Genomic DNA, 144,179 nt, shown 5'->3' on the forward strand with positions numbered 1-144,179 from the left:
CTTACGACAAGCAGTGGTTACTGAAGATCAATTATAACCCGGATCTTCAAGGGTCATTAATCTTAGTATCGTTACCCCTTATTCTTGTATGGACCGCAGTGAGTATCTCTCCAGATAATATGTCAGCAGAATAAATTACGCCAGGATGACCCACAATCCAGTAGAGGGTTTTCGGTGACTGGGCGTTGTCTACCTCCAAGAACAAAACTTCTTTTGCCAGTTCAAGATTTGCTTCGTGCATCAACTTTCCATCCTTGCCGTACCAGTACAGTCTTTCTTTGGAGAAAATCACATAAGCGTATGGTACTTGAGTCGCTGAAAAAAGAAAGTGTACGATTTGCAATGTACGCTTTTGTGAAGAGAGGTTTGACATCGGCTGATCGGTTTGATCCATTCATAAAATCTCAGCTATTTCGCCTTTTCCGCTCGACTTAATATCGTTACTCTTTGACACTGTTTGTGTGTTTGTTGCTTAACGCCGCATTCAGCGATGTTCCAGGTATATGCGGTAATAATTTGTCCAATCTGGAGCAAACAACCCAGTGGTCAACATCATGAGCATCGATCTACACAGTTGGGATACGATGAAATGTGTCAACCAAGTCAGCGAACCTGACCACCTGATCCCGTTAGTGACTTCTTACGACAAGCATGAACTGAAGAACAGTTCTAAATCGGATCTTCACGGGCTTCTTTGACACTGACATGCTGCATTTATTGCTCCAAGTGTGCTTATTCGTTATTGATGTTCATCTCTGTAGAGTAGTGGGCAATGTTAACAGATCACACTATGATATTGTTTGGTCTAGAACACGCTGGGCACTTGTGAAGACACAGATTGCTTTTCCCACCTGATACCTCGGGTCAGATTAGGTCTTTCACGTGAAGAGCAACCTCCTCGTGATGAGTACTGGCTAATGCTAATTTTATAGTGCTTAACTCACTACTTCACTTGTTAAAAGGTCTGTTCAAAAGTCAAAACGGTAACTCTCAGAATATCATTCTGAACTAGATTCATCTGATGATGAACACACTTGGCGTCGGTACCTAGTCATGGAAGCTAAAGGTGAACGCACTTCAGTTTCATCATTTCGTTCAGAGAAAAACCTTACAGGAAAAGCTGGTGAGTTGAAGGATGTTAAAAAGTTGCAATCTGGAGCTCTCCTAACAGAATGTACTAGGTTGGCACAAACTATCATTCAGAATCAATCAGCCGACTTCAACCAAGTTAGTTGATATCCCCCCAAAATGGTATCAGAACTTCACAGTCAAGATATGTTGTTTTCCACGCCTGCAGACCTCTACATCCCACAACCAACTCGCTGTTTCAAATGTCAGTAAGTCAGACATGATGAGAATGTATGTAAAAGTAAGATAACTTCCTTTAGATGCGGGGACGGTGTGGTAGCATAATTGTTAAAGCGTTTGCTCGTTACGCTGAAGACCGGGTTCGATTCCACACATGGATACATTGTGTGAAGCCCATTTCTGGTGTCCCCGCCGTGATATTGCTGAAATATTGCTAGAAGCGGCGTAAAACTAAACTCACTCACTTACTCTTTGAGATATGGTAACATTGGAAATGCTCAGCCTTAAAATGGTCTAACTGTCATGGTAGCCATATGTCATCTTCTTTTGTACAAGGGGGTGATATTTAAATTTACTACCATTTCTAACCATTTCTATGTGGAGGTGAAATGAACATGAAAATGTTGATCAATGGACATGGTAAACAATTATTTTACGATTTTCATTATACATTTCCCGAATAAGACGACATCTCCTCCAATGTTATACTGATTGTTTTTGCTGATCTAAGTCCATTTTCGGAACTTTCTTGTATACATCGATTATATATGCATGTACGTGTATGTTCTTATGTAAATTATAGCTATGGTCTGACAAACACCATGGATGCATTTACAAACAGTGGACTTAGTCTAGTGCTGGTATTGGCATACAACCTGCAATACAATATAATTTTATCACGACTACTGAAACTTATATATGCATGTACGTGTATGTTCTTATGTAAATTATAGCTATGGTCTGACAAACACCATGGATGCATTTACAAACAGTGGACTGAGTCTAGTGCTGGTATTGGCATACAACCTGCAATACAATATAATTTTATCACGATACTAAACCACACAACTATATATTGCATCACCACACAACATGACTGTATTACCCAAATTTACTAACGTCAGGAAATACTCGTTTCATCCGGCGGCCATATGAACAACGTTTGAAATCTACGCATCATCTGGCCGTCAGATTTACACACGTTTAAAAGGGTGTTAAAATAAACGAACATTCGACTCTGCATTTACATGTATTTCACAGGCGTGTAAATCTGGCCATTGTTTCCATGTGTTTCCTAACATGTGTAACACATGTAAATGCTGTGATTGTAGGACATGCATTTCAATACCCTTGAAATCTCGTATGACCAGGGTTAGGTTTGTCATATATTTTGTACATGCGTAAATGGTTGGAAACGAGTAAGTATTGTGTTACAAGATTAGCACTACTTTAACATGTATTTCAATGGTGCTGTAATGTAACTGTCACATAGGGTTCGTTAGCGCGTCCGACCACGCCATAATGTACTGAGATAATTAGTAACACATGGTGAAGTGATACCCATGACTGAGCACCACTAATAACGTACGTGTCTTTCTTGACATACACATGGTGTCTGTTTAAAAGGTTCAAATATCGGGTCTATGGGCCAGAGCGATATGTATGTTAGGGAGTGTGTGTGTGTGTGCGAGGGAGAGGGTGTGGCATGGGGTAGGCCTAGGGTGGGGTGGTGGCGGTGGTCGGTGTTGGGGTACTGATAAGTCTTTCTGACCAATAGGTAATATCATTTATACTTTTTGTAATGGAAATTACATAACAGTTTAAATAACTGACCTTAGGTACACTTCTTATATATGCTATACTAGGAGACACTGCTAATTACAATAAAACACAGATCTAGACAAATGTGTTCACACAGACATGAACCGGTAGGTCCCTAATTTTAGTGCTCACTTGTATGAGTTATTCGACTGATCATAACTGAACAAATTTCATTATCTATACTTTCATAAAAGATGATTACAATGTATTAATGATTCCCGGTGTAAATTACTTTTGTAAATGTGTGAACATGCACATACTTGGTGTGACCTCTTTTTGATTCGGACTACAGGTATTATTCCATACGGACGTTTTCTCAAATTTCAGTTACCCGACGGAATATACTGTAGACATATTTTGTTTCCACCTCTTGGGTAGACTAAAGAAAATTGTAGTGATTGCAATTAGCTCATAATTTTCATATTAGACCTATTTTGTTTCCATCTGTTGGGCAGACTATAGGAAATGGTAGTGATTGCAATTAGCTCATAACTAAGCAGTTTCGATAATTGTTGAAAGCTTACTACCTGACAGCATTATGTTGCTCATGCGTTTTCTTTTTTGCTTTTGCTTTTTGCTGTCTAATTTGTTATACATTATATAATCATGTTAATCATTTTGGCATCTCAATATCATGGAATGTAATATGTACTTATTAATCTATCAAAGTACCGAAACGTATTATCTGTATGCTTTACTGTTATTGGGTGAAACTGTTAAAAGTACCTTCGTACAGAATTTCGTGGAAACAGAAAATGAAAATTACTAGATCAATGGAAAACTAAATTGCATAAAGATCGCAAACAATCATTATTTATATTCCACTTTTTAAATTATCAGTGTGCAGATCATGTCACTAACATAAAAACTGAAGGATATATGGTGACAAACTGGGTTCAATCTTGAATGTATAATAAATGTACCAACAGTATCAAGGAATGATGGGGTACGCTCGTGGCTAAAGCGTTCGCTTGTCAGGTTAAAAACCGGTGTTTGATTCCCGACAAAGGCACATTAAGACTGAAAATATATTATTTTGATAAAAAGCAAAGATCTTAATTTTAATTGAAAAAAAGAGACGAAGTAATTTGGACTAACAACATCTATATTCGGGCTACAGGTGCAGGAAACATCTTTAATTATAAAATCACATTCCACAAATATCAGATAAAGGTTTAAATGACAAGCATATTTATTGGTATCTTGCCAAGCTCTGTCCTCTCCCAATGCAGTATAACCAGAGTGCTGTGGTCACTACCTCCGGTGGCCAAATTCAGCAATCCCATTACTTAAAAGTATTTTCTTACAGGCAAGTATTGGAAAGTTAACTTTTACGGGTATGGAAAGAGTGTGGGGGTGTGGGGGTGGGTGGGGGGACACGTGCAAAATATTAGTACGCTGATATTATCCTTCAAAAACATCATATGTACAACAATCACTTATCATTATGGCATTACAAAAAGGCCATATTTCCAGACAGCATAACATCACCTTTGGCTGGAGTTCCAAATAATTTGACACCGAAAGCCTGTCAGTTAACCCAAAGGAAATAACCCTTGTGTTTTAAAGTGATAGGCACAATGACGTGTAGGTTGCCATGCATTTTATAGTCTGTCTCACAGTCCCTGAACCACATTATTTTCCTTACTGTTTAGTCTGTCTCACTGTCCCTGAACCACATTATTTCCCCTACTGCCAAGCCCTCTGTGCAATGCTAAAGCCTTAAATGAAGCAAGTCTAGATCTCCTCAGGTCCAGGGTCTGTTAACATCTGCAAGAACACTAACTCACTTTGGGGGTCGGGTTACAAAGTAAACATATCTATAGCTAACTGCAGCCATGGCTAGCCGGACGGAATCTCGTGTCTCCCTGGGGCTCAATTTAAATGGGCTTGTTTGTTACTATCAAAATTATATATATTCAGACACTAAGCGTTAGTCTATGTATTTTCCGATATGATGGAAATACTAATATTGACCAGATAAAATTCTAAAGGAGACTTTCTTAAAGCAGTGACTTAACGCCATACATAGCTAGACTTGCTTAGATGATAGACTTCATATAAGGCATCACAGATATTTCACAAACATGGTACAGGACCCTTAGCCTCATTAGCTTATTGCCTCACCACTTGCGAATTAAGCGTTGGCAGATGTAAATGTTACTGGAGATGTTGGTCCCGCCAGCTGTGGGTGTTCGGTATGGCTCTCCATAACCCGAACCCTGCAGTGAGTTTTCCTAGAGACGGAAGGGGAGAAAATATCGTTCTGTGACTATGGAAAACCAAAAATGTGGACAACACACCATTGTTTGGGTCTTTTAATTGTAAATATGATTCAACTAGCTTAACCTAGATTTCGATATCCTCCGAATGTACATTTGGTGGAAAATATACATTTATCCCGAGACAAGGACGAATGTTTATATATAATTAAAAAATGTAACGGCACTAGTATCCATTGTGTCTTTTGTCTTCTACCCGTCAGAACTAGATAAACAACTAGTCTCTGATATGAACATATTTTACAGAAAAAAAGTTGATAGTAAAAAAAGAATATTATATAAGGAAAAGGAGCCCTGAGACTTTCTCCTGAAGCTGTGAAAATCTAGACTTGCCACATTTTGTAGACTTGCGTGGGCTTGGATATATTTGCTTCAGGTTCTGTATGACAGACGACGTCCCAACACACGCTCAATCACATGTGTCTCCAGGTCACGGAGAATCAGTGGTTAGAGGCCCGTATTGCAATTCTCGTGCATTTGCCAGGCACGTAGCAAGCCATGTTTTTCGTGTAAGCAATATGAGCTGCAAAGCCTTATATTTAGGTGGTATTGAGGGCTTGTCCAACTTTCATTTTTTGTGAGACTTGAAGAGTTATCGTTTGACGTTTGATGATTTCAATAGCTTCAAAATATGGTGGAAAGACTTCCGCCTGTATCCCCCCTTAAATTTCATTCTAGTCAAATCATATCACCTGAATATATATTCCTCATCCGATAAGGATGGGTTTTAACGTGTTTGTTTATTTAATCTGAACATACTGAAAGACATATAAATGCCACTCAAATAAAGTTTTCCTCATCGTTAAAATTTAAGGGGGAGGGGTGGGGAGGTTTGGGGGTTACGGACGGAAGTCTTACCACCATGGAAATTCAAGTGTGATTTCCTCATATACAAATATGTTTCGACATATTTTATACATGTCAGCTGCATTGATACAATACCATACATCGAGTATTTGGTGTTTTTTTCTAAAATAATTGATAAACAAATGATAAATAAACAACTGCATTTCAGTGATGATTCACATATAATCATGACTGTAACAAAACATCCTCATACATGTCGATGGAAAAACAATCATCACTGAAAGCTATGATATGAAGAATAACCTGTTAACTGTAATTTACTGTAAATTATTTTTAGCAAAGATCATGTGAATGCTCGAGCTGTTTTTATAATGGTAGCTACGCCCCTGTTTGCATGTGTTGTTGACGCGGCATGGACTGCTTGTAACATCACTATTTGATTATGATTCACAAACACATGCCCACGATATGGTCGGAATCGTGCCACGGATAAGCAGATACTTATCATGAAAACAGGTTTTTATGTAGGTGACTTGAAACTCACTTTTACAAAGGCCTATAGGTTCGATCACAATACATTTCGTTTTACAGCTTCTCTTTTCTTAACATGCTCACGTCAAAACTGATTTAAATTCTAATCACAGATTAAAGAAAAACACGATAAATAGTATGCCAAATTATCGTTACCATGACAACCCTGTGATATTTCACCTTATGTAAGAGAGTAATGCAGATGATACTGTCGGCTGTAAATTTTGATAAGTTGCTTCATCGCTATCAATAAACACTGGGTATCTATACAATTATATGTGTGATCAAAGGCCATATGATAGATTATGTGGTCTCTGGTGTGATGGAGGAGAACTTGCGTCGCTAGTTTTCTCGATAATCTGAACACATGTATGTAGAGTGAAACCGACAGATACTTTAGAATAGAGTGTTTGCCCTACCTGTAACAACGATGTCCCGTGTCTATAAAAGGGATATAATGTGGGATGAATGACATATACTTTTATCTTGGCCCGTTTATGATGATACATACTGCGATCTTTCACAATAATCCCTCTGGCTATCAGATTGAAGGTGCATTTTAAACATAACCGGTATTTCTATTATTGTATTTATAAAGTTCTTCGAACGTTCTCCATATACGTCCGTCATATACATCGCGCACTACCCTTTTCTCTTTTGATCTTCTCAAACGACTGTTACAAGTTCGAAGAATCTTGGTCAAAGTAGAAAAGTCTTAAGACTATTCCCTACAATTCTGTAACTTACACATTGTACCCTAAATGGGTAGAGCTTTCGTTCGGGGGGAATATCAGAAGGACAACGATAGAGTTATTTCCAATGTTGTAGAAAGATCTCCACTTACTTAGGAAAACACTGAGATATTGTATTCATGTCGGAATGATATTTTCAGCCCCTGTCAGATCAGAACCTGAACATGCGATGTCCGCGTCTGTGGACCCGTGAAGGTCCGGGGTAGAATAGCCCTTCAGCAACCCATGCTTGCTATAAAAGGCGACGATGCTTGTCGTAAAAGGCGACTAACGGGATCGGGTGGTCAGGCTCGCTGACTTGGTTGACATATGTCATCGGTTCCCAATTGCGCAGATCGATGCTCATGATGTTGATCACTGGATTGTCTGGTCCAGACTCGATTATTTACAGACCGCCGCCATATAGCTGGAATATTGCTGAGTGTGGCGTAAAACTCAACTCACTCACTCACTCCGCGTCTGTGTCAGATTAAAGGCCTGTAAGATGTTTAGCAACACTGGGGCGTAATAGCCATAGATCTTCTCCAAACAAGGGAATATACATCTTGTGAGAATGACTTCTTCGACAGGGAAATTTACAGCAATGCGACATCACAATTAAATACGTGATATTTACTCGCAATCTGAGTTATGGATCGTCAATTTAAACAGGACAATATAGACGAATTTCCCAAAAGGCACGGAGATCCAACATGTCTATGATATACTCAGAGAACGCACCCGCCTGTGCTATCCGGTCATAATCGCTACTCGATAAAAACAATTTTTCATTTCATGTCTCACAGAATATATAATTTGGTATGGCATTGTTTCTTATTGTATACTTTTGCGTTAGTGAAACAAACTTTAAAGTTTATGTATGGCGTTTATTACAGCAAGTGCAATAATATTCCAATTATGTACTGCCACAATTATTGTACAGTAGTGATGCGCGAGCTGAACAGTTGGTTCGTGTAGCATATTTGACTGTGCTCCAAGAGAGACAAAGTGCTATTCTTTTGGGGCAGCTAGGGACACTTGCTAGGACAAAGGGGCAACGCATCGCCCTTTGTTCACCACTGAACCTTTCAATCCCTCGAAACATGCACCTCACAAGATTTGCCAACACCACAGACAAGGCGTAACTGATACTGGTAGCAAGAGCGAGTGCAGCTTAATAAGGCGTGTTAGCTTGCGTAATACCGCTTTCTTTGTCAGGCTCTTTGGTGATAAGAATATTGAGGTCATGTGAACGTTGATTTCAAACGTACTAAAATGTGTGAAAGTGAAATTACATGAGCCAAGTAATTCACATGATGGAAACATTTGATCATTTTGCTTGAATACAGGTAACATGATGGTGTATGAACCGTTCATATACATACCCCTGAAATCCGGTATGATACATAAATATCTAAGGTGTGTAAACATTTGCAAATTTGAAAATTTACTTGTGTTTCCCCACCTAAGTAAATTCACATGTTTCCAACCCGAGTAAACTTAGAACGAAATCGGAAATTTCAGCACCCACTGAAATTGAAAGGAATGCATTGGAAATACTGTATGATCATGTATTTACCGGGGTATCTGTTTTGCAATTCATATTTGGAAATCCCCGACAATCCGGTCAGGGCATACATGAACGAGGTGCTTGTGCATACGAAAATGTACGATGAGCATATGTTTCAAAGGTATAGATTCATATGGAATATATGCCCGAAGTTAGGAAATATCTGAAAACATACGTAAACCCGGTCATGGCATGTATTTCCTACTGTATTTACGTATATTTCAATGGTTTACTATCCGGTATTTGGTGCTGTGAACGAGAAGGAGATATATTGTCTAGCTCAATGCCAGCAGCAGAAAGGAAAGGTTTGACTCTTAGTCCCAGTGGCGGAACAAGAGAAGACTTTTCGTTGTACAGATCCTCATAGAGTGGATTAAAAAGATAGCTAAAGGCAGGGTTTGACTCGTTAGAATATAGTTTTGTGACGCATTGTAATAATAATTTAATACGGCGCTGTGTAAGAGATGGCTCATCTGCCTCGACGTAGAGACTGTCAACGGGAGAAGTTCTAAAGGACAGAGTCTAATAGTGTTAGGTTGCTTTTGCAGGCTCCACCATATATCAGGGAGCCGTAATCTAGTTTCGAAAGGATAAGCTATCTGTATAAGTGAAGCAGGGTAGTTTGATCCCTTCCCCATTTTGAATTTGAAACAACTTTTAACAAGTCGAGTGCCTTCAGTCATTTAGCCTTAAGGGATTCAATATGCGGTAAAAACGTCAAGTGGGAGTCGAAACTAAGACCCAGAAACTTGGCCTCCTTTACAACTTTGATAGGTGTGCCGTTTAAAAATAGTTCAGGGTCTTTATGTGGTTTGTATTTACGGCAAAAATGTATGCAATTAGTTTTGGACTGCGACAAGAAATATTAAAATCATCCACAAAAAGTGATCCATCAATGAATCATTTAAAACCTGTTGATAAACTGTTGATCTCAATACTAAACAATGTGACAGACAAAATACCTTCCTTTGGGACGCCCTGATCCTGATTGTAATGGTCAGACAGGGTTGAACCCACTCGGACTTGAAATTGCCTGTCCTTTAAAAAGCTGGATATCAATTGAGGCTAACGGCCTCGTAATCCAAAATCATGTAAATCTTTTAAAATCCCATGTTTCCATGTTGTGTCGTATGCTTTTTCTAAATAAAAAAAAAGATTGACACTGCGTGTTGTTTATAAATTATGGCATTCTTAACAAAAGATTCTAAACGCACTAAATGGTCGATAGTACTTCTGTTTTTACGGAAACCACATTGTATATCTGTTATTAGGTTATTGCTTTCCAATTACCAAACAAGTCGATTATTTATCACACTTTCCATGGTCTTGCAAACGCAGTTAGTTAGTGAAATGGGCCTATAATTGGAAGGATCAGTATGATTACGTCCAGGTTTAGGGATGGGAACAATTATAGCATCACGCCAGGACGAAGGAAAATTTCCAGACGTCCAAATATCATCAAAAATGTTTAAGAGGGTCTCTAAACATGATTCTGGTAAGTGCTTCAGGAGTTATCAGCTGCTGTAGCAGTATCATGAGCCTGGTCAAGAGCTGTACGGAGCTCAAGAATCGAAAATACTTCATGGTAATCTAACTCATTATCTGAAGTGAAAATAATAGTTTTCCTTTCTTGTTGTGTTTTATATTTTTGAAATTGAGGTACATAATTCGATGAGGAAGAGTGTCTGGCCAAAGTTTATTTGCAATATTAGGATTTACTAGTTAATAACTTGTCTCCGTCTTTAAGATGCCTAATGCTAGATTGAGAGCCCTTGCCTTTGATTTTCTGGATCATGTTCCATACCTTTGATATCAGCGTACGTGAATTGATATTCGATACATAGTTTCGCCAAGATTGACGTTTATTTTGTTTGAAGGTACGTCGTGCTTTTGCATTTAAGATTTTGAATTTGTTCAAATGATGGACCATAGGATGGCGACGGAAATAATGCTCAGCCTTTTCCCGTGCCTTTCTAGCCTGTTTGCAGTCATCGTTGAACCATGGTTTTCGCATGTGTGGATTTGCAGAGGACTTTGGAATGGATTCATCGGCTCTTTTGTTTAGTTCATCAGAAAAGAGTTTAACAGGGCCAGGAACTCCCATAAACAGTTCAGGTTTCAATCTGTGGGATGAAAGTGATTCAAACAGAAGCCAGTCACCTTCCTTCTCGACAATGGAGGGACGTCAGATGGACATATATCTTTGAGGGTGGTTGGAAAATGGTCACTTCCACATAGGTCGTCATGGACTGACCATTCAAACTCACTCAGCAGATTAGAGTTAGTGATGGATAAGTCAAGTGAAGAGTATGTTCCTGTACCAGGATGTAAATTAGTGTTGGAATTATCATTACAGAGACAGATATTGTTGGTAGAAATAAAATGTTCCAGTACGTTCCCTTTGCTGTTCGTATGTGCACATTCCCACAGGGGGTTGTGTCCATTCAAATCACCCATGATGATACAGGGCTTAGGAAGTTGGTCATACAGTGCCTGAAGATCGACAGGCTGCACAGACGAAGAAGGAGGAAGATAGAGTGAGCACAATGTAAAAAACAATGTGCATGGTTACACGGACAGCAACAGCTTGTAGATGGGTATTTAGAGGAACAGGACTGTGAAGTATGCCCTGTCTCACTAATATTGAAGACCCCCCAGTTGCTTTCGGCCCTGGAGGAGAAAACCAGTGGTATGGAATACTGTCTTATATCAATTCGATCGTTTTCTTTAAAATACGTTTCTTGCAAACAAAATGCCGATGGCTTAAAATCTTGTATAAGTAAGTGTATATCATTAAAATTGTTCTTCAATTCAATTCAATTCCACTGAATAATGGTATTGGAGCTGTTCATAGAGGCTTAACTGGTGATCGTGATTGGGAGGCTCACATGAGTTATGAACCTCAACAGTTGTAACCACAGGAGTTGGTATCTTCACGTAAATGAGAGCCTTATTTCTTTTTTGCAATTTCTGTTTCTCTTTTCAGAGCAGAAGATGGAACTAGTTTTTCTGCTTCTTGGTAGGTGATGTTATTTGTATGTTTAATTTCTAGGATTTGGGCTTCAAATTCAACAGATGGACAGGATTTAGAAGACGCCATGTGATCTCCATTGCAGTTGGCACATTAGATGTCATGTGTGCACTCAGAGCTATCATGGGCTCCACTGCAACGGCAGCATACTGCCATCTTGCTTCGGCAGAACTTGGCGCCATGACCAAACTTTTGACACTTAAAACATCGGAGTGGATTTGGTACATAGACCTCCACCCCGATGTTGTAATATCCAGCCTTTAGTGATTTGGGCATTTGCAGGTTGAGAAAAAAGTGAAAAGATAGGTGTGTGTTTTAACAAAGGTACCATCTTGAGTTTTTCTGGAAAAACGTTTTACATTTTTTAACTCCTTGAGCTTTTAATTCAACAGCAATTTCCTCCTCGCTCATGTCAGAAAGACAGCGAGCAACATCTATGACAATGCCTCTGCACGTGTTCAGTGTCTTGTGCTCCGAACCAACAACAGGAGTATTAACAAACTGTTGTAAGTCCAACAGATTGACTGATTGTTGTTTCCGTACACATTCCACTAGCAAGGCAGCAGTCCGTAGTCGTGTGATGTTCTTGACATCTCAACAGACACCCCTAATGCCCACTGAGATAGCAAATGGATTAAGTTTTAATGGGCTTCCATCAATTACGATGAATCGTGGCCAAGAATCTGAAATCTCTGGAGCGACCTCATCATCAGACGAGAGCACATCTACATGTCTGCGTGTATTTGCTTTGGATGAACCAGGTGAATTGTATTGAGACATGGTATAACATAAGAATTCAGCACCCCTGCTCCCCACCCACCATGGAGTGTCAACAAGGACGGTGTCAATTTGCACCGGATCTCAAGGATGCTAACACCAGGGATACAGGGGTGTTATACTCCAGTAAAAATATGACGTGAATAGCTAAATTCGTCTAATATACTGAGCACATAAAGAAACTGTGCATACAAAAAATTAAAATCTAAATTTATCAAACCTGTGTACACACATGAGGATTTAAACTCAGAGATTAGTGACATGTATCCAACATGCATGCACGTGCCACGTTCCGTGACGTCAGTGGGTTCGTCCTTGAGACGTGCAATACGTTGTTGCACGTGCATTCCGGGAAAGAGAAACAGAGCAAATAAATGCCACACAATACTGTCACTTGGGAAAGCTCAACCCCTGCCCTTGCGATCGTTCAAAAAATTAAACGGCTATTGAAACGCATAGCATGCCAGGGCTCACGTCTGCACAACGTCATGATGCCATTTGGATGGTCCGTGGGGGAATGTCTCAACGACAAGTGGCTGCACATTTCCACTGCCACCGAAACACCATTTCTGCACTGGTGAGATGCTACCAGAACACAAATGACGTCATCGATCGGCCACGTTCTGGACGTCCACGTGTAACAACGCCAAGACAGGACATATGGATAAGGATGACCCATCTTCGCCACAGGTTTCAGACTGCAGTGATGACTGCCCGAATCATCCCAGGACTTCGCCGTATCCACCCCAACACAGTTGGACAACGTTTACGTCATCACGGGATCAGACCACGACGCCCCGCCATACGGCCTATCCTGACAAAACGTCATCGACAAGCTCGCCGAATGTGGTGCCGAAATCATGTCCGCAGACCCTTGTTTTGGTGGAGAAATGCTGTTTTTACAGATGAGTCCAGGTTTAACATTTCCCATAGTGATGGACGTCAACGTGCCTATAGATGCGTGGGAGAACATTATGCACAGGCCTGTGTCTTGGAGAGTAATCGCTTTGGTGGTGGTTCCGTGATGATTTTGGGTGTAATAACAGCACGCCAAAGAATTCCTTTGGTGATTGTTCACGGCAACTTAACAGGTGTGGGCTACAGGGATTAGATTCTTCGACCAGTGGCAATTCCTTTTCTGCAACGTCATGGCCCTTGGTTAACATTCCAACAGGACAATGCCCGCCGTCATACGGCAAGGGTTGCTATGGATTTCTTGCAACACCACAACGTTGCAAATTCACCGGATCTCTCCCCGATAGAGCATGTTTGGGACGAGATGGATCGACGTCTACGCCGTCTTCCTCATCCGCCAGATAACGTTCTTGACCTTGCAACAGAACTTGAGAGAATCTGGCGTGACATCCCACAAGCCTTCCTTGCACGTTTGATAGGCTCTATGCGTCGTCGATAAACTGCTGTTCTCAATGCCGATGGTGGACATACCCGTTATTGAGCTTGTGACATGGTCGTTTGACCCCTATCCCGCTTGTGGACTCGTGACGTCATTGTGATTGACTTTTCTTTTGAAATTCTCCCGACTTGTTCTGGTCTCATGATCCCTCCATTAAAGTTTATATGTACCTTTGACATTGTTATCGTACTTATCAACTGGGATAATATTTGGACAACACACAGTTTCTTTATGTGGCTAGTATAGATTAGTTGTCAGGCTGGTCCGGCCCATCACAAAAATCTAAAGACATACAGAATTAGGCGGTCAACATCACCAGATTGGCCCATGAGCCACCGCCTTCTGGCATAGGACTCTAGGCAATTTAAAATGATCAATATTTTTACACAATAAATCAAAATACCCAAGACCCAATGATAATTTGAATGTGCAAATATAATCGCCATGCACAGGGCTTGGCTTGACCAGCCGATTGATAGAACCGGGCCAGTTTACCATCCGTTTAGGTGAAGTAAGGGCCAAAGTGGTGTGTTGGGGCCAAAGTGGTGTGCGTTACCCAGCTGAAGTTGCGATACGATACGAATTCTGATGTAAGGGTGGCGATACGATACGTATCACGATACTAAATTCTAACACCAACTGTAAAACGCCTTAAGATCAAAACAAAACCAATTTTAAAGTATTTCATCAAATTCCGCCAGCGTTGTTCAATGTGCATTCGGAAAAGAGATAATTAAGTTTATAAACGGACTTGAATGTTGATAACATGCGAGCGCTATGTCTGACACAGTTCTTGGTGCAAGAATTTCCGAGAAGACGTTTACTTATGAAGGGAAAATAAGTAAACATATATGTTAATCCTCAAACAAACGTAAGTATTTGTTCTTGACAGATATCGCGATTCGGCAATATTCAAAGTTAAACATCGATGTACCGTGGCTCATTTGAAGTATCGTATCGGCATATACAACCATGTAAAACTTTGTATCGAGTCACTGTATCGGCGGCCCGTGGATCGATACATTGATGTGTATCGATGAATCGATGTGTATCGATGAATCGTCACACCACTAGGACTTACCAACACCACGAATTCCCCACAGTTCTATCTATATTCTGAAGTTGAAGCCATCTAGTATATTGCGATTGCAACTTTCATTCGTACATCCAAAGGATGGCGAATAGATTGGTCACAAGCTTTTAAGTAATCCTGCAGTTGTGTGCAGATAATATCGAAAACCCCTGTGTTCATTCGAAAATTATCGTACCAGTCTTTGTCTTTATTAGATTTATTCATGTCGTTCCACCAAACAGACTGTCTTTCCTCCTTTCAAAGGGGTCTATCCAATGACAGACCTATTACAAGAGCAGGACATATCTGATACTGTGTTTGTCTTCTTAAGCGCCAGTGATAAGAGAACACCTTTCTCTGTTGAAGTTCAAAGAAAATATGAGACAATTTAATACGTATATTATTTACACTTTCAAGTTTACTCTCTACATAAATTCAATGTGAACGCAACGTAAATGTACTTTTAAACACGTATGTATATTTACACATGTGCATATTTACTTTCATTGGTAAATTTTGTTCATGTGAATGGGGCTTTTATTAGGTTTTATGTAACAACTGCAATGTAAATTAGTCTGCGATTGCAGGCTTTTCAACTGCCGGAAGTGTCACCATTGCAGTCAATAGAGCCTGATGTCAATTTGGAATTAACAAAATAAAAAATAAAGTGTGTAACAAATCCCTTGTTTTTATTACTTAGCAACAAGCATTTCTAGAACTAGAAGTGTCAACAGCAGCAGCTCTTATTTGTGATGATGCTTTATCACTATTAACTGATGGAGGTTCCATTTTCACTTTAGAGGCTAAGGCTCTCTTATTAGTTTTGAAACTTGTTAAACGTTCCAAGGAAAGCAGATTTCTTTGAGTGGTATTTTAGAAGTTGGGAAGTACAATATAGAACAAACTTTATGGATAACAACTTCTTTCATTCGTGAGTGCGACGTTTCGAAACAGATTCTTGTATCAAAACGTCGCACTCACGAATAAAAGAAAACCAGGTTTATCATATTTTCAGATAGCTTATCCTATCTACATACAATCCGTTTTTAGTTGAGATTTTGAGTCATAACTTGAATCTGTTTGTAGCTAACATTGGCATAATTTTCTGTCGGCTGGCCAGTAACGTTGGTATTGTGGGGAATACAATGCAGATTCCGCAGCCAAATCTGCTGTTGAGAAGTCAATGTCAAGCAGTAACTTTCCACACACTGACCTAAGACCTGTTATTTAGCAATACGTCAAAGCATGTTGCAGCAAAGATGGAACAAACAAATATATATTAAGCTTCGTACCATACAACCTTTGATACGGTATCATGCCCTAACTAGTCTGAAACGGCAAGATGAAGTAGTCATCCGAAGGTGTCGCATTGGACAGTCTGATTATACTCATTCATTTTTGTTGACTGACTGACTGAGTTTAGTTTTACGCCGCTTTTAGCAATTTTCCAGCAATATCACGGCGGGGGACACCAGAAATGGGCTTAACACATTGTGCCCATGTGGGGAATCGAACCCGGGCCTTCGGCCTGACGAGCCAACGCTTTAACCACTAGGCTACCCCACCGCCCCCATTTTTGTTGAAGGGAAAGGATCCCCCTCAATGTATTCTTTGTCACACTCCTTTGACTGCCAAGCACCTTTTTTGGAATGTGTGGATTTTTCTTGATGTAATACAATCTTAGTAAGTGAGTGAGTTAATATTTAAAGTCACATCTGCAATATTTCACTCATATTGTGACGGGAACAATTTATATATTTAAGATAAATACATTTAATACATAGAAAACTGTTGTCCATGGACAGTAAAAGAACTAGAATATCACCGAGTGAGTGAGTTAAGATTTAGAGTCACATCGGCAATATTGCAGCCATATCGTGACTAAAACAAGTTTAGAATTCACCATAAATACATGTAAATTATGGAATATATCAGTATCAAGAAATAAAACTAGCATCGCTCTCTAAAACTGGATTTCAAATAAGGACAATACAATATAAAAATTGGCTATAGGACGCCAACAACTGAAGGTAGATCACCATACTAGGGACCATGGGGACTTACAGTGCCTTTGCTACCTGCATGGACCCTAGTTGGATTTACACCATCCCTTCAGCCGCTGGCGAATGTAGATATAAAACGGGCTATAGATCACCAGCAACTGAAGGTACATCACCCCACTAGGGTCAATGGGGACTTACAGTAGTTTTGATACCACACGTGTACAGTACACAACCCTGTGCACTTAAAAGAACCCACGAATCCGTTGGTATTTGACCAGATGGTGGCCACATGAATACGTGCAAACACCTAGTTGCGGGTACAACAACGTGCAGTGATCATGGACAAAGTACTGTGACTATGTGTCCCAGTCCACCCAGCTGTGAATGGGTACCTCGTTAGGATGAGAAAGCCACACTAACTCGGTGCGCCTAGTGGCTGCAAGAATTGTATACTCCCCAGGGAGTTGAGATTGATAATGCGATGTGCCGTTGAGATTGACATCCAATGAACGAGGGAAAATAATACCAGCGCCTTACGCATGCACTAGTACGTGGATATGAGCGCTATATAAATATCCTATAATATAACGTGAAGAACCGGGTCGTAAGAGGCGACTAACAGGATCGGGTGGTTAGGCTCGCTGACTTGGTTGACACATGCCATCGTATCCCGATTGCGTAAAACGATGTACATGCTGTTGATTACTGGATTGTCTTTTCCAGACTCGATTATTTACAAACTGCAGTCATATAGATGGAATGTTGCTGAGTGCGGCGTTAAACAACAACCAATCCAAACCAAAAACGTTTGCTACTAGCTAGATTTATGTCATAGCTTCTGGTGGTGACGCTTTTTAGTAAATTCCATACATTAAAATACACAAATTAAAGAAATTTAAACTCTGGCAATGATAAACATGCATTGAATGATGTGGTCTTATGTACCCTCTCCGGAGGACAATTAATAACTTTACTACAATCCTTTACGAGGGGATATTTGAATGAAATGAGGGTAATTGTTGACTTTAATGTTCATTCTTTAATACGTACAAACATCACAGTCACTGAGGACTGCGAAAAGCTACACACCTCCTGATTCCTCCTGATTCGTCATCAAGTAGAAATCCCTCATTTTTACTGATTATGTTTCATGCAAATATCTATTTTCCACTTTATTATAATGCATTTTCGGTTGTATGAAATTCTGTTCATACAGTTTCGTTGCAATAACAAATCACTGAAGTTAAAATAATACTCTTAAATTGCAATAATCTTACAATAACTGATATTCAGAAAATAAACTTAAATATCGTTAAGAGGTAACGATACTAAGATTAATGACCCGTGAAGATCCGTGTTAGAAATGATTTTCAATAACCCATGCTTATCGTAAGAGGCGACTAATGGGATCGGGTGGTCAGGCTCACTGACTTGGATGACACATGTCATGTCATCGTATCCCATTTGTATAGATCAATGCTCATGATCACTGGATTGTCTGGTCCAGACTCGATTATTTTCACCCGCCACCCACAGAATTTGCATGAAAAAAGCTGGTGATTTCTGTCAGCTAACCTAACCTAACGCACGAGTGATGTGACGCGGTTCTCAAAACAAACATTACTGCCATGAGTTGCAAATGTTACATATGTTATAGAAACGGTATACATGTAAACATGTGTTTCAAACGTAATGAAATATACTACTGGAGTAAGGTCACTGTGCGTTATTTGATTAGAAGCGACAACTCGTATCCCGGTTGCGTAAAACGATGTTGATCATTGTCTGTTCCAGACCCAATTATTTACAGGCCGCCACCATATACATTGTATCTGGAATATTGCTGAGTGTGGCGTAAAACTAAACTCACTAACTCAGAAAATAAACTCATTTATGATCTTACCTGATGTTTGTGGTGCTTTAATGGTTCCGTCATCGTTAGTCTCAGAGATCGGGGTCGCGGCACTTTCACATTGACAATCTGCAGGTTTCGTGTGGTTAACACCATTGCACGTATCTTCCACCCTACAAACCATCTCGCATACCAAACTATTCATGTCATTGTAATATAAATCCATTGTTAGTTTGCCATTTTCGGATAGGTTCTCGGAACCTGTTTGGTGAATGAGCGCAACGATAAGACAGTTCCATGACAGCCAACAGAGCGCGTTGCCGTGCATCATTCCAGAAGGAAAAGTTCCTTCAGAATGGCTCAAAAGTATACACCTAAGCTTAAAAGTCAATAAGTGCACGAAGCAGGAATTGGCGCAGGACTACTGCTACCACTACAAGGAATCATAGGTTTGTTGGCTTTGCAAAATGAGTGAGTGAGTGAGTTAAGATTTTTAGTCACATCGGCAGTATTTCAGCCATATCGTGACTAAATCAAGTTGTAGATTTATACTAATTATAGGTTAATTATAAAAACCTGTCCACGAAGGACACTAAAGCATCTAGATTATCACAGATATAGATTCAAAACTAGCAATTAAATCTAAAATATTTCAACTATGCATGACAGACAGACAGACATTTATTCAGTAATAGTCCACTCGCCCAAAATACATTCATAAATATAATAAGAAGTTACATGCGTTTTACCAGGGAGACTATATAATGTTGTAGATTATCCCTGGTTTTACATAAAAAACATCAGAATATCTTATTTTCCCAACATTATATAAACTATATAACATTATATATACTATGCATGACAAGACAATATAAAAACAGGCTATACATTGCCAACAAGTGAAGGTAGATCACCATACTAGGGTCCACGGGGCTTTGCAAAGATGTTATAATTAAATATGACTTTCTTATTAACTACTTGACTATTAAAAGAGATTGGAAATAATGTGTCGTTTATTTGCTCATCCACCAGATTACCTATTAATTTTGTGTCAGATGGCATTATGTTTGAAATAATTCCAAACCAAACACAAACACATAAGTCATAATCATATATCTAGTTTGCAGCTTTTGTCACTGGTAATTCCGTCATTTCTTCTTATGATCATTCCTTGTTCTATAAATGTTTCACGTGAGTGTTTAAGAAAGTGCTGGTTGATGAGTCGATCTCTCAGAACGATGACTCCGATACCATGTTTTGTCAAGGAGAGGTCAGTAAGTTTCTACAAAAAACATAATGTTCGTTTCAGTGTCCTAATAGCTAGATGCCCCGCTTTGTTGTGATTTTACGTTGTGTTTGTCAAAAAAATCACATTCTCTATTAACGTCAGGTGCACTATGTGATTTGAGATAATCAATCCTAAAGTGAGAAGTGCCTTTAGGACAGTGATGTCGATGTTAGGAGCTTGTATAAAAACGATATGCGCATGCGCTAGGAACTAAGAAAGGTAACTCTGAATTATTTACGAATGCGAACAGGCCGATGAACGAAAGAAAACGTTGAAATTTGCCTGTTGATTTTTTAAATAAACAACATAATTAACATTGGAAAGTCAACTGGACACCGGTATAGCGTGATATACATATTTGCTTGCCCGATAGAAAAGAAACACTAGACTGGGCCGTCGGGCAGTGGGTTGTTTCCACACCTGATAGTGAAGTTCTTTACACTATTCGTGGACCACTGGAATAGGGGATGTTTTTCAGCAACATGGTACTGTTGAACCTCTTGGAACATCTTGGTAGTTACAGCTAATCCACTTAGAATCTAGATCGGTGAAAAGTTTTGTTCATACTGTTAAAGTATATTTGTCTGGCTCTGAATGTGTCATATATACCGTGACCTTTGATAAACACAAATGCATAATTCAAAAAACCGTTTTTGATTTTTAATGTGTAGATACAAGCAGCACAATGGGAATGTTTTTGGTATCAGCAAAGATATTGATTTGGCATTAACTACATCATAGCGATGAATGTATAAGAAGAGTTTCAGTTTTTAGGTCTACCAAGAAACAGATGCTAAGCAGTGAAGTAGTAACGCCTCCGTGGTGTAGTGGTGAGAGCGTCCGCCCGGAGAGCGGAAGGTCGCGGGTTCGATCCCCGACCGCGTCATACCAAAAGACGTTAAAATATGGTAATTGTTGGTCCCTGCCTGGCGCTCGGCATCAATGGGTACAACAAGGACTGGTCGGCTCGGAGTCAGTATAATGTGTCTGAGAGGGGTATTCATGCTTCACTGCGGCGTGGTATCTCAGTGGGCTAGCACTATAAAACCAGCTTAAGTCTGGGCTAGTACAAGCAGCCGCACATACACATACACATGCATGCACGTCGTCATTTGAGCGAAATATTCTCAAGCACGACGTTAAACCCAATTTCACCTCACCTCACATAACATATAGTGAGTGTTTAAGTGGGTCTTAACTTTTGATGGGAAGTATATATTTGATAACGTTTGAAACACAAGACTATTTCATTTATATCGTTTTTAAAACATATGTTACATTTGCAAATACATGGCAGTGGTGTCCAATTTTATTTGGGGTAGCAGACAGAAATCACGAGCTTTTTTCATGCAAATTTTGTGGGTGGTGGCTACAACATCCTAATTCGAAAAACTGTTTGGTATTGCGACTGATCTTCACCAGGTGATATAACTTTCATCACTATTTGTCTTGTAAAGCATTGATGGCAATATCCATTATTGATTGGTCAGGCCCAGAAGGGCGACCAGTGAAGACCCAGTTTAGAATTAGTGTGAGGAAATACCTGCTTGTTCTAAGAGGCGACTAACAGGATCATGCTTGGTTGATATATGTGTGTGGTCCTGTGCTTACAGCTCAGGTCACAATGAGTTGAGTTTCTAGGACTACAGTCCTGCCCCACAACAAAGCACATGTGAGGTGAGGTGAGGTGAGGTGAGGTGAGGTGAGGTGAGGTGAGGTGAGGTGAAATTGGGTTTAACGTGACGAGAAGTGACGAGAAGTTTTCAAGTGACGAGAAGCCTGTTTATTTACGACTGGCTGTAACAATCACGCTTGGGCGATTTTACGGATGCTCCCGATCAGGTCGGTTTCACGGTCATTAAATTAATTTGGGCCAAGCTCTTCACCAAGGCGGTTTAACCTCATTTTCCCACATCTGAGTACCGCCGCCTTGGTAAGAGAATCATAGAAGAGAAGAACTTGTTGATCACTGGTGTCAAGACACCCATCGAATACTTAAACACTGATAAATTTTGTTGGACTGTAAATTGTCTTACTGTATGCTTAGTGCTACGAATATCACCTGCACTGGTTACTATCAAACTGTATATAAATATTCCTACTATTAAATGTTTTACCAACTGTTACCTGTGTCTTGTAACAGACTATACCTTAATCCCCCTTTTGTTAACTAATTGGTCATGGCCTGGTGGACCCAGACTCTAACCTATAGATGTGGAGCATGTGAGGTGACCCCATGTTGTGGGGGCGGTGGGGTAGCCTAGTGGTTAAGGCGTCCGCTCGTCACACTGAAGACCAGGGTTCGATTCCCCACATGGGTACAATGTATGAAGCCCATTTCTGGTGTCGCCAGCCGTGATATTGCTGGAATGATGCTAAAAGCAGCGTAAAGCCATATTCACTCACTCACTTCACCAAGGATCGAAGAGCGCATACGTCCGCTATAGAAGAAAGGGTGGGCCGTCTGGTCACACTGAAGACCAGGGTTCGATTCCCCCACATGGGTACAATGTGTGAAGCCCATTTCTGGTATCCCCCGCCGTGATACTGCCGGAATCCTACTAAAAGCGGCGTAAAACAATACTCACTTACTTCACCAAAGACTGCAGAGCGCATACGTCCGCTATACAAGAAACGGTGGGCTGTCTCGCGGACGGATCTATGACCGGTAGTGAATGTACGGCAGTCGAGTTAAGTCCACTTTACAGCCTGTGCACATTCATGCAAGTCATGTTACTACTTGTATAAATTTACAGTTATCGACGAGAACCATTACAATAGATGGCGTTGTGACACTTATCGAACGATCACGTTACACATGCTTTCGTGGAAGAGAAGTCAATACGAATTAATCCTCATTGTAATGTAAGGATGCTGATACACCTTAGGCGAGGTCGACAGGTATGTAGGTACTCTCAGTGTAGGAATAGGGTATTTATACCCATTGTTATATCAACCTAATCACATTGACAGTGAATTGGAATATAGGACATGTTGTCTAAATTATGTTATTCAACGGTAAGGTGAGTCTGAATTTGGAATGTAGTGCGTTACAGCCATATAGATATCCAGTTTCGTTGGTTCGAGTCATCTTCTTTGTCAGTACTGTTCACTTATGTTTCACTACTTGATTGATTGAGTGATGTTTAGATTTACGCCGATAATTTGGAATATTCTAGCAATATCATCGTGGGGGGCACACATTGTACCCATGTGGGGAATCGAACCCGTGACGAGCTAACGCTTTAACCACTAGGCTACCCAACAGCCCCATTTCACAATTTGGACAACCTATGCCCCCACATGATATATGAAACAGTCATGCGTTAAAGATACAATGTATACAGATTATGTACATCATGGTACATGTCTTCCTACCGCCTCCGAGGTGTAGTGGTTAGAGCGTCCGCCCGGAGAGCGGAAGGTCGCGGGTTCGATCCCCGACCGCGTCATACCAAAAGACGTTAAAATATGGTACTGGTTGGTCCCTGCCTGGCGCTCGGCATTAATGGGTACAACAAGGACTGGTCGGCTCGGAGTCAGTATAATGTGTCTGAGTGGGGTATTCATGCTTCACTGCGGCATGGTATCTCAGTGGGCTAGCACTATAAAACCAGCTGAAGTCTGGGCTAGTACAAGCAGCCACACATACACATACACACGCATGCACGTCGTCGTATGGGCGAAATATTCTCAAGCACGACATTAAACCCAATTTCACCTCACCTCACCTCACTTGTCTTCCTACTTTTGTCAGCTATATAGTGTTTCATTATTGTCCCCATGGGAGGGTACGTAAGTTCCATTTCAAACATGGGAACAATGTGTGAAGCCCATTCCTGGTGTCCCCCCGCGGTGATATTGCTGGAATATTTAAAAGGCGGCGTAAAACTAAACGCACTCACTCACTGCATTTCTAACAAAATATTGTTATGTTTATCATCGTTTTAATAGTAGAATATGTGTTATTTTAATGTTCGGCTAAATTTCTCAATAATCGCCAACATCTGAAGGGATGATGTAGATAGCAAAGGTACTGTAAGATCCCAAGGTCCCTGGTGTGGTGACCTGCCTTCAGTTGCTTCCGATCTATAGCCCGTTTCTACAATGTGTCATGTACTATCGTTTTATCGTTAAAGTTAGTTTACATTAATACAAAGATTTCATAGTCACGATATGGCTAAAATACCGCCGATTGGACTATAAAGTTTCACTCACTCACTCACTCACTCACTATTTTTTCTTGTGTCAAAAGACGTGCAGCAGTCTATCCATCCAGAGATCATGAGGGCCTTTAGCCTGAAAACCGCGGTCACCACGCTGCTGTGTGTTGCCGTGGTGCTGTTGCTCTTGAAGCTTAATAAGACGTATTTACATCTGGTGGAAGAGAAGACTTGGGCGGGCATGAAGACTTGGGCGGGCATGAAGACTGGGGCGGGCATGAAGACTTGGGCGGGCATGAAGACTGGGGCGGAAATGAAGACTTGGGCGGGCATGAAGACTGGGGCGGAAATGAAGACTTGGGCGGAAGGGGATGAAAAGCCCAACACCGAGAACTCTCTGATACTGCCAGAATCCGGAATCGTGAACGTCATAGAGGAACACCATGAGGGTAGGAGGCTAAGATGAAATGATCAGATGGTCGTCGATATTGCAGCGTTCTGATGGGGGCAGGTGAAACTTTAATGCAGCGTTCTGATGGGGGCAGGTGAAACTTTATTGCAGCGTTCTGATGGGGGCGGGTGAAACGATATTGCAGCGTTCTGATGGGGGCGGGTGAAACGATATTGCAGCGTTCTGATGGGGGCGGGTGAAACTTTATTGCAGCGTTCTGATGGGGCGGGTGAAACTTTATTGCAGCGTTCTGATGGGGTGGATGCAATGATATTGCAGCGTTCTGATGGGGGCGGGTAAAACGATATTTCAGCGTTCTGATGGGGGCGGGTGAAACGATATTGCAGCGTTCTGATGGGGTCAGGTGAAACGATATTACAGCGTTCTGATGGGGGCGGGAGAAACGATATTGCAGCGTTCTGATGGGGGTGGGTGAAACGATATTGCAGCGTTCTGATGGGGGTGGGTGAAACGATATTGCAGCGTTCTGATGGGGTCGGGTGAAACGATATTGCAGCGTTCTGGTGGGGGCAGGTGAAACAATATTGCAGCGTTCTGATGGGGGCGGGTGAAACGATATTACAGCGTTCTGATGGGGGCGGGTGAAACGATATTACAGCGTTCTGATGGGGGCGGGTGAAACGATATTGCAGCCTTCTGATTATGATGGGTGAAACGATATTGCAGCGTTCTGATGGGGGCGAGTGAAACGATATTGCAGCGTTCTGATGGGGGCGGATGAAACGATATTGCAGTGTGTTACGAGGTTCATCACAATTTACTGCAATTATTACAATTTACGTTGATCTTGCAGAGGTGTATCTGTAGGGAACAATGGTGTCTGATCAGGTGTTTCATCCAGACCATCAGAATGTTGCAATATCGTTTCATCTGCACCATCAGAATGCTGCAATAACACCAGGTCAGACACTATTGCAGCATTCTGATGGGGACGGATGAAACGATATTACAGCGTTTAGGCGGTATTGAGGAGACGATGTTGTATTCTATCTCTGTGTGTGTGTGTGTGTGTGTGTGTGTGTGTGTTCCAGAACTTATCCACTATAGTGTGGCATGAAATGCATGTGGACCCGTTTTTTTGTAAATATCTCTTCACCCAATGACCCAATCGATCTCAAACTGTTCAAGTGGATGTTTTGTCAGACAACCTAATCACATTGTAAATCACCGATTTCATGCATTTGTATTAAAGAATCTGTCTATGTAACTGTCAACAAAATAAACAGCAGAACGCAGACTGCTGGCAGAGGGAGGGAGCCAATGACCTGTAACAGCGGCGGCGTTGGATCATAAAGGTCAACGTTCGTCAATGTAGGTCAGCTATGCACGTGACAGGTATGAAGAGGTGTCACAGGTCGTGAATAGGGTAAGGTGGGTGCCAACTGTTAACCATCATACGGAGTTTGTTTCTCTGTTTCAACATTAACCACAAAACCCATTAGTGAGAATTATTCTGTAGGTTAAAATCTTTAAATTTGTAATGTTAATGTCATATTTTGTTTATGCAGTACCTAAGTGGAAATGCATTTAAAGAACACAGAAAGTATATTTACACTAAATCATTAATCGGACCACCTATGGTTAGAACTCAACAACTGTTAAAGCCCCGTTCCCTCGGACACAAGCACACACAATCATGCACACTCATTGAAGAAAAGATAGAATGAAAGAAGTGTTATGTTTTGATGTCGTTCACATTCCAAATTAAGCAATGCATTTCTAATAGCTTTAAGCATATAGATAGTTAATATTTATATTTTCATGATAATTTTATGTGAAATGAGTGTTTCATGTTACACTATAAGTCGTTGGAATTAGTCAGTGCTGTCATTGTTAAAAGAAGTTATATTTCTTTGAGCATATCTGGCTGGATACTATTATTATCTGTAAATATAATAACAGAATTAAACTTCATCAAGTTCACTCCATTCTTCTACAGAGGAGTCATCAGTGTCCAGACGAATGACAACTGGATTAACTGTTTGCTCCTGCAAGCCATCTTTGAGCCAGTACTCTTTCTCCACCTTCTTGACATGTTCAACACATACATGCCAGCGTGCAATGTCAATGTCACATATAGCAGTGTTGACAATGTGCTTGACATCATTCAACTTGAATGATTGATTTTTTCGGGCCACTGTACTTTTAAGGTCTCCCCAGATAAGTTCGATTGGGTTGAGATCACAGTGGTAAGGTGGTAATCTCAAGACCTTATGGCCGTGTTGGCGTAGCGTGTTGTCAATGTTATATGTGGGTGGAAGTTTGTTAGGTTTAATCAAAGTGTACAACTGTGGTTTAGTGGCCTTAATTGAAAATTGTATATTGTTATTTGTTAGCCGTTGCTGCATATCTGACTTCTTTGTATTGGAAGTTGAGCACCTATTGTTTGGATCTCGAACACTGTGATAGGGAGCATTGTCCATAACGACAAGACTGTAAGGCAGAGCAGGCAACAATTGTTCCTCAACATAGTGTGTGAAAACCGTTGAGTTCATTTCTGTATGATAGTCCCTACCGTCTGTGCTCTTTGACCGAAATACCAGATCAAACCCAGGTAGGAATCCACCGTGGGAACCAGCATGAAGAACGATTAAACGTTCACCTTTGCCTGTTGGTATTTTCCTACCATCACTAGGATCAGTGGGTAGCCACTGTCTGGCAGCAGTACGGTTTGCATTGACCCAGGTCTCATCCAGATATATGGGTTCGAACCCATCCTCTCTTGCCTGCTTAATTTCTCTCAGATAGTTACACCTTATTTTCACAATATCAGATCTCTCACACATTACAAGTTTCTGGTTTGCTACCTTCTTGTACTTGTATCCAAATTTGAGCAGTAGTTTGCTTAGCATAAACCTAGAAACATTAATGCCGTGATCCTCTGCAAGGATGTGTTTTAACTTTCTTGTGGACAGGTGTTCATTTCTAGCAAATAGCCGGCGGATGACATCTCTGAAGACCCTGATGTCAAAAGAATCTAACTTTGGATGCCTACCTTTTTGTACAAGGTTTTGTTAATTGGTTGTTGGTTTATTTTTCACAATTGTTAGCACGATGTTCTTTTTCATGCCAAGAGCAAAAGTTGTACGTTTCATGTAATCCGACACCTTATAAATCGGTTTGCTACGTTTGCTCTCTTTTTAAAAAAATTCAACACATTTCTAATTAAACGTTTAGCATCATCTGAATAAGCTTTCATGATGACAGCTAGAAGTAGTCAATGTGAATGATCCAAACGGTCTATCACTGTGCAGTGCACAGGTAACTATCATGAACTGCACTTGCATTTACCTTTATGACCCAACTCTGCCGCTGTTACAGGTCATTGGCTCCCTCCCTCTGCCAGCAGTCTGCGTTCTGCTGTTTATTTTGTTGACAGTTACATAGACAGATTCTTTAATACAAATGCATAAAATCGGTGATTTACAATGTGATTAGGTTGTCTGACAAAACATCCACTTGAACAGTTTGAGATCGATTGGGTCATTGGGTGAAGAGATATTTACAAAAAAACGGGTCCACATGCATTTCATGCCAAACTATACCTGTGTCTGTTGTAGCTCTGTTGTTTGCATGCCAGCACTATCCCCTGTATGTGTGTGATGCAACACTGATATATTCAGCATGTGTATTGTAGCTGTGACGGTGTATATACTCCTTATGTGTTGTAACCGTATGGCGGATGTCCTGTATCATAATACCAGCACTGATTTATTTACTCTGTACTATGTTTGTAGCACTGATGTACTGGTTTTCGGCTGCAGCGAAAGGGACCATCAAGAGACAAGGGAACACTCTGGTAGTATCCTCTTCCTCGTATCACACAAAGACATACTTCACTTCGCAATGATTTAAGACGTGTACGTGTGGAAGTGTGGTCCCTACTAACAGCGTGGTGGTGTACAATATGTGAGGCACTTTCAAACATAGTACAACACCACCCTGTTAGCAGAGGCCGCCATATAGCTGGAATAATGCTGAGTGCGGCGTAAACCTAAACTCACTCACTCACTGTTAGTAGAATATTGTATATTTCCCCAAACCATGAACACACATTCACATACGCCCGCCCGGCCACACATGCGCACAAGCACGCACACACGCGAGCGCACACACGAGAGAGACTATTACGACTCTGAAATGAACATATCATTCGCCCACAGACTTTCTTCATTTTAAAAATATCTTAGGGAGTAAGCGAGTGAGTGAGTGAGTGAGTGAGTGAGTGAGTGTACATGTACAAATGTGCACATATATTATGATATAATATTTTCACTTATGTTTCTACGATGCTTTCATCAATATTCAAAGGAATCCAAAATGCCAGAATCTTCCAGTTAATGATCTTTTTTATAAGGAAAGATAAACGTCGTACAAAGCGATATTGGACGCCACAGATAACAGTTTTTATGATAAAATATTCATTAGTATTCAGATAATCTTAGTATTCTGCAAGTGTTCACCAAATGTCTCTTGGTTTCTGTCCGCTGGAATTTACTGTGTGTCAAACAACACGCGCTGACACCATTGATCCCGTCGGCAACGTCTGTCCCAATCGTTCTAAAATCCCATAATCTGAAACACGCGGGGAAGGGGATAAGCAGGGTTTGTTTTTATGTTTACTTTTTTGGGTTTGTTTTGTTTTGTTTGACAAATCGGAAATGGAAATTTAACGTTACTAAAACACTTAGTTTAAAATAATGGTCGAAAAATTACCGGAAATTTTGCACACCGTGAAATATGGACACGAACAAATAACTGGGGATACAATAGATTGAAAGACGGCAGCTGGTAACCTGAAAATACTGTGTTCGCAGTTTGTATAGTTCAGGCAGAATATTCATACGATGAGTTACCACATTGACACAAATGTGTAACAACAGAATGACAATATAAATCAATTTTGCAGACAGATCTAAGGATGATGGTTAAATTACCAGTGCCACTGGATCCAAAACTGTTCACAAAAGAATCCTAGTCAAGTATTTCAGATTCATTATCTTGCCTTGAGACACTTAAATGTGCCTCTTTGAACATACCCGAAATTACGGACATTTCAGAAACAACAAACGTTTTCGTGAACAATGTAATATCGACCTTTGCGACCCGTGAAGGTCCGTGTTAGGATTGCTGTTCAGCAAGCCATGTTTGTCGTAAGAGGCGATCAGGTGGTCAGGCTCGCTGACCTGGTTGACACGTATCTTCACCTCTCAGTAGGTCGATGCTCATGCTGTTGATCACTGACTTGACTGGTCCAGACTCGATTATTTACAGACCGATGCCGTTTAGCTGGAATATTGCTGAGTGTGTAAGAAAACCATCCAATCAACCGACACAACATTCAGTCGTTAGAAAATATCAATTTCCATCTTAGGATTTACAGGTAGAACATGTCATGATTTAGACATCAACTTCTTTGCTGAATGATGAATAATTCTTACGATGAATAATTCATCGTTAGCAAACAATGCCATAAAAAGGTATCTTATTCAGTCTTTGCCAATCGCTTACAATCTGAAGAACAGGGTCCTGTTCCACAAAGCGATCGTAGTGCTACGTCTATCTTAAAGTATGGGAGTTACGATCACCTTAGGTTTACGGTCGCTTTGTGGAACGGTGCCCAGATACACAATACTTGCTAATGGGCTGACTTTCTCTTCTGTAGCTTCACATAGATGCCCACAGTGAGGCGGCCAACCCCAGACAGTGGAGGAAGCTGCCTCTCTTCCAGTTACCTAAAAGCCGGATGGAGTTGAACCAGATGATGGAGAAGACAAATGCCTTTGTTCATGTAATTAACACATTTTATTGCTAATGTTAGTTAGATGTATTGAGTCGGTGAATGATAGGGGTGAGATAATGAGTTTAGTTCCACGCGTGTGGCTTTAAGCGATATTCCAGCAATATCACGTCGCGGGACGCCATTAATGGGCTACCCCCATTGTTCTCATGCGAACATATTGTATATACAAGCCTTATAAAAGACCATATATATGAACATTTAAATCACCCTTTACATGTTAAAAGATATCTGTTATGAAAAAACTCAGTAAGGTCTGTAAATATAATATGCAAATTGTAAAGTTACTGGCTAACATTTGTAAATCATATGCCGAGGATATCGGCCTGAGTGTAACAAAGTTCTTTTCCGTTCTGAACTTTATATTAGCCTTCTACAAAAGGATGTGTGAGTGAGTGAATATGGTTATTACGCCGCTTTTAGCAATATTCCAGGAATATCAGGGCGGGGGACTCCAGAAATGTGCTTCACACATTGTACCCATATGGAGAATCGAACCCGGGTCTTTAGCGTGACAATCGGACCCGTTAACCACAAGGCTACCTTTCCGCAAGTCAATTCACAGCATGAATGTTCATCTTAAGGAAAGACTTACTGAGTGAATGACTTAATTTTTGTTTATCTCAGCTATATCACTGCTTCCATCTACAGTAAACTAAACAGTTATACCAAACTTAGGGGACCGTTAGATTTAGTTCGTTTTAACCAAAGAACATTATACGCATTTCGGTCAAAATTCACAAGTAGGCGGGACCATAACATCGGCACGGTATATCTGTGAGTTCGTTATAAAATCAATTATCTTACTTGGAGACCCCAATCAAAGCCTTCTGTTAAACTATTTGTATAACATTCTGAAAATGTATATTTATACGTGTAAACATAAAGAAACAAATTTGCATTTCCAAGGTTTGTTAAAAAATATCAAGCAAATTTATAACATTGAAAAATCTATTTACGGCCCTGCCAATACCACACTAAAAAATAAATGGTCAACATTGATGTCGAAACTCACAGCGTAAACTCGCAGCCACCAACACGCCCCTCCCCCGTCTTCTCCCCTCCATCCCCATCTACTCTTTCCCCCTCTCCTGTCTTTCTCTCCCTATTTCCACACTTTCTCTTCTAGTACGTATCCTATATTTGCCCTAATTTTTCAATATAGTATGTAAAGCAAATGCTGTACATTTCCGAGGATGTTACGTTCACATCCGTGGATAATATCTTTATCTCTATGTGAAATGGATATATTTGACTGACTGACTGAGTTTGGTTTTACGCCGCTTTTAGCAATATTCCAGCAACATCACGGCGGGGAACGCCAGAAATGGGCTTCACACATTGTACCCATGTGGGGATTCGAACCCGGATATATTTGTATTCACATAGTAGCAGTGTAACATCTCGCTATATATATGTTCTTATGTATCGGATATGTAACATCTGTCCCTGTGCTAATAAAAGAAAAGAAAAAGAAAAAAAAAGTTCGTTATAATCCCAGTTTACTCTATCTCAAATGTCAGTTGGTTTTACTGTCCTTTGTCGACGAGTTTTTTAAATAATTTAATTGCGTTTATTATGAATTTATAACTTTTAAGTCACGATATGGCACGATATGAAATATTGGCAATACATTACTATGCATTTTTACTCGCTCCCTCACTCACACACTCACTCACTCACTCACTCGTTCAAATGTCAGTTATACCACAGTGCTATTGGTTTGGGTCAATCGGTAGACGACTATATATGTAATAACATAACCTTTCCCAAAAACATTCTAAAAGAAATCAATATTTTGCCAGATGGCTGCAGCAACAGGATTAATCAACCGTTTCATCTGGGTGTGGCCACCATATGAGTCTGGAAGGTATCAAGCATATGTGTCTGTACGTCTGAGAGCTGGGGTCATGTACAGACAGGTGGCTGGCGGTCTTGATGAACTGGTGCTTTGCGCTTGCGCGGAATCTGAACAGCTGAAGGTACACAACATGTGTGTCTGGATCGATACTCACCGAGATGGTCGAGAGGAATATTTTGAAATACAGGAAGTCGCATGTTTAGACATGTCTCTTAGTGGAACTGTGGAGTTTGTAAGTACAGATAAGGCTATAGAACTGGCCACGTCCGGTAACTGGATTTCGGCTAGTGAAAGCGTCGTCCTTGACATTGATGAAGACTACTACGCCCGTGAAGATGCATCGTCTCCTCTGTATGATGCTGGCATGAGTCAGGCCCAGATGTACGACATATCAGCCTGTGTTGGGAAGCTAATGTGTGTAGACAATGCCCACGATGAAATGATGGCCGATAAATTCTTCCATAACCTGTTAAAGATCACATTCGAACACACCACACCTTGCAATGATGACGCAGCTGAGGGCAACAGCAAATGCTCTAACCATCTTGCCATGAAGAATGCGGTTATCGGTAGTGTCTACGATATACTTGAAAAAGCTAAACCCTTTATGTGCATGCCAAAAGAATCTACCCAGTTCATGCTTGATCGTCTAATCGGTCATCTAGTCTATCTCAGTGGTCGTCAGTTAAAGGAGCTCACATCTGTAGGCGTGTGTATGGACCAATCCCCAAGGAGTCCATCCTTCAGCCGAAATAATGGCATGGTGGTATGCCTGGGAAACAAAAAGGGGGCCCGGATACCTGAAAGCCATAACGTTGATGATGAGGACATCGACCAGACCACCAACCAACTTCAAACAATCCTGTCCCCGTCATTAAACCTGGGTGTGGTGACGCTTGTCCGTTCTGTACGAGATGGATTTACTCCTAGGAAATATGTCCATACTATTGAGACAAAGGTTATTAATGTTTTGAAAACAGTGTTTCCAGACCGACTACGTAACAGCAGCATACATTATGATTCTGAGCTGCTTGGAGGTAAAGGTGGGTGGTACTTTCGCCACAAGACCATAAAAACATAATAATATTGCAAGTCTAATTTGTATATGGTCCTCAGCGCTGAATTGCTTTTTTGAAAAGCTACAGTATCAAGATGTACACAATATGCAATGGTGGATACGGGAAACCAATTCTCCAATAAATCAATACAGTAAAACACCTGTAAGGTATTTCCACTGACGTAAATCTGAGTGTCGTCATGTCTCCACAGATTTTAATAATAAGCCAGAGTTAAACCATTGAAAGTATCTGGATGACCCACAACTCTATTGGGTGATAAATGTAGTTCATGCTGACATTAGTCCACCGCTGGGTGATGCATTTGAGCCAAATCAGCAAATGTCCGTAATACACTCGGGTAAATATTGACATTAGTTGCCAAGTGAAAATCACACTCAGGTCATGTTAACAATAACCCTGAAACTACATTCAGGTCATGTTGGTAAGGCTGCCCGACTTGAAACACACCCAGGTCAAGCAGAATGTTATCCCCAAGCGGACAATACACTCAGGTCATGGTGACATTAGGTTCAAATTTAGTGATTCAGCTCATGACCATGAACTATATCTGTTAGCAGTAATAGTAATCTATATTTGATAATATACAATATAATATTCACTCATCTCAGTCAGTCGTCTTTTTATGGTGAAATGACATGAACATAAACATGTTTTTCTTCACCTTATTGTCCGTTGATTGTTGCAACCTTTTATAAATTCAGATGGAATTGGAGACAGAATGATGTTCATTACAGGTCCAGCCCGTTTTTTATATTGTATTGTCCATAAAAATTTGTTTAACTTTACAGTTACATGCTAGTTTTAACTCTCTATCTGTGATAAACTAGCTATTTTACTGTCCGCTGTTGACAGGTTTTACATAATTGCGTTTATTATGAATTCATAAGTTTTTAAAGTCAGGATATGGCTGAAATATTGCCGATGTGGCTATAAATCTTAACTCACTCACTCACTCACTCAATACTGGTTTTAACATGGCAACTGACTGTAGACTGGTTGACATTTAGAAGTTGATCAGGAGACGCTTATGGGTAACAACTTTTGTCATTTTTCGTAAAACGACGTTTCAGAGCTGCTGCTTGTCTCTTCATTGGGTACAGGGCAAGAAATAGCTCCGAATCCTTTACGTCGTTACATGCTGGTATACTAAAAGCTGAAATGTATTGATATGTACTAGTATGTACTGATATTTTATTAACAAAAGTTTTGATACACAGGGAGATGCTTAATATCAGCGTTCCGATGTAGACACTAGTGCCGCTATGTTGTACGAAAATGTGTGAATTTCATAGTGAATGAGTGATTACGATATTAGGCCGCCTTTAGCAATATGTCAGCAATATCATGGCGCGGAACACAAGAAAACGGTTCCACAAATTGTACCCATGTGGGGAATCGAACCCAGGTCTTCAGCGTGACGAGCGGACGCTTTAACCATGAGACTACCCCATCACCCCTTTCAGAAAGCAGCAGCAACAACAACAACAGCAACAACAAAAAAAACACAACCCAAAACACCCAAACCCCAGTAAGTTGACTCTATGCCCAAACTTGACACAGCTCATGATGACCGTGGTCTATACCCGTTAGCAGCAATAGTAGTAGTGTACCTTTTATATTATCTTACCTCACACATAAATGTCGCTTTCTCATTGGCTGAGCGCTCTTCTATTATTTTCAATGTACCCCGCTTACAAACAATTCAGAATTAACATTATGGTGTTCGGTAAGATAAATACATTGTTCACTGGTCACGAGGGGGCATGGGTTGATGTACCCTCGATGTTTGTTTATGTTCCCTGAGCCCGAAGGGGGCGCTTTGACTATTAGGCTACCCACAGCCCCTTTCAGACAGCAGCAGCGACAAGACAAAAACCCCAAGAACGTTCAACTCCTAATTCGTGAAATATTGACATTCTGCATGCATCCGATGTATCTAATACTGTGTAATATGCGTGAAGAAGGAATTTGGGTGTGTTTCATATCTATTTTTGAAGCCATATATGACACAAAACATGTTTTCAAGGATCTATTACATATATGACACTCTTAATGTGAGCATATAGCCATAAAAAATCTCTCATTACGACTGTTTGTATGCCGTATTCTTATTTCAGAGACGCATTTGAAAAAAATGTAACATTGCAAGATCTATTTCCAATGCTTTGAAAGAAAAATTTGAGTCATGACGATTCTGAATGCCGTTCTCCATTCCCATATGCTAAGCACATCATTAGAGTTAAAATGTGAAACAAATGTGTGACTGACTGAATGAGTGAGTGAATGAGTTGTGGCCCGTATTCCAGTTTTACCACTGTTACTCAGCTTAATGCAGGAGGATTGGCTGAACTGGTGAATTCGTTGATGAACCACGAGCACGGCCATGGTGTTGACACTTTTAGAAATAATTACGGAGATCACGAACTTCCTATCAAAGGTTTCTGGCGTGATCATAGGACGCAACTACTCATCCATCGATGACTTGGACGGCCGTGTCCACAAACAAAAGTGCATTACGGCTGTAGCCCCTAGTGCAAGAGTGGATGCTTCTTTTCTTGCATTGAGTCATCAGGGAGACAATGCTATTTGGGATATACGTTTCTATCTGTTTTAGATGAGGTTTGGTGCCCCATATATGCATTTTTAAGATATATTTCAACAAATAACAGTTAAAATGGTACAGTAGTCTTGAATGTGTTCTTTTACAATGTCTTACAATGTTTTACAATGTTTCCACCACAAGAAAATTAATCAAGCGTCGGACCAGTGTCGCAGTTGGAGGTTAGAACAAAAATGACAGACAAATTCTCGTTATATATATATAAACATGCATTCTTAATAATGTACAAGTGTTGATAAAGCGATTCGTTACATTTCATCATAAATGTGACTCGGATACAAACATTATAAAATTAAATGTATTTTATTGTGAGTAGTGTGACTAATTCGGTAACGAAGTCAGTTGTGTCAAGGAAGAGAGGTTTGGGTCTGGGTCCAGATATATATTCTCTATGAAGTTGTTGAGACCATCCCTGGTAAATGGGGTGTGTGACCCGAAATATACTGTCTGTAGTGTTATTGAGACCATCCCTGGAAAATCAACACAATGATGCTGGATATAATAGCGGAAGCGTTGACAACAAAATTCGGTCAGCGCTGCTTTGTTAGTTTGTTCAATCATAAGGTCTCGATTTGACCCACTTAACGATGGTGTGACAAATCAGCTTCCAGAAGTGCCAGGGTAGGTCAGCGTCACTCGATATCTGTCGCACAAATATATATAAAGACAGTGCTTTTTACAGCGTAAATAGAGAGATTCATGACAAACAGAAGTCGGAAGCCAAGAAAGTGCCAAGATAGGTTACTGTCACTGCCTGTAAGGTATTGCACAAGCACACATGCTCGTTTAACGATGTATTCAGCAGCATTCCAGCTATATGGTGGCGGTCTGTAAATAATCGAATCTGGACCAGACAATCCAGTTTTCAACAGGATCGTGACGGGTCGTCAATAGGGGAGATATCTTACAAAGAGAAGTCGGAAGCCACGAAAGTGCCAAGTTAGGTTACTCTTACTGCATGTTAACCATTTCACAAACACACAGCTTGTGCTGGTGACATGTGATCAGTATGACGTATACATTGGTGGGTTGGTTTGTTGTTTAACGCCGCACTCAGCAATATTCCAGCTATAAGGCGTCTGTCTGGAAATCATCGAATCTGGACCGGACAATCCAGTGACCAACATCATGAGCATCGACAGAGCAGAGGATCATGAAGTATTGGTGGTTATATTTATTCATAGCGGCACATACATAATAATACATCCAATGTTCCGCGGGAAGCACCCCATAAATATACGAACCCCCTATTATTCACCAGCTTTCCACAGGGAAAGTTTCATCCAAACTTTAGATGCAGGAAAGATATTGAAAGACGCCGAACACAATGTAGAAATATCCAAATGCAATGGTGGGTATATTAATGGTATTCAAGAAAGTTCTCTTCATAATTAGCGAAACACCATGTATTTTCTCGTTGGCATTTTCAAATCATTTGCTAGTTAATGGAACTTTCCATGCTCATTATGTCAGTATGGTCAAACGGGTTTTGAATTGGTTTTCAGCCACCCAGGACAATACGATATAAAAGATGGCTAAAGGTCGCCATGGGGACTTACAGTGCCTTTACTACCTGCATAGACCCTAGTTGGATTTACACCATCCCTTCAGCCGCTGGCGATTGTAGGAAATATTTAGCCAAACTTTAAAAGAACAAAAATACTACATTTTCAAATCTGGTAAGTTTCAATTTAACAGAATATCACCGATATAAATTTAAACTAGCATGTCATCATAAAATATATTTCATTAAAGAGAGACATACAATATAAAACGGGCTATAGATCACCAGCAAGTGGGTGCTTTGCTACCACCCGTGAAGAACCGGGTCGTAAGAGGCGACTAACAGGATCGGGTGGTTAGGCTCGCTGACTTGGTTGACACATGTCATCGTATGCCAGTGGCGTAGATTGATGGCCTTGCTGTTACTCACTGGATTGTCTGGTCCAGACCCGATTACTTCCAGATATAGCTGGAATATTGCTGAGTGAGGCGTTACACAACCAACAATCAAACATTCCTTTATCCATACCATTATGTTTAACTGATACATTTCCAGCATCCAATTGCTATTCAACAATACAAGAGTGAGTGAGCATGGTGTTTCGCCGCTCTTAGCAATATTTCAGCAATATCACGGCGGGGGACACCGGAAAATGGCTTCACACATTGTACCCATATAAGCGGACGCTTAATAACCACTAGGCTACCCCACCGCCTCCAAATGTACAAGAAACGGAGTCTCAACTCCATCGTCTTCAGAAAATCCAGAACAAAGCTGCACGCATCATCACTCTCACCAGTACTCGCTGTCACATCTCTCCCATTCTAAACTCTCTACACTGGCTCCGTATTCGTGAAAGGATTGATTTCAAGATTCTCTGCCTCACCTATCAGTCTTTCTACAACTCAGGACCTTCCTACCTTCAAGACTTACTGACACATTACACTCCAGAAAGAACTCTGCGCTCATCACAACAACTGTTACTTGCTGTCCCGAGCTACAATCTCAAATCATTTGGCTCAAGGACCTTTTCATATGCAGCAGCTTCTCTGTGGAGCTCTCCCTATCGAGTTAAAATCATCTCCTTCCTAAGTACATTCAAAACACGACTAAAGACTCATCTATTTCTTCGCTACAAGTGACTTCCAATCATCCGTACCTGCCAACTGTATATAGTTTTAACTTGAGCTCAGGAAGCGCTTTGAGCATATCCCTGTGACGTGGAAAGGCGCTATATAAATGGCCTATTATTAGTAGTAGTATTAAACGTCGGTGTAAAAAGTATTTATTACAATCACATGACCACATTTCTCATATACTCCCAAAATATCTGAATCTCACCCCGAGTAGGTACATGTCTAAGGGGGGCGGTGGGGTAGCCTAGTGGTTAAAGCGTTGGCTCGTCACGCGGAAGACCCGGGTTCGAATCCCCACATGGGTACAATGAGTGAAGCCCATTTCTGGGTGTCCCCCGCCGTGATATTGCTGGAATATTGCTAAAAGCGGCGTAAAACTAAACTCAGTCAGTCAGTCAGACATGTCTAAGGCTAGCTAATGAAGACATTTTCATAGGGAACAACTTCTCGTATTACACGGGGACACTTGAGAATGAATATCACGGAAGGCGTTGAGAGAATATGTATCTCTTCATATGCCGTTGTCTTACGGCCTGAAAAGCAGTAAAGCTCTGTTCTGTTCTGTTGCGACCATCCACGCTCACCCGCCACTATTAGTGATTAAGATTGTACACATATTCAGACCCTGACCGTAAACGTTAACTCAGCTGGCGAACTTGGTCGAAACCACCGTAATCGATCTGACCCACTTACGGGTGTTTGGGAACGTATGCTGCAACACAACCCTATGCAACGGTTCAGCAAGGGGAGTCACTGTGTTTAACCGCACGTAATGATAAACACCGAGTGGCGGTGACAGTGATAAGAGTTGAGATGTCAAGAAGAAGTGGGGCATAGAGGCGTATACGAACGAGTAAGTTTGTTTCATAACATTCATGAAATGTCCATTTAAAATGCAACAACTCGAATGTTTAAGGGTTGACAAACGTATGTACAAAGGCCTAGACGCCTATTTTGCCCAGGAGCGTCAAATCGTACTTTCGTTATGTGTTTATGCATGTTTAAATTGTAGCGTAACTTGACAGTATCATCATTGAAGCTGACCTATGTAAATCTTACTAACTGTTGTGTAAAGGACAACAGGGATATTACAGTCCTGTGGTATAATATATGTTGAATGGCTGAAGTAGACTATTCACGGTCGTAGAATATGGATTCAATTTTGTTAAAAAAGCCCAGTTATGTATAAGTAATAACATATATAGATTCATTGCCTTAAATATGATTTATTCCTACACATACAAATGATAACAGAACGATAAATACACTTTGCCTTTTAGAAAGTGGTTCAATGTAGCATATGTTAATTTGGAATTACATATAATAACATTTTGTTTTTTCACAGTCCTATATTTATTAACCAATATGCCAGGGTGTGAATTTGACTGATGGGTTGTAAACATGAAATAACAACTTTTAATATCATTCACGCTGTCACGAGACTAAGAACGTCACACCATGCGGACCGTAGGATCTCAGTGGATCAGAACGTCAAATAACAAGGACTGTACTATGATCTCAATGAGCTAGAACGTCATACCATGCGGACTGTACGATTTCAATGAACTAGAACGTCATACCATGCGGACTGTACGATTTCAATAAACTAGAACGTCATACCATGCGGACTGTATGATCTCAGTGAACTTTAACGTCATACCATGCGGATTGTATGATCTCACTTAATTAAAACATCACACCATGCGGACTGTATGATCTCAATGAACTAGAACGTCATGCCATGCGGAGTGTATGATCTCAATGAACTAGAACGTCATACCATGCGGACTGTATGATCTCAATTAACTTGAACGTCATACCATGCGGAGTGTATGATCTCAATGAACTTGAACGTCATACCATGCGGACTGTATGATCTCAATGAACTAGAACGTCATGCCATGCGGAGTGTATGATCTCAATGAACTAGAACGTCATACCATGCGGACTGTATGATCTCAATGAACTTGAACGTCATACCATGCGGACTGTATGATCTCAATGAACTTGAACGTCATACCATGCGGAGTGTATGATCTCAATGAGTTAGAACGTCATGCCATGCGGAGTGTATGATCTCAATGAACTTGAACGTCATACCATGCGGACTGTATGATCTCAATGAACTTGAACGTCATACCATGCGGACTGTATGATCTCAATGATCTGAAACGTCATACCATGCGGACTGTACGATCTCAATGATCTGAAACGTCATACCATGCGGACTGCATGATCTCAATGAACTAAAACGTCATGCCATGCGGAGTGTATGATCTCAATGATCTGAAACGTCATACCATGCGGACTGTACGATCTCAATGATCTAAAACGTCATACCATGCAGACTGTATGATCTCAATGAACTAAAACGTCATGCCATGCGGAGTGTATGATCTGAATGAACTTGAACGTTATACCATGCGGTGTGTACGATCTCAATGATCTAAAACGTCATACCATGCAGACTGTATGATCTCAATGATCTGAAACGTCATGCCATGCGGAGTGTATGATCTGAATGAACTTGAACGTTATACCATGCGGACTGTATGATCACAATGAACTAAAACGTCATGCCATGCGGACTGTATGATCACAATGAACTAAAACGTCATACCATGCAGACTGTATGATCTCAATGAACTAAAACGTCATGCCATGCGGAGTGTATGATCTGAATGAACTTGAACGTTATACCATGCGGACTGTATGATCACAATGAACTTGAACGTCATACCATGCGGACTGTACGATCTCAATGATCTGAAACGTCATACCATGCGGACTGTACGATCTCAATGATCTGAAACGTCATACCATGCGGACTGTGCGATTTCAATGATCTAAAACGTCATACCATGCAGACTGTATGATCTCAATGAACTAAAACGTCATGCCATGCGGAGTGTATGATCTCAATGATCTGAAACGTCATACCATGCGGACTGTACGATCTCAATGATCTGAAACGTCATACCATGCGGACTGTGCGATTTCAATGATCTAAAACGTCATATCATGCAGACTGTATGATCTCAATGAACTAAAACGTCATGCCATGCGGAGTGTATGATCTGAATGAACTTGAACGTTTTACCATGCGGACTGTATGATCACAATGAACTTGAACGTCACACCTTGCTGACTGTACAATCTCAGTGAACTTGAACGTTACACCTTGCTGACTGTATAATCTCAGTAAACTTGAACGTCACACCATGCTGACTGTAGGATCCAAATGAACCAGGGCCTAGATTTCCTAAGCTCTCTGAGTGCTAGGATAGTCGTAAGTTACTGGAATACATGACACTTGCGCCTATCTTAGCGCCAAGAGAGCTTGGAAAATCAAGACCCAGAACCTCACATCATGCTGACTGTAGAATCTCAATTTACAAGAACGTACCACAATGCGGACTGGATGTCCTCAATGTAATAATTGTCACACCATGTGGACTGAAAGATCTCAAACATAAGTACTTGAACGTCACACCATGTTGACGGAAGGATCCCTTTGTACTAACTCGTCACACCATGCTAGATACTAAAGCACCTCACCTGTAACAACTAACTGCCCTAAACGTCGTTTCTTCATCAACTGGCCATTTCTAGCAATCCACCAATACAGTATACACAACATCTTTCGTTTCAGATTTACGCTGCTGGGTTGAAGAAGAGGACCATGGAGATACGTGTAGCCGATGATGGTGGGGATGAGTTGACGGTGCTAAGCTTCAATGGCCGGAAGTACCCTATGTTTCCCTCAAATGCGCTGGAAACATTACCGTCTGTTGAAATGCGCTCGGACGACATTCTGGTGTGTGCCTTTCCTAAGTCAGGTATGAAAAGGTATGAGAGCAGCATAACAATACTGAATTAGCGAGGATGTATACAAGCCACTTTGAACTATATTCAAATATCACAGCCTGGCAGTTTGATGTGGTAGAAGGTCCCGGACGTTTACTACTCCGGTTAAACAATCGAATAGGTATGTTGGTGACAAAGCTTTCAAAATAATCAATGCGAGCAGGAATTTAGACCTGACCTGATTTAGGTTTAAGTCACATCTAGGGACTTACAAAAGCACACTCGGACTTCATACAGTAACACATGACAGGCATTACTGATTGTGACAGACTTTACACAGTGACATATAACATGCGACTGACTCCGTGGTTAGAGCGTCCGCCCGGATCTAGCGGAAGGTCGCCGGTTCATACATAAACTATGGTACTCGCTGGTCCCTGCCTAGCGATCGTCAATAATGGGTACAACAAGGACTGGTCGGCTCGGGGTGAATATCTGTCTGAGTGGAGTATTACTGCGGCATGCTATCTCAGTGATAGTACAAGCAGCCACACATATACATGCAGACATGTCGTCATATGAGCGAAATATTCTGAAGTGCGTCGTTAAACGCCATTTCAGCTCACTTCACATATTCCCTGCATTACTGACTATGACACAACCTGACTTCATACAATGACATATTACAGGCATTATTGACCATGACACACCCTGCCTTCATACAGTGATATATTACATGCATTACTGACTGTGACACATTCTAACATCATACAGTTATATATTACGTGCATTACTGACCGTGACACATCCTGACTTCATACAGTGATGTATTACATGCATTACTGACTGTGACACATTCTAGCTTCATACAGTGATATATTACGTGCATTACTGACCGTGACACATCCTGACTTCATACAATGATATATTACATGCATTACTGATCGTGACACAAACTGACTACATACAATGACATATTACAGGCATTACTGACAGTGACACACCCTGACTTCATACAGTGACATATTACATGCATTACTGACTGTGACACACACTGTCTTCATACAATGACATATTACAGGCATTACTGACAATGACACACCCTGACTTCACACAGTGACATATTACATGCATTATTGACCGAGACACACCCTGACTTCATACAGTGACATATTACAGGCATTACTGACTGTGACACACACTGTCTTCACACAGTGACATATTACAGGTATTACTGACCGTGACACACTCTGACTTCATACAGTGACAGATTACATGTATTACTGACCGTGACACACCGTGACTTCATACAGTGAAATAGTACATGCATTAATGACCGTGACATACCCTGACTTCATACAATGACATATTACATGCATTACTGACCGTGACACACCCTGACATTATACAGTGCGGGTCTGCAAATAATCGAGTCTGGACCAGACAATCCAGTGGTCAACAACAACTGGTATCCGATGACATGTATGAGACCCTGACCAACCGATCTCGTTTGTCACTTCTTACGACAAGGCATGGGTTACTGAAGATCAATTCTAACCCAGATCTTCATGGGTAGTTACTTTATACAACCATAAAGTGTCATACTATAGGCATAATGAACTTGACACACCGTGACCTCTTAAAGCAATACTGTGCCATGATACAGCTATAAAAGAGAGTGACACATTATGACACGTTACCTCATTCAGTCATACAGTGACACCCGTGACCTCATACAGCCATACATTGACGCTACATGACCTTATACAGCCATACAGTAACACCCCTTGACCTTATACAGCCATACATCGACGCTCCATGACCTTATACAGCCATACAGTAACACCCATTGACCTTATACAGCCATACAGTAACATCTCCCGTGACCTCATACAGACATACAGTGACACCCGTGGACTCATACAGTGACACCCGTGACCTCATACAGCCGTACAGTGACATATCATGACCTCATACAGTCACACATCGACACTCCGTGACCTCATTCAGCCATACAGCAACATCTCCCGTGAACTTATACAGCGATACAGAGACGCTCATGACTTCATATAGACTCTTACATTGACACTCCATGACCTCATACAGTCATACAGTGAGATCCGTGACATCATACAGCCATACAGTGAAATCCGTGACTTCATACAAACATACAGTGAAATCCGTGACCTCATACAGACATACAGTGACTCTCCATGACCTCATACATCCATACAGTGATATCTCCCGTGACCTCATACAGACATACAGTGACTATCCATGACCTCATACAGTCATACAGTGACACCCATGACCTCATACAGCCATACAGTGACACTCCATGACCTCACACAGCCATACATTGACGCTCCATGACCTTATACAGCCATACAGTGACAACCGTGACCTCACACAGCCATACATTGACGCTCCATGACGTTATACAGTCATACAGTGACACCCCTTGACCTTATACAGCCATACAGAAACATCTCCCGTGACCTCATACAGGCATACAGTGACACCCGTGGACTCATACAGTGACACCCGTGACCTCATACAGCCATACAGTGACATCTCTTGACCTCATAGAGCCATACAGTGACATATCATGACCTCATACAGTCACACATCGACACTCCGTGACCTCATTCAGCCATACAGTAACATCTCCCGTGAACTTATACAGCGATACAGACACGCTAATGACTTCATATAGACTCTTACATTGACACTCCATGACCTCATACAGTCATACAGTGAGATCCGTGACCTCATACAGCCATACAGTGAAATCCGTGACCTCATACAGACATACAGTGACTCTCCATGACCTCATAGTCATACAGTGACACCCATGACCTCATACATCCAGACAGTGATATCTCCCGTGACCTCATACAGACATACAGTGACTCTCCATGACCCCACACAGTAATACAGTGAAACCCATGACCTCATACATCCATACAGTGACATCCCTTGACTTCATGTACCCACCCAGTGACACGCCGGGACCTCATACAGCCATACACTGACACCCCGTGACCTGATACAGCCATACACTGACACTCCGTGACCTCATGCAGTCATACAGTGACACGCTGTGGCCTCATTCAGCCATACAGAGGCACTCCGTGAACTCATTCAGCCATACAGTGCCACCCCGTGACCTCATGCAGTCATACAGTGACACTCCGTGACCTCATTCAGCCATACAGTGACACCCGTGACCTCATGCAGTCATACAGTGACACTCAATGACCACACTCAGTCATACAGGGACACCCCGTGACCTAATGCAGTCATACAGTGACTCTCCGTGACCTCATTCAGCCATACATTGACACCCCATGACCTCATGCAGTCATACAGTGACACTCCGTGACCTCATTAAGCCATACAGTGACACCCCTGTCTTCATGCAGTCATACAGTGACATTTCGTGACCTCATTCAGCCATACAGTGACATCCCGTGACCTCATGCAGTCATACAGTGACACTCTCTGACCTCATTCAGCCATACAGTGCCACCCTGTGACCTCATGCAGTCATACAGTGACGCTCCGTGACCTCATTCAGCCATACAGTGCCACCCCGTGACCTCATGCTGTCATACAGTGAGACTCCGTGACCTCATTCAGCCATACAGTGACACCCCGTGACCTCATGCAGTCATACAGTGACACGCTGTGGCCTCATACAGCCATACAATGACATAATACAGCCATAACGGCCCGTGACACATTGGGACACACCGTAAACCCCATACAACCACACAATAACGTACGCACTGCCGGCTGTATATTGAGTATAAACAGTACACAGTAGCGTATTGTGATCATTAATAAGTAAACCATACATGCAATCCTAACATGTCATTTCGTCATTTTCGATGTCAACCAAACTCAGACAGTCCGCTGCATGATTTGACTTTTTGTAATGCGTAATACTATTCATTATTCAATCACATGACCACAGTTAGTGACATCGCCATGCGCAAAGTGAAAGTGATACGAGGTCCTGGTTTTGACGAGACACATTTTGCTCCTGAACCCTAAATATGGTCTTATTTTCTAGGTACCCACTGGGTTTGGGGAGATAACTCGCCTGCTGGTGGCGGGAAAACTCGACCGTGATGGCGTCAGCAAAGAGACGCTATGATGGAATTTTGCGAGTGAAGATGACTATAGAGATCTTCCTTCTCCCAGAATCCTCAACATACTATGTATTGTTCAACGAACTTCCGAAGCAGGTTAAAGAGAAGAAACCAGGATACTGTACGTGACTCGAATCCCAAGGACGTGACTGTGTCTACTACAACTTTGTGGAAGAAGCTATGGAAGTTCACAATACTCTGGAGAGTGGAAGAATTTCGTCCGACCCTCACTGGAGGGGAGGTGTAAGTATTCCTTTCTTGACAACACCACATACATTTACCTACATGTGAGGGGCGTTGTGTTAGAGTGGTGACAAACGTTCCTGTTCGTCATGCCGAAGAAAAAACCAATAGATGGTGCCCTCCGCCTTAATATTTCTGAATGAATATTGCGAGGCATTAAGCCATACTCACTCACTGTGCACAGGTGATGGTCAGTATTTCCTTCTTATAAACTGACCCGTGAAGATCCGGGTAAGAATCTTCAGCAACCCTCTTTGCTTGTCGTAAGAGGCGACTAAGGGGATCGGTGGTCAGGTCCGCTGACTTGGCTGATTACATGTCATCGCATCGCAATTGTATAGATCGATGCTCATGCTGTTGATCACTGTATTGTCTGGTAAAGACTTGATTATTTACAGACCGCCACCATATAGCTGGAATATTGCTTAGTGCGGCATAAAAAGTAAACTCACTCACACTTACAAACCACATTTCTATCCTTAATTGTTTTGTCAGGATACACTGCTCACGGTACGAATCCCAAATCATAGCTAAGAATGCCCTTGCTTATCAGCAATTTTTCACATCGAGTGTTTCGAGATGGATGTCGACATCAACGTTCCTGAAACGCCAAAAATTTAACGAACTGTCTCTGCAAATGGCGCTAGATCACACCTCTTGACCTCTTCCACCTGCTCCTGACCAAGTTGTTGTGACGCCATTAATGTTTACCTTTGCTTCTCAGTTGACTACGGCTCCTGGTTGGACAATGTGAAGGACTGGGAGGACGGTGAAGAAGACAACTGACGTCCCCATACTGACACTTAGCTACATGATGAAGACATGAAAGAGGTAAAAAGCAGGACCAATGTAACCGTTTTACCCATGATAGATCCGTTTGCATGTAAGATGGGATGTTACCATTCATGGTGCCTCTTTGCCCATCCTCGTGTTTATACTCAATATAGAGGTACAGTGTCGTGTCCCTCAGCATTGGGTTTCGACTTCAGTATCCGGTTTCTTAGGAGTTTTTCATTTCAGTTTTTGTCAATACTGCTTGTATTTTGCTAAAAGCAGCATTATCACTGATTCACTCAGTCATGTTTTTGTTTTGCTGTTTCAAAGTATTTTGGCATGAGAGTTGGGATTTTGGTCAAAATGTTATAAAAACAACTCGTCGAAACCTTGTGCATTGAAACATCGATCTGTAGTGATCCAGGTGTCTCTTGGTATCAGGATGCATTCCGTTACAAATACATACTTTACAAGGCAGAGATGTAGTGTCAATACAACTATTTCACTTGTAACCAGAGTTCATGCTTTCATCAAAGGTGTCCTCTCATTTACATTTTGACGTTCACATGTGTTTTTCACGATCTGTTTGTTCAAAGGATGTTTTCCGTGAGGTGAAGAAAATTCGAGGACTTCCTTGGAATTGACAGAAGTGATGAGTTCGTGAAAGAAGTGTGTGATCACTGCAGTTTCACCTCAATGAAGGACATCAAAGCGAACTTAGCTGAGATCATGTACAGAAAAGGTGAATATGTATTGCACAAAAGGAAACAACCAATATATTGAATCTTTCAGAAGCTGGTTTACGCAACAAACATCGAGATTCTCTTACACTACTACAGAGGAATACCGCTGTGTTCTTGTTAACGAAAGATTTTGGAGTCTACCTCCTTGTTTTGGTTTGGTTTGGTTGTTGTTTTACGCCGCACTCAGCAATATTCCAGCTATATGGCGGCGGTCTGCTAAATAATCGAGTCTCGACCACACATTTCCAGTGATCAACAGCATGAACTTCGATCCACTCAATTGGGATACGATGACGTATGTGAACCAAGTCAGCGAGCCTGACCACTCGATCTACACTAGTGGAACTAAACTCATAATCTCACTCACTGTCATTCACCGACTCAATACCTCTAAGTGACAGGAGCATCAAGGTCTGTTAATTACATGAACAAAGGCATTGGTCTTCTCCATCATCTGGTTCAGCTCCCTCCGGCTTTTGGGTAACTGGAAGAGAGGCAGCTTCCTCCATTGTCTTGGGTTGGCCGCCTCACTGTGGGCACCTATCTGGAAGCTGCAGAAGAGAAAAATTAGCCCTTCAGCAAATACCATGTATTGGATACCGGTGCCTCGTTCCACAAAGCGATCGTGGCGCTAAGATGAACGTAACTACCATACTTTAACATAGACTTACGACAGTCAATTCAATTCAGTTCAATTCTTTATTGTATGAAAGGCCATAGGCCCATATACAAAAGAGATACATCTTTACAATGGCATATATAATCAACTTTCTAACTAATCAATTCTTTTCTTAACAAAAAATGCATTGTAGATAAATAGAGCAACTTTGTGTTGTTTGGGAGGGTTCTTTGCAGGAAAGTACAAGGAAGACAATAGATTAACGTTGATTTGGGAGATAAAGACAGTTCGCGATAGATACTTATTTCTTAGATTTTCATATACAGGACAAATAAACATAAAATAAACAAGATAACACTCTGGCTCAAGCAAGTCGAAGCACTAAGATGATCGTAACTGCCATACTTTAACATAGACTTACGACAATCGTAGCGCTACGATCGGTTTCTGGAAGAGGGCCCTTGAATTTTCTCCAGAATGTAAACGATTGGCAAAGACTGAATGAGAGACCTTTTTATGACATTTTTCGCGAAAGATGAATTATTCATCATAACAATTATTCATCATAACAATTATTCATCATTCAGCAAAGAAGTTGGTATCTAAATCAGTTTGTCATGTTCCGCCTGTAAATCCAAACCTCGAAACTGATTTTCAAGCACAGATTTGGTGAAATAATGAAGGTTATCAAATGAACCAAATTAAGACTTCATTCATTCCAATGACTGAATGTTGGGTTGGTTGGTTTGTTGTCTAATGCCGCACTCAGCAATATTCCAACTATATGGCTGCTGTCTGTAAATAATCGAGTCTGGACCAGACAATCCAGTGATCAACAACACAAGCATCGATCGCAATTGGGATACGATGACATCTGTCAACAAAGTCAGCGAGCCTGAGTACCCGATCCCGTTAATCGCCTCTTACGACAAGCATGGGTTACTGAAGACCAATTCTAACCCGGATCTACACGGTGCAGACTTTTTGGCAGTTCACAAGCATCTTGTAGGAAATCAAGGACAATGTTTGATTGTTAAATGTTTATAGATCGAGGTGATATTGTCCAACATAATTCTCGGTATGAGGAGTATCCTCAGCTATACAATTTTCTGAATTTGACTCGTACATTAATTACTGTTCCTGTTTTCTTTCCAGGTGAGATTGGTGACTGGAAGAACTGGTTCACTGTCGCTCCAAAATGAATGGTTTGAAAAATTGTCACGAGGAGAAGATGAAAGATTGTCCCTTGACGTTAAGATATACATTGAAATAGAGAACTTTTGCCAGTGGAGTGGTAACGGAGTGTATATCAAGAGATATATTTTTAACCAATATGTTATTACAAAGGGTTAAATAGCGGTAAAGCCAGATGATTATTGGCACCCTGCTGTGGAAATGTATGCTGTAGACGCATATATGTAATTGATAGGGACTGAAATGGCTAACGTTTCAACAACAGAGTATATTGGCTGGAGGGTTACTAGTGTGATTTGAACACCTTGTGAAATTGGGAAAGGAAGGGGACACCTTAAATGGACACAGAGAGATGGAGATAGAAAGCGATACAGGACATAGAGAGAGACGGAGAGGGCGAGAGAGAGGCAGAGAGACATTGGAGGCGTAGGAATAGGTAAGGACTGCCTCCATACGGAGTGGGGTAGTGAGGGTAATTGGCAGGACGGTTTAGGTAACACCACCGATGCACAATGGAACATAAATAATTTGAAACTTGCGTGCTTGTCATAGAACTTATTGTATACCACATAAGTTTTAGAGACGTTTCATTCATGTTTCTGTCAAGCATGCTTTGATATGTGTCGGTGTTTAATCAGTGCCACCCTTTTGGGTGAGAACTAAAGGTTATATAGACCATACCCCGGTAACTCCAGCGATATTTACGTGTGTATTAAGTGTATATTTCTTCATTTACATTGCATGTAGTTTGATATGAACTGTGACAATCAAAAGCGCAATAAAAATCTCTCTCAGCAATTGACCTTAATGATCATTTCAGGATTCATTTGGATAACAGTATTACTGTGCCTGGCTAGCTATTCTCGAAACGTTCGTAGCCCTACGAACTTCTTAAGCCCATTTTTAACACATTGGCTACGATCACAGTTAAGAATTCTTAGGGCTACGAACGTTTCGAGAATAAGAGCCCTGCTTAGTGGGTTTTGTCTCCCTTTACTCTTTTAATAGCCAAATTAAGATACAAAGAGTGGACACCTTTCAAAACATTTCAGGTAAAAATCGAGTTGTGTATCTTGTATTCGCGCTGAAACGACATGTGGGAAGGTACCCACACCTGATCTCATCAAAAGTCCGTAGTGAGTCATAAATACAAGTAGGGCGGTGGGGTAGCGTAATTGTCAAAACGTCCGCTCTTCACGGCGATAACCCGGGTTCGATTCCCCACATGGGCACTATGTGTGAAACCCATTTCTGGAGTGACCCTCTGTGATATTGCTTGAATATTGCCAAAAGCAGCGTAAAACTAAACTCACTCATAATACATGTTTATGATATAATCGGAATTAAACAGTAGACTGAGATTTCTGATGATTAAGGAAGAGGTTTTGTTACATATATTTAAAATGTGCAGTTGTCTTAGCACCATGACCACGTAAATGATACCGCCCACACATAAAACACTTCACACCAGTGGGAAGATCTCTGGTGTTAAAGGGGCAGTGGTGTAGCCTTGTGGTTCAAGCGTTTGCACGTCACGCCGAAGACCCGGGTTCGATTCCGCAAATGAGTACATTGTGAGAAGACAGGGCTCGATTTAAGAGATGTTAACCTACTTGCACCAGGTGCAAGCTGAGATAAAAAGCTAGTTGCACCAGCCAAATTCCAGCTGCACTGCTCGTATTGAAATATGTAATGAAAGAAATATGTTTCTGAATTATTCAAAGTTTAGAAGAAAAATGAGCTGACATAATTATGCTTAAAATGTTATATTTATTGTTGATAAAATTCTAAACAATTGACTTGCACCTGGTGCAAGTTAGACGAATAACTAGGTTGCACTTTGTTACATTCGGTTGCACCAGTGCAAGTAACGAAGCACTTAATCGAGCCCTGGAAGGCCAGGCCCTGTGTCCCACGCCGTGATATTACTTGAATATATAAGCTTAATTTCATGTTCATGTATATTCGTAGCAAATATTTTCCAGTAGGGCAACACAGGCTTACCCAGTTCGAGAACACCTGGTGTCGTGACAGAGTTTCCAGTATTCGTTGATATAGTTTTGACATCGTTTTATGCCAAGTGGTGGATAATCGAGCCTGGCTATTCTCTGACGTCGGCGCATTATACATGAGTCCGACACACCGGGGACTTGACACATCTAGTTCGAGACATCAGGGGAAAAATAATGATAAATATAAGCAAATCGGCAGGACTGAGAGATGAGTTTGAGACAACCGAGAACTCGTCTTAACTTCGAGTTCGAGACATTGGGGTTCGACTGTATTGTGTTGGGTAACATATACTGATGGTCAGAAATAACGGAAACACATAAAGTACATATGTACCTCTAACTATTCACAGATCCCCATCAACAGCGCCATGCAAATACACCCACAAAAAGTACAGGAACACTTGAGTTTTCATGCGTTCCCTTATTTGTTTTCATCAGTATACTTGCAAAATTGTGTTAGAAAGCACACTCAGCAAATATCTCAAAACTGAATTGTTCGAACTAATTGAATAGGGGCACAATCGAATACCCAACAATTTTGCCTGGACGGGTCAAGTCCGCTAAAACGTACCGTTTGGCAGTTATTTTGTTTTTCAGCTTTTCTGAGTAGTTTGCTCCAAAATGTGCAAATTCTGCCAGAATGGTAGATGATGTCCTGGTGATTACAGAACACTAATTGTTTTGAACGTAGACCCAAGAACAACTGAGATACAGCCTTTTCAAGGGAAAACTATTTCTTGAACTACTTAAAGTACATGATCCCCGTGACCCCGGCTGTATTTGGAATATCCGCTCGCCTGTCAAAACATGTGTTCTGGCTCCGTTTTGGACGATGATATCTAGCCCTCAGATACAATATATAGAAAGTAAAGCCAAGGAGACTCTATCGTTTGCCGCAACTATATTTTAACATTTAAATCACCCTTTACATGTTAAAAGATATCTGTTATGAAAAACACAGTAAGGTCTGTAAATATAATGTGCAAATTGTAAAGTTACTGGCTAACATTTGTAAATCATCTGCCGAGGACATCGGCCTGAGTGTAACAAAGTTCATTTCTGTTCTGGACTTTATATTAACCTTCTACAAAAGGATGAGTAAGTGAGTGAATTTGGTTTTACGCTGCTTTTAGCAATATTCCAGGAATATCAGGGCGGGGGACACAAGAAATGTGCTTCACACATTGTACCCATATGGAGAATCGAACCCTCGTCTTTATCGTGACAATCGGAACCGTTAACCACAAGGCTACCTTTCCGCAAGTCAATTCACAGCATGAATGTTCATCTTACGGAAAGACTTAATGAGTGAATGACTAAAGTTTTGTTTATCTCAGCTATATCACTGCATCCATCTACAGTAAACTAAACAGTTATACCAAACTCAGGGGACCGTTAGTTTTAGTTCGTTTTAACCAAAGAACATTATACGCATTTCGGTCAAAATACACAAGTAGGCGGGACCATAACAACGGCACGGTATATCTGTGAGTTCGTTATAAGCATGTTCGATATTAAATCAATTATCTTACTTGGATACCCCAATCAAAGCATTCTGTGAAACCATTTGTATAACATTCTGAAAATGTATATTTATACGTGTAAACATAAAGAAACAAATTTGCATTTCCAAGGTTTGATAAAAATATCAAAGCAAATTTATAACATTGAAAAGATCTATTTACGGCCCTGCCAATACCACACTGAAAATTAATGGTCAACAATGATGCCGACATTTACAGCGTAAACACTTGCAGCCACCAACACGCCCTCCCGACTTCTCCCTCTATCCCATCTACTAACCCCTCTCTGTCTTTTGTCCCTATTTCCACTTTCCTTCTAGTACTTATCCTATATTTGCCCTAATTTTTTCAATATAGTGTGTAAAACAAATGCTGTACATTTCCGAGGATGTTACGTTCACATCCGTGGATAATATCTTTATCTCTATGTGAAATGGATATATTTGACTGACTGAGTGAGTTTGGTTTTACGCCGCTTTTTATCAATATTCCAGCAACATCACGGCGGGAACACCAGAAATGGGCTTCACACATTGTACCCATGTGAGGATTCGAACCCAGATATATTTGTATTCACATAGTAGCAGTGTAACATCTCGCTATATATATGTTCTTATGTATCGAATATAAAACATCTGTCCTATGCTAAATAAAAATTGTTTAAAAATGTTCGTTATAATCCCAGTTTACTCTATCTCTATATGTCAGTTGGTTTTACTGTCCTTTGTCGACGAGGTTTTTAATAATTTAATTGCGTTTATTATGAAGTTTAACTTTTAAGTCACGATATGGCGACGATATGAAATTATATGCATTTTACATTCACTATGCATTTTTACTCACTCGATCACTCACTCGCTCAAACTCGCTCAAATGTCAAATGTCAGTTATACCACATTGCTAATCATTCTAAAAGAAATTAATATTTTGCCAGATGGCTTGCAGCCACAGGATTAATCAACCGTTTCATCTGGGTGTGGCCGCCATATGATTCTGGAAGGTATCAAGCCTATGTGTCTGTAATACGTCTGAGAGCTGGGGTCATGTACAGACAGACGGCTGGCGGTCGTGATGAACTGGTGCTTTGCACTTGCGCGGAATCTGAACAGCTGAAGGTACACAACATGTGTGTTCTGGATCGATACTCACCGAGATGGTCGAGAGAATATTTTGAAATACAGGAAGGCCCATGTTTAGACATGTCTCTTAGTGGAACTGTGGAGTTTGTAAGTACAGATAAGGCTATAGAACTGGCCACGTCCGGTAACTGGATTTCGGCTAATGACAGCGTCGTCCTTGACATTGATGAAGACTACTACGCCCGTGAAGATGCATCGTCTCCTCAGGATGGTGCTGGCATGAGTCAGGCCCAGATGTACGACATATCATCCTGTGTTGGGAAGCTAATGTGTGTAGACAATGCCCACGATGAAATGATGGCCGATAAATTCTTCCATGACCTGTTAAAGATCACACTCGAAAGCCTTGCAATGATGACGCAGCTGAGGGCAACAGCGAATGCTCTAACCATCTTGCCATGAAGAATGCGGTTATCGGTAGTGTCTACGATATACTGGAAAAAGCTAAACCCTTTATGTGTATGCCAAAAGAACCTACCCAAGTCATGCTTGATCGTCTAATCGGTCATCTAGTCTATCTCAGTGATCGTCAGTTAAAGGAGCTCACATCTGTAGGCGTGTGTATGAACCAATCCCCAAAGTGTCCATCCTTCAGCCGAAATAATGGCATGGTGGTATGCCTGGGGAACAAAAAGGGGGCCTGGATACGTGAAAGCCATAACGTTGATGATGATGACATCGACCAGCCCACCAACCAACTTCAAACAATCCTGTCCCCGTCATTCACCCTGGGTGTTGTGACGCTTGTCCGTTCTGTACGAGATGGAGATACTCCTAGGAAATATGTCCATACTATTGAGACAAAGATTATTAATGTTTTGAAAACAGTGTTTCCAGACCGACTAGGTAACAGCAGCATACATTATAATGCTTAGCTGCTTGGAGGTAAAGGTGGGTGGTACTTTCGCCACAAGACCATAAAGACATAATAATATTTTCAAGTCTAATTTGTATATGGTCCTCAGCGCTGAATTGCTTTTTGGAAAAGCTACAGTATCAAGATACACACAATATGCAATGGTGGATACGGGAAACCAATTCTCCAATAAATCAATACAGTAAAACACCTGTAAGGTATTTCCACTGACGTAAATCTGAGTGTCGTCATGTCTCCACAGATTTTAATAGTACTGATTTTAAGCCAGAGTTAAGCCATTGAAAGTATCTGGATGACCCACAACTCTATTGGGTGGTAAGTGTAGTTCATGCTGACATTAGTCCACCGCTGGGTGATGCATTTGAGCCAAATCAGCAAATGTCGGTAATACACTCGGGTAAATATTGACATTAGTTGCCAAGTGAAAAAATCACACTCAGGTCATGTTAACAATAACCCTGAAACTACATTCAGGTCATGGTGGTAAGGCTACCCAACTTGAAACACACCCAGGTCAAGCAGAATGTTATCCCCAAGCGGACAATACACTCAGGTCCTGTTAACAATAACCCTGAAACTACATTCAGGTCATGTTGGTAAGGCTGCCCAACTTGAAACACACCCAGGTCAAGCAGAATGTTATCCCCAAGCGGACAATACACTCAGGTCATGGTGACATTAGGTGCAAATTTAGTGATTCAGCTCATGACCATGAACTATATCTGTTAGCAGTAATAGTAATCTATATTTGATAATGTCAGCAATATCATGGCGGGGAACACAAGAAATGGGTTCCACAAATTGTACCCATGTGGGGAATCGAACCCAGGTCTTCAACGTGACGAGCGGACCATGAGACTACCCCATCACCCCTTTCAGAAAGCAGCAGCAACAACAACAACAACAACAAAAAACAACCCAAAACACCCAAACCCCAGTAAGTTGACTTCATGTCCAAACTTGGTGACACAGCTCATGATGACCGTGGTCTATACCCGTTAGCAGCAATAGTAGTAGTGTACATGTTATATTATCTTACCTCACACATAAATGTCGCTTTCTTATTGGCTGAGCGCTCTTCTATTATTTTCAATTTACCCCGCTTACAAACAATTCAGAATAAACATGATGGTGTTCGGTAAGATAAATACATTGTTCACTGGTTACGAGGGGGCATGGGTTGATGTACCCTCGATGTTTGTTTATGTTCAGACAGCAGCAGCGACAAGAAAAAAACAACCCAGAACGTTCAACTCCTTATTCGTGAAATATTGACATTCTGCATGCATCCGATGTAATATGCGTGAAGAAGGAATTTGGGTTTCGTTTCATATGCTTCATATCTATTTTTGAAGCCATATATGACACAAAACATGTTTTCAAGGATCTATTTACATATATGACACTCTTAATGTGAGCATATAGCCATAAAAAATCTCTCATTACGACTGTTTGTATGCCGTATTCTTATTTCAGAGACGCATTTGAAAAAATGTAACATTGCAAGATCTATTTCCGATGCTTTGAAAGAAAAAATTGAGTCATGACGATTCTGAATGCCGTTCTCCATTCCCATACGCTAAGCACATCACCAGAGTTACAATGTGAAACAAATGTGTGACTGACTGAATGAGTGAGTGAATGAGTTGTGGCCCGTATTCCAGTTTTACCACTGTTACTCAGCTTAATGCGGGAGGTTAGGCTGAACTGAAATAATTACGTAGAACACAAACTTCCTATCAAAGGTTTCTGGCGTGATCATAGGACGCAACTGCTCATTCATTGATGACTTGGACGGCCGTGTCCACAAACAAAAGCGCATTACGGCTGTATCCCCTAGTGCAAGAGTGGATGCTTCTTTTCTTGCATTGAGTCATCAGGCAGACAATGCTACTTGGGATATACGTTTCTACCTGATTTAGATGAGGTTTCGTGCGTCATACATGCATTTTTAAGATATATTTTCAACAAATAACAGTTAAAATGGTACAGTAGTCTGAATGTGTTCTTTTACAGTGTCTTACAATGTCCTACAATGTTTCCATCACAAGAAAATTAATCAAGCGTCGGACCAGTGTCGCAGTTGGAAGTTAGAACAAAAATGACAGACAAATTCTCGTTGTATATTTACATGCATTCCTAATAATGTACAAGTGTTGATAAGCCGATTCGTTACATTTCATCATAAATGTGACTCGGATACAAACATTATAAAATTAAATGTATTTTATTGTGAGTAGTGTGACGAAGTCAGTTGTGTCAAGGAAGAGAGGTTTGGGTGTAGGTCCAGATATATATTCTCTATGAAGTTGTTGAGACCATCCCTGGTAAATGGGGTGTGAGACCCGAAATATACTGTCTGTAGTGTTATTGAGACCATCCCTTGAAAATCAACACAATGATGCTGGATATAATAGCGGAAGCGTTGACAACAAAATTCGGTCAGTCGCTTTGACCCACTTAACGATGGTGTGAGAAATCAGCTTCGAGAAGTGCCAGGTTTAGGTTAGCCTCACTCGATATCAACTGTCGCACAATTACATATATAAACAGTGCTTTTGACAGCGTGAAAAGGGTGATTCATGACAAACAGAAGTCGGAAGCCACGAAAGTGCCAAGGTAGGTTACTCTTACTGCCTGTTGGCTATTGCACAAGCACACATGCTCGTTTAACTATGTATTCAGCAGTATTTCAGCTATATGGTGGCGGTATGTAAATAATCGAATCTGGACCAGACAATCCAGTTTTCAACAGCATGAGCTGTTGATCTACGCAACTGGGATACGATGACATGTGTCAACCATGTCAGCGAGCCTGGCCACCCGAACCCGTTAGTCGCCTCTTAGGATAAGCATGGGTTACTGAAGACCAATATTCTAACCCGGATTTTCACTGGTCGTCAATAGGAAAATTCCTTACAAAGAGAAGTCGGAAGCCACGAAAGTGCCAAGGTAGGTTACTCTTACTGCATGTTAACCATTTCACAAACACACAGCTTGTGCTGGTGACATGTGATTGTTATGACGTATACATTGGTTGGTTGGTTTGTTGTTTAACGCCGCACTCAGCAATATTCCAGCTATATGGCGTCGGTCTGGAAATCATCGAATCTGGACTGGACAATCCAGTGATCAACATCATGAGCATCGAAAGGGCAAAGGATCATGTAGTATTGGTGGTTATATTTATTCATAGCTGCACATACACCATAATACATCCAATGTTCCGCGGGAAGCACCCCATAAATACACGAACACCTATTATTCACCAGCTTTCCAGAGGGAAAGTTTCATCTAAACTTTTCATGCAGGAAAGATATTGAAAGACGACGAACACAATGTAGAAATATCCAAATGCAATGGTGGGTATATTTATTGTATTCAAGAAAGTTCTCTTCATAATTACCGAAACACCATGTAGTTTTCGTTGACATTTTCAAACCATTTGTTAGTTTATGGAACTTTCAATGCTCATTACGTCAGTATGGTCAAACGGGTTAGAATTGGTTTTCAGCAACCCAGGTCAATACAATATAAAAAATGTCTATAGGTCGCCAAGGTAGATCACCATACTAGGGACCATGGGGACTTACAGTGCCTTTGCTACCTGCATGGACCCTAGTTGGATTTACACCATCCCTTAAGCCGCTGCGGTTGTAGGAAATATTTAGCCAAACTTTAAAAGAACAAAAATACTACATTTTAAAATCTGGTAAGTTTCAATTTAACAGAATATCACCGATATAAAGTTAAAACTAGCAAGTCATTATAAAATATATTTCATTAAAGAGAGCCATACAATATAAAACGGGCTATAGATCACCAGCAACTGAAGGTACATCACCCCACTAGGGTCAATGGGGACTTACGGTAGTTTTGCTACCACCCGTGAAGAACTGGGACGTAAGAGGCGACTAACAGGATCGGGTGGTTAGGCTCGCTGACTTGGTTGCACATGCCATCGTATGCCAGTGGCGTAGATTGATGGCCATGCTGTTACTCACTGGATTGTCTGGTCCAGACCCGATTACTTACAGATATAGCTGGAATATTGCTGAGTGAGGCGTTACACAACAAAGAATAAAACATTCCTTTATGCATACCATTATGTTTAACTGATACATTTCCAGCATCCAATTGCTATTCAACAATACAAGAGTGAGTGAGTATGGTATTTCGCCGCTTTTAGCAATATTTCAGCAATATCACGGCGGGGGGCACCGGAAAATGGCTTCACACATTGTCCCCATATAAGCGGACGCTTTATAACCACTAGGCTACACCACCGCCTCCAAAAGTACAAGAAACGTCGGTGTAAATAGTATTTATTACAATCACATGAACACATTTCTCATATACTCCCAAAATATCTGAATCTTACCCCGAGTGGGTACATGTCTAAGGCTAGCTATAGTCCGTTTGGCTCAAAATTGGATCAATGAATTGCAATCTAATTCGAAAACTAATAAACATATAACACTCCATGAAACGCTGATTATAATCAAAACGTCAGACCAACTCTGTCATTTGCAGAATTTAAATCCTAAAATTAAAAAAGTTGTTTAACAAACTATCATTTAAATATTGACACAGTTCACTATTTGTTACGAGGGAGGAGTGCAGAGAAAGGGACAGCCAGGTGTTAGAGAAGCACGTGCACAAGTGCCGACAAAGTTATTGATTCATTAACCTGTGCTGTGCCGTCTCCATCCTTTCTCGCACACCGGGCTGTCCCTTTCCATGCACTCCTCCCTCGTAACAAATAGTGAACTGTGACTATTTTATGTTTATTAGCTTTCGAGTTAGATTGCGAATTCATCGGTCCGCTTTTGAGCCAAACGGACTATAACGAAGACATTTTCACCGGGAACAACTTCTCGTATTACACGGGGACACCTGAGAATGGATCCGGGTGTTAGGGGTTTTCGACGATGTAAGACAAAAACGTAATTTTTATCTGTAATATCATTTAAAGTTTTTATTTTACTAACCTCGAGCGATAAAGGATATATTCATCTATTTCACACAAAAATATCAAGTGTTTCCTACAAAAATAGTGTTGATGACATCGTATCGGCGAAACTGTTGCTGCTCATAACAACCGGGTATTTTGTATGGGTTTTCGACGATGAGCCATACTTTTTGCTCCGCACTGCGAGGGAGCGTTGTGATCACGTGGCTTCCTATTTATATATTGCCTGTCACCAGCAGACGACTGATCTTACTGAATTTTCGCTTGCTATTTTTTGTTATAAAGGCAACTGATTTTGCATCTGAAGTGGTATTAACGATCTCGGGTAAATAATATTGATGTTTGTTTGCTTTTTATATAACTTTACTTCCCGATTTCAATTGTCAATAAAACTTCTCAGGACAGCGACTGGGTACCCGCCCTACCAGTGAAACTGTTTGTGCACTCCGATCGCACATGTACTCACCCGATATAGCGCGAAATCACCATAACGTCGAATTCAGCTCGGTTTGGGAGATATCAGGGAAGGCGTTGAGCTAAAATGTATCTCTTTATATACCGTTGTCTTACGGCCTGAAAAGCAGTAAAGTCCCGTTCTGTTCTGTTCTGTTGAGACCATCCAAGCTCACCCGCCACTATTATAATAGTCATTAAGACGTTAAATGTTATCGCAGCTGGCGAACTGGGTCAAAAGACCGTAATCGATCTGACCCACTTACGAGTGTTGGGGAACGTATGTTGCAACACAACTCTATGCAACGGTTCAGCAAAAGGTGAGTCACTGTGTTTAACCGCACGCAATGATAAACCCCGAGGGTCGGTGACAGTGAAAAGAGTTAAGTTGTCAAGAAGAAAAGGGGCATCGAGTCGTATACGAACGAGTAAGTTTGTCTCTTTACATTCATGAAATGTCCATTTAAAATGCAACAACTCGAATGTTTAAGGGTAGACAAACGTATGTACAAAGGCCTAGACGCCTAGTTTTCTCAGGAGCGTCAAATCGTACTTTCGTTATGTGTTTATGCATGTTTAAACTGTAGGGTAGCTTGACAGTATCATCATTGAAGCTGACCTATGTAAATCTTACTAACTGTTGTGTAAAGGACAACAGGGATATTACAGTCCTGTGGTATAATATATGTTGAATGGCTGAAGTAGACTATTCACGGTCGTAGAATATGGATTCAATTTTGTTAAAAACAGTTATGTATAAGTAATAACTTATATAACTTCATTGCCTTAAATATGATTCATTTCCACACATACAAATGATAACTGAACGATAAATACACTTTGCCTTTTAGAAAGGGGTTAAATGTAGCATATGTTATTTTGGAATTACATATAATTACATTTTGTTTTCCTCACAGTCCTATATTTATTTACCAATATGCCAGGGTGTGAATTTGACTGATGGGTTGTAAACATGAAATAACAACTTTTAATATCATTCACGCTGTCACGAGACCAAGAATGTCACACCATGCGGACCGTAGGATCTCAGTGGACCAGAACGTCAAATAACAAGGACTGTAGGATCTCAGTGGACCAGAACGTCAAATAACAAGGACCGTAGGATCTCAGTGGACCAGGGTGCCGTTCCACTAACCGATCTTAGCCCTATGCCAATCGTAAACCCCTAAAATCCCAATCTTAGCGTGACGTTAAGATCGGCATACCGTTCCACTAACCAATCTTACCCAAGTCAATCGTAAAGTTAAGATTCAAAGTCTAAGTTGCTCATGACCAACTTAGGATAGCTAAAATCAATCGTAGAGAAACCAAAATGGTGGCTTTCCTATTCTATGTGAAAAAATAAGTGCGAGCATTTCACCGTGAGCTTCCCCTAAAATCCCCCCATGAATTGAATTTGTATATTTCTGTCATGTAAACACACAGTGCAGTGAAGCCTTACAAATGTCAGGCCAGTCTGACCACTGTCGTCATGGGAACGCAACCGAGCGAGTCGGTGTAACACATTTGTACTACAATATTGCAACGTCATGGTTAAGAATAGGGACAGCCGTGAAGTGAACAATGTTCTGAAACAAAAAGATACAAATATGTTTGATTTCACGTGCGCTAATTTGGTGGGGGATTCTAAAGGCAGGCCGCGTGTTATTCAAGACCATTGACAGATTCTACATACGTTATAGAGGATGCCTCCTCACGCCTTGTTTATTCTGAATGACAAGGTTCAGGCACATATTAAAAGCTCTGACACAATTGACATTTTTTAAGTCCAGACTTAAAACCGGTTCTCAGTATATTATTTATAATCTCGGATGTAAATACTATCGTGTAAATTATCTGTACACAGCGCTTTGAGCATGCCCCAGGATGTGGAATAGGCGCACTATAAATATGCATTTATTATTATTATATTTTGCCTGATACCCAGCGTTCACACGCACTTGCACCTGAAACCAAGGTGCTCACTACCCTAATATTTTGCTCTAGGTTTTTTCTCCACGTTTACACTTGGTTGGAAAAATACCCATGAAAGCCCGGATTAGAATATTGAACTTCAATAACCCATGCTTGTCGTAAGAGGCCACTAACGGGATTGGGTGGTCAGGCGCGCTGACTTGGTTGACACATGTCATCGGTTCCCAACTGCGCAGATCGATGCTCATGCTGTTGATCACTGGATTGTCTGGTCCAGACTCGATTATTTATAGCTAAGATACATAGCGTTCACTTACATGAACGCTCATGTTAGTGAACGCTATGCATCTTAGCTAGATTATTTACAGACCGCCGCGATATAGCTTGACTATTGCTGAGTGCGGCGTAAATCTACACTCACTCACTCACTCACTCACTCAGTTGGTTCGTAAACTACTTCCATCATTTGCTGGACTATGCAAAAGGAGATAACTCGTGCCTCGCATTCCTCTATCTCTCGCACGAAAGAGTCTCGATCTAAGCTTCGATCGGATCGTAAGATCGGGACGGCTACGATCGGCCTAAGAACGGTTAGTGGAACGGGTGTAACTTTTAGCTAAGACGATTGTAAAATTGGCGTAACTTGCTAAGATTGATCTTAGATAAAATCGGTTAGTGGAACGGCACCCAGAACGTCAAATAACAAGGACTGTATGATCTCAATGAGCTAGAACGTACCACCATGCGGACTGTATGTCCTCAATTTAATAATTGTCACATCATGTGGACTGAAAGATCTCAAACATAAGTACTTGAACGTCACACCATGTTGACGGAAGGATCCCTTTGTACTAACTCGTCACACCATGCTAGATACTAAAGCACCTCACCTGTAACAACTAACTGCCCTAAACGTCGTTTCTTCATCAACTTCCCATTTCTAGCAATCCATCAATACAGTATATACAACATCTTTCGTTTCAGATTTACACTGCGTCCGACACTTTGAATTGCTGGGTTGAAGAAGAGGACCATGGAGATCCGCGTAGCCGATGATGGTGGGGATGAGTTGACGGTGCTAAGCTTCAAAGGCCGGAAGTACCCTATATTTCCCTCAAATGCGCTGGAGACATTACCGTCTGTTGAAATGCGCTCTGACGACATTCTGGTGTGTGCCTTTCCTAAGTCAGGTATGAAAAGGAATGAGAGCAGTATAACAGTACTGAATTAGCAAGAATGTATACATGCCACTTTGAACAATATTCTAATATCACAGCCTGGCAGTTTGATGTGGTAGAAGGTCCCGGACGTTTACTACTCCGGTTAAACAATCGAATACGGGTATGTTGGTGACAAAGCTTTCAAAATAATCAATGCGAGCAGGAATTTAGCTCCAAGACCTGACCTGCTTTAGGTTTAAGTCACATCTAGGGACCTACAAAAGCACACTCGGACTTCATACAGTAACACATGACAGGCATTACTGACTGTGACAGACTTTACACAGTGACATATAACATACGACTGACTCCGTGGTTAGAGCGTCCGCCCAGAGAGCGGAAGGTCGCCGGTTCATACATAAAATATGGTACTCGCTGGTCCCTGCCTAGCGATCGTCAATAATGGGTACAACAAGGACTGGTCGGCTCGGAGTCAGTATAATGTGTCTGAGTGGAGTATTACTGCGGCATGTTATCTCAGTGAGCTAGCACTATAAACCCAGCTTAAGTCTGGGATAGTTCAAGCAGCCACACATATACATGCAGACATGTCGTCATATGACCGAAATATTATGAAGTGCGTCGTTAAACGCCATGTCAGCTCACTTCACATATTCCCTGCATTACTGACTATGACACAACCTGACTTCATACAGTGATATATTACATGCATTACTGACTATGACACAACCTGACTTTATACAGTGATATATTACATGCATTACTGACCGTGACACGCCGTGACTTTATACAGTTACATATTACATGCATTACTGACCGTGACACACCCTGGCATTATACAGTGCGGGTCTGCAAATAATCGAGTCTGGACCAGACAATCCAGTGGTCAACAACAACTGGGATCCGATGACATGTGTTAGCCAAGTCAGATCTCGTTACAAACTGATCTCGTTAGTCACTTCTTACGACAAGGCATGGGTTACTGAAGGTCAATTCTAACCCAGATCTTCATGGGTAGTTACTTCATACAACCATAAAGTGTCATACTATAGGCATAATGAACTTGACACACCGTGACCTCATAAAGCAATACTGTGCCATAATACAGCAATAACTGAGAGTGACACATTATGACACGTTTCCTCATTCAGTCATACATTGACGGTCCATGACCTTATACAGCCATACAGTGACGCCCCTTGACCTTATACAGCCATACATTGACACCCCTTTACCTTATACAGCCATACACTGACACCCGTGACCTTATACAGCCATACAGTGACACCCCTTGACCTTATACAGCCATACATTGACACCCGTGACTTATACAGCCATACATTGACACCCGTGACCTCATGCAGCCATACAGTGACACCCTAGACCTTATACAGCCATACACTGACACCCTGTGACCTCATACAGCCATACAGTGACATCTCCCGTGATCTCATGCAGTCATACAGTGACACTCCGTGACTTCATTCAGCCATACAGTGACACCCCGTGAGCTCATGCAGTCATACAGTGACACCTGTGACCTTATACAGCCATACACTGACACCCCTTGACCTTATGCAGCCATACAGTGACACCCCTTGACCGTATACAGCCATACACTGACACCCGTGACCTTATACAGCAATACAGTGACACCCCTTGACCGTATACAGCCATACATTGACACCCCTTGACCTTATACAGCCATACACTGACACCCGTGACCTTATACAGCCATACACTGACACCCCGTGACCTCATACAGCCATACACTGACATCTCCCGTGACCTCATGCAGTCACACAGTGACACTCCGTGACCTCATTCAGCCATACAGTGACACCCCGTGACCTCATGCAGTCATACAGTGACACCTGTGACCTTATACAGCCATACACTGACACCCGTTGACCTTATATAGCCATACACTGACACCCGTGACCTTATACAGCCATACATTGACACCCCTTGACCTTATACAGCCATACAGTGACACCCGTGACCTTATACAGCCATACAGTGACACCCCTTGACCTCATACAGTCATACAGTGACACCCGTGACCTCTATTCAGCCATACAGTGACACCCCGTGACCTCATGCAGTCATACAGTGACACTCGGTGACCTCATTCAGCCATACAGTGACACTCCGTGACCTCATGCAGTCATACAGTGACACTCGGTGACCTCATGACCTTATACAGCCATACAGTGACACCCCGTGACCTCATGCAGTCATACAGTGACACTCGGTGACCTCATTCAGCCATACAGTGACACCCCGTGACCTCATGCAGTCATACAGTGACACTCCGTGACCTCATTCAGCCATACAATGTCATAATACAGCCATAACGGCCCGTGACACACTGGGACACACCGTGACCTCATACAACCACACAATAACGTACGCACTGCCGGCTGTATATTGAGTATAAACAGTACACAGTAGCGTATTGTGATCATTAATAAGTAAACCATACATGCAATCTTAACATGTCATTTCGTCATTTTCGATGTCAACCCTGATTTGACTTTTTATTCAATCACATGACCACAGTTAGTGACATCGCCATACACAAAAGAGTAGTAGTACGTAGTCCTGGTTTTGACGAGACACATTTTGCCTGAACCCTAAATATGGTCTTACTTTCTAGGTACCCACTGGGTTTGGGAGATTACTCGCCTGCTGGTGGCGGGAAAACTCGACCGTGATGACGTCAGCAAAGGGACTGCTATGATGGAATTCAGCAGTGAAGATGACTATAGAGATCTTCCTTCTCCAAGAATCCTCAACACTCATGTATTGTTCAACGAACTTCCGAAGCAGGTTAAAGAAAAGAAACCCAGGATACTGTACGTGACTCGGAATCCCAAGGACGTGACTGTGTCATACTACAACTTTGTGAAGAAGCTACCGATGTTCTACAAGTACTCTGGAGAGTGGAAGAATTTCGTCCGACCCTCACTGGAGGGGGAGGTGTAAGTGTTCCTTCTTTGACAACACGACACACATTTACTACATGTGAGGGGGCGTTGTGCTTGACTGGTGACAGAAGCGTTCGTTCCCCATGCCGAAGAAACCAATTGATGGTGCTCTCCGCCTTAATATTTCTGGAATATTGCGTGAGGCATAAAGCCATACTCACTCACTATGCACAGGTGAGTTTCTTATAAACCGACCCGTGATCCGGATAAGAAGTGATCTTCAGTAACCCATGCTTGTCGGGTGGTCAAGTCCGCTGACTTGGCTGACACATGTCATCGTATCCCAATTGTATAGAATGATGTTCATGCTGTTGATCACTGTATTGTCTGGTAAGGACTCGATTATTCACAGACCGCTGCCATATAGCTGGAATAATGCTTAGTGCGGCATAAAATTAAACTCACTCACACTTACAAACCACATTTCTATCCTTTAATTGTTTTGTCAGGATACACTGCTCACGGGTACGAATCCTAAATCATAGCTAAGAATGCCCTTGCTTATCAGCAATATTCACCTCATCGAGTGTTTTGAGATGGATGTCGACATCAACGTTCCTGAAACGCCCAAAATTTAACGAACTGTCTCTGCAAAATGGCGTTAGATCACACTCTTGAACTCTTCCACCTGCTCCTGACCAAGTTATTGTGACGTCATTAATATGTACCTTGTTTCAGTTGACTACGGCTCCTGGTTCGACTATGTCAAGGACTGGGAGGAGGTGAAGAAGACAACTGACGTCCCCATACTGACACTCAACTATGAAGATATGAAAGAGGTGAGCAGGACCACTGTAACCGATTTACCCATGATATCCCGTTTGAACGTACAATAGGATGTTACCATAATCATTCATGGTGCCTTTTTGCCCATCCTCGTGATTATACTCAATATAGAGGTACAGTGTCGTGTCCCTGAGCATTGGGTTTAAAAACAGCATTATCACTGATTCACTCAGTCATGTTTGTTGTTTTGCTGTTTTCAAAGTATTTTGGCATGAGAGTTGGGATTTTGGTCAAAATGTTATAAAAACAACTCTTCGAAACCTTGTGCATTGAAACATCGATCTGTGGTGATCAGGTGTCTCGGGTATCAGGATGTATTCCGTTACAAATACATATTCACTGTACAAGGAAGAGATGTAGTGTCAATACAACTATTTCACTTGTAACCTGAGTTCATGCTTTCATCAAAAGGTGTCCTCTCATTTACATTTTGACGTTCACATGTGTTTTTTCACGATCTGTTTGTTCAAAGGATGTTTTCCGTGAGGTGAAAAAAATTCGAGACTTCCTTGGAATTGACAGAAGTGATGAGTTCGTGAAAGAAGTGTGTGATCACTGCAGTTTCGGCTCAATGAAGGACATCAAAGCAAACTTTGCTGAGATCGTGTACAGAAAAGGTGAATATGTATTGCACAAAGAAACAACCAATATATTGAATCTTTCAAGCTGGTTTCCGCAACAAACATCGAGAGAATCTCTTACACTACTACAGAGAATACCGCTGTGTTATTAACGAGAGAGTTTAGAGTCTACCTCCATGTTTTGGTTGGTTGGTTGTTGTTTAACGCCGCACTCAGCAATATTCCAGCCATATGGCGGCGGTCTGTCTATAATCGAGTCTGGACCAGACAATCCAGTTATCAACAGCATGAACTTCGATCCACGCAATTGGGATACGATGACGTGTGTCAACCAAGTGAGCGAGCCTGACCACCCGAGCTACTAGTGAAACTAAACTCATTGTCTCACTCACTATCTTCACCGACTCAATACCTCTAAGTGACAGGAGCATCAAGGTCTGTTAATTACATGAACAAAGGCATTGGTCTTCTACATCATCTGGTTCAACTCCATCCGGCTTTTGGGTAACTGGAAGAGAGGCAGCTTTCTCCATTGTTTGGGGTTGGCCGCCTCACTGCGGGCATCTATGTGAAGCTGCAGAAGAGAAAATCAGCCCTTCAGCAAATACATGTATTGGATACCGGTGCCTCGTTCCACAAAGCGATCGTGGCGCTAAGATGATCGTAACTGCCATACTTTAACATAGACTTACGACAGTCGAAGCACTAAGGTGATCGTAACTGCCATACTTTAACATAGACTTACGACAGTCGAAGCACTAAGATGATCGTAACTGCAATACTTTAACATAGACTTACGACAATCGTAGCGCTACGATCGGTTTCTGGAAGAGGGCCCTTGAATTTTCTCCAGATTGTAAACGATTGGCAAAGACTGAATGAGAGACCTTTTTATGACATTGTTGGCTAAAGATGAACTATTCATCATAAGAATTATTCATCATAACAATTATTCATCATTCAGCAAAGTAGTTGGTATCTAAGTCAGTTTGCCATGTTCCGCCTGTAAATCCAAAGATGGAAACTGATTTTCAAGCACAGATTTGGTGAAATTATGAAGGTTATCAAATGAACCAAATTAAGACTTCATTCATTCCAACGACTGAATGTTGGGTTGGTTGGTTTGTTGTTTAATGCCGCACTCAGCAATATTCCAACTATATGTCTGCTGTCTGTAAATAATCGAGTCTGGACCAGACAATCCAGTGATCAACAGCACGAGCATCGATCGCAATTGGGATACGATGACATCTGTCAATCAAGTCAGCGAGCCTGACCACCAGATCCCGTTAGTCGCCTCTTACGACAAGCATGGGTTACTGAAGACCAATTCTAACCCGGATCTTCACAGTTCCGACTTTTGGGCAGTTCACAAGCATATTGTAGGAAATCAAGGACAGTGCTTGATTGTTAAATGTTAATGGTATTGTCCAACATAATTTTCGGTATGAGGAGTGCCCTCGGGTATATAATTTTCTACAATTTGACTCGTACATTAATTACTGTTCCTGTTTTCTTTCAGGTGAGATTGGTGACTGGAAGAACTGGTTCACTGTCACTCAAAATGAATGGTTTGAAAAATTGTACGAGGAGAAGATGAAAGATTGTCCCTTGACGTTAAGATATACATTGAAATAGAACTTTTGCGAGTGGAGGGGTAACGGAGTGTATGTCAGAGATATATTTTTAACCAATATGTTATTACAAAGGGTTAAAACAGCGGTAAAGCAGATGATTACTGGCACCCTGCTGTGAGGAATGTATGCTGTGTACATATATGTAATTGATAGGGATTGAAATGGCTAACGTTTCAGAACAGAATATATTGGCTAGATGGAGTGACCAGTGTGATTTGAACACCTTGTGGAGTTGGGAAAGGGAAAGGTTCAGTGGTAGAGTGAGTGAGTGAGTGAGTTGGATGTTTAGCAATTTCACGACGGGGGACACCTGAAATGGACACAGAGAGATAGAGATAGAAAGCGAAACAGGATGATATGGGGGAAGGGACTCAGAGAGAGACAGAGAGGGCGAGAGAGAGTCAGAGAGACATTGGGGGCGTAGGAATAGGTAAGGAGTGGTACCATACGGAGTGGGCTAGTGAGGGTAATTGGCTGGACGGTTAAGGTAACACCACCGATGCACAATGGAACATAAATAATTTGAAACTTGCGTGCTTGTCATAGAACTTATTGTATACCATATAAGTTTTAGAAACGTTTCATTCATATATCGTTCAAGCATGCTTTGATATGTGTCGGTGTTTAATCAGTGCCACTCTTTGGGGTGAGGACTAAAGGTTATATAGACCATACCCCGGTAACTCCAGCGGTATTTACATGTGTATTAAGTGTATATTTCTTCATTTACACTGCATGTAGTTTGATATGAACTGTGACAATCAAAAGCGCAATAAAAATATCTCTCAGCAATTGACCTTAATTTTCATTTCAGGATTCATTTGGATAACAGTATTACTGTGCCTGCTTAGTGGGTTTTGTCTCCCTTTACTCTTTTAATAGCCAAATTAAGATACAAAAAGTGGACACATTTCAAAACATTTCAGGTGAAGATCGAGTTGTGTAGCTTGTATTCGCGCTGATACGACATGTGGGAAGGTACTCACACCTGATCACATCAATAGTCCGTAGTGAGTCATAAATACTAGTAGGGTCGGTGGGGTAACCTAATTGTCAAAACGTCCGCTCTTCACGCCAATAACCCGGGTTCGATTCCCCACATGGGCACTATGTGTGAAACCCATTTCTGGAGTGACCCTCTGTGATATTGCTTGAATATTGCCAAAAGCGGCGTAAAACTAAACTTACTCATTCACTCATAATACATGTTTATGACATAATCGGAATTAAACAGTAGACTGAGATTTCTGATGATTAAGGGAAGAGGTTTTGTTACATACATTTAAAATGTGCAGTTGTCTTAGCGCCATGACCACGTACATGATACCGCCCACACATAACACAGTTCACACCAGCGGGAAGATTTCTGGTGTTGAAGGGGCAGTGGGGTAGCCTTGTGGTTAAAGCGTTCGCTCGTCACGCCGAAGACCCGGGTTCGATTCCGCAAATGAGTACATTGTGTGAAGGCAGGGCTCGATTTAAGAGATGTTAACCTACTTGCACCAGGTGCAACCTGAGATAAAAACCTAGTTGCACCAGCCAAATTCCAGCTGCACTGCTCTTATCTGCACACTTGACAAAACTCCAGAAAATCCAAAACGTTGCAGCCCGCATTGTATCCCTAACATCTAAAAGATCTCACATAACCCCTGTCCTAAAGTCTCTTCACTGGTTGCCCATCCAAGCCAGAATCGAATTCAAGATCTTGACCATTGTGTTCCAATGTCTACATGACCTAGCGCCTCAGTACCTCTCTGAACTCATCTCAGTGTACACACCACCACGACAGCTGAGATCACACCAACAGTTCCTCCTAACAACACCCCCTGTCCATCTCAAGAACTACGGTCACAGATCATTCAGCTATTCTGCTCCTTCACTGTGGAACAGTCTTCCCATAACCATCAAAACAGCAAAATCTCTTGACTTATTCAAATCTTCATTGAAGACCCATCTTTTCAGGAAATATTACGAATGACTTGTACAATTGCTGCAGTTATTTAGCTTTACACACGGGGCGCCATGAGCATACACTAGTGTGTGGAAACGGCGCCATACAAGTGGACATTATTATTACATTATTATTATTATTATTATTATTATTATTATTATTATTATTATTATATGTAATGAAAGAAATATGTTACTGAATTATTCAAAGTTTAGAAGAAAAATGAGCTGACATAATTATGCTTAAATGTTATATTTATTGTTGATAAAATTCTAAACAATTCACTTGCACCTGGTGCAAGTTAGACAAATTACTGGGTGCACTTCGTTACATTGGGTTGCACCAGTGCAAGTAACAAAGCACTAAATCGAGTCCTGGAAGGCCATGCCCTGTGTCCCACGCCGTGATATTGCTTGAATATATAAGCTTAATTTCATTTTCATGTATATTCGTAGCAAATATTTTCCAGTAGGGCAACACATGCTTACCCAGTTCCAGAACACCCGGTGTCGTCACAGAGTTTCCAGTATTCGTTGATATAGTTTTGACATCGTTTTATGCCCAATGGTGGATAATTGAGCCTGGCTATTCTCTGACGTCGGCGCATTATACATGAGTCCGACACACCGGGAAATTTCACATATCTAGTTCGAGACATCAGGGTAATAATAATGATAAATATAAGCAAATCGGCAGGGACTGAGAGATGAGTTCGAGACAACCGAGAACTCGTCTCAACCGAGTTCGAGACATTGGGGTTCGACTGTATTGTGTTGGGTAACATATACTGATGGTCAGAAATAACGGAAACACATAAAAGAACATGTGTACCTCTAATTATTCTCAGATCCCCATAAACAGCGCCATGCGAATAAACCTAGAAAAGAGTACAGGAACACTTGCACTTTCATGCGTTCCCTTATTTGTTTTCATCAGTGTACTTGCAAATTGTGTTAGAATGATTCAACTAGAAAGTCAGCTCTACATATTCAGAGCTATAATCCACGCGTTACCAACAGACAGTCGTCCATTTATGCTTAGCATACAAATTGAATGCTTTTCAAAGAAGACATCGCGTGTTTTGGGAGTTTGTGTACACAGTCTTTGCTATGGCGAGACCAGTTAATGTCAATACATACGTGCGAATGTATGCGAAGGGGGAAGCGAATCTCGTTTTGTATCATTATGACCTGAATGCGTAGCTGCATAAAGTCAATAAAAATAATTTGGAGTTAACATATTGACTGACTGACTCAGTTTTGGTTTTACGCCGCTTTTTGTCTGGGGACACCAGAAATAGGCTTCACACATTGTACCCATGTGGGGATTCGAACCCGGGTCTTCGGCGTGACGAGCCAACGCTTTAACCATTAGGCCTACCCACCTGCCCAGTTAACATATTGAAATGAGGCGACTGATACAATCTGACAAAATTGCTATTTTAACCAAATGTTTTTGCTACGTTGCGTTTCTCATGGTCGAGGGTTCTATTTCCCTCTTTTAGCAAACGATATCACCCATCATGTATTATTACATGTCACGTTTACCCGTGAAGATCCGGGTTAGAATTGATCTTCGGCATCCCAAGCTTGTCGTAAGAGGCGTCTAACGGGATCGGGTGGTCAGTCTCGTTGAATTTGTTGACACATGTCATGTTATCGCCAAATGCCGTTGATCACTGGATTGCCTGGTCCACACTCGATTATTTACAGACCGCCGCCATGTAGTTGCAATATTGCTGAGTGCGGTGTAAAACAACAAATAAAACATCGTTGAAGATCTCATGTTCATGCACATCGCTTTGCAATCCTCATCATTACAGGTACATATTCAGGCTTGACGGTGATCGCTTTAACCACAAAGCTAGATCCTGTGTAAGGTTTGAGAATATCCTAAACAATCTATGCTGGTCGTTAGAGGTGATGCAGTGGATGGGGTCATCAAGTGCTAATCGTTCTCGGTTTACGCATCATTGGTCTGGAGCAGATTCAATGATTTAAAATGAGTCCCTCATATAAATAGACTATAGCAGAATATGTGGCGTAAAACGATTAACAGTGAGTGAGTCTAGTTTTGAGCCACTTTTAGCAATATTCCAGCAATATCACGGCGGGGAACACCAGAAATGGGCTTCACACATTGTACCCATGTGGGGAATCGAACCCGGTTCTTTGGCGTGACGAACGGACGCTTTAACCACTAGGCTACTCCGGCCAAAACGATAATCAGATTTATTAACACGAGAATGATTGATTGGACACATCGGGTCAATGATGCAGTGCTTGTGTCAATGCACACCCGCGTAAAGAAATGCGGCATTACTGTTTACACGCTCAAGATACCTAACCTACATTATTCGGGTGAGCATTGTTGATGAGAGAAGGCTGTATGGATGCATCTCACGCAAAGCAACGCTCACCGATGAGGAGACCGCTCCTGTAGCAGGTGCAAGTACTTCTACTCATTCACGAACGTCCTGGCATCAGAAAGGAACAGAACGGAACAGAATAGAAGGTATATTCACACAAACTTCAGACAAAGTGATATCGTGAATATGCAGCTGTTATCGTTTTCCGTGTACACATACATTTGTTGAGACAGTCAAAAGAGGAAGACATGTTTGAAAGATTTTGTCAACTTATATATTAAGGGAACGTAATCAAACATTAGCAGTGTCAGGAACTGTAAAATACTTGCATATGTAATGAAATAATTTTGATTGCGCAATGCCAACCTCTTGGCGTGAGTGGAGGTGTAGAGTTACCCCCCTTTAATCTTGCCCGATCTCGGTCGCCTTCAGCGACCAGTACTGAGATAACTACCATGGATAATTATCGATTTCAACTATCTGTTTAATCGACAAACAATTACTAAGAGCATAATCAGCTGCACAGCTCGTATCGTGTAGTTTTACAACTCCATAGTCCATGTCCGCTAAAACAGCTAAACATAGCAGCGCAAAAAAGTAGAAACGTAATACTGAAACGGAATAGAATTGATTTTCATTCGCTTTACTGTAATTACTGAACTTTGGCACCTGGTGAGTGGGGATTCTAGCTTACCACAATGGAGCAACCAATTAATGTTCCTTGTTGTGGTTGCTGGATGTAGGTGTCAAGTGTTTTTCATTCATTCATTCATTTTTTATTCTTAATGATTTAATCAAGTGTGGTTATGAGCCTCAACTTGAAATATGACTGCCTTGCATTCTCTCTCAACCTCTATTGCACAGTGTTTTATGTAATAATACAGTAAATAGTGTTTTTTTAAAATAACAACTGGAAAAAAGAAGAATGAATTATGCCATAATTAATATGTTAATGATGTATATATCCATTCTGGATGGGTATGTAAGTATAATAATGCAAGTTAATTTTGTGGACTGAAAACTTCTAAGATATTTTTGTTATGCTATTTGTGACAGTTTATAAGGGATGTATGTTGCTTGCTCATACTTCTCAGAGAATTTTTCTTCTGAAATACAAGAAAAATAAACAGGTTCATGTACACACTCGTGACATTATGAAAAGAGTGATGATCTGTAAATCATGGAAGTTAGGGTATATTCAGTAACAAACCATCACACACAATACCATGATGATCATGTCAGAGTTAAAAGGTCGACCCACTTTAACTTCTCACCCCTCAAAGATCACGGCCCCTTAAGCAGTTAGTGGCTTCCGTTTCTATAATATTTTTAGCCTCCAAGTAATATTGTGTCAACGTTGCTGCCAGTATCATGTAATGATCATTTATAGCTTTCCATATGATTATTGAGCACTTGATGAAATATAAAATTTGAGATGCGTAAAGGTGGGAGGTGTTTGTAACAGACACCAGACATACAGGGCATACTTACTTCAGAATGAAAAAATGGGTGAGTTTGTGCCTCATCTCAGAAGGCTATACTTATAACTGAAAAAAATGTGATGATGTAGAAATTATTGAAAAACATTTCATTAAACAGTTCCTTTAAACTTTCACCTACATAAAAATCCCCTTTCTGGTCAGCCTGAAATAAATGTGAACTTCACACTGAGCCCTTCATAGCAGCTTGAACTTGTTATTCCATGCTCTGTCATCAATAACATTAATATTAGCTGGACTAAATAGTGGCTAGAATTGTCCCCCCTTCACAATGTGCTTGAAATGGTGTCTGCTGCTTGTATTAGAAGGGCAAGCAGCTGAAGTTTCTTAGGTAAAATATTGTTCCTGAGATGAAAGTGACAAGGTAAACGATGCCTTTAAATTTATTTTTGTTAGTGTAATTTTCCCCAGCAACCCATGCTACCTGATGTGGATATGGTTGTCAAGCTCCATGACTTAGTTATTGTCTAGCAATGGCGTGGATGCTTATAATCTCAATAACTGGATTGTCTCGTCCAAACTCAGTTGTTAACAGATATCATGTAGCTGGAATATTGTGTAGCAACAAACAACAAACAAACAAAAACAATTTATGCCAGCTTTGGGTTAGAGAAAATGTTACAGATAAGCATAGTCAAGTAAATTCAAGCATGCATTATTGACCCACTGCTTTCAGATTTTGCCCATAAATATTAAGTATAGGAACCCAAAAGTAAATAATAAATTCCATTAAAATATAGATTTCTACCTTGTTCCACTTCAAACACTTTTATTTGAGGGAATATAAGTAATGATATAAAAAATCTCTTAAAATTAGTACTGTAGATCAGCCCAGTCTGCTCTTAAATATGAAGTGTGATTTGCTATGAGCAGCCAAAGTGAAATCTGAAGATTTTATTGATTGTAGATGTTATGGTGTTATCCTTCTTCTGGTTGAATGTGTATGTGTAAAGATTATCTGAAAATATGCAATATTGTCCCCAGATTCAGCTCACAATTTTAAAATGTGATGATTAATTTTTAGTATTAGACTGAGGTTGGTTTATTTCGACGCTTTTAGCAATATTCCAGCAACATCACGGCGGGGGAACACCAGAAATGGGCTTCACACATTGTACCCATGTGGGGATTCGAGCCCGGGTCTTCGGCGTGACGAGCCAACGCTTTAACCACTAGACTACCCTACCACCCCTTTAGTATTAGACTTAAGGGACATTATCCCTCTTCTGGTCAAAGGCATACAGGATTGAATATAGTTTACTGTGACTCTTAAAGTTAGTACTAATGGCCTATTTACTTGGAGTCTGCTTTCTACAAGTCTGAAATATGATCTACTATCATCAGATTTTAGAGTTGTTTTCCTGTGTCTAATCAAGGGCAAATGAATAGTAATGCAGTTAGAAATCTGAGAACATTGGCAATATTGACCTGTTGCATGTAGATTCTGCAAGTTTCGCATATGACTTAATTACTATCAACAGCCAAGACGATATCTTTGGATTCCATTATTGTAGTGTTTAGTCATCTTTAGTCAAGACAGATATTGTCACAGCATGGAGTAAGAACACAACACAAGTATGGATTAAGAATAACTTTATCAGATAAATATAACAAGGAAATACCTTGACACTTTGCACTCTCACACCTGTTTGGCTAGCGTCCACTAATTTATCGCCCTTCAAGGGCATCACACAATGCACACAGTTCACACACTCCACACAAATCATACATTTCACAATCACTGTTTCCCTCAAAATACTAAAGGTTACTTCATGCAACTAGACCGCCTCTGTGGTGTAGTGGTTAGAGCGTCCGCCCGGAGAGCGGAAGGTCACGGGTTCGATCCCCGATTGCGTCATACCAAAAGACGTTAAAATATGGTACTTGTTGTCCCCTGCCTGGTGCTTGGCATTAATGGGTACAACAAGGACTGGTCGGCTCGGAGTCAGTATAATGTGTCTGAGTGGGGAATTCATGCTTCACTGCGACATGGTATCTCAGTGGGCTAGCACTATATAACCAGCTTCAGTCTGGGCTAGTACAAGCAGCCACACATACATATACACATGCAGGCACGTCGTCATATGAGCAAAATATTCTCAAGTACGACGTTAAACCGAATTTCACCTCACCTCACCTCATGCAGCTAACTAATACATTAATACATTAGAAAACTAACACTCTACAGACCTCATACAATACATCCAACTGCAGATTTTTAAGGCATAATCCCACTCTTGGTTAAAGGCCTGTGAGTATTATTAATAAATAAGATTAGTACTGTTAACTCATTTCATTCAGAATTTGCTCACAAAATTGAAATGTTATTTACTATCATCAGTCCAAAGGAAATCTTTAAATTCCATAAACTGTAGGTTTTAAAGGCTTTATCCCACTTGTGGTCAAGGGCATGTGACATATAATCATTGTTAATAATCACTGAAAACTAGAATTAATGACCCAGTCCATTCAGAAATTGTTCACTGGATTGAAATGCTCTATTTACTATCATCAGCCCAGAGAACATCTTCAAATTCCATATACTGTAGGTTTTAAAGGCATTATCGCACTTCTGGTCAAGGGCATGTGACTAATGATAATAGTCAAAAATCTCTGAAAATTAGAACTATGGACCCTGTACATTCAGAATTTGCTCACAAGTTTGAATTGCCATTTCCTATCATCAGTCCAAAGCAAATCTTGAAATTTAATTAAACTGTAGGTTTTAAACGTATTATCCCTCTTCTGGTCAAGGGCATGTGGCTAATAATAATAATTAAAAATCTCTAAAAATTAGTACTATTGACCCAGTACATTCAGAATTTGCTCACAGGCTGTAAATGTTATTTCCTATCATCAGTCCAAAAGGAATCTTGAAATTTTATCCTACTTCTGGTCAAGGGCATGTGACTGATAATAATAGTTAAAAATCTCTAAAAATTACTACTATTGACCCAGTACATTCAGAATTTGCTCACAGGTTTTAAATGTTATTTCCTATCATCAGTCCAAAAGGAATCTTGAAATTTAATTAAACTGTAGGTTTTAAAGGCTTTATCCCACTTCTGGCCTGTCAAGGGCATGTGACAGATAATGAAGTGTGAAATGTTATTTAGTATCATCAACCCAGAGGAAATCTTGAAATTCCAGTAAAGTTCGCACAAGACATACAATGAATAAAAAGAAATTCTGCTTTATGTATGTCCATTTTTTTACATGAAACTCCATTTTGTCTGTAATTCTTGCATTTACAGTTTTACACAGTGTTAGAAATTGTTGAGATGCTTGTAATTCTGGTTGTTGAATTTGTCAGTCAGAAAATGACATGCTTCTTTCACTGCTTTCTACTACACCAAAAATATTCACAAGAAAATGCCCCCCAACACACTTATAAAACATGGACAGTATTTCGAATTAATAGGGATGTAAAAGTGAGTGAATTTGGCAGGAGTGGAGGGGAGAGGAGTGTGTGGTGTGTGTGGAGTGAGTGAGTGAATGAATGTATTGGTGGGTGGGTGGGTGAATGAGTGAGTGGAGCATAGGGAGCGGAGTGAGTGAAGTGGAGTTGAGTGAGTGTAGCGGATGGTGCGAAAGGAGCAGAGATGACTTGAGAGGAATGGGTGGAGTGGAGCGGAGTGTCTGATGTGAGCAGAGTTGAGCAGCGTGGCATGGAGCAGAGTGAGTGGAGCAGAACAGAGCAGAGAAGAGTGGCATGGAGTGGAGCGGAACAAGTGAGTGATCGGAGGGAGTGGAGTGGAACAGAGAGGACAGGAGAGGAGCAGAGTGAGTGTTATGGAGAGGAATGGTATTGAATGGAGAGGAAAGGAGTGAGTGGAAATGATGGAGTGGAGTGAGTGGAATAGAGAGGGTGGATCGGAGCTGAGCAGAGCGAAGTACGAGAGCGGAGCGGAATGGAATAGGTGGCGGTGTGGAGTGAGCGGTGTGGAGTGAGTTTAGTTTTACGCCGCACTCAGCAATATTCCAGCTATATGGCGGCGGTCTGTAAATAATCGATTCTGGGCCAGACAATCCAGTGATCAACAACATGAGTATCGATCTGCGCAATTGGGAACCGACGACATGTGTCAACCGAGCCAGCAAGCCTTACCACCCGATCCCGTTAGTCGCTTCTTACGACAAGTATTCTAACCCGGACCTTCACGTGTAGAGCGGTGTGGAGAGGACTGGTATTATGTGGAGTGGAGAGGAGTAGAGCGAGTTAGTGGAACAGAGGCAGCGGAGAGGAATGAGTGTATAATAGAGAGGGCGGATTGGAGCTGAGTGGAGTGTAGCGAAGTGAGTGGAACGGTGTAAGTGGAATGGAGTTAAATGGAGCAGAGCGGAGAGTAGTGGAGGGAGAGGAGCAGAGTGGAGTGGTTTGACGTGACTTGAGTTGAGTGGATAGAGTTAGTGGAGTGGAAGCGGAGTGGGTGGAGTTAGTCGAGCGAGTGGAGTGGGTGGAGTGACTGGAGTGGATTGGAGCGGAGCTGAGGGGAGGGGAGTAGGTGGAGTGAATGGAGCAGAGTGAGTAAGAGGAGTGAGTGATATGAGATTTGTCTTTGTGTCTATAAACATTTTAATAATTTTAGTCACAACAGTATCCTCAAATATTTATTTCACCAAATTGGTACGGGGGACACTTAAAAAGTGTAACATTAAACTTAACATCTACACTTAAGCACTGTATCTTATCATTTACTTCTTCAGTTACCTTTACAGGTAAGTAACAGGATGCAAATTCTGCTTTTAGATGGATATTTAAAAATGGCAAGCAATATTTATGTGGTTATTTATCTTGCACACCTACCTCTTTTTCAAAGAATGCTCTTGGAACTTGCATAGTTTCTGGAGTTGAATGTTGCTGTTTTCTATACCTGAAAAAAAAGTTCTTTAGGCCACACCAATTTTATTTCTTGTTTTACGCATCCACGGGTTGTATTTTTTCAAGAATAAGAAATTTTTTTTGAAAAAAATGTCCCCGCTTGCAAAATAAAATCCTAATGTTTAGAAATACTCAGCGAGACTTCGACTATTCAAGGCAGTTTGTGGACACTAAAACACAGGTATCTGTTTTAGAGACTTTAAACTGAATTATCTAACAATATTTGTGTTACAAATCAGTGCTTCAAGCACCTCAGCGAGTGTGACCTTGAAAATCAATGCCTTTGAAAAACTCATGTGGGTTTTTGCTTTGACTGGTGACTTTTTTTAAAAAAAATAATTCCCTCCTGCCTTTATGTTTTCTGGTGACAAAAATCTGCTAAACAAGAAATAAAATTGGTCTGGCCTTATAGTAGATTCAATTTCACATATAGATAGAATTCCAAGGAGGAACTGACTCTATATGAAAGGTGTGAAAGCCTACTGTATATTTGAGCAAGGTGGTTGTCTGATAAGGAAATATATAATATTTTGTGAAATAATGTGTAAATCTGTGAAAGAATTCTTATGGGAATTTATATGATTAGGTAATTTCTTAATTTTCGCAATGCATGTAAACAAATAATGTGTCTTGGTTTTAACTCTTGTATAAAATATGTTGAAAAGTTAAAATGTGACGCATTAAGGTATTAAATATGAATTTTAATAAATATGTCCACTATGGAACAAGTAAATTTAAGAAGGAATGTGGAGTAACCTCTTACCTTGAAAAGTTTTGGTTGATAGACTGATTTTGGTTAGTAACTTTGATAAAATGAATTCGATTGTATGTTAAATATGGGTTTTTATGATTTTCTTTTCTCAACAAAAAGCATTGAAGAAAAATCATGAATAATATACATGTATTTAGAGGTGTGCAGTTGTAACTAAAGATGGGTAGGGTAGTTATGATATGTAAAGTTTTCCATTTCCTAACCTATCTGACCGCCTCCGTGGTGTAGTGGTTAGAGCGTCCGCCCGGAAAACGGAAGGTCGCGGGTTCGATCCCCGACCGTGTCATACCAAAAGACGTTAAAATATGGTATTTGTTGGTCCCTGCCTGGCGCTCGGCATTAATGGGTACAACAAGGACTGGTCGGCTTGGAGTCAGTATAATGTGTCTGAGTGGTGTATTCATGCTTCACTGCGACATGGTATCTCAGTGGGCTAGCACTATAAAACCAGCTTCAGTCTGGGCTAGTACAAGCAGCCGCACATACACATACACACGCATGCACGTCGTCATATGAGCGTAATATTCTCAAGCACGATGTTAAACCCAATTTCACCTCACCTCACCTAACCTATCTAACAATCTTAATAGGTTATAGGAGATGTTAGAAGTATTGAGCTCTTAGACTGCAGCACAGGTCCGAAGTTTCTGATATACCATGACTATCATGACCATTAACTTCCTCATTGATCATAGCTACGATGCAGGTTCCAAAACAAAAACTCTTTTGTGTAGTATTTCATTGTTATAACGAACAACAATGTTATGTACTGTGTGACTATCACAACGATTAAGCAAAATTCTTTTTGTTTCCTGAGGAAATAACATTCATATCATTCTATACCATATGTTAAATGCATACCATTGTAAAACTGATTTCTTCAAAACTTACATATTAAAGGACAATGAAAATAGAACAAGAACAAAGAATTTATTCAGTATCAGAGGTCACATGGCCAATAGTACAACACATAAGATTGTCCATTATGCACAAGGACAGGTGGGCCAAATGTTATGCCATCTTAATGCATTGAATATGTATAGCTTTTGAAATATGGCTTGTTTTCCAGTAGGCCAGCTTTTGCGTAGTTTGTGCTAACTATATTTAAGATTCTTGTTTTGTCAGATATCCGGTAAGCATAATTCTAAAGCCTGAGTCACACCAGGGTAGTTCTTATACATCCAGCCCCATCCCAAAACATAATTGTAAAACGGGCTAGAAAGGGCTAGAACGGGCTAGAACACTTAACTTTTGTTAAATTACGATGCTAATTCGATCATAAACAGTCTGTCTCGTCTTTACACCGTCCCCAAACAGTTGGTATTGCGTTTAAACTGGGAAAATTACCCCCCTGCATGTCATGTACAAAATCATTTTTATGTACAAAATTGATGACTCCCTACCTACCCAGGACAAAATGAGTGGAACCCATTCAGGCTCTCTGACTTGGTTGACACATGTCATCGGGTTCCCAGTTGCGCAGACTGATACCTCATGCTGTTGATCACTGGATTGCCTGGTCCAGACTCGATTATTTACAGACCTCCGCCATATAGCTTGAATATTGCTGAATGCGGCATAAAAATAAACTCACTCACTCACTTCCTCCTCCTCCTCCTCATCATCATCATCAGGGGCGGTGGGGTAGCCTAGTGGTTAAAGCATTCACTCATCAAGCCGAAGACCCGGGTTCGATTCTCCACTTGGGTACAATGTGTGAAGCCCATTGCTGGTGTTCCCCATGATATTGCTAGAATATTGCTAAATTCGGCGCAAAACTAAACTCACTCACTCACTCATCATCATCATCATCATCATCATCCTATGTCCCTATATAACCCCACTAATACACTTCAATTTCAGGCTCAAGTACTTGAACGCACATTCAGACGCTCTGGACTCTGTTAAATAGCGTTGTTTACGTCACACCAGCAAACACCCTGAATTCACCATGGAATTGATACAAGTGGCCGATGATGTTGGAGATGAGATGACGCTGGTAAGCTACAATGGCCGGAGATACCCCTTGTTCCCCGGATCAATGCAGACCAGACCGTTGGAAAAAATACCATCTGTAGAAATTCGTTCTGACGATATTATAGTGTGTACTTTCCCAAAGTCAGGTGAGTAAACTGTACTTATTGATGCAGTAATTTAATTGTGACAAAATCTGATTCGAGGTCAGGAATCACTTCCTGGTTAGAGCTGGTAGTCTAACTTAAGATGTGACATGGTGCCAGCTTGGCTTGGATTTTAGAGGCTTGGTAGGAAAACTGTCGTGTGTTCAGCTTTGCAAAACATTGACAAAAACACGATTACAAATTTAGATTCGCCAAGGACAGTTTGAAGACAGAAGAGGTAATGATCGATCTTGTAATCGCAAAGAAACCAAGGGAGAACAGTGAATTAAGTCAGCTTTACAGTAGGGAGAATGGTGTTTTTCATACCTCATTACTCTTGTTGAACATAATTGTGATCTCACACACAGTGACACAATGTAGACTATTATTATTATTATATTATTATTGTATGCCTCATTTCTATAGCGCCGTATTTCTAGGTCACTCTAAGGTTCTTCACAGGTTTGACGTGTTTGCAGGATACATCTTATCATTCCATTACATGACTATGGGATTGTGTCAGTCTTGTTAGTCTCAGTATTAATGAGGAGTAATAGTGTGAAGAACTTGGAAACATGCCGAAAATATTTTACACAAACCATGAAAGTCCATATGGTGTTATTATCTAGGTACCCACTGGGTCTGTGAGATGGTTCGCCTGCTGGTGGCGGGACAGCTTGACCAAGATATCGGCAAGGGGTTTCACGTGATTGAAGGTTTCAGTGAAGATACCTATAAAGATCTCCCTTCTCCAAGAATCCTCAACACCCATTTGTTGTTCAACGAACTTCCGAAGCAGGTTAAAGAAAATAAACCCAGGATAGTGTATGTGACTCGGAATCCCAAGGACGTGACTGTGTCATACTTCAACCATGTGAAGAAACTCAGTTACAACTATTCTGGGGAGTGGAAGAATTTCGTCCGACCTTCACTGGAGGGGAAATGTGAGCGTTTTGAAGAAGTCTATGGTCACACAAAAATGCAAACATCAAACATCTTGTGAATGTAGTATAGGGGATTGTGTAATCCTCTCAACAATTCCACAGCAGTAAGATTCTTGTCAGCACCTTGTCTGACCTTTCTGATATAGCAGGATGTAAAAGATAACCTTCTTGAAGTTACATCAAACACAACTCCACTACTCTCTGGGTCCAGCGTCATTTCCATGATTTTCGTGTTACTTTGATGTACCTTGCTTCAGTTGACTACGGTTCCTGGTTCGACTATGTGAAGGACTGGGAGGAGGTGAAGAAGACAACTGACGTCCCCATACTGACACTCAACTATGAAGACATGAAAGAGGTAAGCGTGGTCTTGATTCCAAAATTATTAAACTGCAGGGGTGGATATATATCTTTAAAATTGCTAGTGTAGTCCGGAACAGTAGCACATGTAATATCACTTGCCCTGATAATTTTTCCACTGTACTGGCCATTTTCTTGTTGATTTTTTCCAACATTTGGAAAGTCAAGTTTGTGTGATATACAAATTTGCTTGCCCGACAGAAAAAAACACTGGAATCGGACGTCGGGCAAATGGGTTATTTCCACCCCTGAAACTGTAGCTGTTAAATACTTTATCTAACATTCATAGATAGTGACCAGTGATATATATGTCTTGTTGAAATACTAAAGACGTCCACGGACTACCAGTTAACTTCAACGACATGATGAGTGAACAGTTTACATGGGTGTGTCTTTCTAACATAATTCCTGTATCCAGTTTTACGTACATGTGCTTGTGGAGTTGCAACTTAGTATCTCGAGGTATGTAAATGAATTCTAGATTTGTTTCCAAGACATGGATCCGTAGTTATGATGTTTTTCTTCAGGTTGTATATATGTTTTTACATTGACATAGTTTAGCATATATAATTTTGTGTTGTCAAGTTATAAAACAGTATCTCTAAAAGTCCCTGAACAACCGCTGATCATCCCTGGCCGGGCCTAGTTTTACGTACATGTGCTTGTGGAGTTGCAACTTAGTATCTCGAGGTGTGTAAATGAATTCTAGATTTGTTTCCAAGACATGGATCCGTAGTTATGATGTTTTTCTTCAGGTTGTATATATGTTTTTACATTGACATAGTTTAGCATATATAATTTTGTGTTGTCAAGTTATAAAACAGTATCTCTAAAAGTCCCTGAACAACCGCTGATCATCCCTGGCCGGGCCTAGTTGTAAGAAATACCTGCAGGGTCTGTAGTCATCTACACGAAACTTCACGGGTCTGTTTCTTGGTTTAAACGTATCAAATTGCCTGGCTGGCTCAACTAGAAATTTCAGCAGTGATCAGGAGTCCTTTCGAGCAAATTGTGCAGTAATTAACAAGCTAAATGTTTGGCAAGAATTCAGTAAAGCCAGGATCTAGTTCTGCAACATGTGTGTAACATATGAATGATGCCTCGTACACTCCACCATGGCATGTCTGTCGGCATCTTGACTTAGTCACCACTTAGAAAAGTACCTTGTGAAAATTGTCTGGTTAATATTGGTTCTTCGGTTCGACATCTTGGTCTCACTGGGGGTCCGAAATTATTAACATGCATGCGCTGTAAAGTCAATAATGGCCCCAGCGTATGCAGCCCGTGTAATTAGTTTCGATATCACCCCATCTCACTGGGCTCATGTTCATTGTTTCAGTCTGTTCAAGAAATAAGCAATATTTATGTTTTATATGTTCCAAGGATGCATTCCGCGAGATGAAAAAGATGCAGACCTTCCTTGGAACAGAGAGAAGCGATGACTTTCTGCAGAAAGTATGTGATCGATGCAGCTTTGCCTCCATGAAGAATAGCAAGGAACCTCTGTCTCAAATCATGTACAGAAAGGGTGAGTGTATCTCACCCATTTGGCCCTTCTGGGTGGACTATCTGGTCAGACTGACACTTCATCTCCAAGTGCGCTCTGTGGAATAAGATTTCCAGAGAATGATAAGAAATATATATATATGTCATCAAATGGTCATTTATATCGATGTTTTAAACTGCAACACGTGAAAGTCCGGGTTAGAATTGATCTTCAGTAACTCATACTTGTCGTTAGAGGCAACATACGGGGTCAGGTGGTCAGGATTGCTGACTTGGCTGGCACATGTCATCGTATCCCAATTGCATAGATCAATGCTCATCCTGTTGATCACTGTATTGTCTGGTCCAGACTTGATTATGTACAGACTTCCCCCACATAGCTGAAATATTGCTGAGTGTGGCGTAAAACTAAACTCACTCACTCACTTTAAACTGAGGGCAACTTAAGGGCTGCAAAGTAGAGAGTAACTGGAAGCGACAAAACCCTTTCCACATCCACACAAAATCTCTGCTAATAGCTATTCGGACTATGTTTTGACCTTGCATGCATGAATCACTGTGAAATAGTAATGATAACAGGTGTTCGAGAAAACGTGTGTGTATACTGCCTGACTTGTGTCACCCATCATAAAGAAATCCGAGTCAATTGTGTATCTGAAAAACACATGTGAATGTATGGTGCAGGTCGAAATAGGGAATGGCATTGGACATCATTATTCTCACCGATACATCAGATTTAGACCATATTGGTGCCATTTACTTATTTCTGCATATTGGCTGTTCCTCTCCACGTGGAAAATATAGGAACGATTTAAGATGTACATTTGTATTAAGAAATTATACTTTTGCTTGGGGTCGAACACTTGTGAGTCGAATCTGAATAACCTACAACTTGAAGATTTTCAGTCCACACATTTCATAACAATCATGAATACAATACTCCAACATTTGATTCAATCATTGACTTTTGTTCTTTCAGGTGAGACTGGGGATTGGAAGAATTGGTTCACTGTGGCACAGAATGAGTGGTTTGATCAAATCTACCGGGAGAAGATGAAAGATTGCCCTTTGGAGTTCAGATATACGTTGAAATAATGATGTTATGGAATGGCTAGAGTTGATAGAAATGGATGGAGTGCATAGAATAGTCCGAGTGACTAACACAGGTATAGCAGCTGGAAGGTGCACAATGGCTGCCTATAGTGTAGTCAGCAGTGAGAGAGGGTAGAGTGACAGGTGTGAGATGTGAAAGTGGGTACAGTGATGTGCAGGGGAAAGCTGGCTTGGACTGGAGGGTGTGGAGAGAGTTAGCAGTGGAGGGTATGCAGTCGTTTGAACCGACGGAGTGAGTGGGCAGCTATCATGGAAAAAATAGTGTGCTTTGCATGAGTGAGTTTTAGTGAGGCCGCTTTTAATAGCAAAATTCCTGCCATATGGTAGCGGGGGACACCAGGAATGGGCTTCACACATTGCACATTTCATTATTGTTCCTCATTGTCTGAATGTTTTCTCAAATAAATGGGTGGATAGAGTGAAAGATGGTGGGGAGCGGAGTAGTGAGAGAGAGGGGTGGGTAAAAGAGTGGGTAGAGAGGAAGATGGTGGGACATTGAGTGGTGCGATGAGAGAGGAATGGGGGTGGAGTAAATGAATGGGTGTAGAGGAAGATGGCGGGACACTGAGTGGTGCTATGAGAGAGGGATAGGGGTGGAGTAAATGACTGGGTGTAGAGGAAGATGGCGGGACACAAAAGGGAGAGAGTGGTTGAGAGAGGGATAGGGGGTGGAGTGAATGAATGGGTGTAGAGGAAGATGTTCGAGACACTGAGTGGTGCAATGAGAGAGGGATAGGGGTGGAGTAAATGAATGGGTGTAGAGGAAGATGATGTCGAGACACTGAGTGGTGCAATGAGAGAGGGATAGGGGGTGGAGTAAATGAATGGGTGTAGTGGAAGATGTTGAGACACTTAGGTGGTGCAATGAGAGAGGGGATAGGGGTGGAGAGCAAATGAATGGGTGTAGAGAGGAAGATGGCGGGACACTGGAGTGGTGCAATGAGAGAGGGATAGGGGTGGAGTAAATGAATGGGTAGAGAGGAAGATGGCGGGACACTGAGTGGTGCAATGAGAGAGGGATAGGGGTGGAGTAAATGAATGGGTGTAGAGGAAGATGGCGAGACACTGAGTGGTGCAATGAGAGAGGGATAGGGGTGGAGTAAATGAATGGGTGTAGAGGAAGATGGCGGGACACTGAGTGGTGCAATGAGAGAGGGATAGGGGGTGGAGTAAATGAATGGGTGTAGAGGAAGATGGCGAGACACTGAGTGGTGCAATGAGAGAGGATAGGGGTGGAGTAAATGAATGGGTGTAGGAGGCGGGGAAACTGGTGGTGCAATGAAAGAGAGAGGAATGGGGTTGGGTTTAAATGAATGGGTGTAGAGGAAGATGGCGGGATACTGAGGTGGTGCAATGAGAGAGAGGAATTGGGTGGAATAAATGAATGGGTGTGGAGGAAGATGGCGACACAGTGATGGTCACGAGAGAGGGATAGGGGGTGGAGTATTAAATGAATGGGTGTGGAGGAGATAAGCGAGACATTGAGTGGTGCAATAGAGAAAGGGATAGAGGGTGGAAGTAAATAATGGGTGTAGATGGAGGAAGATGGCGAGACATTAAGGTGGTGCAATGAGAGAGGGATAGGGGGTGGAGTAAATGAATGGGTGGAGAGGAAGATGGCCCGGGACATTGAGTGGTTACAATGAGAGAGGGGGATAGGGAATGGAGTAAATGAATGGGTAGGAGGAAGATGGCGGGACACTGAGTGGTGCAATGAGAGAGGGATAGGGGTGGAGTTTAAATGAATGGGTGTAGAGGAAGATGTGCCCGAGACACTGGGTGGTGCAATGAGAGAGGGATAGGGGGTGGAGTAAATGAATGGGTGTAAGGAAGATGGCGGGACACTGAGAGTGGTGCAATGAGAGAGGGATAGGGTGGAGTAAATGAATGGGTGTAGTGGAAGATGTTGAGACACTGAGTGGATTGCAATGAGAGAGGGATAGGGGTGGAGTAAATGAATGGGTGTAGAGGAAGATGGCGAGACACTGAGTGGTGCAATGAGAGAGGGATAGGGGTGGAGTAAATGAATGGGTGTAGAGGAAGATGGCGGAGACACTAGGTGGTGCAATGAGAGAGGGATAGGGGTGGAGTAAATGAATGGGTGTAGAGGAAGATGGCGGAGACATTGAGTGGTGCAATGAGAGAGGGATAGGGGGTGGAGTAAATGAATGGGTGTAGAGGAAGATGGTGAGACACTGAGTGGTGCAATGAGAGAGGGTATAGGGGTGGAGTAAATGAATGGGTGTAGAGGAAGATGGCGGGACACTGAGTGGTGCAATGAGAGAGGGATAGGGGGTGGAGTAAATGAATGGGTGTAGAGGAAGATGGCGAGACACTGAGTGGTGCAATGAGAGAGGGATAGGGGCTGGAGTAAATGAATGCGTGTAGAGAAAGATGGCGAGACACTGAGTGGTGCAATGAGAGAGGGATAGGGGTGGAGTTAATGAATGGGTGTGGAGGAAGATGGCAAGACATTGAGTAGTGCAATGAGAGAGCGGGTGGGGCAAGTGAATGGTACAGAGATAGATGGCGAGACACTGAATGGTGCGACGAGAGAGGGTTGGGGTACACAAAATGGACCAACTTTTTCAGTCGAATAAAGTTGGACCAATTAGGAAATTAGCAATATTTTGCAAAATAGTAATGTCTGATTGTAGGTAAGGAGAAGCGCCTTATAGCCAGGGTTAGTGAGGGTAACTAGTAGGACAGGGAATAATGGGGGTGATTGAGAGTGGGTAGAGCAAATGAAGCGAGTGGGTGAGATCAGGATGTGTTGTGGTAACCGAGTAGGTGGTGCACATTAGTGCAAAAGGAACAAATAATTTGAAACGTGAGTGCTTCTCATAGAACTTATTGTATCCCATACAAGTCTCCGAAATGTTTCATTCAAATTTTTTCAAGCATGCTTTGATATGTGTCAACATGTGATCAGTGCTACCCCTTAGTGAGGGTTAAAGGTTAAAGGTCATCCCCTTTTACCTCTGAAGACATTTACATGTGTATACATTGTATGTTTTGCCATTTTACTTCATTGTGTGTTTACTCTGAATTTCATTTCCTATTTGAATGTAAAATGTATCTCGATTTGCGCTGTAAGTATTTTGAAGTATTACAAAATTACATAGATCAGCAATACTTTCTGAACACATTATCATGTACCAATTTTTCAACAGTAACAAATTGTTCTACTTCCATTAAGGCAGGATTGTCATTGTGTTCTTTATACAAATGAATCTGACTGTCAACTGCCACTACCTTATAATTACACTTGTTTATTTTGTATTGTATGTGGGGCTTGTTACGAAATAAACTTGATTGATTGATTGAATAATATAATGTATATAACTGTGGGCTTCACACATTGTATCTGTGTGAGGAATCGAACCCGAACGCTTCAACCACCCCACCGCCCCGAAACGAATATAGGAACGCTCTTTTTATACTGGGCGGTGGGGTAGCCTAGTGGTTAAAGCATTGGCTTGTCATGCCGAAGACCCGGGTTCGAATCCCCACATGGGTACAATGTGCCCATTTCTGGTGTCCCCCGCCGTGATGTTGCTGGAATATTGCTAAAAGCGGCGTAAAACCAAACTCAGTCAGTCAGTCAGCCCTTTTATACTCTTCTGCTGACTGCCTGATGGGAACGCGTGGAGTATAATGTTATCGAAATATTTAGATCTGACTTTCCAGTTGAATCATTCTAACACAATATGCAAGTATACTGATTGAAACAAATAAGAGAACACATGGAAGTACAAGTGTTCCTCTATTCTTTTCGGGGCAGCGGCAGGCAGTCGCCCATTTATACTCCACCTGTGAAGATCCGGGTCTTCAGCAACATGCTCGTCCCATTTCGGGTACATACTCCTTATCAGAGAGTTTAGAGTTTCATGGGGACCTATCGAAGATCTTCAAGTTTGGTAAGACTCCGTGGTGTAGTGGTTAGCGTTCGCCCATGCTTGTCGTCAGGGGCGACTATGGTACTGGATCCCTGCCTGGCTCGGCATTAATGGCATACTCGGAGTCTTATCAGAGCTTCAGTTTAGAGTTTCATGGGCCGCACGTACACATGTCCCAATATCGCACTCACCTCGTAAAACCCAATTTCACCTAACCTCACCTCAAGTTTGGTAAGTCCCTTTTGGTCAACACCTTCATCATCCCCCAACTGTTCTCAAGGAGATCCAGATCCAGGCTGTAGCTCGGAAATGGGAGCAACGTCACAGTTTTCTCTTGGAACCACTGTTTAGCGGGCTTTGCCATGTGCTTTTGGTCATTGTCCTGGTGCAAAATCCAGTCATTCCTATAAGAGACTCCTGCATTTGGAAGAAAGTTCTCAAGAATATCTGTGTACCGTTCACTGGTCAAAATTCCCTCAAACACACACAAAGGAGTCCCAGTAACGACACTCCATCCCACACATGAAACTTTGGATTGTATTTCGGCCTGTGGTACGCCGGTGCTGAATCAGATTTTGTCGACATCTTATCATTATTAGGATACACCCAGAATGAACTTTCATCAGTGAAAATGTTGTTTTTTGTTGTTGTGTTTTTCATATTTCATGGTACAGGAAACATGTATAGATACATTTCATGATAATACAATGGTTTATGTATACATGTATACAAGTGTACAATTGGCTGAAAATGTAAAATTGGCAGGATTATTTTCCAAGTTGAGTTGACCAATACTGAAAAAACAATTGCTCAGTTCCCGTTGATAGGTAAACATATCTTGACATCATAGTGACGGACAATTTCATTTTTTAAATATTCTAATTTTGGACTGAAACAATTTATGCTGCATCTGTAGATATAGTGTTTGACTACTGAAATGATTTCATAAATATGATTATTGTTCTTTCATTTCATTCCCTTTTATTTGTGAGTTCCAGTTGTAACTGTACTGAGTTCAACCATGATTCTATTTCTTTCCATAATTTAAAAACAGATTCACATTCCAATAACATATGGTTGATAGTTTCTCTTTCTGTTTCACAAAATGGACATATTGGTGAAGATGAGTATCCAATTTTATAAAGTAATTGTCTTCTTGTGAGAATATTATGAAATATTATATATTGCAACCGTTTCAAGTCTATGCTTCGCGAACATTTATTTGCAATAATGCAAATATATTTCCAGTCATTTTCAGTAAAATCACTCTGTAGAACTCTCTCTCTCATTTTAAAAAGCTTGGCAACCGGACACATTTTGAGTTCAAGAGAGAGGCGTATAGTTTTTTACTCCCAATTATAGAGTCAATTTTTGAGACATTAAAAGAATAAACTGGTTCGCATAATTTCTTTTTAAATTGCTTTATATTCAGTGTTCGGGCATATGTTATAATGTCTCTCATCGATTCGTATGTTAAAAAATTAGTTTTTATTGAAACTAATTGGAAAATTCTTCATATCTGAACAGTCTGCCTTCTTCATGCAGCAACTCGTTAACAAAAACAACACCTTTTTTGTACCACTCAAGATACAGGAAGGGATGACTATCAATTCTAATATTGTCGTTATTCCACAAGGATTGGCATTGTATCTCTTCTTCATTTACAGTTTCTCTTTACACATGGTTATAAAGTTCCACCATTCTAAAAGTATGTCTATCCAAAAGGAATTTGTTGCAGAAGGAATTATTGCATTTTGTATATAGTAACTATCCGTCAGTAAAAATTGAGTCCTGATATTAAACTGACTGGTGAAGAGAAACATCCATTTGAGGTCATGACCGCTTATTCTTTTTCTCCATTTTAGTTTTTGTGAAGATATCATTTTTCTAATATTTGGAGTTTTTATCCCCCCATGCTCTGGGTTTAACATCATTACATCTCTCTTAATGTTATCAGGTTTATTTTTCCATATGAAATAGAAGTGATTTAAGAACAGTATTTCTTCCGTACCATTTCCGTACCACTTCCGTTTTCATTTACATTTTTCTTTTTAGTAGAAGAGTAGTAAATTGTTTTGCCCCTGATCATGAGGAGTAATGTTTCCCAGGGTAGTTGATCATCAATAGAGTATTTGTTTGGTTCATTATCTTTTATATATTGGTCTAGTGTTGATTTTATCGTATGTTTTACTAGTTTTACGTATTTCCTGTCACGAAGGAGTGAATTGTTAAATTTCCAGAAACCCTTTCCCCTAGCAGAAGTAGAACTTGTCATAGACAGGGAGATTAGTGAGTGGTCAGAATTTATACCTGGTAGAATATTGCTGTTGTTAACCATAGATAGTAGTCCGTGTGAAATCAGGAAGAAATCTAGTCTCGCTTGTTTGACGGGGGTGGGTTGCCGCTAGGTGAAGCGTCTAATATCGTAGTTAAGTTCACGCCAGGGATCTTTCAGATCAAATTTATCTATCATTTCAAAAACTTTGTCTCTTGCTTTTGGATTATTGATGTGTTTACAGTTGTAAGTGTCTAGTTGTTTGTTCATAACTAGCTTCCAATCTCCACACATACATATTCCATCACTATCATACTTCGTAATTATGTCCATGATATTCTGATGTCCTCGTTGGGTCCGTATAAGCTGGCTACGGTATAAGTTACTTCGTTAACCAAAATCTTAAGGGCAACATAGTTTCCAAACTCATCTAAATTGCTCTCTAGTACTTTGAACTCGAAGTTGCTATTGTAAAGGACAGCCGTTTAAAAACACACCGTATGACATGATTGTCATCAGCTTTACAGTAAAGGACAGTCGTGTGATCCACATCGTATGACATGATTGTTGTCATCAGATTCACAGTAAAGGACAGCCGTGTGATACATATCATAAGACATGATTGTCATCAGCTTTACAGCAAAGGACAGCCGTGTGATACACACCGTATGACAGGATTGTTGTCATCAGTTTCACAGTAAGGGACAGCCATACGATACACATCGTATGACATGACTGTTGTCATCAGCTTCACAGCAAAGGACAGTGGTGTGATACACATCGTATGACCTGATTGTTTTCATCATCTTCACAGCAAAGGACAGTGGTGTGATACACATCGTATGACATGATTGTTTTCATCATCTTCACAGCAAAGGACAGCCTTCTGATACACATCGTATGACCTGATTGTTGTCATCATCTTCACAGCAAAGGACAGCGGTGTGATACACATCGTATGACATGATTGTTGTCATCATCTTCACAGCAAAGAACAGCCTTCTGATACACATCGTATGACCTGATTGCTGTCATCAGCTCCACAGTAAAGGACAGCCGTGCGATGCACACCATATGATGTGATTGTTGTCATCAGCTTCACCGTAAGTGATGCATCAGGCTCGTATGATAATACGTAGTTAGGTTCACAGCCACATACTGACATCAACTTCATTACAGTAGATTACAGCCGTGTGATACATACCATCCATGGCGTGATTATCAGACATCAGGCTCGTATTTCAGGAAATCATTGCGATTGGATAATACAAAGAAATCGTTCAGTTAGGTGGTTCACGGCGGGGCCACATTAAAGCGTTCGTGTCACGTTATACGATTCCCTACTCCACAATGTGTCTTGTTCGTTCCTCGCCATGATACTTGAACACAGAAACAACGCGACATACTAGCAAACTTAGAGGATATAGGGCGTAAAGCCCCGACAACCCGGTGAAACTCATAAGAATTGTTAGCACAGAACTTAAAGACAGATGTTATGTCCCAGAACAAAGAGCGGATATAGATGTTCTGTTAGTATCATCATTTGAATTACCGGTCTACACGAATTCGTCTCGATACAAAACAACACCCGATGATAACTCGAGAATATTATGCAAATTTGGTCCCATGAGATTCAAACAACACGAATTCGTCACACACGATAACTCGAGAAGGAAATGTATACATAAGCCGTTGTCAGTCAATGAGAAGTTGATTGGTGTAGCAAACTGATCCAATTAACAAACCAGCGCGGCTCACTCCTTTCCGCCATTGACGGGTGAGTTCAAAAGACAGATTAGTGATTTTACGGAAATCACTGTCTGTGCTAATCAGACTGGAACTGATAAGGTGCCCCTATTAGTGATATGGAAATCATTAGATAAACAAATGCTTAGGCGGAGGAATTAGGACTGGATCATCTTTTTTTCTACCCTCATAGACATACCTATGTCTTGAATACATCGATAAGTCGAATTTATTACTTGGTTATATATGGAGTGCCAGATACACCACAGGAAACCTACTCCGAGAGTAAGGAAAAAGTGCTCGAGATTTTCAGCAAGGCAAGAGAAGTTAAGAAATTACAGCCCCTCATTGAAAGAGCCCACAGTCTATCTCCCCCAAAACAGGATACGGTCAGACCCATAATCGTCAGGATGTGCCATTGGGAAGATAAATGGCACTCTTTAAAGATGCGGGAGGTGCTGCGAGAGCATGGGTACCATAGCCAACGACTTCACCAAACATCAACGACAGGGGCTACAGCGTCTACGGGCAGAGAACCCTGACACAAGATACTATTTTAAGGGTAATAAACTGGTCGTGGAGCCCAAGGAGAATTCTAGTCGTGATGACCAGTCAACACCCACAGACAGGGAGTTCCCAGGGTACAGCACAAGCGTCGGGTCGGGGACTGATGTCAAGCCCGCACCCACCGGACGGGGGACAGAGGAGATAGGGTTTAGGCCAGGGTAATTTTACGACGCATCACAAAAATCTCAGTGATACTGATAAAGTAACTGACATAAAAATGAGGTTAACTTTATTTTCTCAAACATTGCAGGTATATCAAACAAGTTAGGAGATACTGATTTTGTACATTTTATAGGGCAGTTTGACATTGTTGGTCTAACTGAAACATGGACTTCTGATGATAATATTGATCGTGTGTTTTCAGACTATACTCTCAGGTGGTGTAGTGGTGATAGTAAAACAACATTTGACGAATTCATTTTGTGGTGTAAAATTACTGAAAATTGTGTTTTTCTCAACTTTGACAAGATTTTCTTTAAACTTGCCATTGCTTCTGTTATAAGCTTGTGCCTACATCCACCCAGAGGGATCCACGTATTACAACAAAGCTGGCCTACTTTGTAATAATGGTATCACTTTATTTCAAGATAATTTACTAAACTTACTGTCTAATATGCAAAATGTACAGGTACAGACCTAGACTTTGTTGAAGATTATATTATTGAATACACAGAAGGTGGAGAAAGCTCAATGTGGGGTTTTCTTTTAGACTATTTTAACATCAGGAGATTTTCTACTGATAGAATTGTAAATAATTTTGGAAGGTGTCAATTTATGCTCTGTATTGAATATCCACATAATGAATGGTCGATGTGGATCGGATTCTGAAGCAGGTGATTCTCCTTATATTGGTGTTAGTTGCACGAGTGTAGTAGACTATACTATAGCGTCGTCATCATTGTTTGACAGTGTTGGTGGCTTTTCAATCCCCTCCTGGGACGGTGGGGTAGCCTAATGGTTAAAGCATTGGCTCGTCACGCCGAAGACCCGGGTTCGAATCCCCACATGGGTACAATGTGTTAAGCCCATTTCTGGTGTCCCCCGCCGTGATGTTGTTGGAATATTGCTAAAAGCGGCGTAAAACCAAACTCAGTCAGTCAGTTAATCCCCTCCCGCACAGAATCTGATCATCAACCTCTCACATTGTGTTTACGTGCGCTTCACCCATATGAGTACCCCAACTTCGGAACATGATAAATTAGATCACTTTAGACACAATATTCTATCAGTCAATGTACAAGGACTACTTAGTCAGTCTCTTGATCAGCATTTGCAGATATCGATAGAAGTGTTGATTTGATAACTGAAGCTCTTTGCATAGCTGCTGGCGACATGAAACAAATAAATCACACCAGAAAACATTAAAATCCATGGCACGATACAGAATGTAGTAAACTTAAAAAAAGAAAGATGTAGATATATAAACTAGTTTAGGAAATCGAAAGACGTAGACACCCTGGAAACGTGTCACCGTAGTAGGAATGCATACCATGCACTTTGCAGACAAAAGCGAAATGAATATTTTAAGGTAAAACAGCAAATATTGCAGAATTAGTATAAATGATTCAAAAACCTTTGGTCTATGCTGAAAAGAATAAACGGACAAGCGCATTCGAGAAATAATATTCAAATTGAAGATTGGTAAAATCATTTTAGTGACGCGTTCTCAGACTCGGATAATAACAGTAAATCACGTGACCAGTCTGACACAGAAGTGAATAATTCTAATGGTTCTGATTATATTTAAAGTTTCGTAGAAGATATTAAATTACATTTGTGACGTCATTCCATTGTCTGTTCGCTCCATTACTTTTCAGGAATGGAGCGATGTGTACCAGTTTCAAAATAAAACCTTCATTTTGTCATTTTGACATTTAATTTTGATAACAGAAATATTCCCAATACTTCGAATGTAATTTAAGTAGGGTAATATGCTCGTAACTCTCCATTCCTTAAAAATAATGGAGCCGAGGCCCCGGAATGACGAGTTACTCGGACATTACCCTCTACTTCTTGACTCCCCAATTACCAAGGAGGAAATACTTCATAGTATCACAAACCTAAAAGCTAATATATCTTCTGGTATAGACTCTACCATCTATGATTTTTAAAACACTCTACAGATTTACTATTGCCACTCTTAGAACGGATATTTAACATCATTGTGGAAAAAGGATACTCCCCCAAATCCTGGTCCATTGGCATAATAGTTCCTATATATAAGAACGGTGACCTAAATGATCCTGAAAACTATAGGGGCAAAACATTATTATATGAGTGAGTGAGTGAATTTAGTTTTACGCCGCACTCAGCAATATTCCAGCTATATGGCGGCGGTTTGTAAATGATCAAGTCTGGACCAGACAATACAGTGATCAACAACATGAGCACCGATTGCGCAATTGGGCATTTTTAAGCTTATATAGCAAAGAATTTACATCTACCATAAATAAGAGATTAGTTAAATGGGCAGAATCTGAGAAAAGATAACAGAATTACATCTGCCATATCCGCCTATATAATAGAGATTACTAAATGGGCATTATATCTTTGAAATTGTCTGTTATTACTTTTCAGAATGGAGCGATGTGTACCAGTTTCAAAATAAAACCTGGACATTTTTTTGAAAACAGGAAGTGGTACACCTCTCCATTCAAATTTTTGCCTCCCGCTCTGGATCAGTTCCATATAGTAATGGAGAGGAGATACCCTCTACAGAATGTCCAGGCGTCTTAACAGACTAAAGTTTGGGACTTCATTAAGTAACACTTAGCGATAATATACGACAGTTCCGGGTGAGAACTGGTCTTCAGCAACCTATGCTTGTCGAAAGGGGCGACTAACGAGATCGGGTTGCCAGGCTAGCTGACTTGGTTGACACGTCATCGTATCCAAATTATCATGCTGTTAATCTCTGGACTGTCTGGTCCAGACTCGATTATTTACGGACTGTCGACATATGGCTGGAATATTTTTGAGTGCGACGTGAAACAACAAACAAAAATACAATATTCAAGTTGTGTTTTCTTTTTGATCCGGTTTTGTTTTGGTCTTTGCCGGGAAAATGATCCGCCAGTAAAATGATCCGGATTATATTTGGTCCCTGTCGGTAAAGTGATCCGGGCGACTCAAGTCGACTGGAGCATATGGCACGTGTTCACAGCAATGGAAAAGACTTGGGGTGCAAAGAGATAAGATAATTGTGAGTGGGTTTCTATTGATCTTTTTGACTGTGGAGACACCTTTCTTATGATTATGTTAACTTTGGTGAATCTTTATTTGAGTTTGGGAAACTATCGGTTTTGTCTTGTCAGACAGGTGGGTTCGTGTATCATTTTTTCGTGGTATTTAGACTTGAAGTTTTTGTGAGCAACCAAGATGAAAATTAAATATTTAAAGTTCTTCGACTGGATCGAAATAATTGTTCATTTTAGTATACAGACTGAGCAGTGGACAGATATCTTGCATACTTAGACTTAAGCTGCGGCGTTTTTGTCATGTCAGAAGTTACACTTTGTGGCTGTGGACGGTGTACAAGTACAGTCCGTTTGAGACAAAATGATACTTATGAATTGCAATCTAACACAAAAACAAATAGACATAAAATATTCAAACCAACGCGGACTGCAATAGACAACAGACCAACTTTAGAAAAAAATTGCATAATTTGTGTCACAAAAATAAAAACGTTTAAGAAACTGTCATTTATTTGTGCGTTTTCCCAGTTTGTTACAAGGGTGCACTGGCAACTAAAGGAACAGCGTTAAAAGCGAGATGCACGTGCGTTAACGGGTTCTCAACAATTTTTTGAGCTGGCGACATGACACGTACCCCAGCTGCACAGGCAGTGCGCTGTATGTACTTAGTAATTGCATACTTGGGTCACCCCCTGTCATTTTCATCCTTGAAGAAATCACAGACTTTGTAAATTATAGACTTTAATTTTCTCTCACTTTTGTCAATCAGCAGTAATCACATGTCTCTGACGTCACTAATGCACGTGCATCTCGCTTTTCGCGCTGTTCCTTTAGTTGCCACTGCGCCCTTGTAACAACTTGGAAAACGCACAAATAAAATATGACAAAAAAAACGTATTCAAGGGAAAGAGCCGTCTCTGTTTTGTCCCTCCCTCCTCCCTCGTTGCTGTAATGCTAGCACCACCGTCGTTATGCTCACAAACTTAAGATTACTATTTAACGTCAGTGTAAACATTAGGGGTGTAACGATGCATCGAACTATCGATGTTTCCAACTGTTGAGTCTCCGATAGTAATTAATCGATGGTAGAAACGATAAACTATCGATGCATCGATAGTATGTGTGACTATCGATAGATTAGTAATTGACACCCGTTGATAAATGCGCAGCGCAAAATACAGGAAGTACCAGATTCGATCACTTTGATTTAGAGTTAACCGCCCCTGTTACCTCTTAAAAAACTTTATCTGGGTTTGAAGTTTCTTGTCAGTTATCAAAAGAGACTGACACTACTTCAACGTGTTAGTATAAACTATACATTCATTTGGGAAAAGACTTCAAATGAGACAATTCAATTAGAAAAAAAAACTATTGCAATAGTTGGTCGCAATAGACTATCGCTATCGCAATGGTAACTTGCATTAACGCATGCTTGTCGTAAGAGGCGACTAACGGGATCGGGTGGCCAAGGTCGCTGACTTGGTTGACACATGTCATCTTACCCCAATTGCGTAGATCGATGTTTATTCTGTTGGTCACTGAATTGTCTGGTCCAGGCGCATGTTTTAACCAACCACCGCCATAGATCTATAGCCAAGTGCGACGTTAAACAAAAAACAATCAATCGTACATCGTATTACGTAAAAACTATCTCCGGGAATACCAGTGTAAATACTGTATTAGACACATGTATTATCCCCAGCCAGAAATTGAAGCATGAGACCAGAAGGTGAGTGAGTGAGTGAGTGAGTTTAGTTTTACGCCGCACTCAGCAATATCCCAGCTGTATGGCGGCGGTCTGTAAATAATCGAGTCTGGACCAGACAATCCAGTGATCAACAGAATGAGCATCGATCTGCGCAATTGGGAACCGATGACATGTGTCAACCAAGTCAGCGAAACTGACCACCCGATCCCATTAGTCGCCTCTTACGACAAGCATAGTCGCCTTTTATGGCAAGCACATGGGTTGCTGAAGACCTATTCTACCCCGGATCTTCACGGGTCCAGAAGGTAATATGCTGGAAAACAGACAAAACAAATAATCCATCTGTAGCAGAAATACCTCCTCATGTTAATAATGTTATGGTTTCCCGATTAATAAACGTATATATTTCATTTCAGTCATTTCCGAAGTCATTCACAAATACGTTCAAATGCTCTGATCACTGGGTTTGGGAAGACAACTACCGTCGTCATGGAGTTGATTCAAGTAGCCGATGATGGTGGAGATGAGATGACGCTGGTAAGCTACAACGGCCGCAAATACCCAAAGTTTCCCGGATGTGTGGATACCCAAACATTGGAGAGATTACCTTCTGTAGAAATCCGTCCTGACGATATTCTCGTGTGTGCTTTCCCTAAGTCAGGTAGGTAGACTGTATCAATGCAATAATATAATGATGGTAAATTCGCAATCTACATTAGGGAGTCAGGACCGCTTACAAGAAGTACTTTATACCAGAATAGTCCAAAGATGGTTAGAGAATAGTATACGTGGGTCATGACGGAAAATGGGCAAGATATCGAGCGAGACTTTTGTCAGCTTTTCGATACAGGGTTTCCACCCGAGAAGGGGTTTCCCCAAAGATAAATGTCATGCAGTGAGGTCACCGTATATGGGTTTCCCAGAGGTTTGGAAGGAAGACATAAATGCCACCGTAAGAGGCGACTAACGGGATCGTGTGGTCAGGCTCGCCGACTTGGTTGACACATGTCATCGGTTCCCAATTGAGCAGATCGATGCTTATGCTGTTGATCACTGGATTGTCTGGTCCAGACTCGATTATTTACAGACCGCCGCCATACAGCTGGAATATTGCTGTGTGCGGCGTAGAACTAAACTCACTCACTCATAAATGCCATACAATGACGTCACCTCAAATGGGTTTCCTCAAAGTTTTGTTTGGTGTTGGCGATCTATAGCTTGTTTTTATATTGTATTGTCCAAATAGTGCTATCAGTTTTAACTCTCCATACTAGTTTTAGTTGTAATTGTGATATTCTAGTTGTTTTACTGTCCTTCGTCGGCAGGTTTCTTATAATATACATATATTTCATTTCAAAATCAAATATGTTCTCGTCACGATATGGCTGAAATATTGCCGATGTGACGTTAAATAATAACTCACTCACTCACTCAAAGTTTTGTTGGAAGTCATAAATGTCCTACAAGTAGAAGTTGTTAAACGGCGTCAAAAACTCGAACCTATTTTGCGCTAACCAAGAACCTGCATATGCTTTTACTTTACAGGGACTAACTGGGTCTGGGAAATGGCTCGCCTGCTGGTGGCGGGAAAACTCGACCATGATGAAATCGGCAAAGGGACTGCCATGTTGGAAGCTCACCTTGAAGAAACCTTCAAAGATCTCCCTTCCCCCAGAGTTCTTAACACTCATTTGTTGTTTGACGAGCTTCCTGAGCAGGTAAAAGTGAAGAAACCCAGGATACTGTACCTGACTCGGAACCCCAAGGACGTGACTGTTTCATATTACAACTTTGTGAAGAAGATGCCAAAGTACTACAATTACACAGGAGAGTGGAATAATTTCGTCCGACCATCTCTGGAGGGGAAGTGTGAGTGATTGTCTTTTTCATTCTTAGAACAAATATTAGATAGGGGTGTGGGGTAGTCTAGTGGTTGAAGCGTTCGCTCGTCACGCCGAAGACACCCGGGTTCGATTACCAACACGGGTACAATGTGTGAAACCCATACTGCTCAATGCTAAAAGCGACGTAAAACCAAACCCAGTCAGTCAGTGAGTGATGTTGCTGGAATATTGCTAAAAGCGACGTAAAACCAAACTCAGTCAGTCAGTGAGTGATACCGCTGGAATAATGCTAAAAGCGACGTAAAACTATGCTCATATATTGATGAGTGAATGAGGATGGTTTTACGCCGCATTTAATAATATTTCAGAAATATCACTGTCGGGGAGACCAGAAACAGGCATCATTCATAACACCTATGCGGGGAGTCAATTCTGGGTCTTTGGGATGAGGAGCGAACGATTTAACCACTAGGCTACCCCACTGTCACAAATAACAGTTATGTTCTCCTCTACTTCAGTCCAGGAACACGAAGTCTAATCCCAAATCCTCCACGAGTAAGTTTATTTTATTCATCAGCACCATTCATGTTCGTGGTTATCTATGCAACGTGTTTCAGTTGATTACGGCTCCTGGTTCGACTATGTGAAGGACTGGGAGGAGGTGAAGAAGACAACTGACGTCCCCATACTGACACTTAGCTATGAGGACATGAAAGAGGTGAGCAGGACCACTGTCAAAGTATACCCGTCGTAACCTATAGTATTGTATTGTGTTATGATAATGTTACGTTTAATAATTTGCCGTGTCTAAAGGGTTTAAAAGTCCCCTTTGAACCTGCAAAGTAGAACACAGACTAGTCTTAAATATTCAATAATATATTGCACAAACAACGAGCAAGCTTCAATGAATCACAATACAGATTTCTAGTACAATGCAATTGAGTCACAAATCTAAAGTAATGGGTCACAAATATAAAATATTAACTAACCAGAGTATTGACATTTACAGTGAGAGCAGATATACTAACTGAAGCTTTTTGGCAATGAGAGCAGTCAGGCAGTCAATCTTGAATGTAGGTCAGCTAGACGAAGGCAGACAGATGTATATAAATCCAGTGATATGAAGTCCGTGTGTGAGTACCGTGTCGCACAACACAACAACCATCCTTTATATAGCCCTTACAATTCTCGAGCATTCTAGTAAAGATAGGCTGCATCTTTATTCACTCAGAATGTTATCGAAATTCGTCGAACAAACGACCGGTCACAACAATTATAAAGCCAAGGGAGGCAACTCTGAAGCGCTATCTCAAAAGGCGTACCGCTACAAAATACTATTGCCACTGAACATACATGATGCACGATGTGAGCCGCAACCCACTCTCAAAACTTTAAACATTGTGACCCATAACTATCGCTTAATCATTGATTTTACAAATTAAAAAAAACACACTCTCATAACAATGATGATACCTTTAAATATAGCTATTCCTTGCTTAACCCGTGAAGATCCGGTTTATAATTGGTCTTCAGTAACCCATGCTTGTCGTAAGAGGCGAATTACGAGATCGGGTGGTCAGGCTCGCTGACTGGGTTGACCTATATCATTGTATCCCATTTGCGTAGATCGGTGCTCATGCTGTTGATACATGGATTGTCTGGTCCAGATTCGATTATTTACAGACCGCCACCATATAGCTGGAATATTGCTGAGTGCGACGTAAAACTCAACTCACTCACCCCTCTTTGCCTAAATACATGTCGTCCAATGTATACTCAAAGTAGTGTTCATTATTCTCACAAGACATCAGTATGTATGAGAGGACGAGTGATTATGATAATTGTAGAAGTAATCTGTCCGAAAGTAAACTCTCTGAGTGAGGTGAGGTGAAATTGGGTTTTACGTCGTACCTGAGAATATTTCGCTCATATGACGACGTGCATGCGTGTGTATGTGTATGTGCGGCTGCTTGTACTAAAACAGACTATAGCTGGTATTAAAAATCTCTGAGTACCTGGGTTCGATTCCTCGAACGGGCACAATGAGTTTGGCCACTTGTTTGTGCCAAAGTTGCTGGGAAATTGATAAAAGCGGTATAAACCCTAACTCACTAACTCCTTTTTGTTGATTTGGTGTTTTGATAGCATTCTGACATGACAGTCAGGGTCAATTGATGGAGATTGTTCAAAATGTAGTTGAAGTCCTTGAAACCTTGCGTATGAGAATATTGATCTATTGAGCTGAGCAATGCATATATCAGTCATTTCATGGAAGATATCACAATATCCAACAAACGATTTAGATGAGTCCCTGTGGTGCAAGTATCTAACAAGCTGGGTTGAAATTGAATACAAATCTATAGAGCGTTGTTTCATCAGCTCATTGAAAAATGAATGTTATCCCTAAGTACCTTTGACCGTGCATCGTCAAATTTCACACAATTGTTTGATCAGTTAAAGTGTTAAAAATGGAGGTAAACTTTCTGTGTCTGGAGGTGAACATTATATATTTAACTGTTTTTTCAAACGGCACGTGTTCATATTGAGTAGTTCTTGTCACCTAAGTATTTAGAATATTAATGATGAATAGAAACATATAATTGAGCATCCCTCTATGAAATGGGAAAATGCTAGGTTCAGTTATCAATTGGAAGTATCAAAATACCGAGAACTCCTCCTTAGTAAATATGTTAATCTGCTTATCAGAGAGACAATGAACTCCTGTTTGTGTAACCCTCTTGATCACAATATGGAACAAGTTTTTATGGATAACAACTTCTTTATTTCGTGAGTGCGACGTTTCGATACAGATTCTTGTACCGTTGTCAAGCAAGAGTGATACATGAAGTGGAGGAGCTGCATATATATACTGTATATAACAATGAAACAACATACATTGTAATTGACAAAGGAAACAACATAATTGCCATAATTGGTTAAACAACATACATTGTAATTGACAAAGGAAACAACATAATTGCCATAATTGGTTCCATAAAAACTTATTCCATATTGTACGTCTCAACTTCTAAAAATGCCACTCAAACAAGTTACTCTTTTGATCACGACGTGTTAATGTTCATTGAGTTTGTGTGATCATGATACTAGTTTTGTTGATGCGTTTAAAGGATGCATACACTGAGTTGAAGAAAGCGCGAGAGTTCCTAGGAATTGAGAGAAGTGATGATTTTGTGAAGGAAGTGTGTGATCACTGCAGCTTTGCCTCAATGAAGACAATCAAGACAAAGTCTTCCGAGATTGTGTATAGAAAGGGTGAGTATTTCTCTACAAGTAAAGCTCTGTCAAGATTGAACAACGAGAGGGTGTGAGTCTTTCTCTCACAAGCTCTGGTAGAGAAGGCATCGAGTTCGGGTGAGTATTTCTCTCCCTCTAAAGTTCTGGCAGATGGAACATCGGAAAAAGTTAAGTATTTCTCTCCCACGACGTTCTGTGAGATGGAATATTTAGACGGGGTTAATGTTTATATACCAGTAAAGCTCTGTCGAATAGTAGCGAGAAAGTATGAGCATTTCGCTCCAAGTAAGACTCGGAAATCAACGCATAATCAGTATCAACCAGTATGCTCTGTGAGTCAGAATAATCTGGAAGGTTACCTATATTTCTCCCTGTATGCTTTGTGACATGCCATATCTTGAAAGGGTACGTGTTTACCACAGTTATGCACTGTGAAGTACAATCCAGAATGGGTAAATATTCATTCCCCTTATGCTTTGTGACATGCATGGGACATACAGAGATGCCAACATGCAAATATCAGAAAAGAATACATAAAGAAATATTTCTACTTGAACCCCCGAAAAGACAAATTCCATACCCTCATGGCATCCCAAAATCAAACAGCCACAAAATATCTCGCAATGTATATATATATATACCAAGCCATGAATATGAGATCCTCTGCATAACAGATGTGATATTATTTACTATATATTCTTTTATATTGCACCTTCTGCTACTGTATGTATGTAAAATGTACTATAGGCCTACGGTCTCTTCAGTACTGTAAATAAAGATTGATTGATTGATTGATTGGTCACGTGTATTTCTGTCTAGAATCTTTCCTATTCGTGTAAATAAACCTTTTCAAAAGTATTTTTTATAAAGTTGTCACCTTTCACTAAGTAGGTGTTTTAAGTATTACACTTTTTAGGTCCAAATTACACTTTTTCACATCCAGTATTACACTTAGGCCCAAAATAGGGTTGACATCTCTGGACATTCAGAAAGCCAAATATAAACCTGGTGATATATTTTCTGTTGAATCAAACATCCAGTAAGTTTCAGAATTAATCTCTCAATATACTCCTTGGAATTGGATAAAGGAAGAAGTAGTTTCCTTCCTGTACGGAACTTTGGAGTGGAGTATCTGGAAAGGCAAATTCTTTACCTCTTTCCTGCTTGTAAAATTGAACATCTAGGAATGTACACATCGAGGAACAGAATACTTCTTCAACTTGAGGGTACTGACATTCAGTAAAAAAGACGCATTTTATGCTGACATGTTGTTGCCTATGTTGGACGGTACTTTTGTGATTATAAAAACTTTATAATCATTTTGAAATGTACATACATCTGATTCTGGCTTGCATTTCTGATGTTATTAGGTGGTACCGGTGACTGGAAGAATTGGTTCACTGTCGCTCAAAATGAATGGTTTGACCAAACCTACAAGAAGACGACGCAAGATTGCCCTTTGAAGTTTAGGTATACATTGAAATAACATTACTCGGTAGGGGAGGCAATTATTTTAGAGTAGTTCATAGAAAAGCAGTGGGCAGCAGGCAGAATGAATGGACGATCAACGTGTTTTGTAGAGAATAGTCGCAGTGGCCATAGTGCCAAGCACTTTTGGTAATGAACCAATCATCAATTGTGAGAGTTCAACCGATTCCCAACACTAGTGGATACAGTGAGTGTTGTGTGTTGGTGAGGGGGCGGGTGTGTGGGCGTGGGTGTGTTGTAGTGTTGAGAATTGGTTGAACTCTCACAATTGATGATTGGTTCATTACCAGCCAGAAATCATCGAAATAAATTGGTTGAGTTCATTTTGCAGGATTTCCTGTTCAGATTGTTAATGCACATAAGTATACAGAAAAAAACATGAGGTTTTCTGTTTTTGTTTTATTTAGAAACCGCGTAAATTCCACATCCAATATAAAATGATGCAACTTGCAACCTTTAAAGTCCTCAAGTAATATTCAGTCATAACGTTTCAGTAAGTGTAGTAAGTTTTCTAAACATTAAACACGTTTTCAGGCCCTGACAGCTTCTAAGATACCTTTCTTCGTGAGACGTTTCAAGCAGTAAAACAGTAGTTCAAAAGTCGTTTGTGTTCGATTATGAGAACATGTGATCGATTGCTTGGCCCGTTGGTCACTCCGAGCAATTCCCGATTATTTCAATTAGTCGGAACACCACTAGTGTGTTGGTGCTAGGGTAGATAGGGGGTAGAGCGGATAACACTACAAGGTTGACTGAGTGATTATGGTTTACACCGCAATGGGTTTCACTCTTTTTTTGTATGTTTGTTATTTGCCACACTCAGCAATATTCCAGCTATATCGCTGCCGTCTGTCAATAATAGACTGGACCAGACAATCCAGTGACCAACAGCATGTGCACCCATCTACACAACTGGAATACGGTTCACACAATGTTCCTTTATGGGGAATCGAACAAGGGTGTTTGTCTTGACGAGCGAACGGCTTAACCACTGGACTATTTCAAATGGGTAGAACACTTTAGTAGGGATGCATACAACCTTAAAGTACAACAGTTACAGTACAACAGTTACAGTACAACAGTTACAGTATGCCACATCAGATTATATACAACATGAGCGGATACTTTGTTTCAACAATATATGATTTCCATCGTACCTTTGATACAGTGAAGACAGTGGGGGAGTCACGTGGTCAAAGCAATTCCCTGCATGGGTGAAATTGGTGAAACCCTATTTCCTCCCCCGATGTGATGTTGCTGGAATACTGCCCAAAATGGCGTTAAAATAACTTATTCACTTTTATCAAATGCGATGTCTTATTTATAAAGTCACTCAAGAATGTTTGTCCCTAAATGTTGTCTGTATGATTTGAAAAGGAACTGTATCTTAAGGGTTTTATTCCATAAATATACTCATGCCAATAATGGTTGTCATCCCCTTCATTCTTATTAATAGCCCCGTGAAGATCCAGGTTAGAATATGTCTTCAGCAACCCATGCTTGCCACAAAAGGCGACTATGCTTGTCGTAAGAGGCAACTAACGGGATCGGGTGGTCAGGCTCGCTGACTTGGTTGACACATGTCATCGGTTCCCAAAGGCGCAGATCACTGGATTGTCTCGTCCAGACTCGATTATTTACAGACCTCCGCCATATAGCTGGGATATTGCTGTGTGCGGCGTAAAACTAAACTCACACACGCATACATTCTTATTAATAGGCTGAGGGGTGACAGCCATTATTGGCATGAGTATAGTTATTAACTGCCCATTCATATTTCAAATGACTTTTGTCTGCACATAATGTCCTTCTCCCTTATTGGTGATTAATAAAATGAACTGCCGTAAACATGAAGTAAAACTGCCTTATTGTTCCTATGCATACAGTTGAATAATATCACTGTTTACCAATGTGTGGTCCTGTCTCCAATATGACACATTTCCAACCCATATGTGGAATTGGTTCCATGGCGCCTCAACATTTCTTGAATAAACTTGTAAACAATTCATGTGTTTTACCATTCATTCAACAGTTAACCGTAGGTTGTAAAAATATTATTGGGAAGAATTAGTTTTTATAAATGTTTTAAATGCAAAGTGACTTATATTGTAAAATAAATTGCATAAAGTATTTGATACAAGTTTAATGAATTGCCATCTGGATTTTCTAAACTGCAAAAGCACTTTTAAATTTTGCAATCACAGAACGAAAGGCAAGCCTAAAATGAAACAATTATCATTCAAAGTTTTCTTAGAAGGAAAAGATGAAATGTTCGACTTTGTCACATACCTTCGGGGATCGACCGCCTCCGTGGTGTAGTGGTTAGAGCGTCCGCCCGGAGAGCGGATGGTCGCGGGTTCGATCCCCGACCGCGTCATACCAAAAGACTTTAAAATATGGTACTTGTTGGTCCCTGCCTGGCGCTCAGTATTAATGGGTACAACAAGGACTGGTCGGCTCGGAGTCAGTATAATGTGTCTGAGTGGGGTATTCATGCTTCACTGCGGCATGGTATCTCAGTGGGCTAACACTATAAAACCAGCTTCAGTCTGGGCTAGTACAAGCAGCCGCACATACACATACACACGCATGCACGTCGTCATATGAGCGAAATATTCTCAAGCACGACGTTTAACCCAATTTCACCTCACCTCACCTGCGGGGATCATGAAAGATAAATGTCAGTACAACGTGTAATTATTGGACAATTCTGTAATAACCTGCAATTATTGATTTATTTGTATTATACAGTTGTGCTTTACTGTGTTTAAATCATTTACATATGACTCGGTTATATACAGTCCGCCACCATATGGCTGGAATATTGCTGAGTGCGGTCAAAGAACAAACAATTAAACAAAACATGCCACGTTTATGCTTAGTTGACCCAAGTACATCGCTTTGCAATCCTCATATCAGGTACATTCAGGCTAAACTCACTCATTCACGTGACAAGGACGTAATAGTATCGAAGCGGACTGTAACGGCTTATGAATGCAGTAACATGTGGGACCCGTGAAGATCCGGGGTAGAATAGGTCTTCAGCAACCCATGCTTGTCGTAAGAGGCAACTAACGGGATCGGGTGGTCAGGCTCGCTGACTTGGTTGACACATTTCATCGGTTCCCAATTGCGCAGATCGATGCTCATGCTGTTGATCACTGGATTGTCTGGTCCAGACTCGATTATTTACAGACCGCCGCCATATAGCTGGAATATTGCTGAATGAGGCGTAAAACTAAACTCTTCACTCACTCACTCAGTAACATGTGGTTTCATATAGTACTAATTTTGGTCCACAAACATATGTAACATCTGGATTGAGAAGACTTGAATTGGAGTGCGAACCTACTAAAACAATTGACAAAATATCTTAACGTTCGCAAACGCTTATTATGGTTGATACAATCATTCACTATAATAATTATATATGCCTCGTTCAGCATATAAAATGCTGGATACACACAATTTCACTTGATACAAATGTCTTCAATGATAACACTGACAGTCATGTAGGACATATAGTAGCCTGTCCAGAATACTGAGAGTATGGTTTTACTGCGCGTGACACCAGAAATAGGCTTCACACATCGTAACCATGTGGGGAATCGAACCCGGGTCTTTGGCATGACGAGCGAACGCTTTAACCACAATTCAACCCCACCGCGACCAAACCCTTAGTTCCATAATGCCCATCCTACGATTCAGGCTGTGATAAACGTATTCATCAATCAGTAGTTCTGACAGGTGTCCAGTAAAGGACAGATCATTCATCATGAATGGGAACTAGGATAAACCGACAAGCTATATTTACAAGTCTATGTTGGGAAGTAATGTGTTGTCGTGAGCAGGAACTAGAAGAACCAGGTGACATTTCACACAATCCTTTGAATGCAAACCCAAAGATAAGATTTGAGTCGGTTACAAATTGAGTCGGTTCCCTTGTTTAATGTTCGGGTTTGTTTGGACCAAGACCGTGCATGTGTACGTCAGTCCGGGTGGCTCGGATTCAAACTCAGGGGTAGGTGCAATGTGGTTATGCATACGTAAAGTATGTTATATTGAAAACACATTGCCATATACAAATCAACATGACGGTACGTATGCTGTTTGTTTTATCAGTCTTAAAGTGACTTAAAGTGGCGCTATTGAGCCTTCTGGTCGGTTGTGTCTTCGAATATCACGATGTCATTTTGGAATGTGTACATTGTTACACTATTACTGAGTTAATTTCATCAATTTCAGACTCGTGAAGATCCGGGTTAGAAGTGATCTTCAGTAACCCATGCTTGTTGTAAGAGGCGACTAACGGGATGGGTGGTCAGGCTCGCCGACTTGGTTGACACATGTCATCATATCCAAGTTGGGCAGATCGATGCTCCTACTATTGATCACTGGATTGTCTGGTCCAGACTCGATTATTCACACAGGTTGACGGTTGACTTGACTGACCGTGAAAGTTTGCTTACTGACATGGATTGACAATGATGAACACTTATCTCGTTCAGATGTGTCAACGAGAAAGTACCTCTTTCAAGCTATTTACACGGGCTCAGACTACCCTGCTCAACACTAAAAGCAACAGAGCAAAACTTAAAATATCAGAGTATGTGTTAACACCGTCACAGACATATGCAAAGCAAGTGTTGGTCATTTTGAAAATCACGGGTGTATATGGTACAAGTCAAAATAGGTTTTGCATCGGGCATCACATATCCCAAAGGACCGCCTCCGAGGTGTAGTGGTTAGAGCGTCCGCCCGGAGTGCGGAAGGTCGCGGGTTCGATCCCCGACCGCGTCATACCAAAAGACTTTAAAATATGGTACTTGTTGGTCCCTGCCTGGCGCTCAGTATTAATGGGTACAACAAGGACTGGTCGGCTCGGAGTCAGTATAATGTGTCTGAGTGGGGTATTCATGCTTCACTGCGGCATGGTATCTCAGTGGGCTAACACTATAAAACCAGCTTCAGTCTGGGCTAGTACAAGCAGCCGCACATACACATACACACGCATGCACGTCGTCATATGAGCGAAATATTCTCAAGCACGACGTTTAACCCAATTTCACCTCACCTCACCTGCGGGGGATCATAAAAGATAAATGTCAGTACAACGTGTAATTATTGGACAATTCTGTAATAACCTGCAATTATTGATTTATTTGTATTATACAGTTGTGCTTTACTGTGTTTAAATCATTTACACATGACTCGGTTATATACAGTCCGCCACCATATGGCTGGAATATTGCTGAGTGCGGTCAAAGAACAAACAATTAAACAAAACATGCCACGTTTATGCTTAGTTGACCCAAGTACATCGCTTTGCAATCCTCATATCAGGTACATTCAGGCTAAACTCACTCATTCACGTGACAAGGACGTAATAGTATCGAAGCGGACTGTAACGGCTTATGAATGCAGTAACATGTGGGACCCGTGAAGATCCGGGGTAGAATAGGTCTTCAGCAACCCATGCTTGGCATAAAAGGCGACTATGCTTGTCGTAAGAGACAACTAACGGGATCGGGTGGTCAGGCTCGCTGACTTGGTTGACACATTTCATCGGTTCCCAATTGCGCAGATCGATGCTCATGCTGTTGATCACTGGATTGTCTGGTCCAGACTCGATTATTTACAGACCGCCGCCATATAGCTGGAATATTGCTGAATGAGGCGTAAAACTAAACTCACTCACTCACTCAGTAACATGTGGTTTCATATAGTACTAATTTTGGTCCACAAACATATGTAACATCTGGATTGAGAAGACTTGAATTGAGTGCGAACCTACTAAAAACAATTGACAAAATATCTTAACGTTCGCAAACGCTTATTATGGTTGATACAATCATTCACTATAATAATTATATATGCCTGTTCAGCATATAAAATGCTGGATACACAATTTCACTTGATACAAATGTCTTCACGATAACACTGACAGTCATGTAGGACATATAGTAGCCTGTCCAGAATACTTAGAGAGTATGGTTTTACTGCGCGTGACACCAGAAATAGGCTTCACACATCGTAACCATGTGGGGAATCGAACCCGGTCTTTGGCATGACGAGCGAACGCTTTAACCACAATTCAACCCCACCGCGACCAAACCCTTAGTTCCATAATGCCCATCCCACGATTCAGGCTGTGATAAACGTATTCATCAATCAGTAGTTCTGACAGGTGTCCAGTAAAGGACAGATCATTCATCATGAATGGGAACCAGGGATAAACCGACAAGCTATATTTACAAGTCTATGTTGGGAAGTAATGTGTTGTCGTGAGCAGGAACTAGAAGAACCAGGTGACATTTCACACAACTTTGAATGTAAAACCTAAAGATAAGATTTGAGTCGGTTACAAATTGAGTCGGTTCCCTTTGTTTAATGTTCGGGTTTGTTTGGACCAAGACCGTGCATGTGTACGTCAGTCCGGGTGGCTCGGATTCAAACTCAGGGTAGGTGCAATGTGGTTATGCATAATGTGCAAAGTATGTTATATTGAAAACACATTGCCATATGCAAATCAACATGACGGTACGTATGCTGTTTGTTTTATCAGTCTTAAAGTGACTTAAAGTGGCGCTATTGAGCCTTCTGGTCGGTTGTGTCTTCGGAATATCACGATGTCATTTGGGAATGTGTACATTGTTACACTATTACTGGAGTTAATTTCATCAATTTCAGACTCGTGAAGATCCGGGTTAGAAGTGATCTTCAGTAACCCATGCTTGTTGTAAGAGGCGACTAACGGGATGGGTGGTCAGGCTCGCCGACTTGGTTGACACATGTCATCATATCCAAGTTGGGCAGATCGATGCTCCTACTATTGATCACTGGATTGTCTGGTCCAGACTCGATTATTCACACAGGTTGACGGTTGACTTGACTGACCGTGAAAGTTTGCTTACTGACATGGATTGGGACAATGATGAACACTTATCTCGTTCAGATGTGTCAACGAGAAAGTACCTCTTTCAAGCTATTTACACGGGCTCAGACTACCCTGCTCAACACTAAAAGCAACAGAGCAAAACTTAAAATATCAGAGTATGTGTTAACACCGTCACAGACATATGCAAAGCAAGTAAGTTGGTCATTTTGAAAATCACGGGTGTATATGGTACAAGTCAAAATAGGTTTTGCATCGGGCATCACATATCCCAAAGGACCGCCTCCGAGGTGTAGTGGTTAGAGCGTCCGCCCGGAGTGCGGAAGGTCGCGGGTTCGATCCCCGACCGCGTCATACCAAAGACTTTAAAATATGGTACTTGTTGGTCCCTGCCTGGCGCTCAGTATTAATGGGTACAACAAGGACTGGTCGGCTCGGAGTCAGTATAATGTGTCTGAGTGGGGTATTCATGCTTCACTGCGGCATGGTATCTCAGTGGGCTAACACTATAAAACCAGCTTCAGTCTGGGCTAGTACAAGCAGCCGCACATACACATACACACGCATGCACGTCGTCATATGAGCGAAATATTCTCAAGCACGACGTTTAACCCAATTTCACCTCACCTCACCTGCGGGGATCATAAAAGATAAATGTCAGTACAACGTGTAATTATTGGACAATTCTGTAATAACCTGCAATTATTGATTTATTTGTATTATACAGTTGTGCTTTACTGTGTTTAAATCATTTACACATACGACTCGGTTATATACAGTCCGCCACCATATGGCTGGAATATTGCTGAGTGCGGTCAAAGAACAAACAATTAAACAAAACATGCCACGTTTATGCTTAGTTGACCCAAGTACATCGCTTTGCAATCCCTCATATCAGGTAATATTCAGGCTAAACTCACTCATTCACGTGACAAGGACGTAATAGTATCGAAGCGGACTGTAACGGCTTATGAATGCAGTAACATGTGGGACCCGTGAAGATCCGGGGTAGAATAGGTCTTCAGCAACCCATGCTTGGCATAAAAGGCGACTATGCTTGTCGTAAGAGGCAACTAACGGGATCGGGTGGTCAGGCTCGCTGACTTGGTTGACATTTCATCGGTTCCCACCAGCAGATCGATGCTCATGCTGTTGATCACTGGATTGTCTGGTCCAGACTCGATTATTTACAGACCGCCGCCATATAGCTGGAATATTGCTGAATGAGGCGTAAAACTAAACTCACTCACTCACTCAGTAACATGTGGTTTCATATAGTACTAATTTTGGTCCACAAACATATGTAACATCTGGATTGAGAAGACTTGAATTGGAGTGCGAACCTACTAAAACAATTGACAAAATATCTTAACGTTCGCAAACGCTTATTATGGTTGATACAATCATTCACTATAATAATTATATATGCCTGTTCAGCATATAAAAATGCTGATACACACAATTTCACTTGATACAAATGTCTTCACGATAACACTGACAGTCATGTAGGACATATAGTAGCCTGTCCAGAATACTGAGAGTATGGTTTTACTGCGCGTGACACCAGAAATAGGCTTCACACATCGTAACCATGTGGGGAATCGAACCCGGGTCTTTGGCATGACGAGCGAACGCTTTAACCACAATTCAACCCCACCGCGACCAAACCCTTAGTTCCATAATGCCCATCCTACGATTCAGGCTGTGATAAACGTATTCATCAATCAGTAGTTCTGACAGGTGTCCAGTAAAGGACAGATCATTCATCATGAATGGGAACTAGGATAAACCGACAAGCTATATTTACAAGTCTATGTTGGGAAGTAATGTGTTGTCGTGAGCAGGAACTAGAAGAACCAGGTGACATTTCACACAATCCTTGAATGTAAAACCTAAAGATAAGATTTGAGTCGGTTACAAATTGAGTCGGTTCCCTTGTTTAATGTTCGGGTTTGTTTGGACCAAGACCGTGCATGTGTACGTCAGTCCGGGTGGCTTCGATTCAAACTCAGGGTAGGTGCAATGGTTATGCATAATGTGCAAAGTATGTTATATTGAAAACACATTGCCATATGCAAATCAACATGACGGTACGTATGCTGTTTGTTTTATCAGTCTTAAAGTGACTTAAAGTGGCGCTATTGAGCCTTCTGGTCGGTTGTGTCTTCGGAATATCACGATGTCATTTGGGAATGTGTACATTGTTACACTATTACTGGAGTTAATTTCATCAATTTCAGACTCGTGAAGATCCGGGTTAGAAGTGATCTTCAGTAACCCATGCTTGTTGTAAGAGGCGACTAACGGGATGGGTGGTCAGGCTCGCCGACTTGGTTGACACATGTCATCATATCCAAGTTGGGCAGATCGATGCTCCTACTATTGATCACTGGATTGTCTGGTCCAGACTCGATTATTCACACAGGTTGACGGTTGACTTGACTGACCGTGAAAGTTTGCTTACTGACATGGATTGGACAATGATGAACACTTATCTCGTTCAGATGTGTCAACGAGAAAGTACCTCTTTCAAGCTATTTACACGGGCTCAGACTACCCTGCTCAACACTAAAAGCAACAGAGCAAAACTTAAAATATCAGAGTATGTGTTAACACCGTCACAGACATATGCAAAGCAAGTAAGTTGGTCATTTTGAAAATCACGGGTGTATATGGTACAAGTCAAAATAGGTTTTGCATCGGGCATCACATATCCCAAAGGACCGCCTCCGAGGTGTAGTGGTTAGAGCGTCCGCCCGGAGTGCGGAAGGTCGCGGGTTCGATCCCCGACCGCGTCATGCCAAAAGACTTTAAAATATGGTACTTGTTGGTCCCTGCCTGGCGCTCAGTATTAATGGGTACAACAAGGACTGGTCGGCTCGGAGTCAGTATAATGTGTCTGAGTGGGGTATTCATGCTTCACTGCGGCATGGTATCTCAGTGGGCTAACACTATAAAACCAGCTTCAGTCTGGGCTAGTACAAGCAGCCGCACATACACATACACACGCATGCACGTCGTCATATGAGCGAAATATTCTCAAGCACGACGTTTAACCCAATTTCACCTCACCTCACCTGCGGGGATCATGAAAGATAAATGTCAGTACAACGTGTAATTATTGGACAATTCTGTAATAACCTGCAATTATTGATTTATTTGTATTATACAGTTGTGCTTACTGTGTTTAAATCATTTACACATGACTCGGTTATATACAGTCCGCCACCATATGGCTGGAATATTGCTGAGTGCGGTCAAAGAACAAATAATTAAACAAAACATGCCACGTTTATGCTTAGTTGACCCAAGTACATCGCTTTGCAATCCTCATATCAGGTACATTCAGGCTAAACTCACTCATTCACGTGACAAGGACGTAATAGTATCGAAGCGGACTGTAACGGCTTATGAATGCAGTAACATGTGGGACCCGTGAAGATCCGGGGTAGAATAGGTCTTCAGCAACCCATGCTTGGCATAAAAGGCTTACTATGCTTGTCGTAAGAGGCAACTAACGGGATCGGGTGGTCAGGCTCGCTGACTTGGTTGACACATTTCATCGGTTCCCAATTGCGCAGATCGATGCTCATGCTGTTGATCACTGGATTGTCTGGTCCAGACTCGATTATTTACAGACCGCCGCCATATAGCTGGAATATTGCTGAATGAGGCGTAAAACTAAACTCACTCACTCACTCAGTAACATGTGGTTTCATATAGTACTAATTTTGGTCCACAAACATATGTAACATCTGGATTGAGAAGACTTGAATTGGAGTGCGAACCTACTAAAACAATTGACAAAATATCTTAACGTTCGCAAACGCTTATTATGGTTGATACAATCATTCACTATAATAATTATATATGCCTGTTCAGCATATAAAATGCTGGATACACACAATTTCACTTGATACAAATGTCTTCACGATAACACTGACAGTCATGTAGGACATATAGTAGCCTGTCCAGAATACTGAGAGTATGGTTTTACTGCGCGTGACACCAGAAATAGGCTTCACACATCGTAACCATGTGGGGAATCGAACCCGGGTCTTTGGCATGACGAGCGAACGCTTTAACCACAATTCAACCCCACCGCGACCAAACCCTTAGTTCCATAATGCCCATCCTACGATTCAGGCTGTGATAAACGTATTCATCAATCAGTAGTTCTGACAGGTGTCCAGTAAAGGACAGATCATTCATCATGAATGGGAACTAGGATAAACCGACAAGCTATATTTACAAGTCTATGTTGGGAAGTAATGTGTTGTCGTGAGCAGGAACTAGAAGAACCAGGTGACATTTCACACAATCCTGAATGTAAAACCTAAAGATAAGATTTGAGTCGGTTACAAATTGAGTCGGTTCCCTTGTTTAATGTTCGGGTTTGTTTGGACCAAGACCGTGCATGTGTACGTCAGTCCGGGTGGCTCGGATTCAAACTCAGGGTAGGTGCAATGTGGTTATGCATAATGTGCAAAGTATGTTATATTGAAAACACATTGCCATATGCAAATCAACATGACGGTACGTATGCTGTTTGTTTTATCAGTCTTAAAGTGACTTAAAGTGGCGCTATTGAGCCTTCTGGTCGGTTGTGTCTTCGGAATATCACGATGTCATTTGGGAATGTGTACATTGTTACACTATTACTGGAGTTAATTTCATCAATTTCAGACTCGTGAAGATCCGGGTTAGAAGTGATCTTCAGTAACCCATGCTTGTTGTAAGAGGCTTAACTAACGGGATGGTGGTCAGGCTCGCCGACTTGGTTGACACATGTCATCATATCCAAGTTGGGCAGATCGATGCTCCTACTATTGATCACTGGATTGTCTGGTCCAGACTCGATTATTCACACAGGTTGACGGTTGACTTGACTGACCGCGAAAGTTTGCTTACTGACATGGATTGACAATGATGAACACTTATCTCGTTCAGATGTGTCAACGAAAGTACCTCTTTCAAGCCATTTACACGGGCTCAGACTACCCTGCTCAACACTAAAAGCAACAGAGCAAAACTTAAAATATCAGAGAGTATGTGTTAACACCGTCACAGACATATGCAAAGCAAGTAAGTTGGTCATTTTGAAAATCACGGGTGTATATGGTACAAGTCAAAATAGGTTTTGCATCGGGCATCACATATCCCAAAGGACCGCCTCCGGGGTGTAGTGGTTAGAGCGTCCGCCCGGAGTGCGGAAGGTCGCCGGTTCGATCCCCGACCGCGTCATGCCAAAAGACTTTAAAATATGGTACTTGTTGGTCCCTGCCTGGCGCTCAGTATTAATGGGTACAACAAGGACTGGTCGGCTCGGAGTCAGTATAATGTGTCTGAGTGGGGTATTCATGCTTCACTGCGGCATGGTATCTCAGTGGGCTAACACTATAAAAACCAGCTTCAGTCTGGGCTAGTAGCAAGCAGTCGCGCATACACACACACACGCATGCACGTCGTCATATGAGCGAAATATTCTCAAGCACGACGTTTAACCCAATTTCACCTCACCTCACCCAAGGGATCATGAAAGATAAATGTCAGTACAATAACGTGTAATTATTGGACAATTCTGTAATAACCTGCAATTATTGATTTATTTGTATTATACAGTTGTGCTTTTACTGTGTTTAAATCATTTACACATGACTCGGTTATATACAGTCCGCCACCATATGGCTGGAATATTGCTGAGCGCGTCAAAGAACAAATAATTAAACAAAACATGCCACGTTTATGCTTAGTTGACCCAAGTACATCGCTTTGCAATCCTCATATCAGGTACATTCAGGCTAAACTCACTCATTCACGTGACAAGGACGAATAGTATCGGCGGACTGTAACGGCTTATGAATGCAGTAACATGGGACCCGTGAAGATCCGGGGTAGAATAGGTCTTCAGCAACCCATGCTTGGCATAAAAGGCGACTATGCTTGTCGTAAGAGGCAACTAACGGGATCGGGTGGTCAGGCTCGCTGACTTGGTTGACACATTCCATCGGTTCCCAATTGCGCAGATCGATGCTCATGCTGTTGATCACTGGATTGTCTGGTCCAGACTCGATTATTTACAGACCGCCGCCATATAGCTGGAATATTGCTGAATGAGGCGTAAACCAAACTCACTCACTCACCAGTAACATGTGGTTTCATATAGTACTTAATTTTGGTCCACAAACATATGTAACATCTGGATTGAGAAGACTTGAATTGGAGTGCGAACCTACTAAAACAATTGACAAAATATCTTAACGTTCGCAAACGCTTATTATGGTTGATACAATCATTCACTATAATAATTATATATGCCTGTTCAGCATATAAAATGCTGGATACACACAATTTCACTTGATACAAATGTCTTCACGATAACACTGACAGTCATGTAGGACATATAGTAGCCTGTCCAGAATACTGAGAGTATGGTTTTACTGCGCGTGACACCAGAAATAGGCTTCACACATCGTAACCATGTGGGGAATCGAACCCGGGTCTTTGGCATGACGAGCGAACGCTTTAACCACAATTCAACCCCACCGCGACCAAACCCTTAGTTCCATAATGCCCATCCTACGATTCAGGCTGTGATAAACGTATTCATCAATCAGTAGTTCTGACAGGTGTCCAGTAAAGGACAGATCATTCATCATGAATGGGAACTAGGATAAACCGACAAGCTATATTTACAAGTCTATGTTGGGAAGTAATGTGTTGTCGTGAGCAGGAACTAGAAGAACCAGGTGACATTTCACACAATCCTTGAATGTAAAACCTAAAGATAAGATTTGAGTCGGTTACAAATTGAGTCGGTTCCCTTGTTTAATGTTCGGGTTTGTTTGGACCAAGACCGTGCATGTGTACGTCAGTCCGGGTGGCTCGGATTCAAACTCAGGGTAGGTGCAATGTGGTTATGCATAATGTGCAAAGTATGTTATATTGAAAACACATTGCCATATGCAAATCAACATGACGGTACGTATGCTGTTTGTTTTATCAGTCTTAAAGTGACTTAAAGTGGCGCTATTGAGCCTTCTGGTCGGTTGTGTCTTCGGAATATCACGATGTGTCATTTGGGAATGTGTACATTGTTACACTATTACTGGAGTTAATTTCATCAATTTCAGACTCGTGAAGATCCGGGTTAGAAGTGATCTTCAGTAACCCATGCTTGTTGTAAGAGGCGACTAACGGGATGGGTGGTCAGGCTCGCCGACTTGGTTGACACATGTCATCATATCCAAGTTGGGCAGATCGATGCTCCTACTATTGATCACTGGATTGTCTGGTCCAGACTCGATTATTCACACAGGTTGACGGTTGACTTGACTGACCGTGAAAGTTTGCTTACTGACATGGATTGGACAATGATGAACACTTATCTCGTTCAGATGTGTCAACGAGAAAGTACCTCTTTCAAGCTATTTACACGGGCTCAGACTACCCTGCTCAACACTAAAAGCAACAGAGCAAAACTTAAAATATCAGAGTATGTGTTAACACCGTCACAGACATATGCAAAGCAAAGTAAGTTGGTCATTTTGAAAATCACGGGTGTATATGGTACAGTCAAAATAGGTTTTGCATCGGGCATCACATATCCCAAAGGACCGCCTCCGTGGTGTAGTGGTTAGAGCGTCCGCCCGAGAGCGGAAGGTCGCGGGTCTGATCCCCGACCGCGTCATACCAAAAGACGTTAAAATATGGTACTTGTTGGTCCCCGCCTGGCGCTCAGCATTAATGGGTACAACAAGGACTGGTCGGCTCGGAGTCAGTATAATGTGTCTGAGTGGGGTATTCATGCTTCACTGCGGCATGGTATCTCAGTGGGCTAACACTATAAAACCAGCTTCAGTCTGGGCTAGTACAAGCAGCCGCACATACACATACACACGCATGCACGTCGTCATATGAGCGAAATATTCTCAAGCACGACGTTTAACCCAATTTCACCTCACCTCACCTGCGGGATCATGAAAGATAAAATGTCAGTACAACGTGTAATTATTGGACAATTCTGTAATAACCTGCAATTATTGATTTATTTGTATTATACAGTTGTGCTTTACTGTGTTTAAATCATTTACACATGACTCGGTTATATACAGTCCGCCACCATATGGCTGGAATATTGCTGAGTGCGGTCAAAGAACAAATAATTAAACAAAACATGCCACGTTTATGCTTAGTTGACCTAAGCACATCGCTTTGCAATCCTCATATCAGGTACATTCAGGCTAAACTCACTCATTCACGTGACAAGGACGTAATAGTATCGAAGCGACTGTAACGGCTTATGAATGCAGTAACATGTGGGACCCGTGAAGATCCGGGTAGAATAGGTCTTCAGCAACCCATGCTTGGCATAAAAGGCGACTATGCTTGTCGTAAGAGGCAACTAACGGGATCGGGTGGTCAGGCTCGCTGACTTGGTTGACATTCCATCGGTTCCCAATTGCGCAGATCGATGCTCATGCTGTTGATCACTGGATTGTCTGTCCAGACTCGATTATTTACAGACCGCCGCCATATAGCTGGAATATTGCTGAATGAGGCGTAAAACTAAACTCACTCACTCACCAGTAACATGTGGTTTCATATAGTACTAATTTTGGGTCCACAAACATATGTAACATCTGGATTGAGAAGACTTGAATTGGAGTGCGAACCTACTAAAACAATTGACAAAATATCTTAACGTTCGCAAACGCTTTATTATGGTTGATACAATCATTCACTATAATAATTATATATGCCTGTTCAGCATATAAAATGCTGGATACAATAATAATTTCACTTGATACAAATGTTCACGATAACACTGACAGTCATGTAGGACATATAGTAGCCTGTCCAGTAATACTGAGAGTATGGTTTTACTGCGCGTGACACCAGAAATAGGCTTCACACATCGTAACCATGTCGGGAATCGAACCCGGTCTTTGGCATGACGAGCGAACGCTTTAACCACAATTCAACCCCCACACGCGACCAAACCCTTAGTTCCATAATGCCCATCCTACGATTCAGGCTGTGATAAACGTATTCATCAATCAGTAGTTCTGACAGGTGTCCAGTAAAGCGACAGATCATTCATCATGAATGGAACTAGGATAAACCGACAAGCTATATTTACAAGTCTATGTTGGGAAGTAATGTGTTGTCGTGAGCAGGAACTAGAAGAACCAGGTGACATTTCACACAATCCTTGAATGTAAAACCTAAAGATAAGATTTGAGTCGGTTACAAATTGAGTCGGTTCCCTTGTTTAATGTTCGGGTTTGTTTGGACCAAGACCGTGCATGTGTACGTCAGTCTGGGTGGCTCGGATTCAAACTCAGGGTAGGTGCAATGTGGTTATGCATAATGTGCAAAGTATGTTATATTGAAAACACATTGCCATATGCAAATCAACATGACGGTACGTATGCTGTTTGTTTTATCAGTCTTAAAGTGACTTAAAGTGGCGCTATTGAGCCTTCTGGTCGGTTGTGTCTTCGGAATATCACGATGTCATTTGGGAATGTGTACATTGTTACACTATTACTGGAGTTAATTTCATCAATTTCAGACTCGTGAAGATCCGGGTTAGAAGTGATCTTCAGTAACCCATGCTTGTTGTAAGAGGCGACTAACGGGATGGGTGGTCAGGCTCGCCGACTTGGTTGACACATGTCATCATATCCAAGTTGGGCAGATCGATGCTCCTACTATTGATCACTGGATTGTCTGGTCCAGACTCGATTATTCACACAGGTTGACGGTTGACTTGACTGACCGTGAAAGTTTGCTTACTGACATGGATTGGACAATGATGAACACTTATCTCGTTCAGATGTGTCAACGAGAAAGTACCTCTTTCAAGCTATTTACACGGGCTCAGACTACCCTGCTCAACACTAAAAGCAACAGAGCAAAACTTAAAATATCAGAGTATGTGTTAACACCGTCACAGACATATGCAAAGCAAGTAAGTTGGTCATTTTGAAAATCACGGGTGTATATGGTACAAGTCAAAATAGGTTTTGCATCGGGCATCACATATCCCAAAGGACCGCCTCCGGGGTGTAGTGGTTAGAGCGTCCGCCCGGAGTGCGGAAGGTCGCGGGTTCGATCCCCGACCGCGTCATACCAAAAGACTTTAAAATATGGTGCTTGTTGGTCCCTGCCTGGCGCTCAGTATTAATGGGTACAACAAGGACTGGTCGGCTCGGAGTCAGTATAATGTGTCTGAGTTGGGTATTCATGCTTCACTGCGGCATGGTATCTCAGTGGGCTAACACTATAAAACCAGCTTAAGTCTGGGTTAGTACAAGCAGCCGCACATACACATACACGCTCATGCACGTCGTCATATGAGCGAAATATTCTCAAGCACGACGTTAAACCCAATTTCACCTCACCTCACCTCACCTCACATGCAAAGCAAATAAGTTGGTCATTTTAAAAAACACCGGTGTATATGGTACAAGACAAAATAGGTATTGCATCGGGCATCACATATCCCAAATGCGTCAATTCGAAATGACAACCACAGGTTTACTATAAGGTTCTCTGAATGCCTCACCGAGGCCTTGAGTTGAGTGAGTTTAGTTTTGCACCGCTTTTAGCAATATTCCAGCAATATCACGGCGGGTGAAACCAGAAATGGGATCACACATTGTACACATGTGGGGAATCGAACCCGGGTCTTCGGCGTAACACGTTAACCACTAGACTACCCGACCGCCCCTCACCGAGACCTTGAACATTGTAATCTTTAACAAGCAGCTTCGGAGCGAAAGTCGTTTATCCCTCTCTCAACAGTTGTACCTGAACGTTTTGAAGTGTAACGCTAAATGCTGGTCCAGTATATTTCTTGCGGTGGATAAACCGACGGAAGCGTATTTGATGGTTATTGAACAATATCAGATCATCATATATGCCAGCATATCCGATGCCATATTCCATTTGGAAAATATCATTAGTATGACTATAGTATGCCGTGTAAACGTGTGAGTGAGTTTAGTTTTACGCCGCTTTTAGCAATATTCTAGCAATGTCACGGCAGGTAACAGAAATGGGCTTCACATATTGTACCAATGTAGGGAATTGAACCCGCGTTTTCGGCGTGACGAGCGAACGCTTAACCCACTAGGCTACCCCACCTCCCCTGTAAAGATGCGCATAGTGCTGGTTTAGATATAATGCCTGCTGTGTGTAAGGCCATTGATGTTTTTAGAGCTTGTGTTCGCACTATTCCTAGCATAATGTCATCGAGGTACTTTCTGTCAACAGACTAGACGTGAGCCACCCTCTGAAGACTTTGGACAAGGCAAAGTCGAAAATCAGGCATCAGTGGCAATAGTAAGTGGTCACCCTGGATTAAACAGTTAAATGTTTCAATGTTTTAACGTTTATGCCATACGTTTTAATGTAACATGAATATGAAGTTTCTGGAATGTGTACACAAGGAATGACAAATGAGTATAGAAAAGGTCACTATTTGTTACCATGATTCATCCCCTAGTGAATATTGGCCTTCTTTTCAGGAATTAAGATTTTTATCTAACATAGGATACATAAACACCCATGATTCTAAAAACGTTGAATTCTTTGAAATATTCAGTAACATACTCTCATGGTGAATGAAGAAGGTACTATGCCAAACGTTTTCATGTAACATGAAAAAGAGTCAGGAATGTGTAGACAAGGAATGACAAATCAGTATAGAAAAGGTCACTCTTTGGATGGGAAAACGTCAAGAATCAGTGAATATTGGCATTCTTTTCAGGCATTGTATGTTATTAAAACATTCAGACTATGGAATGGGATGAGTTTGCTAAGTTTATTTTTAGATATAGATTGACACGTAAAATAAGTTGATATTGTCAGATGGAAAACTTGCAGGGCTATTAACACAACAGCGCCTGAACTTAATCAATTATGAATTTTTTCTAACATTGAAGTTAACTTGTCTCTTATAAAGTACAAGATCGGTGGAAAATCTAAATGCATCTGAACACAAAACATAACCCTATTTAGTCGTTTATTAACATTTATAATTTATATCGATTTCAGCCATCTATATTGAGCTGATGAAGGGATACTATGATCTGCCGTCCAGTCTCCACTTTACACACAGGTACACAGCACCGGTCACCTTCAGGGCCTACAATGACCAGGAATTGCACGTGGTGAGTCAGGCATATCTTGGAATACCAATACAGGAGCACCCCAAGGTTATGTTCTATGACCGGTATTGTTCACGTTATACACCAACGACTGTACGTGTGACTCCACTGGATCTTACACAGTTACATACGCGGATGACGCCGCAATAACGGGACTAAAACCAGCTCAAACAACCATTGTCTGCTTGAGATGAAGAAGGTTAAGAAAACAAATGAAAAGTTTACAGACTTAAGGCCCCGGAAAACAATGATACAGCCTGTTTACATTGATAATGATATGTTGATATGTTGATGAATACACGTATCTCTAACGAGTTATAGACTTCAAGCAACCTGGAATATAGACATTCAGTGTATGTATGCTGAAGGCCAGTTAAGACACTACTGGTGAGGTAAACTTCGTTCTGTCAATGCAGGTGTCAATGTTTTATCCTGATGTTAACCGCTTTATTCAAAGAGTATAAACGTTCATTTTTCATGCTTGGTATGCAATTCTGTCTCTGGCAAAAATACTAACCAAAAAAAATCATAAAACAATTTAGACACAACTACCGTTTTATCCAGAAAAATATGCAATATTGAATTTGATAATCTAAGTGTACTGTAAGAGGTAAGAGGAACAAAGAAAAAAATGCCTCTGGCAACTCTCATTATCTCAATAAAGAGTACAATCTTCTCCCTTCCGGCAGACGTTTAACGCAACCATTTTGTTAAACTAACAGATCCTGCAGTCTTTTACCTCTTGTAGTAATAAGTTCTTAGATTAGAAGTATAACCTATAGATTATTAAATTGATATAACTGTGTAAGATTATATTTCAAATCTTTTCTCTCATGTTCTGGCGGCATAGACGGGTGGGAAGCGGATCCCAGCGTCCATGTTCCACAAGGTCACGGATAACTCTGTTCTTCAGATGTTGCCACAGAATGCCCGAGGCAAGGTTGGTTGGTTGGTTGCTTGATTTGGTGTTTAACGCCGCAAGGTACTTTGAATATTTAGATATTTTATATATGTGCCATCTATTTATATAACAGGTATTGTCTTTGACCAAACCGTACAAAAGGAACATACATGTGTCGGGGTTGTACAGTCAGGATAAGTTGATCTTTCACATGTAATCTGAACCACAAAAGAAACGTCGCTTTTTAAATCTAATTTAATGCAAGATTTTGTTCTTACAAAATGGTGTTTGTATTATGATTGTATCGTTTTTTAACATGTTTTTCAATCCAAATTGACAGTTATTACCATCATCAATGTGTTTTCTGATGAAAAGCACATCGACCAAAACGCACCTAAAACGGCAGACGTGGTAAAAGGTTCCATATGACATTCGTGAAATGACGGAGGGTAGCCAATCATTTTAATGTTCATGTTAGGACCATCTACCGACTCAGGAGTGGTATCAAGTCACTAACAGCACCCAAGACCACCTTCAGCAACATCACAACGTCCAGACCGACAGGTTTTGCACCACCATCTGCAGGATCGCCTCCCCAGAGCGACGGAAACAGCACGTCAGTCCATTGGAACTCACATCAAACCCATCAGTGCCAATACAGTGCGTCGACGTTTGCGCGGAAGAAACCTCTGCTGTCACAGACCATATCATAGTCCTGTCCCCAGGACTCGCCACCACCAAACCCAACTGCAATGGGCAACTTAGCATGGAAAATTGGCGTTATCGACAATGGAGAACTGTGTCTTTTTCTATGAAAGCCGATATTGTGTTTCGACAGTCGATGGCAGAGTGAGAGTATGTTGAAAGCGTGGGAACTGTTTTCCAATGAGTGTATTGTTGAAAGAGACTCATGGTGTGGGGTGCAGTGGGTCTGAACCAGATAGTTGGCACCGTGGTGTTCCATAATCACTGTCCAGGATGAGGAAATGACGTGACAGCTGCTCGCTATGTTGACCAAGTCATAAGACCCCACGATATACCACATTTTGGACGTTACAGAAATCACATCTTCCAGCAAGACAACGCTCGTGCCCACACTGCCAGAGTATCATTGGACTTCCTAAGACAACATGACATCCAAACCCTACAATAGCCTGCTCTCAGTCCGGATTTGAGTCCAATAGAACACCTTTGGGACGAGCTTCAAAGAAGACTGAATAACCTCAACCCAAGGCCGACAATTGCTGCTGGACTCGATCAGGCATTTCACAGAGTATGGACCTAAGTGCCTATGGCCTTCATCAACCGTCTAATTAATTCCATATACAGACGATGCAACGCTTTCATCTATGTCAATAGATGCCACACGTAATACTTACTTTGGGGTAGCTTAATGGTACCATTTTTGGTGATTTTGTTTGTGTGAACTCTACATATGATTCCCGAAAAAGTATCAACGTTAATTGTCAAGATTGAACTCAAGCCCCCGTTTTGATTGTTAATTAGAGTGAATTATAGAGTGTGCGACATTTCTTTTGTGGTTCAGTTTATATTGTTACTCGTTGACTCGAAAATTGAAGTTTAAATAATTAACCTGAAATCAGTTCGTAAATTAACGAAGCAATTAATTACTGTGTTCTAAACTAAACTAAGTTCATATTTTAATATTACTAGGACAGTACACAATAGAGTGGCAGGACAAATTTAATGGTAATGTAATACACGAGCAGTGGTTATAACAATCAATACAATGATGGTAATATGTACCTCTCAGCAACAGTAATCCAACTTGCAACAACAGCCCAATATATATATACTGTATATATGATCACTACATAAGCTCATTGTAGCTCTTCCCAGATCTTTCTGTCTAAATCTAGTACAAGTCTGTAACACTGGTTATAAAGACAGTGATGTTTGCCTCTCGGCGACAGTTCAACTTACATAAATGACCAGGGTATAATGCTCATTACACACAATACCGGTATTCTGGTAACTTGAGATGCCATGTGAGATAAGAAGCAATAGTCAGCTCCCCCAATATACCCAAGAAATGATTAAAACGTCTGCAATACTCCCTGAAACAGCAGATCCTGTAGTACCTCCCAGAACCTCACTGCCCATTACTAAATATCAAATGTACAAAGTATTAGACTTGGAACATTGTCACACAATGAATATCATTGCCACATAATAGTATCAATGAAAACATATCCTCCTGAGTTTGCGTAATTTAGCATTTCATCCCTTTTTGTTCCTTATTTTCATAATATCTTATAACCTAACAATGTACTTTTACTAGTCTTAAAAGCTTTGTAATAACTTATCAAATAATATCAATCCAGTTGTGTTCACTTTTCCAGAAAATATAATTCGTACGTAATCAATATTCCTTGACGACACGAGCGCACTGACAACTGACAGCATGTACTTCTTTCCCAGGTTCTGCAGGTAAAGCTCTCGGACGCTGGAATATCTGACTATGGCAAAATCACACAATTTGGTTTCTACAGACCAAGATTTCGTGGTTGGAGCTCTTTATCAACGGAAACCCAACACATCTGGCTAGATACCCGAATGAGGTAGGCCTCATCTCACTTTCGTTTAAAAGGTCACTGTCAACGTCTTGGCATGTCATGCCTTGTTGCTCATTCATCCTTCAAACCTTATATGACGTCTTTTACTTTACCTCACACATAACTCCGGTACTCCTTATCATGATCCAATACCCGTGCTTCAAACAGTTCAAAATTAACATGAAGGTGTTCGCTAAAATAAATTCGTTGTTCACTGGTCCCTCGGGGCCCATGGGTAGATGTATCCTCTATGTTTGTTTATGTTCCCCTCGCCCTTCGCCTACAAACATAGAGGGTACATCAACCCATGTCCCCCTCGTGACCAGTGAACAACGTCTTGTGTCACCGGGTCCAGCTTTTCAAGGAATTCGTGTTAATTGAAACTGAAACGAATATTTACCCTGAAGACGATTTTACAGTGATAATGTTTTTGACAAAAACGTAACTGTGCTTCGTATAATGTGGTCATTCTGATCAATGTTCATCATTGCAAAACACATACACTGACAACACACATACGTGGTTACTGAAGACTTGCGTGAAGCTTAACAACTCCGTTAACAATGAACAATGTCAATATCGGGCGTCTTCATCATTTGCGTTGATGAAGGCCTGACTGAAGACACGATGCCCAGATGTTCCAATACTGTGCCGGTGCCGGTGAACATAATATTCTCTGTTGGGGAAACAACCGACCATGCCATTGCAGCTGTATCAAGCTGTTTCAGAACGTCTGCTACAATATTTATAACGTGGTATCAGGAATTACTCTGTTTCATCGTTACTTTTGCACCTATTCGGTGCATGTTGTTCAGGAAGCATACAACATCTCACTGAGAATGAGTTCTTCTGTACAATTGCACTTCTACCTTCTCACAGAAGACGTCGAGTAACCGAAGCGTCGCTAAAATGGATGCATGTTGACCCTTACGAGACTGTCCAATGAACCTTTCACTCACCTGTAAAATGCATACTGCCTTGTCCAGTCTTGTCGCCGCAGCCACCGATGCTGTCAGACCCTGCACTACCTCAGTTGGCTGCATACGGAACGGCCATTCTATTCTCAACCCAGGAATTGTTCGAACTGTCAATGATATCGAATGTCCCTCTGGTTGACGTGATGTCAAACGTGGACGACCAAACCTTGGCAAGTAATAAGTGTTGCCCTGATGTAGTTACACCTGTGAAGATCCGGATTAGAATTGATCTTCAGCAGCCCATGCTTATCGTAAGAGGCGACTAACGGGATCGGGTGGTCAGGCTCGCTGACTGGGTTGACACATGTCATCGGTTCCCCATTGCGTAGATCGATGTTCATGCGGTTGATCCATGGATTGCCTGGTCCAGATCCGATTATTTACAGAGCGCCGCCATATAGCTGGAATATTGCTGAACTCACTCACTCACTCTAAAGAGATACTATTTTTTCATGGAACATTCACATCCATAAACGTCATATCCAAAGCGAGCGCACGTTGATCCGCAGCAAGCCGTGGTATTGGATTATCATTACTTATGTTAAAACGAAATTGCTTTATGGGTACCTGATAGCTATAAACAAACACTTTGTGTTGTTCACATCATCCAACCGTATGAGCAGCATGCCACCAGCAAACATACAAACAACATTGAAGGTCGTGCGTTAATATTCCCATACAAATTGTGAATCACGTCATGGAGATATACTGAACACAAAACGCCCGTGATAAAGAACACCCAGTCCTTATCATTGTTAGAAACAAACTCCTTCGGTGTAAAAGGAAACTAGCAGTGAAAAATATACGAATGGATCAACGATGAACTGCGGTATTCGAATTCATATCAAATGTGTTTAAGTGATTTGAATTTTTCATCATATGTTTACCTTCCTCCGTCTGTATATGCTGTACATGTTTTGATTATGGAGGAATCATGATCCCCGAAACGGGCGTTATCGCCAGCCTCATTTCTTATGTTTCAGTCTAGCTATTGTTTTGTTGTTGACCAATATACATAGCCGCGCCGTTGCGCGCTGTCGTTGTGTTCCCGGCTTAACAATGAGGTCTGCTTTATCCCAGTCAGTCAGTCTCATTATATGTGCTTGGAAAGATTAGGCAATATTAAAAAATGAATACTGTTGGTAAACAATGGTATTTATCGATATAAGAATATGTGAGGAGGATTCTATGTGAGCATCCCCATGTTAAATACACGATCACGATGAATTGAAACATTCTGTACAATGACGTCGTCGTTCCTGAAACTTGAATTTGAGCGCAATGCTATCATTTCCTTATTGAGTACAAGTGTTAACCGAACAACACGCGTCATGCTGCCATGTTTGACATGGTGACTTGCAGGGGTATATAGACGTCACCGCGGTCAGCAGCAAGACCGGCACCACCTTCACACACGGCTCCAGAGAGGATGCACGATGGAAACATGAGAAGGAACCTTTGGCCATTGGATACTGGTAGGAAGAAACTTTTTGTCGACATGTACCAAAATTTCCGGAAAGCATTATTACTGAAACAGTTCTAAAAAACGTCATGCCATAATAGTAAACTATTCAACATCCATTCAATTTGAATGTTAGAAATTTTTAAATGTATTTAATTTTCAAGAAACTTCTTTAAAACAGTGTAGCATTTATTTTGTTGCAACTTGCTGTGTGTTCCACCACTTTGGGCTCTCATGTCTGACCTTAATGTCTGTTACACCTAGTCTGTGAAATTGTCCATTCCATGAAATGAACAGCTCACTTGTCCATTTCATGAGTTTTAAAATCGTATTCACATTGCTAATGCTCACGACAGGCATGCGATTATTTCATTTTTTCACATTATGTATATATGCAGTTATATGTAATTACTTTCTTAACAGGTACTGGAGCTTGGCTGATGACGCTGTGAAAATATCGAAAATAGACGCACAGAAACACCAGATCACCCTGGCAGCCCAAACCCGATATGGACTGCGAATTGGTGCGACTGTATAATTTCGCAATTGTCTGTCTTCATATCAGTTTATCCCTTGATATCCGGGTTAGATCTATGCTCATGATGTCAGTCACTGGATTGTCCTGTTCAGACCCACGAACTGTATTTTTCTGAGTCCATGATTAAGTGAGAAACAAACACATCAGTATCATTCCTATCATTAATATATCATATTAATAACAATACTGTTAAAAACAGACAGAACATATCCGACAGTTCTATTCTAAATGATATTTCTCCTGGTCATTGGGGCAGTGGGGTAGCCTAGTGGTGAAAGCGTCCGTCCGTCACGACGAAGCCCCGGGTTTGATTCCCCACTTGGGTAAAATGTGTGAACCCATTTCTGGTGTCTTCCGCCGTGATATTGCTGGGGAATGTCGCTAAACGCGGCGTAAAACACAACTCACTCACTCACTCACTCACTACAGTAACTGGTTGTTGATCTCATCATAACATAACCTCATTAGGTAACCGCCTTCAAAAAACAACTGAACGGATGGTTAGATATAAAGAAATACCAAAAGAAATCCTCACATAACTGGCGAAGACTCTATTCCGGTTTTGCTTATAGCGGATATATGACTTGAGTTCCACAATTTCAGGCCACTACAATGATGCTAAACTTCAAGGTTTCTCTAACCAGGGCGGCTACTTCCGGGTGTTTAATATGTTGTCAGAACTAGATCAGCCGGTGAGAGTTAACGTTCATTCATCACCACTCACTCACCCTGTCAGAAACTTGCATCCCGTGAAGATGTGGGTTAACATTGGTCTTTAACAGCCCATGCTTGACGAAAGAGGCGATTAAGGGGAATCGGTGGTCAGGTTCACTGCCTTGATTCACACATGTCAGCGTATCTCAATTGCGCAGATCGATGCAACAAGCATCTTACCCCTATCGATGAGAGTTAAGTGTAAAAATACAACAAACCATTCGGAATGCGAGTATGACTTCATGTTCTTCACTCAAAGAACTTTTCAGGAATAATTCTTTTATTTAACCAGAGTTCTTGTATCTACAAATGTACCCAAGGTACAATTAGTTGTGTTCATTCATATACCATACTAACTTGTATGTGTCCGATGCGTCTAATTTGATCTTCAATCTGTATGGAGCATTTTCCTTGTTTGTTATTAGGCAGGTATGTTGGAAGTAGTCCCACGGTTGCAATTGACAGTCTTTTAATCTTTGCCCTTTTTCGCTTAGCCGGAACCCAGTTGCGAAAATGGCCACGCGAGGGAAACGAGTCGCTACTCTGCGAAAGCGTAAACGTTAAACGTTGATACCATGATAGTGTTCAGTGTATGGACTGTTAGTATCGTGTATGTACATTGACTGTACGTGTGTACGCGTTAAAACCCTTGCCTATGATCTAACACAGGTAGCAACAATTCACGGTGAACGTGTGGCAGACATTTCCAAATTTGACACAAACCAGTGACAGAAATGTTTTTGAGGCAAGCAACAATTTTCACTTGTACCTATGACACTGCGGATTTTTTCCTGTGTACAATTGGCTTGTCTTTGCATGTATTTGTAACGGGGGGGCCAACATTTACACCCAACATTTCGCGTATCATCACTATGTGATCGTGATCCACAGACTTGTCGGAATTTTATGGACCCTTCTTGCAGCAAATGTCAGTGATGATATATATGAATTATGTCTGAACTGATTACACGCCAATCCCTCCTGATGTCTGCTTCAGGGAGAAGTCTACCTAGACCGGTCTACTGGTATCCTGTACGTGTGGCCCAACATCCCACACGGCACCCTGGCCCACTCTGATGTCATCTACGCCTCCATGGTCACAGACTGTGTGAAGTGAGTTTAAGTTATACTTGACATACGCCAGGACCAAGCGAACATTGTTGATACATGTGACATACGTACTCGCAAAGCGCTTTGCTTCTTGCGCTATATAAGTTCTTAGTTGATGATGATGATAATGATGACGATGATGATGATGCATTGAATCTTTAGAAACCGTTGAACAGTAGTTTTCAGGAACATGTATATGCAAGTTAATATGATAATGTAAACGTTTGCAAGGTCAATTCCTATTTTGACAAGGTCAAGGTCCTAGTCGTTATTGCCCCCCCCCCCCAAAAAAAAAAGAAAAGAAAAAAAGGCATGGTGGCTTGGATCTCTGGGATCTTCATTTCGATCGAATATAGATACAGAACGTCAGTGTAAAGGAATGCCCAGTTTTGATTATCGTCAAACCAAAATCCGTTTAATATAAACAAGGGTTAGCAGATATGTGACAGTATGTTCCTTTCAAAATCGACAGGTCAACATGTGATTTTGTTTGCAAAACCTCTCTGACCAGATCAGCTGTTGTGGCATGTTTCAAAGCAAGATATGAAAAAAAACAAGAACGACAATGTTTTGGACAGCATTGCAACCGAAATATTCGTTTATGTTATATTAGTAACCAGGGGCATTATAATTGTATAATGATTAATATGCCATGCAATGACTATTATGCGTATTCCTTTCCTTTAAGTAGTAAATATTACTATATGTGACACCATATGTTATATACTATTTTTTTAATGTAGATTTGTAATGCAAAATTAATGTTCATACGAGGGTCGGTCAAAAGTAGTCGGCCTTACTATATTTTCGATGTCCAATGTTTGAAAAGCTTCCATTTTAGTTTGTAGGAATCATTAGCAAAGCCGTATAAAAAAATTCACATACGTGGGTAATGTGATTAACGAGATATTAGTCATCACAACACATTGAGGTATAATATTTCTAGCAAAAATGCAGAAAATGAAAAACGATCCGTCCTTTAGTACCTCTTGGATAATGGTATGCCCTCAGATAATGTCATATAAAATATGTTAGTATAATCTTGGATGACTTCCCGTCATAATCAATAGTCAAAGCTTTGGATTGCTTGATTCACATTTAGTCGGGGGCTGTTTCTTTTAAGGAAGCCCCCATTTTAGTCTTTCAAAAGCATTGTGTCCAGATATTCAAGCTGGCCCTGTTTACAATATACTGAGAGTTGACACTTGTGTGACCATTCAGTATTTACTTTGAACCTTTAGCATCATGTGTGAAAAAGTGAAAACATTAGAATAAGTTATGTCCTTATGATTTCGTCGTCTGACAAGGGTGGGTAGTGTCTCCAAAACAACCTGTTTCAGTAAACATGAAGCGGGAATCACTTTAACAAGCGATTGTACTTTCAAATTGCTTTTTTATGCACTTTCATATCTAAGTTTGATTCTAGCGGACGTCTACCTATCTCAAACACACAAAATGTTTCTTGCATATTTTGTTACCTGAAGTTTGTGGTGCATTTATTGCAGATTTTGCGCTTTTGGGGGGTACCAAGATAACATTTCAAACAAAATGGGGATCGTAAGGCTGGAACGTAGCAAAACCAATTTGCTTGAGGTTGACAGATAATATGTAGAAAAATAAAACATAAAAACAGCTTCATTTGTATCATTTACTAGGTCAGGCCGACTACTTTTTGACAGTCCCTCGTACAAACACAGAACAAGATATATCTGCCAATAGTAACGTGTTAATGTAGAATTTGGGATGTGCTCATGTGTGTCGTTATATTCGGAAGGGGCACGCATGGGCTAGTCCCCTAAGATCTCCGAAATTTGCTATGCAGATACGCGTCCTTTGGATTTGGGTATGCCAGAAACAAATTACTGAGTTTGAGTCCCAATTCGCCCCGATTATGTCCACGACGCTGTAAACCTCTGAGACAGTCATTACACCAGGTATACCTCCCACATTGAGCTGACAAGACTGTTCAAAGTGGCTTTAACCCTGACCCCTTCACTTCCTCATTAAGTAAGATGAAAACAGTCAGACAGACAGACATTTTATTCAGTAACAGTCCTCCGGCCCAAAATACACTCATGACAATATGTAACACATCAGCGCATTTTACAGTATTTGCAATTTGTGTTTCTTGTTTACATGGTATAAGAATAAACATACATTTATTATCATATCCATATGTTCACCTTGTTGAATAGATATAAAATTTATAATTGTGTGAAGTTACTAAAATATTTCTTAATATATTTATTCCTGATACTAGAGTATGCCTAACACATAAAATACATGCCATTAGATGAAACAAACAAACAGTAATTGCACTAATGCTGTATCTTTAGAATTTCCATGCCACCTGTGAGTATTTTTATCAAATCAACACGAGACGCTTCTGACGTCATTCTTCTTTAAGGGAAGCTGACGTTCAAACACCTTCATTGTAATATGAATCTCCACTGAGACTGGGGTGACGTTATTGCAGTATAGGCGTATACATAACTTTTGGTTCGTGGTCTCTTTACTAAGTTTGATGATTAGTTCCGCTTTTGTGAGGTGTTTATTGTATGTGCTGTGTTACAGAACAGATTCGGGAGGTGAACAATCTTCACTTCGAAGGCTTCACTGTTGAGGCTTGTCGGCGGTATGGATTTGATCTGAACCATGGTCACAATATTGACTTCATGATAATGGAGATAAAGAATACAGGTATGATTAGTATATATTTACAAAGAGCATGTTTCCGGCCAACAGAAAGTATACACTTGACCATGACAAATTCGATTTTACTTTTAAGACACAGTATATTTGGGATTACAATGTCTGAGTGAAGTACAGATTCTAGTTCTGTTTTAGGTTCCCCTGGAAGCCAGGGTGGCTGAGTGGGTTAGATCTCTGACTTTGTGTACTGTCGATTAGGTGCCCGAGTATGGGTTCCAATCCAAGATATGACTCAATCTAAAACAGTGCCAGAATATTTACTTTACTGAGAAAGTTCAATCCAAAACATAACATTTGACCACTTTCTAAATGGTGTTTTGTATTCATAACAGACATTGTCAAATTGTACTATGACTGAAAACAGTCACTGTAAACTGAAGGTCCGGAGACAACTGTGACACCGATTGTACGTACATCACCATCGAAAAGTGTTCTTGTTTGTTTAAGTTTTGCCATAATCAAACATCGGAGTGTTCTGGCAGTTTGTGTATACTTGCTGTGATATGTGCCAGCACTAGCGCTAACGTTGTGTAGATGAAATTACCACTGTTTTATACGCTGTCACCTATACCATCTACAGTGATGAGATATTCAAACGCTCGTACATCCCGGGTGGTAAAACCATTCCGTAGAAATCTGGAAATTCATCGGCAGTATGGCATATCGACTTTGTTATCATTTTTGTTTGGTAATTATGCAATTACTGTTTTATTTCTGAGTCCCTGTTACACACGGAACCAGACGCCCAGAGTAGTGTTTTGCACCTCAAAACATAAATTTAAATCGTCAACAATGTTTGTACTTACCAGTTTAAAATAATTGAACTTCTGAAATCGACATAAGCTAGGTCATGGTACAACATCCACTTTGCGCAGAACTTCACTTGTTGGCTCTTATTTTTAGCAATATTTCATTCAATGATATACCAGTGGTGAATATAATGTTTAAAGTGATTTACATTTAGTGTTGTTTTCAAACTTTAAATTTATAGATAAAGAGTTTAGCTAAAAGAAGCAGTAGGTCAAACACAACATCAGTAGATATATTTTCCTCCAGACCAAACAGAATAAGTTGATCAAGGCCATCAAGGCCAAATTTTATATATGGGAACTTTTCAAAGAAATATACTTCATAGTGATTGCCAGAAGCATTGAACTTGTTTACACTCCCTAACTAAGTGGATTATTGTTTCAACTACACATTCACAATAACAACGTAGAATACAAACAGTTAAATTAATTCTAAATAACAATGAATTGGTTGATAAGATCCTGTGAATAAGTCTGAACTGGAACCATCTCAACTTGGTATCTGAAATAGTCTCAAATGGTTTTACAAATATGTTTTCCCAGTCTAAATCAGACAGGGACTTTGTTATTTTGTGATGAGCCAACTGTAGATCTAAGACAATTAATGTTTCAGGTGGCTATGGCATCCATTGTTCTGGTGACTGTCGCTATGTGACCGTGTCTTCGTGTGAGATACATCACACCTGTGGAGGAATTGCAATTACAGGTAAGTTATAATAAAGGTGTGTTCTTGATGCCACTTTGTGTATTTCCATGTACGATATATCAATGTGTCAACGACATATAGCAATACTACAAATATGAATGATCCCATATAATAACCATTATGTTAATAACATTGGAAACATTCTGACGAATTTAAGATTCCAGAACAAACTATCCGTCATATTTGCCTGGCAGCTCACATACAGTTAATTAACCGGACAGCCTCCGTGGTTTTGTGATGGAGCTTCGTAGATATGCAAGGCAAATTCGGTAGTCCGAGACCTGGCCCTGTCACACAAAAATACGTTAAACAGATGATACTTGTTGAAACCATGCCTGTCGCTCGGCTCTTAATACATAATACAAGTTGACAGTCTGTATACTGCGGGGCATCCATGCTTGACTGGATCATGGTATCTCAGCGTGCTATCACTATAAGTCCGGGTGTCCTCCCATTACGCAGACAGGCAGTTCGCAGACACCTTAAAACAACAACATTTACGGTTCAATGAACATATTAGCTACTACCTGTTACCTACACATTATAATGCAATAGTCCAAATAGAAACATAAGAATAAAACTGGTTAAAATGTGAAATAACATTCCCTTGGTGGTTATACCCCCCTTAGCTATTAGAAATTGCGACTCTGTTACATTATTTAAATATTATACCCACGTGAAAGTAAAATGAGCACCTAAATATTATTCATATGGAATAAGGAAGTTAAATGTTTTGCACACAAGATTAAGATATATGATGAGTACACTTAATTATGATTTATTTAGAATAAATATAAAAAAGTTGCACCGAATCCATTTTTTGAATGAATAAAATATGTTTCAATCAATAAACACAATCAAACCTCTCAGTGACAAACCTGGGTTTTTTTTTTCGATAGTAATTGATAGTAAAAACAATTTTTAGAAGAGAAGACAGATTATCATTTAACCACAATAAAGTAACTTACCTGTTTCAGGCTCACCCTACTCTACTCACTAGACAGTGCACTGTTCCATTATACCCGTAGGTGTTACCCTAATTAACCTTCTAGTTCAATGTCTGTCAATCGACTGTCTGTCAAATAGGAGATAACCTAAATCCGTACAGTAAAATGAGCCACACACACACGCCCATACATACCGCTAAATGAATACACAAGATCCAGGTTAGAATTGGTCTTCAGCAATCCATGCTGTCGTAAGCCTAATGGGATCAGGCGGCCAGGCTCGCTGATTTGGTTAATAATCGTTATCTCACTTTCGTAGCTCGATGCCCATATTGTCCATCACCGGAGTGTTTGGTCCAGCCTCGATTATCCTTCGACCGCCACTACCTATCTGGAAAATGTTTACAATGAGGTATTAGACAAAAAATATCCAAAGCTAAATAATCCCGAACGCGGCGTTGTACCACATTTCATCCCACGCCATGATATAACCGTCATTCAAATAAACTAATGAACGATGTATGATATTATTTTGAATAGGTGGTGATCGAAAGACACTATCTCCATCTGGCAATCTGATACAGGACAACCATATCTGGCAGTATGCACGTGTCGGGGGCGTCGGCTACAACGCCATCAGTTCCGGAGGAGTGGGGATATCCATGCGCTACAACCACATCCACGACGGCCAGAACACGGGCATCTATGGGGGGTAACACAAATGTTAGTTCACTTATTTTCCTGTGCAGTCATTGTTTTCAATTTTAGAGAGTGATGCATACATAGAAATACTACACATCTGGAAATATAATAAGTATGTATATTCATACCTAGAAAAATTAATATTGACGTGTCTATGTGAAATTGAATGAGTGAGTGTGGTTCTACTCCCTTTTCAGCAATATTGCAGGAATATCTGGTATCGAGAGATACCAGAAATGGGCTTCACATATTTTATTAGGGATGGATTCAAAATTAGTTGCGGAATAAAAAATACGGTAAACTGTCTCTAAAGGTGCTCTGATATTAGCTGTTAATTGTCTTTCATAGATAGCTTTCTGCTCTTAACATGTCGGCCATAATCAATAATTCAATCCACAGTAAACTACGGTTATTCTGAACTGGTAGGGTCCACATTTGTCATCCCCCTGCATGATCCTTGGTATTCTTTCATGAAATTGTGCACACACAGAAACCAGGTTCTCAACTGCTGTCTTTAAAATGTGTATTTTTGTCTTTTGACTTTGATATTGTTGTGTATCTGACATCGAAGCACAAAGTTACCAAACCTAATTCCATGTTATTGTTTTGATAGCTCAATGACTACTACTTTACATGGACGGACAGATTAGACGAAAATTCTCTCATCAGGTTGGGATTTATGTAACTGTCAGATGATGTGGGTTCTTTCCAAATTGTGTGTGTGTGTGCGCGTGTGTGTGTGCGTGTGTCTCATTGTAACCGTAGTACATTACACCCTTTCCGGGAAAAATATCAAGTTCGTTTTATCCGTAATTATTTTGTTTACCCTGGCAAGTACGATGGATTTGCATATAAGATTGCGCATCAAACACGTGACACGTCGACATATGGCTGCAATAACGCCAACGTGACGTTCATTTTCGACTCACTCATCTCATACATGCCGTTTGGTTGTACTTGTTGCAGGGCAATGATCACGTGATGGAATACAACCATGTACATCACGTTTGTGTCAACTCCAGTGACTGTGGGGCCATACACGCCGGGAGAGACTGGACAATGGTGTGTGGGATATACTTCTTCCGTAGATAACGTGCAAGTTCGGTCCAATAACAACACTTGTGTCTCACACCAGTTTCTGTCTGAAGGTGTGGTGCTGTACTGGTGAAAACATTTGTTCATGAAACTGATGAAATGCAACCGATCATTGATCAGTTATATTGCCAGAAGATTAGCAAGAGCAGCATAGATGGATACTGTACTCCAGACCCCATGAGATTAAACACAGAAGTTATAATTTCTTGTAAAGTTTGTTACTTTTGAAGTTTAGGGTCTTGATTTGCAGAAGAAGAGTTTTTGGTTATAATGTCACTACAGCCAGTTTCTTTGCAATAACATTTTTTGTTGTTAAATAGAACACTCAGTCTTGTCTATCCTACGAAGCATATTGCCTCAAGTGTAGAGGGCAAAATAGCCTCGGAATAATTAGAATGGTCCACTGAAAATCAGTGATGACATGTGTTCCCGAAACAGTAGAGTATGCCCTGCTCCACCGGTAGTACTCATCATCAACATAAATTGCCCTAATAAGGAAGTATCTAGCCCCACCGTACTATTGCCAAGCGACTATAAACAAACCAGACAATCAAGTGATTAATGGCGCTCAACTGTCAGTAAGTTCAGTAATCAGTTATTGGGTGGAAGTGGTAACAAAATGAATATCCGATTCAATTTCTGACCAGTGGGGAACCAAAGCTTTCATCCCTCAAAACTTCTTTGAGTGGCATTTGGAAACTGCTATGAGCATTTGGATTGAACTGCTATGAGGCTACGTTTTGATGTAGACGCTAACACCTTTATGAGACGTATTGATGTAGACGCTAACACCTTTATGACATGCTTGATAACGATGTAAGCGTTTACACCGAAACGTAGCGTCCATTGCAATAGAGAAGTTGTCAACCCATGCTTAATAACGATGTTAGCGTTTACACCGAAACGTAGCGTCCATTGCAATAAAGAAGTTGTCAACCCATAAAATGTGTTCCTCTCCTATAATGTAGCACAAATTTAATCTGAAACCACGCCTGACATCCTCCTCTCCCTGAATCATCAGCGAGGCAACGTCATCCGCTACAACCACATCCACCACACTCTGAGATACGTCCCTGGAGCCCAGGTCCGAGGCATCATGCTGGACGACGAGTACTCCAGCGTCAACATAGAACACAACGTCTTCTACGATGTAAGTCCAAGTGACAAAGTAACAGAATTATAGTACGAAAACCTAATGCTGACACTTTTGTGGCTTAAATATTTTTAGAAATTAAAATGTTTCTAATTGTTTCAAACTTATTATTAGAAAACTTTCAACTATTTCTAGTTTGCTTCAATTATTTTCTCGCTCCCTCGTATATTTTGTCCTTGTTTCAAATTTACAAACACATTTTGAAATTCAAACAACAACGAATTTTGCTGAAATAATTTACGCCAGAAATATGGCAGCATTAGGCTTTCATATTTAAAACAATCTGATATTTCTGTTCGCTGAATTTTATCATATTTGGGTGCGAATATTATATCAATTTAATCTAATTTTCCACAGAACGAGGTCCACACCAACATCGGCGGTGGTCGTGACAACATCATCCGCTACAACGTCTTCTACAACGCCACTGGCGACTCCATACAAGTTGATGGCAGGGGATTGCGCAATATGCACGAAGCAGATGTGATGCAGCATCTCAAGGTAAGCAGGGGTACTTCTCCACACATCTCAGCTATGTCACACACAATATTTTGACCTTTAAAACTATTTCGTGGCTTGTTAGTCTGGAGGACTGGTGCCAAGGAATAGTTATACATCCAGCTTATAGAGTGAGTATGGTTTTAATTTAACAATATTTCATCAATATTAGGGCAGGGACACTT

The 144,179-nt window shown here is 40.9% G+C and overlaps 5 protein-coding genes and 2 long non-coding RNA genes across 7 annotated transcripts in view; 6 read left to right on the forward strand and 1 right to left on the reverse strand.

Annotated features, from left to right (window-relative positions):
• The first annotated feature begins 24,446 nt into the window (after positions 1-24,446).
• On the forward strand, positions 24,447-33,802 carry LOC124273435. The gene is made up of 4 exons (XM_046708705.1): positions 24,447-24,880; positions 28,641-28,702; positions 30,569-30,694; positions 32,509-33,802. The coding sequence occupies exons 1-4, from the start codon at positions 24,553-24,555 to the stop codon at positions 33,643-33,645; spliced, it is 1,653 nt and encodes a 550-aa protein (XP_046564661.1). The 5' UTR covers positions 24,447-24,552; the 3' UTR covers positions 33,646-33,802.
• Positions 33,803-47,061: 13,259 nt separating this feature from the next.
• LOC124273437 (sulfotransferase 1E1-like) lies at positions 47,062-71,318 on the forward strand. Its single transcript, XM_046708707.1, has 4 exons — positions 47,062-47,110; positions 68,201-68,301; positions 68,781-68,925; positions 70,412-71,318. The coding sequence occupies exons 2-4, from the start codon at positions 68,293-68,295 to the stop codon at positions 70,525-70,527; spliced, it is 270 nt and encodes an 89-aa protein (XP_046564663.1). The 5' UTR covers positions 47,062-47,110; positions 68,201-68,292; the 3' UTR covers positions 70,528-71,318.
• On the forward strand, positions 47,925-50,465 carry LOC124273439. The gene is made up of 3 exons (XR_006897651.1): positions 47,925-47,941; positions 48,481-48,626; positions 50,402-50,465. It is a non-coding gene; the product is annotated as an uncharacterized LOC124273439 (long non-coding RNA).
• A 3,474-nt stretch (positions 71,319-74,792) lies between the features above and the next one.
• On the forward strand, positions 74,793-88,670 carry LOC124273436 (sulfotransferase 1A1-like). Its single transcript, XM_046708706.1, has 6 exons — positions 74,793-74,991; positions 83,862-84,121; positions 84,748-85,062; positions 85,320-85,420; positions 86,806-86,950; positions 87,908-88,670. The coding sequence occupies exons 2-6, from the start codon at positions 83,950-83,952 to the stop codon at positions 88,021-88,023; spliced, it is 849 nt and encodes a 282-aa protein (XP_046564662.1). The 5' UTR covers positions 74,793-74,991; positions 83,862-83,949; the 3' UTR covers positions 88,024-88,670.
• Positions 81,314-83,029, reverse strand: LOC124273440. The gene is made up of 2 exons (XR_006897652.1): positions 82,569-83,029; positions 81,314-82,201 (listed from the first exon to the last, which is right to left on the reverse strand). It is a non-coding gene; the product is annotated as an uncharacterized LOC124273440 (long non-coding RNA).
• Positions 88,671-99,639: 10,969 nt separating the features above from the next.
• On the forward strand, positions 99,640-108,231 carry LOC124273408 (sulfotransferase 1A1-like). Its single transcript, XM_046708666.1, has 6 exons — positions 99,640-99,730; positions 101,850-102,094; positions 102,979-103,302; positions 103,895-103,995; positions 106,406-106,550; positions 107,903-108,231. Exons 2-6 carry the CDS (start codon positions 101,923-101,925, stop codon positions 108,016-108,018), a joined length of 858 nt encoding a protein of 285 aa, XP_046564622.1. The 5' UTR covers positions 99,640-99,730; positions 101,850-101,922; the 3' UTR covers positions 108,019-108,231.
• An 18,767-nt stretch (positions 108,232-126,998) lies between these two features.
• Positions 126,999-144,179, forward strand: part of LOC124273399 — a 28,482-nt gene continuing 11,301 nt past the window's right edge. Inside the window, 14 exon segments of the mRNA XM_046708661.1 lie at positions 126,999-127,097; positions 127,945-128,034; positions 130,438-130,513; positions 130,516-130,577; positions 132,911-133,023; positions 133,434-133,534; positions 134,152-134,240; positions 135,260-135,370; positions 137,952-138,072; positions 139,507-139,599; positions 141,087-141,196; positions 142,215-142,310; positions 143,365-143,493; positions 143,854-143,997. Coding sequence (XP_046564617.1) covers positions 126,999-127,097; positions 127,945-128,034; positions 130,438-130,513; positions 130,516-130,577; positions 132,911-133,023; positions 133,434-133,534; positions 134,152-134,240; positions 135,260-135,370; positions 137,952-138,072; positions 139,507-139,599; positions 141,087-141,196; positions 142,215-142,310; positions 143,365-143,493; positions 143,854-143,997 — 1,434 coding nt within the window.

Source organism: Haliotis rubra, unplaced genomic scaffold (assembly GCF_003918875.1).
Source record: "Haliotis rubra isolate DU_JTF1 unplaced genomic scaffold, ASM391887v1 Scf180, whole genome shotgun sequence".
Lineage (NCBI taxonomy): Eukaryota > Metazoa > Mollusca > Gastropoda > Lepetellida > Haliotidae > Haliotis > Haliotis rubra.

What these genes read in the sequence shown, in the direction of transcription:
- LOC124273435 (XM_046708705.1), top strand. Translation starts at nt 24,553, where the DNA reads ATGAGGGCCTTTAGCCTGAAAACCGCGGTCACCACGCTGCTGTGTGTT. An exon ending in AGAGACAAGGGAACACTCTG is followed by an intron (nt 28,703 to 30,568) that starts GTAGTATCCTCT and finishes TCTCTTCTGTAG; the next exon opens with CTTCACATAGATGCCCACAG. An exon ending in AGACAAATGCCTTTGTTCAT is followed by an intron (nt 30,695 to 32,508) that starts GTAATTAACACA and finishes ATATTTTGCCAG; the next exon opens with ATGGCTGCAGCAACAGGATT.
- LOC124273437 (XM_046708707.1), top strand. An exon ending in TGAGATCGTGTACAGAAAAG is followed by an intron (nt 68,926 to 70,411) that starts GTGAATATGTAT and finishes GTTTTCTTTCAG; the next exon opens with GTGAGATTGGTGACTGGAAG.
- LOC124273436 (XM_046708706.1), top strand. Translation starts at nt 83,950, where the DNA reads ATGGAATTGATACAAGTGGCCGATGATGTTGGAGATGAGATGACGCTG. An exon ending in ACTATGAAGACATGAAAGAG is followed by an intron (nt 85,421 to 86,805) that starts GTAAGCGTGGTC and finishes ATATGTTCCAAG; the next exon opens with GATGCATTCCGCGAGATGAA. An exon ending in TCAAATCATGTACAGAAAGG is followed by an intron (nt 86,951 to 87,907) that starts GTGAGTGTATCT and finishes TTGTTCTTTCAG; the next exon opens with GTGAGACTGGGGATTGGAAG.
- LOC124273408 (XM_046708666.1), top strand. Translation starts at nt 101,923, where the DNA reads ATGGAGTTGATTCAAGTAGCCGATGATGGTGGAGATGAGATGACGCTG. An exon ending in ACCATCTCTGGAGGGGAAGT is followed by an intron (nt 103,303 to 103,894) that starts GTGAGTGATTGT and finishes AACGTGTTTCAG; the next exon opens with TTGATTACGGCTCCTGGTTC. An exon ending in GCTATGAGGACATGAAAGAG is followed by an intron (nt 103,996 to 106,405) that starts GTGAGCAGGACC and finishes ATGCGTTTAAAG; the next exon opens with GATGCATACACTGAGTTGAA.